The sequence below is a fragment of the Pelmatolapia mariae genome, linkage group LG12, assembly GCF_036321145.2.
Source record: "Pelmatolapia mariae isolate MD_Pm_ZW linkage group LG12, Pm_UMD_F_2, whole genome shotgun sequence".
NCBI classification, from domain to species: Eukaryota; Metazoa; Chordata; class Actinopteri; order Cichliformes; family Cichlidae; genus Pelmatolapia; species Pelmatolapia mariae.
In genome coordinates, this window is record NC_086237.1 from 33,842,886 (window position 1) to 33,964,781 (window position 121,896).

At 39.2% G+C, this 121,896-nt stretch overlaps 9 protein-coding genes and 3 non-coding genes across 19 annotated transcripts in view; 5 read left to right on the forward strand and 7 right to left on the reverse strand.

The window, feature by feature from the left end:
• ppef2a (protein phosphatase with EF-hand domain 2a) overlaps positions 1 to 8,304 on the forward strand; it is a 13,188-nt gene extending 4,884 nt beyond the window's left edge. Inside the window, exons 12-17 of the mRNA XM_063489275.1 lie at positions 824 to 1,009; positions 1,172 to 1,314; positions 1,906 to 2,012; positions 2,706 to 2,872; positions 3,672 to 3,759; positions 4,675 to 8,304. Of these exons, the coding sequence (XP_063345345.1) occupies positions 824 to 1,009; positions 1,172 to 1,314; positions 1,906 to 2,012; positions 2,706 to 2,872; positions 3,672 to 3,759; positions 4,675 to 4,928 (945 nt within the window). The 3' untranslated portion in view covers positions 4,929 to 8,304. The remainder of the gene's footprint in view (positions 1 to 823; positions 1,010 to 1,171; positions 1,315 to 1,905; positions 2,013 to 2,705; positions 2,873 to 3,671; positions 3,760 to 4,674) is intronic.
• Positions 8,305 to 18,808: 10,504 nt separating this feature from the next.
• Positions 18,809 to 34,345, reverse strand: scarb2a (scavenger receptor class B, member 2a). Of its 3 annotated transcripts, XM_063490171.1 has the most exons (15): positions 34,260 to 34,345; positions 31,796 to 32,100; positions 30,666 to 31,227; positions 26,313 to 26,470; positions 25,991 to 26,138; positions 25,546 to 25,740; positions 24,934 to 25,025; positions 23,990 to 24,109; positions 23,458 to 23,636; positions 21,798 to 21,916; positions 20,815 to 20,888; positions 20,634 to 20,685; positions 20,391 to 20,543; positions 19,306 to 19,353; positions 18,809 to 18,978 (listed from the first exon to the last, which is right to left on the reverse strand). In XM_063490171.1, the coding sequence occupies exons 3-15, from the start codon at positions 30,786 to 30,788 to the stop codon at positions 18,847 to 18,849; spliced, it is 1,593 nt and encodes a 530-aa protein (XP_063346241.1). In that variant the 5' UTR covers positions 30,789 to 31,227; positions 31,796 to 32,100; positions 34,260 to 34,345; the 3' UTR covers positions 18,809 to 18,846. The 3 variants fall into 3 exon arrangements, with proteins under 3 accessions (XP_063346241.1, XP_063346240.1, XP_063346243.1); XM_063490170.1 differs by lacking the exon at positions 34,260 to 34,345 and having other exon boundaries at positions 31,796 to 32,169; XM_063490173.1 differs by lacking the exons at positions 19,306 to 19,353; positions 34,260 to 34,345 and having other exon boundaries at positions 31,796 to 32,170.
• Positions 34,346 to 47,317: 12,972 nt separating this feature from the next.
• Positions 47,318 to 59,831, reverse strand: LOC134638495 (coiled-coil domain-containing protein 158-like). Of its 5 annotated transcripts, none has more exons than XR_010095256.1 (23): positions 59,254 to 59,831; positions 59,114 to 59,171; positions 58,269 to 58,408; positions 57,794 to 57,981; positions 57,558 to 57,667; positions 57,175 to 57,478; positions 57,032 to 57,084; positions 56,397 to 56,507; positions 56,169 to 56,250; positions 55,892 to 56,011; positions 54,653 to 54,868; positions 54,280 to 54,516; positions 54,006 to 54,174; positions 52,626 to 52,778; positions 52,163 to 52,275; positions 51,792 to 51,950; positions 50,420 to 50,512; positions 50,106 to 50,228; positions 49,582 to 49,745; positions 49,234 to 49,284; positions 48,977 to 49,038; positions 48,517 to 48,602; positions 47,319 to 47,978 (listed from the first exon to the last, which is right to left on the reverse strand). XR_010095256.1 is itself a non-coding variant. In XM_063489170.1 (23 exons), exons 1-22 carry the CDS (start codon positions 59,384 to 59,386, stop codon positions 48,560 to 48,562), a joined length of 2,955 nt encoding a protein of 984 aa, XP_063345240.1. In that variant the 5' UTR covers positions 59,387 to 59,820; the 3' UTR covers positions 47,320 to 47,978; positions 48,517 to 48,559. The 5 variants fall into 5 exon arrangements, 4 of the variants coding, with proteins under 4 accessions (XP_063345243.1, XP_063345241.1, XP_063345240.1 ...); XM_063489170.1 differs by having other exon boundaries at positions 47,320 to 47,978; positions 48,517 to 48,675; positions 59,254 to 59,820; XM_063489173.1 differs by lacking the exons at positions 48,517 to 48,602; positions 48,977 to 49,038 and having other exon boundaries at positions 47,318 to 47,978; positions 49,599 to 49,745.
• A 96-nt stretch (positions 59,832 to 59,927) lies between these two features.
• LOC134638496 (cyclin-G2-like) lies at positions 59,928 to 66,527 on the forward strand. The gene is made up of 8 exons (XM_063489174.1): positions 59,928 to 60,105; positions 60,630 to 60,752; positions 60,877 to 61,014; positions 61,123 to 61,373; positions 61,505 to 61,583; positions 61,663 to 61,761; positions 63,079 to 63,281; positions 65,683 to 66,527. Exons 2-8 carry the CDS (start codon positions 60,630 to 60,632, stop codon positions 65,792 to 65,794), a joined length of 1,005 nt encoding a protein of 334 aa, XP_063345244.1. The 5' UTR covers positions 59,928 to 60,105; the 3' UTR covers positions 65,795 to 66,527.
• Positions 66,528 to 68,216: 1,689 nt separating this feature from the next.
• trnac-gca (transfer RNA cysteine (anticodon GCA)) lies at positions 68,217 to 68,288 on the reverse strand. Its single transcript has one exon. It is a non-coding gene; the product is annotated as a tRNA-Cys (tRNA).
• A 948-nt stretch (positions 68,289 to 69,236) lies between these two features.
• trnac-gca (transfer RNA cysteine (anticodon GCA)) lies at positions 69,237 to 69,308 on the reverse strand. The gene has a single exon. It is a non-coding gene; the product is annotated as a tRNA-Cys (tRNA).
• Positions 69,309 to 70,344: 1,036 nt separating this feature from the next.
• Positions 70,345 to 70,416, forward strand: trnac-gca (transfer RNA cysteine (anticodon GCA)). The gene has a single exon. It is a non-coding gene; the product is annotated as a tRNA-Cys (tRNA).
• A 333-nt stretch (positions 70,417 to 70,749) lies between these two features.
• LOC134638766 (alpha-N-acetylneuraminate alpha-2,8-sialyltransferase ST8SIA3-like) lies at positions 70,750 to 82,437 on the forward strand. The gene is made up of 4 exons (XM_063489640.1): positions 70,750 to 71,264; positions 73,902 to 74,024; positions 74,469 to 75,026; positions 76,885 to 82,437. Exons 1-4 carry the CDS (start codon positions 71,107 to 71,109, stop codon positions 77,165 to 77,167), a joined length of 1,122 nt encoding a protein of 373 aa, XP_063345710.1. The 5' UTR covers positions 70,750 to 71,106; the 3' UTR covers positions 77,168 to 82,437.
• A 502-nt stretch (positions 82,438 to 82,939) lies between these two features.
• On the reverse strand, positions 82,940 to 92,073 carry LOC134639257 (ras-related protein Rab-27B-like). Of its 2 annotated transcripts, XM_063490377.1 has the most exons (6): positions 91,949 to 92,073; positions 91,081 to 91,253; positions 89,691 to 89,776; positions 86,044 to 86,147; positions 85,781 to 85,904; positions 82,940 to 84,752 (listed from the first exon to the last, which is right to left on the reverse strand). In XM_063490377.1, exons 2-6 carry the CDS (start codon positions 91,231 to 91,233, stop codon positions 84,563 to 84,565), a joined length of 657 nt encoding a protein of 218 aa, XP_063346447.1. In that variant the 5' UTR covers positions 91,234 to 91,253; positions 91,949 to 92,073; the 3' UTR covers positions 82,940 to 84,562. The 2 variants fall into 2 exon arrangements, with proteins under 2 accessions (XP_063346447.1, XP_063346445.1); XM_063490375.1 differs by lacking the exon at positions 91,949 to 92,073 and having other exon boundaries at positions 91,081 to 91,698.
• Positions 92,074 to 92,351: 278 nt separating this feature from the next.
• Positions 92,352 to 100,711, reverse strand: poli (polymerase (DNA directed) iota). The gene is made up of 10 exons (XM_063490372.1): positions 100,529 to 100,711; positions 100,289 to 100,408; positions 100,037 to 100,201; positions 98,733 to 98,879; positions 98,300 to 98,536; positions 97,547 to 97,725; positions 96,860 to 96,951; positions 96,644 to 96,777; positions 95,289 to 95,509; positions 92,352 to 93,693 (listed from the first exon to the last, which is right to left on the reverse strand). Exons 1-10 carry the CDS (start codon positions 100,629 to 100,631, stop codon positions 92,929 to 92,931), a joined length of 2,163 nt encoding a protein of 720 aa, XP_063346442.1. The 5' UTR covers positions 100,632 to 100,711; the 3' UTR covers positions 92,352 to 92,928.
• Positions 100,712 to 101,044: 333 nt separating this feature from the next.
• On the forward strand, positions 101,045 to 114,534 carry zgc:152968 (uncharacterized protein LOC564848 homolog). The gene is made up of 16 exons (XM_063488851.1): positions 101,045 to 101,198; positions 101,586 to 102,988; positions 103,077 to 103,172; positions 103,578 to 103,836; positions 104,297 to 104,652; positions 104,741 to 104,884; positions 104,984 to 105,098; positions 105,727 to 105,798; positions 105,883 to 106,023; positions 106,152 to 106,265; positions 106,531 to 106,604; positions 106,693 to 106,797; positions 107,081 to 107,196; positions 107,451 to 107,589; positions 113,913 to 114,033; positions 114,221 to 114,534. The coding sequence occupies exons 1-16, from the start codon at positions 101,045 to 101,047 to the stop codon at positions 114,307 to 114,309; spliced, it is 3,498 nt and encodes a 1,165-aa protein (XP_063344921.1). The 3' UTR covers positions 114,310 to 114,534.
• Positions 114,535 to 114,663: 129 nt separating this feature from the next.
• LOC134639256 (UDP-glucuronosyltransferase 2A2-like) lies at positions 114,664 to 119,147 on the reverse strand. The gene is made up of 6 exons (XM_063490374.1): positions 118,424 to 119,147; positions 118,112 to 118,260; positions 117,839 to 117,970; positions 115,940 to 116,027; positions 115,382 to 115,601; positions 114,664 to 115,107 (listed from the first exon to the last, which is right to left on the reverse strand). Exons 1-6 carry the CDS (start codon positions 119,139 to 119,141, stop codon positions 114,822 to 114,824), a joined length of 1,593 nt encoding a protein of 530 aa, XP_063346444.1. The 5' UTR covers positions 119,142 to 119,147; the 3' UTR covers positions 114,664 to 114,821.
• Positions 119,148 to 121,896: the final 2,749 nt, after the last annotated feature.

A 121,896-nucleotide genomic window follows, 5' to 3' on the forward strand; every position in this document is an offset into this window, starting at 1 on the left:
CTCAGGCCTCATTACTGCCAAAATGAAGGTTTTAGAGTGGCCTCGTCGAAGTCTGGACTTACATTGAAATGCTTTGGCATAACCTTAAACTTTCCAATTTGGAGGAATTTCAAAAATTCTGCAAAAAAGAGTGGGTGACTCATTTCCTTAATGGCGGGTCTTGCTGGCGAGGATGTTATTAGATTTAGGGGACAACTACTTTTTCATGTAAGGTCGGTAGGTTTGGATAGCTTTTTTTTTACTTAATAAATATTACTCTATTTACTCTTGTTGCCTTTGTCTAATATTACAATTTGTATGATGTGAAGCATGTAACTGTGACAAATTGTAGTAAGATTTTAGTAGTTTTACTCCCATTTATATTAAACAATGAAATAAATTACCAACAGTCTAACATGACCACAAACTCACACTCTTCACATATTTTTATACTGACTTATTATTTAGTCAGAGCTCGTGACCTTTCACCTCACTCCTGCTCCAGTTATAGCCTGAAAGACAAACTCAGACAGTAATCAACGCTCACCTAACAGGAGGTGCTGTGTGTTGCCTGCATAAGACTTCAGAGGCTGTAATCCCCCACGTCACTAATCTCTCTGCTCTGACTTCAATCTACTTTTTTAAACTGGCTAGCTTTTTCCCCAGCTGCTGTTTCCACAGATTTTTTTCTGTCTCTTCTGTTTTATTTTATTTTTCATCTAATTTAATGTTTATCTTTGACTGAATAGCAGACAGTGAAGTTGGACTGCGCACCAATGCTAGAAATGGTTATTAAATATACCAGTAGAGAAACTTTAAGACTTTGAGTTCTTTGTCCCATCAGATCCTGGACCTGCTGTGGAGTGACCCAATGACTCAGGATGGATGCATACCCAACGAGGTGAGGGGTGGAGGCTGCTACTGGGGCCCTGATGTCACTGAGGACTTCCTGAACAGACACAATCTGCAGCTCATCATTCGTTCCCATGAGTGCAAACAGGAGGGCTATGAGTTCTGCCACAACCGTAAGGTCAGCTCAGTAATCCTACAGCTCGCTGTCTAAATTCAGGACTTTAAAACCAAAATCAGCCTCACTCTAAAGTATCATATGTACCATAAACCTCTCCCCTGATCAGCATCAGTGTTTCCTTCCTCTTTAATGACAGGCTTGTCCTTTCTTTCATTCATCCAGGTCCTCACTCTGTTCTCTGCCTCCAATTACTATGATGTGGGGAGCAACAGGGGGGCTTACGTGAAGCTGGGCCCTGACCTTGTGCCTTATTTGATTCAATATCAGGCCAGCAGCATGACGAGAGAGCTCACTGTGAGACAGAGGTACTACTAACACTCACTTCATTAGATAAATTCTTCATTATCAGATCATCTCGTCACTTAATTCAAACTTGGTTTAGTCTTAAAAGGCTAGAGTAGCTTTGCATAATTCACTGATCAAAATAATCCTTATATTGATTATGCAGGGCCTTGGGGCAGAACCTCAGTTCATCCACAGTCTGAAGCAGACCTTCAGACCTCTGTCCACAGTCAGATGTGTGCCAGAGCCAAGAGTAGAAAGAGTAGAAAAAACTGTTTGCTATGGACCGGTTAAAGCAGGCTGAAGCCTGAGATACACTAACTTTCTAATGTCAGATTTTGGCCACATTTAATATGACTAGCATCCATTATAACAGTGTACGCAGGCCAGATAATAAGGGGAAGTACAATAGGCTCCCTTTAAACAGTCAATAAAGAAGCTTTATGAAAGTAGTGGTTTCTGCATGTCTACACAGCTTATCTACATTATTAACTTTAAGAATTCACAACTTAAGCACCTGAAATATTTCTGACGTTGATGAGAAACCGTTTTTGCCTCTTTCTTTGATAACCATTGTTTCCCACGCTGTTGTGTTTGCCGTTCGTCGTCTGCAGTGTTGGGCGAACCGAGCGCTCAGCTCTCAGAGTCCTGCGGGAGCAGCTGTTTGCGCACAAGTCTGACCTTCTCTGTGCCTTCAGAAAGTTTGACAGCGAGAACACAGGTGTGTGTAGTTTGAGTTTCATAAACTGATTCATTCCTCATCGGATCAGTCTTTACTTTTTGTTGCAGATCTTTCCTTCTTTTTTTTTTCCATGTAGTTCTCAAGAGATATTCACTTGCTGGAAAGAAATATGAGCCCACACCTTTGTATTTGTGTGGAACATAATGATCCCTGTGCAGGATGAAAACAACGTGTGGGCTGGGCAAAAGTCTAGCTCAGAAGATTTCAGAGTTTCACAGAAACTTCTGTTTCAGGGATTTAATTTCACTTACAATAGACAAACAGCTTTGCCTAACACACAACAGTGTGAAAAAAAAGGTACTTGGATGGATGTTGTTGATTTTTCAACATATTTTTGGATAAGCAAACATTTCATTCTCTTTGAAACACAGCCTGCAAGTAAAGGTAGTTTATTAATTATTATACACACAGGATTTGAAAAACCTAAAACAGAACTGAGTTAGCTTTTGCGTTGGCTCTCACAGTCTTCCTGATGCAGAGAAAAAGCCTGCTGTTTACATTTTGTGGGCTTTAATGTGTCACAAAATAACAAAGTATAATATTTTAGTGTGAATGTTTTCAAACTGTGTGGCAAAATACTTCTTAGATATAGTCTAGACAAGGTAGACAGTGATCAAACTTGGATTAGAGCTTTGCGCTCTTATAATTAGTATGACCTTTCACCTCTATTAGGTCTGGTGTCTCTGAACGACTGGGCCTCTGCAGTGGAGAGTGTGATGCATCTGGATCTGCCCTGGAGGATGCTTCGCTCTCAGCTGGTCACCTGCAAGAAAAGCGAAGGCACGATAGACTACTACGAGTGGTTCAACGAGCTTGCCATCATAGGATCCAAAACAGATGTAAGAACTCACCGGCTCTGTCTTAGCTGATGTAGCAATGTTTACGTGAAAATGCAATAATGTAATATGGAGAAACTTTAGAAAAGGGATCTTTATACCGAGATTCAGGGAGTTGTAGAGAAGTAGAAAAGATAAATTGCCCTCCCACCCTTGAAATTGGTTAAATGGATACAAAGGAACATTGATTTGTGTCCTTTTCCTGGCACAGTGTGTATTCCGTGGCGTCATGCTGCTGTCATGTGTTGTTGACTTAAATTATTTGTAAAGGATGCACCTGTGCATCATCGATTACAGGTTTCCTTGTAGCCTTCCTGTCTACCCAAGTAGAATGAGTTAGGAATGAGAGTTGCTTCAAGATGCCACAGTGAGATAGATTTCCAGGTCACAGGCAGGAAAACAGGGGAGGCGAGGATGTACAAAATAGGGAAATGAGAAAAGCCCCATGACACCAACTTGACACAATAAATGTCAGAAGTCAATTAAGTAAAGTGACCTCTTTCAGTACACTCTAGGATTGGCCTTTGTTTTGGTTTTGTCTTTGGGAAAAAAGTGAAAACCTCCTTAAAGATGACTAAGAACATCTTTACCAGAATCCTAAAATTAACATCTGCGTGGGAATAAATCTTTTCAGTTGCCAGGTTGTATTCAAGCAGAGTTTTGCTGCTTAAACAACATTATTTTTCTGACCAATCTGAAAGATGCTGCATATAAAATATCACCAGAATGCTGCAGATGTTCCTTTTGTACTTTATTTGTGTTGTTTTATGAATTTGGGACTTTCTTCTTTTGGTCTTTGCAGCATATTGACCAGAGTCTGCTGGAAACGTTGTATCGCCACCGCTCCACTTTGGAGACAATCTTCAGGATTGTAGACACGGACAACTCAGGTAAAACACCCACTGTTTATTGCTGTTCGATGCAGAAGCAAATCTGCTAATGGAATATATTACCCTTAGATCGCTCAGTTTTGCATCATTCCCAAGTAACAGCACAGAGAAAAAATACATGTTTAAGTCCTTTCTATCACACACATTCACACTCCAATGGATGAGCAACATGGGGTTTGTATCTCGCCCAAGGATATTTGGCAAGCAGACTGGAGCAGCCAGGGATCAACACACCAACTTTCTGATTAGTAGATGACCTACTCTACCTCCTGAGCTGCAACCACATGCACTCAGTAGGAAATATAGTGATTATATAACTTCAATTAAATGTCAGTTTTTGCCTTAAAACATTTAATTTACTAATTACATAGTAATATGTGCCTAATATTAATATATAACAGGTGCCAGATTTAATTTCAAAAGACATGAAAGAAATACTTTTCTTCATTAAATAACTAAAATGTCTCTGTATGTATTATGGCTTTGGAGTTTTACCTCATTAAGATAATTGTTTTGTCATATTTAATCTGCACACTTTTCTCTTGATTTATTTGTTATATATTTGTTATGTTTAACTTAATTTTTAACTGCTGCCAAAGAAAAAAGGAATTACTTAACTTTTATAATCTACATAGATGATTGAGAGAAGGAGTAAAGTGTGTCAGGGCTCTGATGTGTCTGTGGGAGACGTCTGCTGAGCTTAGCCTCTGTTAATCCACCTGTAGCGTGCGAAACAGGCAGCAGGAGGTTACGGTCGCCTGATTCCTAACGAGGATTAACCCACTGATCTACTAGCCTTTCCATCCCGCCTCTCTGATCACATGCAAACACAGACAGCAACACTTTTCTTTAACAGTTTCTGCCTATTACTCCTCCTTGAACCTCTAATCTCCTCCTCCTCCTCCTTCACCTCAGGGTTCATCAGCATGCAGGACTTCCGTCAGACCTGGAAGCTGCTGAGCGTCTACCTGAAAATGGAGATCACCGACGAGGCCATCTCCGACCTGGCCGTCACAATTGACAGCAACCATGACGGCAGCATCGACATCGACGAGTTCATGGAGGCCTTTCGGCTCACGGACAAGAAGAGCCGGCTGGAACGAGGACGCAGCATGTTCATGGGCACGGCCTCCGACCTCACCAAGCTGGAGGGAGATCCCAACATTTGATGAAAAAGCGTGTTAAACAGATAGCTCGGCGTCCAGCAGAGGGGAGGAGAGGGAGCTGCAGCCAACGCAAGCTGCTTTTAATGACGCACATAAAGATGCGGGATGATGCTGAGCAACAGCCGCCTGGATCACAGGGGATTAGGTTGAGGTTAGAGGTCAGGGTGTTTGACAGCAAATGCTCATTTGAAGCGGAGGAAGTGTGGGCAAAACGCAGCAGCTTGAGCAACTCACGTCTCCTTTATATTCCTAAAATAGTCCAAAAGTGAAAAAAAGGCATTGTATAGAAAATAACAATTTTATTAAATGCAAAAATGGGTGATTTTTGCATTTTATATTCACTGAATTTACGTTTAACGGCTTCAAATGTGACTCATGTCAACATAAAAAGATTCTCACACTCCAGATGTGTTAAAATGGACATGTAATGATCTTACTCGAGTGATGATTAACAGTTAAAACTGAGTAAAAGAGCATTATGATGGGAAGGAGCACAGAGACAAGAATCCTTCAAATATATGAAGAAATGTGTTAAATATATAAAAAGTGCTTGCCAAAGGTTTTTGGGAGGTAGCTTATTGAAATAATTTTTCACAACATCTACATATTTTTTTTATGAATTTGTTGGATGTGGTGAAGAGGTATTTCAAGAAAAGGAGGAAGATAGGGTAACACATCGTATGGATGGATGTTATCTCATGGTGGTGCCAGCTGAGAACGAGACAGGGTCTGGATGGTAGGAACAGTTACCAGATGATTGGGAAAGAACAGAGTCGCTAAAGGAGTCTTGGAGAGTAAGAAGAGGATGGAGGGAATGGAGGTCAAGTGTACCGGTACAAGTTATTAAAGAACAGGAGAGCTGCAGTAACCACAGCGGGATAAGGTTATTGGAGACCATGAAGATGTGGGAAAGAATTGACTGTGGGGTGACTGTCAGTGATTTTTGCTTTGAGAGTGTTGATGGAGATGTATAGAGGAGGTCAGAAGGAGTTGCATCTAGGAGGAATCCTGGAGAATTTTTTTTAAATATCTGCAACTTACTGGTGCCTTAGCAGTAGCAGCACTTGAAATGTAGCGTGGACTGATAATATTTTCTGTGAGCGCGGTGGGATTGCTCCTCCTGTCGGGCAGCAAACGAGCCCCCAACCCGTCCAGAATGGAGAACTCATGATTTTATTCATTTGACTTATAGGATGTATATCTACCTCCAGTTGCTGAAGTTTAAAGGTGTAGTCTGAGAATTTGGGAGTTATGCTTATTATGTTATCTCAGCTGAGCATAAAGACAGGAAATGGAAAGTAACAGCTCGCCTGCTCTCTCTCTAAAAGGAAACCAAAGTCACCTAAATTCACCCTAAAAACACACTCTGTAATGCCAAAGCTGAAGATGGTCATAATTTTGTAAGTTATGACATCATTGCTACATGTTCACAGAATAACCAGTTACTAAGACTACTAACATATTAAATTCAGAGTAGTGTAATGTTACTTTATCAAATGTAACATTTTTACATTGTAAGTGTAACATATACGCAACATTGTTTTGTAAAACTGCGGTGACTCAGTGTGGCTTAGAAATAAGTAACTTGATATTTCAGCAGATGTAAGATGATATCTGTGTGGGTGATATCTTCTGAAGATCAGTAACACATTTGTTTCTTTTATACGGTGTAAAAGATAAACATTTCTAGGCCTGTTGCAGACGGGCGTAATTTATTTTATCAGTGAGGACTAAAGTAAGAAATATGGTACTGGGTGAATCCTGAAATGAATCCTGAATTACAGGAAAATTTTACAACAGCAAATATGGCATCAGAAACTTAACTTCCGGGAAAGGAAAAAGCTTTTTAAAGAAAGATTTTTAAGAAACGCTTTTTAAGCCGTTTTTATCAGATTGGACTGCTGATTGCATACATGTAGTTTTTAATCCCGCCACTACCATTAAAATTAAAGCTCATAAACAGCTGCATAAACAGGTGCCCAGAGGCATTTCAAGATAACTGTTGAGCCCTGAGAGAGCATACAGAGCAGGACAACTGTTTTCAATCTTTATGGTAAGCTAAGCTAAGCATCTAAATAGTAGTGTCTATTTAAACGATTGATCATTTTTTAACAGTAAATTCATCATTGTGCAGGACTTGTTCCTTCAAGGCGTGATGTATTTTTTAGTTAAATCTGTTGTTCCACATTTCTGAGTATTATCAATTGCAACTAAAAGAGTCAGTGAGTCCGTGTGAATGTGAATTTTACTGTCTTTTTTTCTAGTATGTTGACCATGTAAAACCTTTCCTGTAAATAAAAAAGTGAGTCATGTCATAATTTCCTAAGACGTATGTGGAAAAAATGTTCAGTTGTTGCAGTTGAAGGTATGTAATTAGTTTCTAATTTGTTTTATTAAGGTAGCAGTTTTTTATTCATTTATTTCTCATCCTTATTATTTAAGAACAAACATAAAACTCAAAATTTCCCTTGCAATCAGTGGCAAGTCTAGAAACCTTGATCATCACTAAATTCTTTATTTTCTCTCTGCTCAGCTTATAGTTGCTGTTTGCTTGTGGGTCTCTCTGCTTTCAGTTTTGTATTTAATACCTGAAAAAACAGCTTCATTGGGTTGAGTTCAGGTGATTGACTTTGCCATTGAAGAATATCTCATTTTCTGCCTTGTTTGGGTTATTGTCCATGTATACCTATCAGGAGTCACATTATCAGTAAACACCAGTTTCCACTGGTTCCACTGGCAGCCATACGTGCCCATGCCATAACATTACCTCTACCATGTTTGACAGATAACGTGCTTTTCTTCAGATCATGGGCTGTTTTTTCTCCTCCCGCTCTTTCCTTTTTCCATCATTAAGGTACAAGTTAACTTTGATTTCTTCTGTCCAAACACTTTTTTCCCCCAGAATTCTGCAGTTTCTTCTAGATGTTTTCTGGCAAAGTCCAATTTGACCTTCTTGTTCTTGTGGTTTGCACCTTTTTGAAAACTGGCCCCTTAGATAACTGTCGATTTTATAATAATATACCTAACTCCACAAGAGTTTTCTTGAGTTGTGAAGCTGATTTTAAGCATGGAAAGAATTCAGTTATTATTCCTTCTTTTTAAGACTTTACCAAGTTGCTAATTTGGTCAATTTTTCCTCAGATTTTTACATTTTCCCTGTTAGGTTTTTTTTGTTTTTCCAGCCTAATGGTGGCCTCCATTACTTGGTCCTCATACTGAGGATTGCAGTGAAAAGCTACTAAATGAAACTTCAACACATGGAATCAACTCCAGATCTTTTATCTTCTTATCCTCCTAAGAACCACTAGAAAGGACATAATGAAAAGGATGGGTCTCATGTCTCTACTCCACTAAAATAAAGTTCTTGTATAATTTAATACACTTTATTTTTTTACTTGCATACTAGAAAGTAAAAATACTCAAATCCTAGTGTCGTTTTTAAATGATTGACTGAGTTCACAGAATCACCAGCAGGGGGCACAACAGACTCGAGTACAGCTTTTCCTGCACAGATCGCCTTCACAGGACTGAAGAAAAGTGGTCACTGTTTAAGAGACAGGTGAGTAACAGAAGAGTAGGAGTCATTAGGTGGGTAAGCAAACACTGTTGGGATTAAAAGCTAACACACCCTGAAGTTGAGCTGCAGCAGCAAACAGTGAATTCTTGTGGTTTCACTCGCATTATCTCCCTGAGCCCTTAAAGCCAGGGCTGTAGCTTTCTGCTCTTTTAAGTGGGTGGATTTTCAAACAGGTCCAGAGCTGCCTGAAGTTTCACAAAACAAAGTGTACACGTTTTACCTGGATGAGGACAATTTGTTTTTGGTTTTGTTTGTTTTTTTGCCTTTTTTGCACAATGTTGCTGGTAATTAGACACACCTGTTCAACTCGGTGCATTTAGGTAAAGACTGCAGTCATCGTCGAAAAGTTCAAGATGAGCATGAAAGTGAGGCAGAAAGGCGATTTAAGTGACTTCTGCTGGGATTTTGCTGCACAACCGTCACTACGGTTTACAGGAAATGATCACGAAAAAGAGGAAATATCCAATGAGCAGCAGTTCTCTGGGTAAAAATTAAAATGAAAGAACGGGAAACTGTGGTTGCAGCTTTGAGGGATCAGAAATGCTTTCACCTCTGGGCTGGAAAAATTGTACAAAAAAAAGAAAGAAAAGAAATCAGCTGAGGTGGGAGTCACAGAATGATTTTGTGATCGATTTACATAATTTCCCCTAGGGATCAATAAAGTATTCTGATTTTTCATAGAAATAACTCATAATAAAAATGTGTGGAATATATTTTGTTAATTAGAAAACAAACTTAGCGTTAGAATAATATATTTCTGTTTTTTAAATGTGTAAGCATCTTTAAAAGTTTTATTAGGTTCATACTGTGAATAGTAAAATCTTAAAATGGGAGAAATAGATGTTCACCACTTAACGCTTATATTCCTTGTGTAGTTTTAAGGAATGATCTTGATCACCATGAGCGATTGTGGCAAATGCTGAACATGTGATTGAAAGTCATGCAGCTGGTTGTGGAGCTTGTTTACAGTCTGTACAGTCAGCACTTTCTCCAATCACATGAAGAACTGTAGAAGTTCTCCAGGACAGAGGAGCCTACAAAAGCTTCTCCTGTTTTAAAGTCAAAGGATGGTCACGCCTGGTATTGATTTAACTTTGGTTTTCACTGTAAAAACATGTGAGTGATGACGTTATCTTATAATCGCAATTTTAAACATTTTAAAAAATTATCCACTCCCCCAGAGACTGAGACTGAATGGTACCACCACCAACCCCAACACAGACACTCTCTAACTTATGGGACAAAGCAGAAAGCAGTTAGACCCAGTTTTCCCAGAGTATTGTTCACAGTCTGCAGGTGGTCTTACAGTTGAAAAGCTGCTGGAGCTCTGGCCTAATGCACCATGTGAAAGAAAGACTCATAGTTTGATGGAGCATGTAGTGACGGGTGAGGTCGGGCATGACAGATTTGCAGGTGGTTGACTATACTTTTAAGTAATAGTTAGTAACGGACACTTCGGTGTAGTTTCAAGTAATCCTAATATATCTATCTAAACCCCCACACCATTACGCCACCACCAGCACAAAAATTCTGACCCTACCATCTGAATGTTGCGGCAGAAGTTGAGATTTTTCACAAACAGTGTCCAGTTTTGGCGAGACTGTGTGAATTGTAGCATCAGTAGTGGCACCAGGTGTGGTCCTCTGCTTCTGTGTGTCCAGAAATGCTCGTCTGCATACTTTGATTGTCACTATTGGTAATTTGTGTTACTGTTACCTTCCTATAAACTCAAAGCAGTAAAACCATTCTCTTCATCAACAAGGCGTTTTCACCCAGACAGTTGTCGCTCATTGGATATTTTCTCTTTTTCTAAATGATCATGTAGGAAAATCCCGATCACTTTCCCTTCCCTTTCTGCTCAGTTTGAACTCAGGAGGCCGTCTTGACCATGTCTACTTGCCTAAATGGGTTAACAGATAACAGATAGATCCAGTTTTGTGGGTTTCCAACTTAGAGAAATGAGTCACCGAATAAACACTTTAATCAAAAACACTGAGTGTCACTGTAATTCAGCGGCTCACAGCTTTTGTTTTGCTTCAGAAAGAAATTTTAGAGTCAAAACCAAAACTCAATTCACCAATTCCACAATCGGAGTATTCATCACATTTTGCCAGTGTAGACTGTTTCTACACAGAACATTTCATGGTTTGTCCTTGGTGTCTCACTGGCGTTTAATCTCTGGAGTGTCTAAACATTTCATTCTTTTTATTCTTCAATGAAGTAAAAAAACAAACAAACACACAAATAAAATTAAATGTACACTAGCAACTTTTTAAACTCTAGATGTGCAAACTGTCACCTGAAAACATGTCCTCTTCTTTTATATTGATGTTCTCTCGTGGTTCACTTTCTTTTTAAAATGCGTCTTTGCTCTGCTCGCTAACCTTTATCTTAATTGATGTTTTTAAGAAATAGTGAAAACTGTTATCAGGGCGATCGTGGCTCAAGAGTTGGCAGTTCGTCTTGTAATCGGAAGGTTGCCGGTTCGAGCCCCGGCTCCGACAGTCTCGGTCGTTGTGACCTTGGGCAAGACACTTCACCCGTTGCCTACTGGTGGTGGTCAGAGGGCCCGGTGGCACCAGTGTCCGGCAGCCTCGCCTCTGTCAGTGCGCCCCAGGGCACCTGTGGCTACAATGTAGCTTGCCATCACCAGTGTGTGAATGGGTGGATGACTGAATGTAGTGTAAAGCGCTTTGGGGTCGATAGGGACTAAGTAAAGTGCTATACAAATACAAGCCATTTACCATTTTATCACTTTTCTTTGAAGTTCAATGAAAACATGCATGTTTTTGTTATAGCCAATTATAGGAACTATATTTACAGGCTATATTGTTCAAAAACAAAACAAGGAAACTTTAAAAGTAATTTGGAATCACAGAAACGTACATAATTTGGAATAAAATCAGAGTACAAGTAAAGAAACTGTGGTTTCTTATATTTTGGGTTGGTAAAGAGACAAGAAGTGTAGGTTTTACACTCAGCTGCTTTATGTATATGGAGCTAAACAATGGCATCACTTAATCAGGAGTAATCTCAACTCTACTGAAGGTCAGTCAAGTCTTAAAAATGTAAATAATTAACATTTAATTTACCCGCTGAAAGAGAAAATGCGCTGACCCTGCGGACCCTGAAATGATCCCCTTGAAGGCAGAAATATATGATGTAAATTCTCAGAAGAGCTCAGGGAGAGGGAGCTGGCCCGAGGCCGTCAGGCAAAATAATAAACACAAGGCTGCTGCTGTGTACACGTGCCATGTCCTCGCGGATTTGTAGATTTGTCTGTGATACAGGTTGACATGAAGGATAAACATGTAACCTCCTCTGTCCTTGGAAAACTTGTGTGAAGTTGTTCCTATTTTACAGTGAGAGCAGTGACTCTGGAGGCCCACCCAACTCCCCAAATATACTGGATGTACTGGAAAAAGTGAGTCATTGCTCCTTATTTCGTCATGAATGAAAGATATATGCTTTATCAAACCGATCTGGACTAGCAGTACAGTAAACACTTAGTCAGAGTTATGAAGCAATTTCTTGTCCTCTCATGTTGGGACAAGGATACAAGTAGAACCCAGTTCAAATGTTGAAAATTGAACATTTAAAAGTGTTTAAAAAATATATGCTAATTTTGTTTAACACTGTCATCTCTTCTTTAAACAACATTGTGTAAGTATGGAAAAAGGGTAAGGCATCAACTATTTAATCGAGTGACAAGTCTGGACTGCAGGTAGGTACTTCTACTCTGTGTTAGTGCCTTAAAAGTAAGTACGTAAGTGCTTCAGTGTCCAGAAGGGCGATTCATCAAGATGCAAAAGACCTAGATATGTATAGAAGTCCTCCTCCTCCCTCTGACATCAGTAAACAGTTTCTGGGTGATTTTATGGGCTCAGAAGCTACTTTGAGGTCAATTAAATTAAAAATAAAATTAATTTTTATTTCTATCTTTTGTTGAAAATACACAGGGACCTGGTGATTTCAACTATGCATCAATTCTTTTGTTTTTTTAAAACTCTAGTTAAAGCGTTTACCATTTATATCACAATATTTCTTTAATGAGTGCTGCTACATTTAATTCGAAGTTACACTAAACAGAAAAGTAGAAAGCTCCAAGTTGGAGATTTTTTAGAAGATTAAAAGTTTAAAACATAATTTTAAGAGGAAACAGGTTGTGTGATCGTTTTTGCAGCTGGGATTTAGTTTATTTCTGCAGTTTATGATCAAGTTTTGTTTGGAAAAAAACACAGCTCCAGTTAAACTGAAATTAATCTTCCCTTTTCTTCCTTTTAGGTCAACATATTTATGATTTTTGCATGTTTTGTGGACTCTCCAGGCCATGTAATTATTTGGAATTTAATGGTGATTCAGACCAAACATTAGCAATAATTTAAAAAGCATTATTTGCAGGTAATTTTTAAAAGAAAAAGTTTGGGAACACATTAGCTAATCTGAACCTAGTTGTAGGGGGAAAAGGTGTTGTCAATAATTGTTCATTGTATTTAACTTTTTGTAAAGAATTGAAACATTGTTACCACTTATATGTTCAATATATTTACTCATATTCTAATATGTGTGTGATATGTGTGGAAGCTGGTCCACTGGAAATGGTTGTAAATGTCAGTCTGTGAGGACATTTAATTGACTTCTTGCTTTTGATCCATGCTTATAGATATTACAGTTGTCTTTATTTAGCAAAGCTAAATTTGTTTCAAGTTTGTGGTCGCCTAGTTGAAGAAGATGGTGTGAGGTTATGATGAATGTGTTCTTTTCCCCGACATTTGACTGCAGTCGTTGTCCATGGTGCTGATCAAAAGCTGGAATGCTGCTGTTGATATTAAAGATTATTGGTATATGCTATTATTTTTGCAGTTACTCTGTGTGTGTGTGTGTGTGTGTGTGTGTGTGTGTGTGTGTGTGTGTGTGTGTGTGTGTGTGTGTGTGTGTGTGTGTGTGTGTGTGTGTGTGTGTTTACAAGTAAGACAGTACTGGTAAAAGATTCAGGGTCACCTGATCCAGCCCCAACTATAAGCTTTATGAAAAGAAAAAGTTGGAAATTCCAATTAATAAACAACCCACAAAAATATGTCTCTGTGTGTGTTTTAGCTTAAAAGTAGTTACTGAGAGCATAAAGTGCTTATTGGCTTATTTGTTATTTAAATAAAACCATTTGCTTGTGAAAAAAGAGCAAATGACTAAGTCATAAGTTATTACAGTTTTTTTGTTTTTGTCTATTATCACAGTAAAACAACATGAAACTCCAACTTTAGGCCACTGCTTAAATATTAATAAGGATACATCTCAAGACTTTAACCTGGTTTATTCAGACACGCAACACTAAACTTGTTCTAGAGGTAGCGAAATGTGGAAATTCCTTTTTAAAGCAATGATTGAGGGCTAACTCTTAACTTCAATTTGAAGTTCAGTTCAATATTTTCTGTATTAGGATATAAGAAAAAATAACCTGGTCCTTACAATGTTCTAAAATTATTTTAATCAGCAATAACTTTAAATGTTTTTGCATGACTGTCTCTCACGACGTTATGGTCGACTTTCGACCTGCTCTTCTTTACAGCGTTGCTTCAGTTCATTGAAGTTTGAGCATTCATTTATGCACAGCTCTGCTAAAAATCCAGCATTTCAATCCAGTTGAAGTCCGGACTTTGACTGGACCGTTGCAACACCTTGATTTTCTTTTTAAGCCATCCTGTTGTAGATTTGCTGATGTGCTTGGGATCATTGTCCTGTTGCCTAACCTAGTTTCAGCCAGGCTTTAGCTGTCAGACAGGAGGCCTCACATTTGACGCTAAAATCAAAAACACAGATCCATCCTGGCTTGCAGTAGTAGTTCACAACTATGTTTTTGGTAATAAGCACAAGTGGCATGTACATGAGTACAATCTTTGATTCTGAGAAGCAGCAAAGAGTTTTTGTCACTATTAAATTAACCAATATTCAGGTTTTGTTCTCAGTCTTAAATTCTGATCAATACATTTGAGAAATTCAATATTTAGGCTTAATTTAAAATCTGAATATTTGAGCCAAATCCAAACTGCATCAACACAAAGATGAGTCTCATAGCTATACTGCTTCATCTTATTCAAGGCAGAAGTTTAAACAAAAGACATAAGACAGTGTAAACTTTACACTTTTATTTTTTTTTGCAAATACACTAGAAATGTTTACAAAAGCACTGTAGAAACATCTGTGCAGTGTAAATTATCAAAAACTAAAAATGAATATTACTTTGAAATCATTTTGCACCTAACATGACAAGGGAGATTGTCATTTTCAGCAGCAAAACAAATTAGTATATCTATAAAGGAAATGTCTGTTAGTGACTTCAGGATATTGAAATGGGGGAAAAAAAACAATAACAACAAAAAGGATGGTATGGCACTAGTGCTCATCCCTGAAGGAGGGCTTCATTCATCTAGATATGTTACACAATATCGCCGCTTTACTAGGTCAAGATAATCAGCCTTCCAGTAAAAATCACTCCAGTTTGACAGAAATAATTCATTATTCCACAAGCACAAGTTCTCATACTCATCAAACACAAACACCCAAAACTTAAACCACCCCCAACATCGTTACAGACTCTTTACAGGACTCTTTGTTCCCAGTATGGCATACTGGGCCATCTTTTATACTTCAGTTTTTTTCAGTGTAGGGAAGGAAAAAAAAAGAAAGAAAGCTAAATACAAAATGAATTACTATATTACAATACTAATAAAAAAGAAAAGGAAAAAAACATAAATATTGAAATATTCTGTGGCCACTTGCAAACATCCAGCTTATTTTACACAGCTTTGTATTGCTTTGTCTTATAATACTGAGATTTTTTTTTCTCTGCCCACAAAGATCATTGATCACTTTTGTTTGTTTCGCACTGGGTGAAAATAAAACTAATACCATTAAACATGAAAAATTTCCTCTTTTTTTTCTCTTAACTCTCGCCTTGATGTAAAAGGCACATACACTCATTCAAGTTCCTGCAACAATGCTCAAATACTTTCACATAAGTTGTGGCACAAGTTTAAGGAAGGAGGGGAGAAAAAAAAAAAGGTTTTGTAACATTATCGCGGAGAGTAAACACAGTGCCGGGGCAGATCTATAGGGGTTATCTTTGGTCAAGTTGGAATGAGCCAATGGGCTTAAAGGACCGGACTCAAAGGTCAGTATAGTACAGTGGAATGAGAGTGATGGGTCAAACACACACACGCGATCCTCTGGATTAAGGTCTTTCAGGTTCAAGTCGATACATTTTTAAAAAGGTGAACAACGATGAACCGCGAGTTTGCACAGGGTGGAGGTCGCATGCGTGTGGAAATTTTTTTTTTTCCTTTCTTTCTTAAAGGCCTTGAGTGAATTGATTTCACTTCAGAATGAGACTTCAACACTGTTGGAAATATTTGCTTTTGTGAACTGATACCACTATCTGTCCATTGAGTCTATAGCGAGAAAGGTGGTTAGTCTGACTCAGCGCCGAAACTGGAAACAAAGGGAAAAAGCTGGCATGCGAAGGATCCTGACATTTGTGTGCCGAATTATTTTAATTTTTTAAATTATTTTTGCAAGGTAAATCTTGGATACCACAAATTAAAGCTGGACACAGGTGTTTTATATACTAAATCAGCCCATCAGCATTGTAAGTGGTCACCTCGGACAACTTTTCTGGAGACTTAGAAGGCTACAGCTACTCAGAATAATGGAAAAGCGTGACCAAGAAAGATTACACCACTAAATAGCAACAAGCATGGATTATAACTAATGTGGCTTTTCTTCATTGGACAGCGCAGAAAGGACCGACTGAGGGCTTAAGTGCTCTTAGAGTAGATTTTCAGTCTGTGCTATCTAAATAATGACCAAAATGGATCACCGTCTTGGAAATGCTGAATTGGTTTTGTTACTGCTGGAAATGCAAGACAAGCTTTTTTCTGTTTCCTAGCTTCAAGCTAAGTTATGCTAACTGGCAGCAGGCCATAGTCTGAAAGGACAGAGTGGCATCTAAATGTTCACCAGAAAGCAAATGTGTGTCTTTTCCAAACTTGCATTAAAGGACTCTCGACCACAGTGTTATTAAACCCAAACTCCGACTCCGGCCCCCTTCCAGATGACACTGAAGTGGCTCGGCCCTTTTGAGAACCTCCAGCGAACTGTTTGCTAATAAAACCCCCAAAGATACATGTGATATGGTCATATCACCTGCCAACAGATGAAAGAGAGGTTACAAAATATCTGTACTCATAACTGTAACTGCTCTAATTCCAATAAATGGCAGCAAACTGTGGGCTTTGTTTCTTGTGCTCAGGTGTCAGAGGGTCGGTACAAAAAAAAAAAAAAAAAAAAAAAAGCCCCTGTGGTTCAACCCGAAATTTCATGTGAGCACATGTGGACCCCACATACAGATACATGTTCATAGGTTATGGCATTTTTAGCAGCAATAACAAATACAAAAGTATATCAAAAAAAGAAGACACTCCTTGTGCTGAACACAAGTAACACAGAGGCATGGATGTCCGCTGTCCATTTACAACAACATCCATCAAAAGCAATACTAGCCAGGACAAACTGTTGAAATGTTCTTAACATATGGACCACTTTGCATTGTCAGGACAAAACATGACAAAAAACACAAACAAAAAGACAAGAAGTGAAAATATACAGGGCACAATTTCCAGGCAAAGTGCAGGGAACTTTTCCACGCAGACAGTATTATGGCCTTAAATTCACTTCCCACTGGCTTCCATCGCCTGTGGGCTGGAAGGCGTGCCTGACGTGAAACGTGAAATGTAAGACAGACAGTGATTCGAGCGCTGCGTGCCGAGTTTGCCTTCCATGTCTATAGCTCCTTGGCAAACTGAATGAACAGCGAGTGGTCACGGCACACGACAGTGTCTTTGACAGATCAGCTGTAAATACATTTACATAACAGGACCAAAGGAAAAAAAAATACAATCCTCCCCCCCCCCCCCCCCCCCCCCCCCCCCAAAAAAAAACAAAACAAAACGGTAGGCTTGTGTGAGGACTGGTTTCAGCAATCCAAATTGTGCTTTCTCTAATATGTAACAGTGTAGACGTGCAGGAGCGCGAACACCAGAGCAAGATTAGTGTCTTTCAGCACACCGAGAAGGACTGCTTGCTGGATTTGGTCAGAGGTATTTCATCAGTTCCCCTTTACATATGTACAAGATTTTTCCAGCTTATTTGAACGATGCACGAAAATAAAGAACACGCTGAACCATTGTAAGGCAGAAAACTGGTTCAAGACTCCCTCGTAAGTTCTGTGGGTGTTCATTTTTTTCTTCCTTTTTGTTTTGAAGTGTTCAGTGATGCTCAGTGCCATTTTTCCTATCGCTTTTACAGCTAACGAGTGAAGGTCTCAACTGAGGACTCGGATATAGCTGACGTCTGAATAATTCCATTTTTAAACCAGTGTTTATTCTCCTGGGAAAGACAAATAAAAATGAGTCAAGGAGGAAGCAATTACAAAAAAACTATTTCCGGTGTTTCACTTTATCACGATTATGTTAGGGGAAAAAAATATTTGCATGTCGTCCATGAAAACAGGACACTGAAGTGTAAGATAAGGTCCACACACACGTTCACTGACTGATACTAGAAGTCCTGTGTGTGTGTTTGTGTGTCTCTGTACTATTTCATTATCTTAGGAAAAAAGGCAAATGGTTTGGCTCAGTCTGTTCCACGTATAAAAGAAAATACCAGGCTAGGAAAACCGTCAAGTCTTCTAAGCTCAGGAGCTCAGAGTTTACTCTGCAGGGATTTTCTAATCTGTTGGCTTAAAGTTTTCTCCTCGGACAACACTGACTGACAGGATAGAGAAGGAATACAACAGTAACAACACCCCCACTGTTGTTCCCGTGTATGCTCTGCGTGACTTGTTAACCGTTAAATTTTTGCTCAGAAGGTCATGCATCAGAGTGCTAGAGTGACACCTATGTATGCTACCATGTTCCCTCAGAAGATCACAGGAAATAAAGAAAGCTGCGTCCTGGCCGAGCCCACCCGGCCAGAGTCCCTTTATCTTTTAGGGCCAACCAGGACAGAAATGAGGATTAGAGTGCGGGGTTGTTGGTTGTGCTGCAGCAGGCATAGAGGGCCATGCTCAGCAGGTAGAGTGGAGGAGGACAGACAGTCTTAAGAAGGCTCAGTGAGAGGAGCAATGTCTTTGTTGACTAAACAATTACTGGGGTTTGTGTCCAACCGCTTTCCCCAACCCCCAAAGTGAAGTGAAAATGAGCCCACTGTTTATGCAACCCCCCCACCCGCCCGTTATAACGTGAATCCCCCGTTCTGCTTCCTCAGCCCCCTTCCTGAGGGGATCCTCGATCAACACTTCTGTGCCTCCACTGGAGACATGGCAATGTAGGAACCGTTCTTCATTGGCTGGCTGGCCGGCGTCTCTGACGATTCGTCCGTTTTGTCGCTGACCGGAGTGTAGGCCGTGTCATCTTTCGCCGTCTGCGTGGGGAGAATCGAGGATAGACGTCGTCAGTGCAAACAACAGAAGTGGCAAAAAGTCCGCTTATTAACATTAAAGATATGAATAAATGCTCTGAAATGTTACACTACAATGCAAATGTGCACCAGCTGTACAAAAACAAAGCCACCACAGAAACATTAACTTAAATTAGGGATATTAATAATAATAATAACAATAATAATAATAATGATAATTACTGTGAGGTGAGAAAATGTCCCATAATGATAATTAAAATGATAACAATGAGAGATGGTGGATAACAAATTAAAAAGGAGAACAGAAAAAAGGCAAAACTGAAGACTTACAGCAAAAGAATGAAAAGCTTCATTAAAATCAATACGTTTTACTTCATTCTAAAACAGAAAAGGAAAAAAGGGGGGGTTACAGAAAATTAAAATTAGAACATGGTTAATACAACATTTCTTCACATTGCAATTAAGCATCAACATCCTCTTTGTGCTGACATCTAACTTGGATGCACATGCGTATGCTAAGGAACAGCTCTTGGAAATATTTGCTTTTGTAGACGAGACAGTGCTCGGCTTAGCACAGGGGTGCACAGCTGGCCTGGCTCCATCTCCAAATCTCTCAGATTATTCATATTGTGTAATCAAAAGCCAGAGAAGTAGGTGCCAGCAGGTAAATTTCTGTTTCTATTTTTTTCTGCTAAGCTAGGCAAGCTGTCCTCACGATTAAGTTTCATATGTGGCCACGCAGAGACGCACACAGTGGTATCAATCTCATTTAAGAGATTAGCCACAGAAGCAAATATTTCTTCAAGCTATTCCTGTAACATGTAGCAGGCCTCCTTCTGCACACAGAATAGCAAACTGTAATAATCTGAGAGCTGGGGCTTCAAACTAGCAGTCCTGCACTGTTAGAGATAACAGGGGGAACGTGTTGTACATCATCTCTAGGCTACTATCGTTCAATGAACTGCAGCTACTACGCCACATTCATGTCTGGTCTGGCTGAAAGGAAATGTTGGACAACTTTTGCTTCCTGAATTCAAACATGCATCAGCTGTTAGGGAACATTCAACAAGGGGAAAAAAAAACCCCAACCCGCATCACATGATCCATTCGTATTGTGGAAAACTGCTCATGCTGACTTTGCTGCTCAGATATCATGCAATGTGTTAGTTAACATGCACGTAGCTGTGGGTTAAACCTGCAGCTCCTCAGGGTCAATGGTGGAGGAAGTTGTTGTCCATGCAAGAACCAAATGATCAAAACCTTTAAGACTAGTGTTTACTGCAACTTATGACTAACGTCTAACTACCAGACTTAGTTATACTGTGAGATAATGTCAGTGGGCAGCACACACCTCAAAACAGAGTAACTCTATCATTACTGCAGATTAGTTCACGGCAGAATGTGGCAGTCCCTACCTTCTTCTGGCGGTTTCGGCAGAACAAGACGAGAAACACGAGCAGCAGGATGATGCCCAAGCCCACGATGAGGACGGGGAAGTTGGACACAAGAGTCACGATGAGGAGCAGTGACCTCATCTGGGCTGCTGACTCATCGTCAATAGTCGCCGTCTAGAGTTGTGAAAGATGACAGTGCTGACTAAGCAGTTCACTCGCGGTTAGTCAAACACGTTAAGCTGTGCTAAAAGATTAGATCCTCACCTCATTGACGAACATGATGGGGAAAATGGTCTCGGTGATGTTCTTCGTTTTGCTGCGGGGCAGAAAGACAAGCACGGCGAGGTCAGGGGGAGACATCTGGCTCAACATGTGGCTGAAATGGTGTCACAGTGTATGTGGCAACAGTAAACAGTGGATCAGAGTTCAACAAAGCCTGACTTACGGAAAGCCTTGGACTCTCTTCAGAATGATGTTGAGCTGAGCTCTCTTACAGGCACGAATGGGAACTCCTGTCGTCTATGAAGAGGAGAGCGAAGACAAAAATTGGGGAAGAAGTTTAATTTTCTCTTTTTCTTTTAAGAAAAACTGCAGCAACAAGCATGAAAACCCCCCGAAAAACTAAACAACAGAATTTAGAGGCCAAGTTAGACAGTATCAGAAAAATATATGTTTATAATTCCCAAACTATGAGATACTTTAGCTATTGTTTGAACTCTTTCTTTTCCTTGTTTGGATTACTGTACGCATGATATCACATAGATATTCTTCTCCCCCCATTGTCAGAAGAATGCTCATTGTTGTCGTCTTTCCATCTTTGTATATTATTTGAATCTTTATTTAACCAGGAAGTGAAACTCTTAGCCACCGAGTCACAATGCTACCGCAAGTATGTGCTCTGAGCATTTGTCAGCAGAAACTAGGAAGGTGGTGGGGCCATTCTGATGCGAAAGTAGATCACAAAAAAAAAGCTAAATCTGTTATTTTAACATCACGTGCAATTTGAAAAGTGACTTATGTATGAAAATATAAAGATAAAAAAAAAAAAAAACTCAAGTAAAAGACTTAATTTAACTCACTCACTGTTAAAGTGATGCCCTGTTTATGTGGTAGGGATGATCAGTACAATAGCAATAACAATTCAAACTATAATAATAATATAGCTGAACATTATTATTTTTTTATAGGAGTGAAAAACAAAAAATAATGTTGCATGAGTGTTGAGCACTGATCAGTAAAATTACTTATAATGACGTAAGCCGAACACAAAATAAAATGAAGTCGGAACAAAAACAAATAGAGCGATTAACCCCCGCTCAAAAAAAAAAAAAAAAAAAAAATCATAAAGCAACCACTCTAATTTGGAAGGACAGATCGAAGTCCATTACACACTCATTAGTCATGATAACAGCACTGTGTTCAACATACCGGCTGCAGATCAAGATACGTCTCGTGCTCCTCCTTGTTGGGGTTAAGGCCATCGATGGCGTTGATGTAAGCGGGGTCAGCCTGATAAAAGTGTGGGAAGGACACCACGATGGGAGCGCCTTGAGGGAAACAAATCAGAAATAAACATGTTGCGTCATATTTCTATCTAAAGATTAAAACAGCAACGGTCAAGGAAAAACGATAAAAGTAATAACTTGAGATAACAGCTAGTGCTTTGTGTGATGTAAACATGCACCCGTGACTGTAAACGATATAATAGAAATGATAGCTAATGAATGTGTGTTTTAGGTTTTATTGAGCGTTGGTAATGATTAGCTGAGAACGCTACTTTTCTTTAAAAAAAAAAAACAAACAAGAAAACTAATGTAATCAGTCCTTTAGCAAAGGAGACCTTACTTAAAATGACTCCACACATTCAAAAATGACGCATTAGCAAAACAGAAACACCGTGCTATGAAGGATGCTCTGCCATAGGAGTAAAGTATAAATAGTCGTTTTCATTCAGTCAAACAAAACGAAACTTGGATTTTTCTTTCTTTAAAACATATTTAGATTTTAGAAAGTGTTGAGGACTAAATATTTCTCCACATCAGATAAAAAACAAAAAAAAAAACATTTAGATGTGGTTTGAAATGCAACATCCTCATCTTTTCGTCTCAGTCTGGACCCTCTGGCAGACAAAGTGTCGGTACAAGAAATGCTGGAAGAAAAGCCACGTTGGAAAGCCGAGTCTCCAATTATGGAGATGGGTCGGTGATGTCTGCATGCACAAATCTTGAACACTTGCTGCGTGGACAGTCTGTGCTAAAGATCTGATTTGAGAATTTAATCTCATTTGATTGTAGCCTAAACAAATTTCCTTTTACTATATTAATTTAACCTTTGAAAGCTGCTGTTTCTAAAACCCACACAAGTTTAAAAAAAAAGGGAAAAAAAAGAAAAAAAAAAAAGGTGGGTGCAGGTTGTAACTGTCACAGCACTGCTACAGTGAATAATGTTTTTTTTCTTGTGGTTACAGCACTCAGACAGTTTCAGGATGACACCACTTTGTATATCACGGCAGGCCTTGATGTTGATTGGCTGAAGCGTCACACCACACCAGAGTTTCCTTTACATTTGAATTGCAGGAAGCGATGCCAACAGCCAATCGTGTTCGATTATGGCTGAGTTTAATCAGAAGAGCCTAATATAAAACCATAAAACATTTCCTATTTAAGACTCTTACAGTGTGGTTTTTTTTTCACTCAAATGTAATAAAACTATAAAAGTAATTAATCAAATGAACAAACAGGAAAGTTTAGAGGTTACGGTATAGCATCTTTCCTTAAAGCCCAGTTAAGATCATGTTATCAGAACAACCGTACTCCCCTTAATAACCACCATAAAATAGTTCAATAACCCCCCCACCCTCAGTCAGCACAGTTAATTATTGAACCACTGAGTAAAATCTGGCCTGCTCAAACAGTGGGAATGTCAGATAGCAGCCAGGGCACAGGGTTGCTGACTGAAAGGACCTTTTTTTTTGAGGGGTGGGGGAAATGAGGAGAAAAACAAAAATGTGTCATGGGGCCAGTGTGTGGGGGAATTGGGTAATTGGGGCAAGGGAGAGGCTGACGGTGGGATGGCTCGGTGCTCCTACCTTCTCGACAAACGCTGACTTTAAGCACCCCGGTGCCGAGACAGTCACCAGCTGGCACACAGAAGCCCGCGTTAGCGGGGTTGTTTTTGGGGCTCATGAGGACGTCATTAGGGGGTGCAAAGCGGTACGCTTGAATCCCTTTCACCTCCACGTCTTCCACGTAGGCTAAATGAATAGACCTGAGGAGAGAAAGAAAGCGCTCATCACTTAAGGACCTCAGGATGGGTTTAATAAAGACCTCAAGTGCCATTCAAGAAGGAAATAGTTCTCTTTATATTTACAAATCTTCTAAACAGAATAAAGAATGACAACGCTCATTTCCTGTTCTATCTTGGCATGTCCGGGCCTAACTCTTTCCACCTGTGTTTCCACTGGATGCCTTCTCAGAAGTTGTCCCTATCAGTGTGTTTGTAAGCACACACTGTGCGACTCAGTTGGCATTTCCTTTCATTAACCTCAGTTGAAGTTCTTGTTCTCACCCCACCGGGTGCTTTGCCTGTAAACAAATTTAAAGCCACATAAGCATGCACACCTGCAGAGATCAGCAGCGAAGATGTAGAGCAACTCGTTCCTGTTTATCAGCGGGTGGAAAACTGCGCCATCGGTGCCGTTGATCATGTTGCTCTGATTGGATGACCACCACGACATTTCCCTGTTGATCAAGAAGAACCAGATATTAATTTGTACTAAACCCCCCCCCCCCCAAACAAACAAGTATTAGTACTGCTCTAGTTTGCAGTTCCACAAAAAAGCAAATACTAAAAGAAATTATACTCATTTAACCTTTAACCCCCCCCCCCCCAGTTCTCCCTCAGAATTATTTTGCAACCCGTTCTCAGCCTTCACCTTCTACAACAATACAATCTTCCTAAATGCTGAAATAAACAGGGGAAAAACCCATAAATATTTCATATCTCTCACAGCTCCTATTCTTTGGACATTATGTTTTTGGCATTTGGCCTTACTCACATTTCCGGTATTATACGACAAGTGAATAGAAAGCAGGGAATTATCAAGGTCTCTCGAGCTGAAAAATCAAACTGCTGACTGCGATTACACCCATACCACCACTGTGCTACAGAGTCACCACAACAGCAGCCATTTTTGTACGAACAAGGAATTTCAGTATAGTTTGGCCGTTTTTGTGTCAGAAACCGAGTATTTCTGTATTGCTTCATCAAAGTGAGTACTTTTTTTCAGCACACACAGTACTCTAAACACACATTCAAAGTGCAAGGTTGATGTGGATATCCAAATATCCATTTTGCAACCCCTCTCCCCCTAAAGCCAGGGAGCAAAGACTATCCCCTCTGGACTTTCGGATGAACATTGCATAACGTATTAAATGCTAGTAAGGTGCGTGGAAGGAAGAGGAAGCCATTTGCTGGCTAGAAAGTGTTTCCTACCATTCAAGAAACAATGAAAATAAAACAGTTTATATAAAGACAATTGAAAGTGCCCTGTATGAGTTTTTACCTCAGGCCATTCCACGTGTCGATCTTCCCATAATCCAAGTAATTCTGCTCACCGGTGTGGAACACAAACTCTCCTTCATGGGTGCCGTTTTTCTGTTGGACAGACAATAAAACTGCTGTCAGTTGCTGTGATAGAAAACTGTGCGGGATGGTAAACAGATATTCTGCTGCTATAAGAACATCAGCAAAAAAAAAATTTAATTCAGCTTTGTATTTGTTAGTGCAACCACAAGTACCCAAGTGAAGATTAAACTTCAGTTTAATTCAATATTTTGAACAACAAACTGATCAGATCTCAAAAAAGGCCAAATACATAAATTTTCTTTTACCAAAAAAACAAAAAACTGACTAACAAATTAGTAATTGTCTTTAAGTCACTCTAAATGCTACACTCAGGATCACGTGGTTCTGGCGTCGCTAAGTTGCAAACAATATTCTATAAACAGGAAATAAAAGTGTCATCCATCAGCATGTGAGCATTCTGAATTTTCTTACATGACATTACCACAGACTTCCTCTTGTTTTTCCTTGTGTGACTAACCCCTAACAACAAGAGAAAAAAAATCTCTGGAAACAACAAAGTGAGTAAAACTTAAATGGCAGCTGAGCTTACCTTCCACATTAGCCCAAAATATTCATCTACTTCAGGCTTCATGGAGTGGACTTTTGTGAGAAGAGGGTCTTTAAAGCCCCACAGAACCTCGTGCACAGTGCGGGTCATGAACAGTTCAATACCCAGGCCGTTCATGTACATGGAAACAATAGTTCGCAAGAAGAAGGAGTAGGACTTCAGCTCGTTCATTATCGCCTAAGGAAGACGGACAAAGAGAACAATGCTACCATCAGAAGGCTGGAGGCAAAAGGTGAGAGTTCTCCCATCACACACAGTGGAAAAGATCACTGAGTCATTAGTTGCATCTTCCTTGGCCTGGTGCCTTCTGTTTATCCGTTCAAAAAAATGAAAATGCCACAATGAAAATTTTGGGAACATGCGTTTGAATGTCGTCCAAAATCTACATGACCTTTCTGCTTCTAGTCATAGAAATCCATTCGCTCACCACAAACGGGATGTTGACAGTCCTGACGATGTCAACCTGTGGGTCTCCGACGGACTTCTCAGGCACAAAGACAAAAGTCTTTGGGTTCAAGGCGTAAACCTTGGTGCCATTTTCCAGGAAGGTTACATTTTCCCGTGGCCTGTACTCCCTGGTGTGGACAGGACATTTGTCAGTTATTCCAAGTTTCTTTTGTTTTGATTTCACACATCAAAATAAATTCAGATGGGTTTCCTTAAACAGGGCTTTTACAAACATGGTTAAAATATTTCACTTTTCCAACATTACATATTACAGACACATTTAAATTTCTTCACAAACTAACCTGTAAGTATAAGGTCCGATCTGTTTAACAGATGCCTTCCCACCTGCCATGAACACCTCTGGATTGGTGACGTTAAAGAAGTAATACTCCATATAAACAGGTGGAGGTGGATTCTTCCATGACTCAAACACTTGGCTCTTCTCTGTTAAAGTAATTTCCTATCAACAAAAGAAAAAAAAAACATTCAAAAACAGGAAAAACGGGAATAATGTCTCCCAAAGCATGAAGTGATGAGAATGTTGCTGCGCTGCATTTGATATTAGGAGTGCTTTTAAAACCCTTTTCTAGTCTCAAAGAGGGCCATCTGAAAGAACACATGGCACCTTTCAGCAAGGAGCTGGTGCCGGGCCAACACCTCAAAACCCAGAGGGAAGCAGAGGAAAGTCCTTCACAGCTGAAAAACCATCAGCACAGCCAGCCAGTCTTAGCAAAAACTGAGCTCCAACTTCAGCAAGCCTAGGCAAGAATCTGACAGTGGGCTTTCAGTCCGCCCACGTTACTTGCATATTGGAATGAGAAAACATTGCACTTAGTGGCGTTAGCCATCATACTGGATGCAGGATGTCAGGTAAGATTTGTAGCCAAAATACAGAAAAACAAAATGACCACAAAAATGCTGAAAACAGCTTCAGACATTTCCCAGATTATTTGGCTAAACTCCTATGGAAAAAAACCTAAACAAAAATGAAGGTCTCTAGTACATAAACTGTCTGTAACATTAACCTGGACACCACATGGCTGAACATGAGGAACGGTAACAATTAACTTGAACTGCCAGCTGTAAAAAGAAAATTAAAGACCTTCCAGTATGTTGACCGTTTGTTGACCAGAAAAAACAAGCAAACCCTTTTTTTTTCTCCCATTCCTGCCAGTTTTCTAAACTTAGTGTGGAGAAATGACCCACTTCCGTCTGTGTCTTTCATTCCTCAAATGATTTGTCGGCTGAGCGGTGCTCTTTAGAGATCCTATACATTGTCCTCTGTGGCTTCTCACGGGCACTTACTGTTGTGAAACTATAGCTTAAGGTGTGGCTGCACTTCCTGTTTGGGTTAACATCTTGTTTTACTTAAAGCTATTGTTTTCCGAGCTTTGTTACATCAGTTCCTTTTTTCCTGCTTAAGAAAACCACATATCAGATTATCACAGGGGTCAGCTAAAATATCTACTTTGATCAAGTGGGACAACTGATTAAAGAGGGGAACATAAGATTAAAGCAAACTACAACTGAGTGAAAAAGACTAATTTAGCTGATTTGGTGTTGATGAGATTAAAGATTTGACCCTTTTTGTCTTCTGTTCAAGCCTGACTACAACCAGCAATTAGTTTCTTTGCCAATTAGTATTTATTCTGTGAAAAATACTGCAAAGTAAATTATTCAGAGACTAAAATTGTGAATGGTGAATAATTACTTTCAGTCTGACATCCCAGGCAGATGACTATCCAGTATGAGGAAGAACAGAACTTGAGGTACTTAAGTGAGACTCTCTTGAGTTTTGAAGATCCTGTTTCTTAATTAAGAGCTCAAATAAAACTGCATGAAGTGAGAAAGAGTGCTACCATCATAAGATGTGTCCGTGCGCTAAACAGCAAGCAAAAATGACCCAATTTGTTCCCTTTTAAAAGAAAGCGTCTCACTTTCGAAACAGGTTTGAGTCAACGTCGGGCTTTTTCTGTGAGACCGTCTGTGACGTCAGCCTGCATGGATCCCTGTGTTTGCCAAACCTTGAACAAAGGTCTTTGGAAAGTCCTTCATCAAAGTTGTATTAACATTATTTATCTCTCAGAAAAACTTTGAAAAAAATAGCCAATGGACAAAGCAGGGAGGTTTTTCAGTACACACAGACACGCTGCTTTTATTCGCTGGTGGAAAAATTGAAATGAATTGGACCTTTGGCAAGCAACTTCAGGTACAACTAAGGTGTGGCGTCACAAGCTCCTGCTTTGATCAGCAAAAGAAGAAAAACAAACACTGTAAGCATTGTAAAAATAAAAGCTTTTGTAAATTTCTCTTTGTGCTTCCACAGTGTTGAAGCTTTTACATTTAAACTGTGCCACATTTTGAGTTTTACCAACATGACCTTGGTCTTGGAGGCTTTTATACTACAGTGAAAACACAGCTGAGGAGTGGCGTGAGTGGGTGTTCTCTTCTTTTCAGTTTCGTCATCTGAGCTGAACGACTTGGGCTAGGCCAAGCCTGGAACAACAGCAAGGAATTAGGAGAGATTGCTCCTTAACAAAAATCATACCCCAGAGGGCAAGACGTCTGTCAAATTCCTCACATGACTTTTATGCCTCTTCCTCCACACCCGGCTTAACACAAACTCAAGAGTTTGTGCCTGGAGGTAACGCAGACTTGCCCCAAACACATCGGCTGCTTCTTATTACAAAGAGACGCATTTAAAGTCAGATTAGATAGATTTGTTTGGAGTTGGTTCAACACGTACAAGCCAGCCTAACTCAACGGGAAGACTGTGGTGAAAGAGGATTAGCTATGCTGTCATTTCATGTAATCGCCAGCCACATCAGAATTAGGTCCCCTGTTGATGAACTTTGACTAACTCTCTTAATTTGGGTCCCCTGGGATGGTGCCGTGACTGCGAATGAGAGAAAAAATGCGACCCCGACCTAAATTTAACCCCAGGAGGGGCAAACCATGTCAGTGAGGCAGCAGTTATTGAGCCACCAACTTGAAACAAATAGAATGTTAAACCTTTCTGCTGAGCTGATTTTAGCCTTTTCCTCCTTAACATGAAGATGCAATTTTTTTGAAGCAGGAAAGAAAAGGCAGAGAGGTTTTAAAGTACTGATAATGATTTGAAGAGGGCATTCAACACAATTTGTGTCAGTAAGAGGAATGTGAGGCATTTTAAAGGGCAGAGAGCAGCAGGTTTATCTGAGAGAGGGTGTCAACTGGCAGCACCCCCGCTCCATCACCCCAACCATGTCCTAAACTACAATAAAAAGCAGACATCCATGGTTCAGGCTGACCCACCCCTAATGTCCCACCAGTCCGCAAGCATGCAGACACTTAACTGCAAAAGTCCAATGGTGAAAGCAGGTTTTTGAAGCAAAAGCTGTTTCTGTCTAAATTTGAATCCAAATACAGTAAAACACAAATGTTTAGCCTGACTTATTTTTCAAGTGAATGTTATTTTGTAAAATCACTACACAAAACTGAAACCCACTAAAATTAAGCATTTATGTTGAGTAATTTTTACTCAGATAAAATTGCACAAGAAAATTGTGCTCACAGCAAAGACACAAAATAAAGCAGCGCTGCAATTTAAGAAATGTACAGGATTGGACTGCGTGCAGCTGTATTTTTAGGACCTACTTCACCAAAGAGCCAATTATCTTTGGCAAGACGTGAGGATTTATCAATCAAATAGTTGCAGATTTGCCTGATTTATAAAAGTTGGATGCTTGATTTTCAGAAAGAACGACGACTTCTACACCATGCAGAGAGAGATATAGATCCACCACTCTCAGTCTCCACCTGCCCGCTCACTCAACTCCCTTCCCCCCATATCCCTCCAGACCTGCAGACCACCCCCCAAACTAGATTTCTACTACTACTACTACTACCACCGATGATCCCTCTCAGAACCCTAACACCTGAAAAAGACAGTGCATGGTGCCTGTATGAACAGAAATGTGCCATCAGGTCATTGCCTGGTACTGGAAAGGTTATGAAATGATATACTGATGATAGATTATACATTTCTCGCATTTCACCCTAAAAATCAGCCCCATCTAATATAAGCAAACTGAATCCAGCGGGGGCAGATGCAAAAAAAACAAAACAAAACTGTTTAAGGTAGCCTACAAATAAGAGGAATCACTATGAAATGGGATAAGGTCATGACAAGCTCACCTCATCATATTCCCCCCTCACTGTGGGAGTTACAGGGGATTTCTACCCTACAGCGGTCTTTGTGGAAAACATTAAAACAAACCGAAACACGTTAAATGGCCTGTCTTAATTGAAGCTTGTAAAAAAACAAAACCCTCGAAATCACAGAGCATTTTAAGGCGACTTAAACAATGTATAAGCCTCGGATCCTGCGGATTCGTGAAGGTGGGCAGGCTCTGGGTTCATCCCGCATCGCTGGAGGGGCAGAATGCAGCAAAAACAGCCCATAATAACGTGAACAGTTCAATCTATACAATTTACTCGGTCGTGTGACCCTGGATGTGCCATCACAGGTGAGATGCTGTAGGTGTAGGTGCATGATTGGCTATTGCAGACGAAACGCTATGAACGTTTGAACCCCTCGTGTGTGACATATGTAAAGAGTGGCAAATGAAGGGAAAACGTAAAGAAATCTTCTTTTTTTAAGAGATCCAACTCACCTTTTTTAAGCGGCTGTGGATCATGGTTTGGAAGACTTGAGCCACGACCAGGGCGATTCCCACTATCAGGAGATGAGCGCAGATGAAGCCGGTGGCGTAAATGGCACAGGATCTCCGAGTCATGCTGCCGGGCGTCTTTTGCTGTCCTCTTGGCACACAGAAAAAAAGAAACCAAAAACTTTTGGACGGTATTCTCCAAAAATCTTCAACTAGAGACGGCGAAGGGGAGGTGTGGGACGGTGTAACCGCAGTCTCCTGAGCAGCAGCTAGGGTTTAAACTTCTCTCTTAACGGCTCCGGCGTGAGCTCCACAGTCAGGCAGCGGCGAGGTGGAGGAGGAAATGTGTATCAAAAATGTTGGCACTTCTTCATTAAAATACCAGATACTACTAAAATCTGGTACCTAGAGAGAGAGAAGACGGAGCTGCTCGGAGGCGGTGATGAAATGAAACGGCAGCTCTCGGTACACCGGGACGCAGAAAAGGAGCTGACCTCCTCCTCCCCTTCCTCTACGTATTAATGTACCCGGTCAGGCGAGAGGCGAACAGCGTCGTTTGGGTAGGCTGCAGGGGCGGTGGGCGTGTGCAAAGAGAAAGAAACGGCAGTGATGATGTTTTTCTTACAAGACCGAAGTCACATAAAAACACAGCAAAACACATATATAATGCATCTACACACCAAAAACAGTCTATTTTGTCTTTCTTTTTTATGTTTTTATATTTCTCTATATATCGATTTTTTTGTGCGTCTTTGCGCACACTTTGTTTGCTTTTGTTGTAGCCAGATGACCCCAGACAGCTTCTCTTTGAGTTAATGCTTAACAACTGTGATTATATTTTAAGTCACAGTGAAACACGAGCTGGCAGTAGTACACCCAGTGCTACCAGGGTTATGAATGATTTGGCAGCAGCGTGCACATCCACATGCCGCCGGTAGTGTGACACCCGGTGACTTTTTAACACGCTTACTGGGACCGAGCTGCACCGCACATACTGGCGGTAACCGTTTTGGGGAAAAGTGACTTTGGGAAGGAAACACCTTCAGCTCGCTTCTCTGCACATCACATCAACTGTGCAGACAGCCGGGACCCGTTACTTTTTATACGGAAACCGCTATCTCGCCTCATCTTACCTCCTTAAATACGAACCGCGTGGACATGAATAATGTCCCATTCAAGCAACCAACGATTGTTGACGCGAGCCCTTTGTCCGACCAGCAGACGTTTTCATTGGTTATCGTCCTCCCGGACCACCGTCTCGAGACCACCCCCTTCAGGCGCTGATTGGTCAGACGCTGGTGAGTACGATGTTGAATTCATCGACTGATTTCTGGGCGGGGCTTCTATAAAGGGGGAACCGGACGATGTGACGCTCTCCGCTGGGAGGAAAGTGGATTCTCAGCGGCTTGTGAGGACACGGCTGAACCCACGCATGATGCTGTGGAGAACAAGAAGAATGTGGAAGATTTATTGCTTGTATTGCAAAGTTATCGTGAGGCAAAGGACGATTAAATACCGGCAAAAGTGTAATATTTTAGGTCTTGTATACAAGCAAAAACAGATCATGTTGACAAAATTTATGTTTTTACTTTAACTACACAAAAAGCACGTATGAATGACCTTTATAGAGCATGTACAGGAAAGTACAGCTGTTTTTAAAACAAAACAATGAGCTCTGTTTGGTTTAGTTACATGCAGATGTGCAAGAGCTGTAAAGCCTTGATTTCACACACACTGGGGCATCTAAATAGATCAGTGTATTTGTGTAGTTGGGAAATTATTTGAGTAGGAGCTTCCTGGATTCATATTGTTTTTGTCTGAGGTGCTTCTTGTAAGATATATATCTATATATATAGACTTGAAAACGAACAATTAAAATGACTGGCATGCAAGCCATTGTCAGTTTTAACTTCCCGAGGAAACACATCAGTTTTGTTTGTTTTTTTTTTGTTTGTAGACATGTTTCATTAAACATAACAACACCAGGATCATGCAAGTTTAAAAAAAAAGATTTAAAAATGTGTTCCCTGAAGTTCCTTGTTTTTAAGTTTATTTGTGTAGTTTAACTAATTAAAAGTAATTAAATGTTTGAAAAAATAGCTGTGTGGAAGTAAAAAATTAAAGAGATATTTCTTCATACCTCCTTCTTGATGCATAATAGATTATTGCCCGTTTTATAAATGTGCAGGCCCACTTCATGCTTGTTCTAACAGTTAAGCTGTAAACGACGCTTGATAACCACCCATCATGAGAAGCTGTCCTGGCATGTTCTCTTGCTATTTACCTAATGTAGTACTGTTTACACTCTGTGATCAGCCTCTTACATGTGAAGTTTATTGTCACACCCTTTTTCTCTGAACAAGAATGTAAGGTGACCATGACATTAAACTTATGCTTACGTGTGTGCAGTTCTACAAACAGGGTAATAGAGCAACTTTTCATCAAAAGGCCCCGAAGGCCTATTTTCTCAGTGAGTTGCTTCCAGTAAAGGCACACTACATGTACTGGTATTTTACAGAAGAAATTTTTAGTTGGTTTTACACAAGGTCATGTCATTGTTTTTAAGTATGTGGGGCTTTGCACCAATTACTATTTTTAAACATTCAAAATATGATGACATTTTTGGGGACACTGATCATTTTCCAGGGCCATGAACTTTGCAGCTGCACTTGAATAATTTGGGTCAGTGCTTTAAAACCCTTTTCTACTGCTGTACATGTATTCACATGACATCTGTTCATGTGAATGTTGATTCTGTATGTATGTATGAATTAGTCCTGGAAGTAGGGACAGAGATAAACAGGTAGCACTTGTTGCAAAACAATGCCAGCAAAGGGTTAACTAATCTCACTTTAAATATGTTAAAGTTTCAGCCATGTGTTATGACCAGATGAAATTCGTGAAAATAAGATTCTTCTCAACTTTTTCCTGAAGCTTTCTGTAGTTTTTCTAATGTTTGTCTCTTGGTATTTTACAATGTTCTTCTCAAAATGGACCTTGTGCTAGCAGAGTCTGTATGAAATGTGATGATGTTTTTAATCAGAAAAGGTCAGAGATGACATTTCTTTAGTATGAAAACAGCATGAGGCTGAAACAGGACTGGCCAGTGTGAGCCACCATCACCCTTATTTACAGGCAACACCAGCTGTAAAGGAGATACCAGTGCAGACACCAGTTTACATATTAAAAAGAAAAACCTGGCTAAATCTGACTCTGCTTCCCAGCTCAATCACCCATTCACAAATTTATCCCAGTGGTTGCAGCTCTTCTCTGCAATAAATGTGAAATCTGAATGACCCCTGTGAAAGAGATCCAATCTCTTGAGTAATCTGTTTGTTATTGACTAGATGTTATTTGATGTTTGGTCGGTGGCCAACAGGTTAGGATTCACCCTGCTATAAAAGGCTGTCTATGCAGTAATGGCCAGCCTGTAAGGTGAGCAAGGTCATGCAGCGGCCTCTTTCATAATCCATTCATAAATAAAACAGGACAAAAGAGCACAGGTTTTTCTTAGGAAGTGATATACATTGTTTGATGTTTGTTACTGGAAGGAACTTACTGGACCGGACTCTCACCATTAATGAAATTGAGTGTTACCTCATTGTGCTGAGCCTTATGGCAATCCCAGAGGATGGGGGCTACAGGAGGGGGCAGCATCTGTTCAAACAAGCAGAGTAAAAAATGCTAAAGAAAATCATCAGGGGGGAAGGATAACAAGTAATGCCGCAACATTGTTTCTGCCAAAAGAAAGGGTGGGAGGGTGAAGCGGGGTAAAACAGTTCAACCTTTGTAATGGTCTCTTTTTATGTTCGGTCAGCAGAGCGACACTGATGTCTTTTTTTTTTTTTTGTCTTTTTTTCTTGCTGGACTTGTTGGAGGCAGAAGACATCCAACTTTGAAAGCTGACAAAAAACTGTTTTACACAAATAATGGGGCTTATGGTGAGATAAAGGAAACTATTTATACATACCCCAACAAGAAGCCTCTTATCCGTAGGGTAAATAATTTCACACAAGTTCTTCAAACTAGTGTCTGTTGTCCACATAGATCATTCACTGTATTCTGACACATTTTTGAGCCCCCCCCCCCCCCCCCCCCCCCCCCATCCACAGGGCTACACCAATAGCTTTTGGTTTGTACTTTGAAGACATGGCTAAAGTTCAAATGTGGTTGAACAGCAAGCCCTATTATTTTTAAACAAATGGCCATTCATGACTTTGGAAAAGAAAGTCTTCTATGAACGTAACTGTCACTCTGCAGAGTCAGCTTGGTCCGTGATTACATGGTGAAACGGGACTTCGCTTCACATTGCTTCCTGGGAACAACTTCAGGTCACCAGTCTCACACGCCCAACAATTATAATGAGTCAGTCAGTTTAGAGTCAGTCACTCATTGGCCCCTGTTTAGTCTCACATTGTGAACAGAAAGTTGTTATTAAGTGTGGTTCTATTGCAAGTATGGGCACCGCTGAAGAGTAAATCCTGTCTGATATTTGTTCACAGGCCAATTGTAAACATATCTTACCTGATAAAGAAGGTGTCAGATAACACAGGCGGTATGCAAACAATGATTCAAGTCTTTAGACTGAAATGTATTTTCAGTGTATTCATCAGCAGCACTGTACGAATAATACAGCCAACACCCTCACAGCTTCACAAAAGTAGCTGCAGGTTATATCTTCACGTGTAAACAGGGACAAAGAGGTGTGTCTGAACTAAGACAGTTGTAAATGGAAAACTAAGACTGTCCTAAATGCCAACATCAGCACGCTAACATCCTCATAACTTGTGCTAACATGCTGACGTTTACTGTGTTCCCTGTTAGTTCAGTATGGTAGCCTTGTATGGTTTTATGTGCTAATTATTGCATCTGCAACCCTGAACTTGATAAGCAGCTAAGACAATGGGTGGATGGATGAATTAGGCTGACGTAAATGCCATTGGTTATGTTGCAGATATTACACATTGGAAAAAGAAAATGGAAATGTGACTTGATGACTGAGCTTGATGTGAAATCAGAGGACCAGTAGTTGTCAGTATATTGTATTGAATAAAACTGGGAAAACTGGGGGAGATTACCAAAGCTATTACACTTTATGCTGTGAGTGCCACGAATGTAAACTTCATTAAATTGCTGGGATATTTCAGTCTAACATATACTGAAGTCTCTAAACTAGTCATGCTAGCATGAGTAAAAGCACAATTTAACTGTTCAAGTAATCTAAATGTTTTAGATTACTTGAAGGTCTAAAGCAGGGGTCCCCAATCCCAGTCCACGAGGGCCGGTGTCCCTGCAGGTTTTAGATCTCACCCTGGATCAACACACCTGAATCACATGATTAGTTCATTAGCAGGCCTCTGGAGAACTTCAAGACATGTTGAGAAGGTAATTTATCCATTTAAATCAGCTGTGATGGATCAAAAATACATCTAAAACTTGCAGGGACACCGGCCCTCGTGGACTGGGATTGGGGACCCCTGGTCTAAAGCCTTTAGGTTTAATATGCTTCATGCAACATTTGAGAAAGTTTGATTTTGAGTTTGGAAAGAATTTTAAAGGAATCTTATTTGCTTTCCTTGTTTTTATTCATCTTCAGTTTTCCTCTCAGAAGATGGAGTAATATCCCCCAGACTCTCATTTGGAATGGAGTAAAATGTCAAATCTAAAATGATAAACTCTGTTATAATAACTGTAAACAAAACTGTTGCAGTTTGTTTAAAAACGCAACATTGTTACGCTGTGAGAACCATCAGGGACTTGTTAAACACTACAGCAGCACGGTCTATATCACCTTTTAAACATAATCCTAAAAAAAAAAAAGATAACTTGAGCTTGTAGATGGTTAGATGGTTAACCGTTTAGTTAACAGCAATGTTAAAGCTGCATGGTAATAAAACAAAATGAAGGCAGTTTTTCTTAATTATTAAAAAACTAGAAGTGCGGTATAGTTTTACTTGACAGAAACGATGTACTTTCTGTAGATTCAAAAAGTAAAAACCAACCACACCATCCACCAGGCACATCTTATCATCTGTATTCTGCACCTCCCTCCTTAAATCTACACAACAGAAACACCATTAACTCCTTCTGTAAATACTGCTTGACATAAGCTGACATAGGGCCGCACCATAGTGGAGCCTGGTACCAAACATTAAGTCACGATACTAGCGAGGCAGAGACAGCCTTTGTAAGGCTCGAGCCGTGATATACAGGCATAGTTGTGGGCATGGGGTCTTGTGAGGAGTGCTGGGAAAATTTCACTGGAGGTGATTAATGCAAACAGAGCCATAAAGTACTATGGGAAGAGGACTGAACACTAAATTTATTTCATCCATTCCTTGTTCTCTTTGTACGGACTCACAGTGACTGAAACGGCGTTATATCAGAAAAAATAAATGTTAGGTAATCAGAGAAATCCAATAACTGCTGTAGAAGCAACACAGAGATCAACGACAATGTCCTGTACAGCAGTGATGGAAAGCACACAATTTTGAAGTATTTTAGGTGCTTTCTGCAACTTAATACTCTGACTGGACTATTTTTCAGACAGAAATACTGTTCGACATGGACCTAGTAGTTCCTAAATGTTTGTACTGGTGAGTTTACAGCTTTAGCAATTCCACCAAAGACTCAGTTTCATTTAAACTTCTCGTGAGATTTCATGTTCACAACACAATTCCAACTTTGTGAAACAGACCTTCCTACATCAAACATCAATAGTCTATTGATTAAGTGAGTAGTTTTTGAGTCTCTGAAGAGCGCCACACTTCTAGGTTAAAAACCACAGGACTAGCTCCACCTTAAAAAGTGACAAATTAATGCAGTTTTACATTTTTTTAATGTAATTTAAAAAATGTAATGAAAGTACTTTTACTTTACTAGGTAGTGCACCCTAAGAGACAATCTTCCTTTCTCACTGTATGAATGTGTGTTCTCATGGTATTTTACGATAGTTTATTTACTCAACTGAGTTTAAGTGATGGACTGACCACAGTATTTCTTTGTCTGCCTAGGTGTGGCTAATTTCCCACCATTCAGCTTAATGTGTTTTGTTAACTGGAGCCAGTGACTCTTTGTTCCAGGGCAGAGCGTTAATTTAAGAATTCAAGATGGCGCTTCTCTCACATTACATCACAATGGCTGAAAAATAATCAGTGAGTTTTCACCTGGTTTAAACTTATACTGAGTTGACCCGGCTCAGTCTCTGGGCTTCAGAGGAAAGTTATGCAACAATGTGTGCATTGTGCTTTAGGCATAGTCTGACAAATCCAGCCCACAATCTGTTTCACTCAGTAAAAGTTGCGGGACTGCAGGATGGCTTGGAAAGGCAGCGGAAAATGATAGTCGTTTTGTAGGGGCGATAAGAAATTATTTAATACCAGGCAAAATGAACAACTTGATTAATATAAGGACATTTATTATTTCAGCCTGTTGATCAGCAATTTGCTAATGCCTCTCTGCGATTTGGGACTGTGATGAATAATTGTCCTATTACAATTTATTGACTGAATTTATGAATTTATTAGCAACTTATGGACAGTGAATTCCAGTGTTTATCCATGCTGAAACTAACTGTCAGTTGCACCCTGAATTATGTATTCCCTTAGATACAGCCTAACTGGAAACAGGTGTCATTAAAAACAATATAAAAATGAATGCAAAAATATTTATATAGAAAAATAGCATGGTCAGTGTTTTTTTCCATTAAAAAGCTGTAACCACTGCTTTAAAGCATTACTTTAGATGTGGAGGTGGTTATATGACAAAATGTGAGTAAAGTTCAGAGAAATTCACTCCCTCAAAGGCTGACAGGACCTTGACCACAGTACCCTGAAGATGAGCGATGACCTATCGTGCAACAGATGTATTGTACTCCTTACAAATAGCGTGTTGGGAGGTTTGCACATCCTCTTTGGTGTATTGTTTTGTACAGTTGCTCAACATCCTAAAGGCTCTAAAACATTGTTAAAATTGGCAGCAAAGACTTTATAACTGGAAAGCCAGCATGCTGGCAACCCCTCTGATTTCACAGTAAACAAAAACATTTCCTATTTATTGTAATAGTTTCCCTCAATTGTACTTTTCCGGTTCCCGTTGATGAAAGATAGAAACTCTCTGGAGGAAAGTTAATGTTGTCCTGTTGTTTTTTTAAAATTGATTTTATTGTGCATTTGTGCAATAAATAAATAAATAAATACAAATGCATGCAATCGAACAAATAATAAAATGAGTTCTTTTTACTTTTGACATATCTGGCCAAGATAACCCCCCTCCTCCCAAAAAATAAAGAAAATTAAACAATTCATCTGAATTATTACTTCACCATTGTATTGGATTTGTTTACAGATAAATTTATGAAAGTAGGATTTGTTTCAATAATGTAATAACAAATGACTCCTTCACAGATCACAGCACACACAGTATCTTAAAGATTGAATGTGTAAATACTGTAGACACGCTAGTCCACATCCCAGTGTTTACTCCAAGACGGGTTTTTTTTTTCAAATGGGGCTGAACTTTCTAAAGTCAGGCCATCTCCGTCCAACCATTTAGAGAGCTCTTTGCAGACAATGTCCACTCACGCGAGTGCAATTGGTCATTGTCAAACAACTTGATAAGTTCGGGTGCATGGGAAGGAAATTCTTCTGGAGAATAAAGGTGCAGCATGTAAAATTTAGAGTGCATATGTTTTCAGGAATTTCCTCAATGCCGGCAAAAGATTAAACAAGAAAATATGTTCCCAGTTAAGAAAGAAAGAAAGAAAGAAATCAGTATTCAGTGACTTTGCAGCCCCTAAAAGCAGCACTAGAAACTAAATAAGATATACAACTTTCAAAGAAGTAAAAGGTGGCCTGAAAAGGCGGAGACGACTGAATTTTCCTGCCCTTGAGACAGACAGGTAGTGCTTCAAGTCTGAGATAGGAACATGGAAAATATTCTGATGCCAACTACAGTTAGCTTGGTTGCACTTACAGACAAAAGTAAAAAACACATTTTAGGTAAATGCCAACAGCAGGTCAAAGCTGTCAGTGTCACAGTGATGCCACACACAAACTGGAAAGTTCAAAGGTCAACAACTATCCTAAAAATCAGTAAGGGTGACAGTTTTGTTGTATGCAACAGAAAACTCAGGTCATAAGCACGAAGGAAGAAGACACTCTGACCTGACACTTGACCTTTGCAGTCCACTGAATGCCACCCAATCTGACTGACGTATGCAGAAAAAGCTTTTAAGACACCTTCTGGGTGGAGCAGAGTCACAAAAGTGAAACTTTACCTAAAGCTATAACTCTAGGCATAAGATGTTTATGACCAACCACTTACTGATCAGTGTTGCTGCTGATGCATCGTGTCTTCACCTCAGGGCAGTCTTGCGACACCTCCACAAACCTATAGCCAGGAGGAAGAGCCTCAGGGCAGCTAAAGTGACAAACAACCCATTCACAGTCTGTATCAGCTCCAACACTGGTCTTACTGAACGCTATACTTGCTGACATTTAAATTCCAGCACAGTTTTTAAATGCTAAGAATTTGTTCCAGTTTAGTGGTTGCCTTTTCCATCAGCTGATGGTACATAGCTCCAGTCAAAAGGTCTATGGAGAAGTACTTGCTTTCAGCACCAAATTTAATTTAGTATGAGCACACCAGGTGCTGCTCCATCAGCAAAGGGGCCATGTATGCTCCTGTGTACATTTTAACATAGTGTTCAGGAACTGAAGGCAGGATTCTGATGTCACTGTCACATGGCTGCATTCAAGCGGACTGTGTTGCTGGCAAAGAAAACTGAAACTGTGCATTAGACAGTTCACTGACTGCATTGGAACAGCTTACTAACTTAGTTTGTTTCTATAAATAGGGATCATCAGAGCTCAAAGAGGGGAAACAGAAGTCTCTCTGTCCCAGCAGTCTTTTCCCTGATGTTTAAACAGCAGGAGAGTCCGGGGACCTAAACTGGAGCTAATTAGCTAATTCATGAGGCCTGAAGGGAGCAACATGTGATTTAATGCAGTCGACAGCAACAGCCATGTTTCTAAACAACAGGTTTTGTCATTAATTTCTATACAATCTGAACAATTTCTCACTTTAGCAGTAAAATATGGAAAGTACATTTTAAGAGTGAAGTACAAACGTATCCTGGGAAACACAGAAGGATTATAGGCAACTTATCTCTACTGGAGTGTTGTATCTGAAGATATGATTGACTTTGTAGTTGCAGTAGCACATTTGAAAACGCATCACCTCTGTGGGTAGAGCGAGTCCATCTAATCGACCAGAAAGCTTCTGAAATCAGTCATCACATCCACGACTTGCGCCGGTGATGAGATGCATTTGCGGAGTGTCGGAAAATGCACCCTGTGCTCAAGGTTAATCTTGACTTTAAATGTACACAGTGTTAATGACAGTTTTGGCTCTGTAGTAAAACATTTAGGTTATTCAGTTATTATTTCTGTCGTTCAGAAAGCAGACATTGGCCATAAAGCTGTTGTCCAGAATGTGATTCAAGTGTGCTTGTGCTGCTACTGTGGAACAAAGTTGTGATCTCCTACCTTTGAACACCGCAACTCGCTCACTGCAAACACATAGGTTTGGTATTTGGATTTGGCGGTAAAATAAACAAGTACTCGTCGCTACTTGTTTGCTGTACACCTTAAATGTGACACAGTGGAAACATAATGAAAGCAAAAGTTGTTTTAACCTGTGTTCCTTTCATATGAAAATTTGCAGTTTTAGCAAATTAACTATAGTTTTTCTCTGCCTTTTTATTTTATTTTATTCTTTTGGATGACCATTCAAGGGGCTTCCGCTGTTACCATAGTTACTGAGTAACAAACCGCAGTCGGACGTCACGAGTCAGCAATCTTAACGCTTGTTTTTCTTGGAGTTTTCCAAAACTCATTAACAGATAATATTTACGAAGATGGGGTCTAAAACCAAACAACCAATTTTTCCTTGGTAAGTCACTTAATTTTTTTTTTTTACTGTACTTTTTTTTGATTTACATTGAAAATATTTGCATTCGCCCTTTTTAACCACTGCTGAGAGAAGTGTCATAGCACTGTCTACAAAGATGTACTTGTAATGTAATAGTGTTAACTAATGTTACTTGTAAATAGAAATCGCACTAATACATAACATCCCCTTTCAGACTGGTTTATTTCTGGCAAAAAGCAATAAATGCATTTACTCATCTACAAGCAAAATTATTTCAGCTTTATGCTAATGTTGTATTGCAGTTCAGCAGGCCTGCATGCCCCCTTTAATTTGTGTGCTGAGTAACCTTTTGCATATAAAACACTGTGTAAGTAACATGAGGGCTTATCTAATTAATTTAACTCCAACTCACATAGGTTCAACAATAAAATATAATATTATAAAATGGCTAGAATAGGACAGTTACATAAAATACTACTTTCCTACTCATATTTTTACTTCTACGCTGAGGGACAATTTGCTTCTAAGAGCATTTTTCCTAGTTGTATTATTGGTAGTATTTTATGTGTGCATTTGTAATACATATTTCAGATACTTTTCAGACCATTGCAGTGGTTTAACCTCCTAATTTCTTTTTGCTATTTGGGCTGATTGGGACCTGATGAATGTAAAAACAAAACAAAGAATTACCAGATTCTTTTTTAACCTGACTTTTTTGTTTCTGAGAAAAATTAGATCCACATATGAGGACATTTGTTTTAAATTTTGATACAACAGTGGCAGCATGTCCTTGTAAGTGGATATCAGGCCCTTGTAGAGCAAAATATAATTTTTTTGGTCTAGACAACCCAAAATGTGATGTCCACATATGTGGACAATGCTTACATTGTCCACCATCACTGATGCTGCCTTTTAGACTTACTTCCTGTATTTGCCCACCTGACCTAAACAAGTATGAGGACAGGGATGAGGAGACTTGAGAAATACGTAGAATTCAGATGAGGAAGAGGAAAAGGGAGAGGCAGGAATAGAGAAGACAAACATGGTACTCTATATCACCGCACGCATGGAAAGAGTGCTATTTAAAATTGTCACTGAGCTGCTTTATTTATATCTTTATTTATATTCTAGAGGATGAGAGATGTGCATGTAAGTGGGGGGCGGGGTTGATGTATGCCATTATGCTGCTGAGAGAGAGGCGACACAGCTGGACGCTTTACCCTGGTTAAGAATTTCAATATCTCTGAGATTAAGAACACAGTACATAATAAATAATAAGACAGCACCAGTCTGCAGGTAATCTAAGCGAACTAGAGAAACACAAATAACAAAATATAATGCCACTGTTCTTAAGCAGGTAAAGGATTAAATGCTGGCAAGCCACAAGAATTAATAAATAACAATAAAATTTTTAAAAAGGGAAAATTGATTTTATGGCAATATTGTGAGTTATTAGATTATATAATTAATTATCTGTACTGAATGCCTATAAATCCACATGTGGACACATCAAGTTACTTCCTAACATAAATGCTAAATTTCAATTTGTTGTTATTAAAAACACCACTATGCTGGCTCAGTTTTTCCGTAATCCCTTATGTCTCTTTCTGCTTAGAAACTACTTGCTTGAACTTTGAAAAAGTGCGTGAATGGGTGAACGAGACATGTTGTAGAAAGTACTTAAGCAGAGTACATGCTACATAAGAGACAGTCAATTAAGTAAAAGACTAATTTGAAATTTCCAGTTTAAAGTGAATAATTTCATAAAACAAAGCACACTTAAGCAGGAAGCCATTCATTTTCTAAGGGTTAAATCCTGAGTTTTACAACTTAGCATCCATAAAGCAACTTCTGACATTTATCATTTTATATGAGCTTTAATTTCAGTGGTCGTGTGGATGTAAAACTGTATGTAGTGTCTCACAAGTCAAGTTAGATAGAGAGTGCCTGAAAAGTTTGCTGGCTATGCCCCAAAATAAGATTTTTAATCTCCAACAAGATATACTACCACCGATTGATAGATTTTCACATATATTTTCTCTGTAGACATCACGTAAATGTTATGGCACACTAACTCGGACACTCCTCACCTGAATTTTCCATAAAGATCTGAACAACCAAGGAGACTCTTAGTCAACAAAGGTGATGAATACAGTTGTCATACAACTAATAATACCCTTGGAAAGCTTATAAAGGTCACATTACCAGAAGCAAACATAGCTTTCTTTGCAGACTGTAGCATAATATATCTGAAACTGGTAAAATTCGTACACCAGACTACTCCAATTTCCCTCAGTAAGAATCTGAAACTTGAACTTGCTTTAAACTGCGCTATGCTACAAAATATGATATTGCTACTGCAAAAAGTTCGGAAAGACAGATAAGGGTGTTCATGTAGGAGAATGTTTTTACAGTATCAAAAAGTCTAAACACAAGAACATTGTGTTGAATTCCATTCCAGCCAAAATAATAATAATTACATAAATATCTATCAGGCCTGTTTTTTAAAAAATAAACCATTTTATCATTTGAGCAGATAAAGAAGGACATGGAAGTTAGTACAGACTAAGTGTCTGGCTGGCAGAGGTAAATATAAAGACAACTCAGGGAACAGAGTGCAAGTATGTGAAGCAGAAGCATGTTACCTTTTCAAATACACAAAAAGTGTCTGCTTATATGAAGAGACACTTTAATTAAAAAAAAAGTTTGATTCCTGAAGGACCAGGCTCCATGACATAAAGACTTCTCATGACCAAACTTTAGAAAAGCTCCTTAAAGTAGAATGGGAGGCGGAGCCTTCACGTGCCATGCTCCTCTCCTGTGGAACCAGCTATCTGTCTATGATCAGGAGACAAAAAACCTAAAAGTAGGTAACGTCTAAAGCTTATAGGTAGGGCTAGATTAGGTGAGTCTGAACCATGCCTTAGTTAGGCTTCTATACAGCCTAACTAAGGCTGTATAGAAGCCCATGCATGTCTTTTATTCTCCACTCCCACTACAGTATTCTCTCATAGTTTGTGTTTTGTACATTGTGTCGTTCCATTCACTTCCTCCTTCTGCTTGAGGTTTCTTCCTGTTAAAATGAACGTCTTCCTCTCCACTATCACTGACCCCTTCCTGATTTCCTATTTTTTGTATGTTTGTCACACAAAAATGTTTCAAATCATCAAAAATATTTAAATATTAGACAAAGACAACACAAGTAAACACAATATTCAATTTCTGAATGACGGTATTAAGGGGGAAAACAATATCCAAACCTACATGGCCCCTAAATCTAATAACTGGTTGGGCCAACTTAGCAGCAACAACTGTGAAAGAGTCTTTTTCAGCACTGAGAAGGAATGTTGGCCCACTTATCTCTGCAGAATTGTTGTAAATCAGTCACGATGGAGGTTTTCAAGCATGAACCGCCTTTTTAAGGTCATGCCACAATATCTCAGTTGGATTCAGGTCAGGACTTTGGATAGGCCACTCCAAAGTCTTAAGTCATTTAGAGATGGACTTGCTGGTGTGTTTTGGATCATTGTCCTGCAGCAGAACCCAAGTGAACTTCAGCTTCAGGTCACGAAGAGATGGCTGGACATTCTCTTTCAGGATGTTTTGGTAGATGGCAGAATTCATGGTTCAGTTTACTATATCAAGTCTTCCAGGTCCCGAGGCAGCTTAACAGCTCCAGACCATTGCCCTACCACCACCATATTTTACTGTAGGTATGACATTCCTTTTCTGAAATGCCATGTTAGTTTTACACCAGATGTAACGGGACACACACCTCCCAAAAAGTTCAACTTTTCTCTTGCCAGTCCACAGAGCATTTTCACAAACGTCTTGGAGATCATCAAAATGTTTTCTGGTAAAACTGAGACAAGACTTTATGCTTTATGTTTATGAAATCACTAAGACACGTACTCTTTCATGGCACGCATTTTTAATTTCTCTTTGCTATTTGGGCTGATTGGGACCTGATGAATATAAAAACAAAGAGTTACCAGATTTTTTTTTTACCTGATTTTTGTTTCTGAGAAAAATAAGATCCACATATGAGGATATTCGCTTTAAATTTCGATAGGACAGTGGCAGTATAATGTCCTCGTAAGTGGATATCAGGCCTTTGCAGAGCAAAATTTAGCATTTTGTTCTAGACAACCCAAAATGTGATGTCCACCTATGTGGACGCCAGGTCCTAAGAGGTTAATGATAAACACGGTGATTTAGAAACTGCATTTTGTGTTTACTTCTGTTATCTTTGTCTAATATTTAAATCCAATGATCTGAAACATTTAATTGTGACAAACATACAAAAAAAAAAGGAAAGGGGCAAACACTTCTGTCACAACTGCTGTTGTGATATATATAAATTGCACATTTTCAATCTTCTTCTTAACAGTATATGAAAAACAGCTTCTAGAAAAATATCTGTGTTGTTCAGCAGGAAATGCACAATGAGTGTCTGCTTTGATCTGATCTGATTTTGTTTCTCTGAACAACACAAATTTGCTTTTACTGGGTTGTATTCATGTTGTTTCACAAAGTTTTTACGTTTCTCTAAATCCCCAGGTACAGGGAAAGGTTGCAAGCAAAGTATCTTAAAGTCCCGGATAACAAGCTGTCATCTAGCAAGTGTTGGCGTTTTACAAACACGAGTCTCTGCTCATCAGTGACACCTGGGGTCGACACAGGAGTCTCACCCCTTATTTTCCCGGGGACTCAACAGCACAACTCCAGTCAAAAGCCTAGAAAGAGCATCTCTAAAGAGCATGCCTGCTTCTCAAAGCAGATGATCCAGAAGCAGATTCGCAGTACGTATGTCGCTTCTGTAGAGGAAAAACTCAAGCAGCACCCTCTGGCTATGTACCCTCACTATAAGGATCACCTGACTCCTGAAGTAAGCACCTCTATGCCAGAATGACATGACTTCGGGTTAGGCAGATAAATGATGCCTGAATGAAGGCAAATATCTTCATACCGTGTTAAAACATATTTACATGGTCTTATTGTTCTCTAGTTATTTAATCGGGTGGTGGCTGTTTTGGACCCAGATTTGTGCGTAAGCAATGCCTCTGCACTTCCTGCACCTTTAGAAGACCTCGCAGAGGAGGAGGTCAAAACAGGAAACACCCAAACTTAAAATGTAGGTACACACGTAGCTTAGAAATACCTGGCTGTTTTAGTAATGCCCAACATGATTTCTCTGCATTTTAAAGCAGAGAAGTCATGATGTCCAAAATCCAACTCCAAGAAACCCTTCTATATAATAAAAAACTAATGTAAAGGGTATCAAGAGAGACCAGTTGGTCTCAGTAAAACAACTGAACACAATTAAGGACATCAAAGTATAGTTTTCAGGAAATAGTCTGCCTTCCTGGTAACAAGTTTGTTATCTCAAACTTTTCAGTTTGAGATAACAAACTAACAAGAGAGCATGAACATTACTGTTTCCCAGAAGTTACAAAAGAACTAATATAGTCTTATAATGACATGAGACTTGTGTTTGACTTTTGCAGGATGAATGCTTCTGATGGTGCTCCTCCTTCAAGTCTGTTTGCCACCAATTGTGCCCCTTCAAGCACACAGCAACTTCTCAGGTTTTGTATAAAATCCCAACCAGGAAGGGAATTTATATTTCCAAAGCAAGAACAAAATTTAGTACAGATCACAAATATAAGTGAAATATAATTTTTGATATCTTTTATTTGGGGAGGAAAAAAAACAGTTACTTGCAAAAATAAACAAATTCAAGAGTCCGGCAACAGGTCCAAGTAGCTGAACTAAAATGTAAACGAGATAGAATGGGGACTTGGATCTGGCACAAATCTCAAGAAAACCCATCGTCCTTTCCCGTCTAACATAACAAACAGCTGGTTTTATGGCAAGTAACACAAACCATCAAGAGTGAAGAGGATACAAAATATTTGGATTTAAAGACCTCTGTGTGGTAGGTCCACATCGTTTGTATACGGAAAAAGCTCCAGAGGATACAAAGGACAAGGGTGTTTAACTATGACTTTATTTCTAAAGAATCTCCTTTTTTTGAAGAGTAAGATAAAGATCAAGAACAAGAGGTGTGTATATTTGTTAGCATATAAAGGAAATATGGATAATTACGAAGTGCTTATAAACAAAGGATGGCAGAAGATTTCCAGAGTCCCTAAAAGCAGCCGGAACTGTACTAGATGTACTGTATGGGCAGCATGTGTCCCAACCACTTGAATCACAGCTTTTATTATAAATTTATTATAAATCTATGCTATGAATAAAATAATTATTAACAGACTTCACATTTTTCAAACACTTTATTTAAACATGATAATACATCTGATTATTTTTTCAAAACCTTCTGCTGTCAGAGTTCATTCTTGTGACCTTTGAAAAATGAGGCATCTGTAAGACAAAAAAGAAAAAAAACATAAAGGTATGATATTTGACCGATTATGATCAATCAGAAACACAATTGAATGTTAAACGTTATTACTGTGAGATGCTAAAGGACAAGTGTAATAGCCTTTAACGCTGAACTGGATTTCAGCTGCTGTCACACTCAAGACCCTAAAGCTCTTTTCATCTGTTACTGACTTACCTTTAAATACATGACTTTTGTTGTTGATGTTATTCAGCCTTTCCTACACATTCAAAGACTCTGAAATGGTTGCCTTGATCTCTCCATTAAAAGAATAAACTATAAATGACTCAATCTGTATAAACAGGTGACTCTTGTCATGATATCGATGTAGAGTGAACAATGCTTGTAACATGTTTTTTTTTTAAACAATGTAACTGTAAATGTAAATGTAACTATCATCAACAGCAGCAAACAGTTTTCAAAGTAAAAGTCTCCAAATCAGTTTGGTTTGTTCCTGACTACTGTGTGAATGGCCTCAGTTGTGCTCAGTTGTGATCATTAAGAACTTTAAGAACTTACTGATAAAAGAAGAGAGGTTCAGGAGCATTTTGGCGTGTCTGTGTTAGTTGTTTGGGTCAGAGGTCAGGAGAGAGTGGACTGGTGACCTGCGACCCAGTGAGAGTAGCGGTGGTGAGGAAGTATCCCTCACTGCAGTCTCTGGTATCAATATAAAATTGCCTAAAAAGCAGAGTGTCTGTTACAGATTTAAACCAAATCTTATTTTATTAAACTGCTCTACTTTACCTTATTTAGAGTTATCTATTAAACTATCTATTAAATATTTTCTTGATGATTTTCTTGTTCAGTAACTTAAAAAAAACCTGCGTATTTAACCAAACAACGACCAAGACCAATTAATAGTGACAAGCAACTGCTGCAGGTCTAAAATTAAAATAAAATAAAATACATTAAATTAATGCTTCTAAAGAGAGTAATAATAAATTAGATATATTAAATAAAAACTGCTTATGAAACTCACTCTGCCTGAAGGACTTGATTATTTTCTCATCTGGTTCAGTTGTCTTCAGGAAACATAGCTCGCTGTACACAGTGTGTGTGCAAACAGAGATTCATTACATTGCTTTACATGGCCTGTAGCACACTGCAGGGCCTTACATGAGAGGTAACAGGTCACATGGCTATATGGTGTGATCATCTCACAGCCTTAGGGCAAGTCACACTCACAAAGTCATGCAAAATATTTAGAAAAACAAAAACAAAGGGCACTTTCCCTACCTGCTGAAGGTATTTCTCCTCAGTTTGTAGCCAGTATCGCCATGATCAGTTCTGCGTCAGTGACAAAAGAAATATTACAATATGGGTAAAGTGAGGTATAACAAGTGTATATAAGATTACAGCAGAAATTTGGGTGCAAACAAGCGTTTGAATTATAAAAGACAAATTTTTAAATTTTATATTACAACATAGCCTTTGAAACTGTGTGGTCAAGAAAGCACTCACCACGTAGGGCTCATCTATGATTTCTTGCTCACTTAGTAGTATCACATGATTTTCATATGTGACCTAAATCGGCCTAAGAATAAAGCTAATGCTTGGGGTGTGTGGGAACTGAGCCAGACGTACAATGTGGTTCTGCGTACTCTCTCTGGTGCAGACCTCCTCCTGTGGAAGCTGCTGCCAGTGGTGCTGTTATCGGTGTGTGGTCCAGGGTTCTCCAAAATCCCTCCTTGCAGGATTTTGTCAAGAGATCTGAGCTCAGAAGCGGGGCTCTCCAGCTGCCTCCTTGACTTCAGCAGCCAAAAAGTCAATGTGCATGACAATGTAAATTAAGTGATATTTGGTAAAATATTTGTTAAAACGTTCATTTTTAACAGTGAAATCAAAATATATGGGACAGTCTTCTTTTATCTGAATTAAATCAATAAAAACACATAAAACTGTCTCAGCAGTCCAATACAAATAGCATTTCATCACTGTGTTGAAATTATTTACAGTCTGTTTTCTTTCCCAGCTCCAGGAATGCAATTCAAAGGCTGAGCAGATGTGCTGAGCTTGTGTCTGTACAGCCAAATAAAATGATTCACACAAGCACTTGACAGACTGGAAGCAGGAGGGATAGGCGAGATATAGGGAGTTTCTCACTGTACCTTGATCTGGGCGTTGAAGGCATGCTGGGAGGAAGGTGGAGCAGTGTGTGCAGATGGGATCAGGGAGTCCAGATCAGGTGGACACACTTTCAGAGCTGCGTGCAGATTTTGACCTTGGAGCTCCTACAGAAAACAATGTGGTCATGTCACCCACTGAAAGATTATAATATTTAAAAATGATAGCCTAGCCTAACGCACAGCTGAGAACCTTAGCGTGGAGCACTTATTGTGTTTTTCTATACACAGACATAGAATACAGCATATTCTTGCTTATAAAAAAGCTCTGTCCTACTAATTATGTAGAACAGCTTTACCTTCAAGTCAAGGGCATGCTGGAGTTTTAAGCGGAAATATTCCTGCTCCCGCAGCTGGATAAAATCCTGACAGTTTGCAAAGCTCTCCAACATCTTTTGAAATACAAAAAGAAAATGCGGTCACACTGGGACACAAAAAGAGATACAAGAGGACTGATAAAGTTCCTTTTTTTACTTGACTTTATTTTTTATTTACTTGACTCTATTATAATTTTAAACTTTTAATTTGAAAGGAACACAATCATTTTTTGGAAAACAGGAAAATATGATGCTACCAATTGTAGAATCTTTTTATTTTTATTTAAAAAGGATAATGAACATTAACAGAAGCATGTGGGCCCATCATGTAAATGGGGCAGATTATGTACTGCTTCCATAAGAGTCAGCAGCCAGGTGCTGCTAATCAAAATGCACTGGATTTGCTAATCAGCAGCGTGTGAACACTTGTATAAAACCAGAATTTTGGCAGTTTGGACTGGAGCATTCAGCTATATATATTAACATAATGCCAAAATCTTCCCATGAATAGATGCCCCAGGAAGGTCAGACTGTGCATTGCTCACGGAAACAGCAAAAAATCAAAAGCTACCTCTCGAACTCTACAGGCCAGTTAGCATGTTAAATGTTCAGGTTAATGACTAGACAATTAGAAGAAGGCTGAACAAGTATGCCTTGTTTGGAAGCGTTTCCAGGAGAAAGCTTCCTCTCTCTAAAAAGAACAGGCAACACAGCTTAAGTGAAATCTGAACAAACCACAGGACCTCTAGAATGATGTTCTTCAAAGTCAAAGTGGAAACATTTGGCCATAATGCACAGCCACAAAACCAAATGGAGCATTATCAGCTCAAATACTTCATGCCAAGTGTCAAAGGGATGAAATGGGCGTATTTTGCAGCCATGGGACCTGTAGTCATTAAGTCGACCTTGAACTCCTTTGTACGTTAAAGTATTCTAAAATCAAATATGTGGTCATATATGTGTCAGCTGAAGCTTGGCCGTAACTGTGTCATGGAACAGGACAACGATCACAAGCACAGCAGCAAATCTACATCAGGATGGCCGAAAAGAAAAGAATCAAGGTGTTACAATGGTCCAGTAAAGTTTAGACCATAATTAGAAGAGTAAAGCGCATTTTATGATTTTATTAAACAGTTTCAGCAAAAGAAAAAAAAGGAAACAGAGGAAACTGTTAAAAAAGAAAACAGTTACCAACTGAGGAGAAAGCGTATTTTAAAACATTTATTCTTCAACGCACACTGCTTACACTCAAAAGTCTGCATGTTTCAGGCAGTCACCAACATATTCACGCTTCTAAAAATTGCAGGTGTCAAAAATTGTGTCATGACTAAAATGAAGTGTAAATGAATGCCACCTTGTGAAGGATTGCCTCCAGCTCACTGATCCTATCTGTTAACTGTTGATCTTTGGAGCGAAGCACCTCCAGCTCGTTGGCAAGTTGTCTCTTCTCCTCCCTCACAAAGGTGAGTTCCTGGAGCTGACGCTGGGTCTCCAAGTTCTGGTAGTCTTTCTCCTGGACAAGAAGAGAACATGGAGTAAATGTCTATCCCACTTCAGATGTATGTGAAGAACTGGAAAACGTATGAAAAATTAACTGCCAAAAAAGCAACAACAACAAAAAAACAGTTGTATAGTGTTGCATATTTGAAGACTACTGATTAAGACATTTTGACTGCTATGTCATCAAGAGCTAACTTGTCAAAAGTTAACATGGTAAAAGCTCACGTGATGCAGCTTCTCCACTTTCTCCTCCAGATGTTGAATTTTGCTCTGCATCGAGTCCACCTGCTCTCTCCTGGCAGTGATCTCCTTCTGCATGTCCAAGGCTACCTGGAGGCCTGAAGTGGAGTCAAACCCATGGGACAGAAAGATGGCAACATAAATAATCACAGAGCTGTTCTTTAGGGTGGATTACAGGGTAGGGAATTACAGATTACATCTCTCAGACTGAAATGAGGCACAGGAGGTCAGAAAGTGAAATGAATAAATTTCACTAATATTAAATTTTTTGTTCTCTGGAATGTAAAATGTCTCTGTGATACTAAAGGTCGCTAACGTGAAAGTACTACACTGTAATCTGTACACCTGATCAAATATATATGAAAATCACAGGCAGTTCTTCAGAGTTTTATTTGTTCATGAAGACTTTTAATTAAGTTGCATTTTAAATTATAAACATTGATCAAACCATGTCCGTTAGCCCCTTTGAGGGTCCCCAAGGTGCTCCGGATCTGATCTAGCTCATCGTGGGCGTTCCTTATCTGACTCTGAAGATTCAGCACCACACCCTCATGCTCCTCGTTCTTACAGCTGTGCAGCTGTTGCAGCTCCTTGTGCTCCTCTGAAATCGTGCCCGGACAAACACGTGTTATGTCCAGAGAGAGAAATAGACGGTAACACATAAGCAAACACACACCACAACAGAAGGGCTTGGTTAACAGTGTAAACATACCAAACATAATTCTTTGCTTTCTTAACACAGCAGGACAAGAAGATAATTTGATTAGACTAAAAGCCAGGAGAGCTAAAGTTTTTCGAGAAACACCTCCATGGTCTACACAGTAATTCCTGGTAAATGGAAGGCTTGACTTCAGCAGTTTATTGATTAGAGGTATCAGAGGACCCATAGATGGATGCTTAGCTTATGTTATACAGGGTTTACACAGTGTTCCTACACTTAACAAAATGATTTGTTCCTGTCGTTGTTGTCCATTTGATAAGAAATAATGTGTTTTAAAATTGAGAAAATTAAGCCGTCTTCAGTGAGGGTCATTGATATGTGCAGGAAAACCCTGAATATAGTAAAAATTTACTTTGCCAGCTTACTATACTCTGCAGCACATTTCACACATGTCTATTTTAACCTGGACACTGATACTTATGTTAGTACTGTTGTGAGGGCTAGGGGACAAGGTCACCCTGGCAAAAGAGATTTAATTTGAACAGGATTTCCTCTTAAAATGAAAGCTCCAAAAAAAAAAATCAAACACATAAATAAATATCCATCTCCCCACTCAGTAACAGAACAGAGCCTCAAGTCAGTAGGGTGTATCATTCAAGGTAATCCAGCACAAAACTTCAAACATTTCTCTGTGTTTACTATGAAGGTATTTTTAAGTGTTATCTAAATTAAATTCAATTTCATTGGTTAACACTTGAATGTAACTGTAATAACTTTAATCTATTTGCTGGTTTTTCCCAAAGAGAAGTTTTTACACAGCTCTTTTTTCTCCCTGGAAATCAGAGTAACAAGATTACAATGCTTTTGCTAAATTCTCCTAAAAGTCTGAGTGTTTTTTAAGATATTCTATTGCATAGTGTGAGACAAACTGCATGTCACAGACAGTAAGGGTGTAACAATTCTCCTAAACCACAATTTGGTTAATTACACCAAAGGGAATGAATAACAAGAGAAAAGGCAGATTTGTGTTAACCACAGATCACTTGATCATTACTGTCAACAGAATCATCATTAATCACCTGAACAGCATCTTTAAACTTTCATCAGACTACGCTTTAACCAGTCATCTTATTTCACTGATTGTGAAACAGGGTACATTCAACTCACTAGTAAGGCTGACTAACTGCACACGTCGCAGTTCCAGCTGGGTGGTAAGCTGCTGTTTCTCCAGAGTCTCCTCCCGGATGCGCTGGCTCTGCTCAGCCACAGAGGCCTCGAGCTGTCGTCTCTCATGCTCTACAGCAGCCAGGTATGACTTATGGCGATCTACCTCAGCCTTACCGGCAAATGGTAATAGAAAAAAGAGAAAATGTGGCATTAGGACATGTCAACAGGAAAAAGAAAGGGAAAAATGTGTTTTGACCTAATACTTGCTTCTGACCCTTAGCTGCTGCATCTCCAGCTTGTGCTGGTTGAGCTGGTTGCTGAGGAGGCTGTTCTCCTGTTGAAGATCATCGATGGTGCGGCTTTGTTGGACTGTCATCTGGATGCTGCTCTCGATCTGGAACTTCAGAAGATCTATCGTCTTCTCTCTGTCACTCAGCTTCAGCTTCAATGTCTCTTGTTCTATCTGCAGGGTCTGGCACTGACTCTGAGCCTCTTTTAACCTGTTAAGATGCTAAAAAAATATTTAAGCCTGAATTCACTGAAAATGGTGATCTCTCCCCCCCAAAAAAGTAATAAAAAACACTAAAAATATTCTCTCTAAAGAAAAAAAAGCACCTGACACAAACACATTTTCTTGAGTTTATTACTTGATGAGTTTCTTGTTGCTTTAAGTGGAATTCTTTGTCTTTCTCCCACAGGAGTTCCTGGGATTTCCTTCCCTCGTGGTCCCTCTGCTCCAGCAGGGCCTCTAGGCGGGTTTTCTCCTCCCCAGCTTGGTGAAGCTGCTCCTTAGTCACATTCAGCTGCCCTCGAAGGACCTTTAATCCCTTCTGGAGCTCACACTGCTGCTGGTCACAGCACCTCTGGATAAAGCAGGAAGCACAGTGAGTTGCCTGTACTGGAATGGGCAAAAATTATAATCTTTTGGAATTTTACACATTAAGGCAACCCTCTCTGAACGTTGAGAACTGCTCCTTACATAATAAGATTGTGAGTATAGTAAATCATGAGGCCAAAATTAACAGCAACTTTGTTGAATCCACATGGGCTAAGTGGCCAACTGGAAATGACAACTACTAAGTCCAATTAGCTTTTGTGTCTTTAGATGGCATGTGGGAAAAAACTTTATTTGTTACACAACACTAATGCCAAGCGGGAGATAGCAGTTGCCCACCCAAGATATGATCAGTGTATGCCTAAATAGCTTGTTTGGGTGACTGAAAAATCACCAGAGTTGTATAAAAAACACTGTATTTCCTTTCCTCAGCCTTTGGCAACACATTTTATTTATCAAATAACAGGAAAATACACAGACTTCTTTTAACTGAGGTAACACAGGCTCATTACCTCAATGATAAAAAAAATTAAAAAAATCATGCTTCCATCCTTAGCTAATACCCAAAGGCTAACTTTAAGACAGAAAAAAACCCAGGCCTCTTGGATAGTGTTGTTGCTTTGTAATTTGCATGCCCAGTTACATTGTTTTTTACATATTGCCTCACAGCAACAATAAACTCCAGCCATCTAGTGTTGGCATTACAGAAAGACCAAACTTCAGTTGCTATAAAGGAAATTTTTTCCCTATTGTATAGATGGCGGTGCAGTACATAAGAACAGTATGAAAATATTAGTTATTACAAGAGGGGTGGTATAGGCTCAGTTTATACTGCCTTAGTAACCTTAAAACCCATCCATTTATAAAAAGCCTCCTTCTGGTTTTGCTAATTGTCTTTGACCACTCCCACCTACATCTAAAGACGTTTCACAAGCAGATTAAATAAATTACATAATTTTACCTAAACACAAAGTTTAATCCGGCATAACCACTGTACTTTAATACACTGACATAACAGTTTATACACAGAAGCAAAACTGTGGTGCCACACCTTAAGTTGTTTAAGCTGAGAATGAAGTTCCATTGCCTGTTGCAATGATTTGTCTTTTTCTCGCTGAGCACTCAAGAGCTGCATCTGAGCCTCACTTAGCTGCTGCTCCAGACCACAAACCTACAACATGACAAAACACATTCACAAACCACATAAAAAAGACGCACGCACTGGCCATTTACTGGTGCTGCTTCTCCACATCCAAGCAGCACAGTTCAGAGAAGCGAATTTATATCTGCCTGACTTAATAACTTCATCTTTTCAACATCATCTTTACCTTATCTTTAAGGCTGGAAAAGGTTGACTCCAATTCTCTGGCCTGATACTCGTGCAATGAGGGCGGTCTCTCTGTGAGTTTTCTGGGTATACAAATCATGTTGAGTGAATACTTCTCATATTGTCTGACAGGTTTACAGTAATACAGAAACCAGCAGGGAGTTATCACTGCACTGCAAACTACCTGATGAATAATAAAAAGAAGACACATTTTTTGACAGCCACTTACTTGAGCAACTCCACTTTGGCACACAAGTTGAAGCTGTTGTCTTTTGATGAGCTCAGTATGTCAGTCAACATCGCCATCTCCTGGCCAAGTGCTGAAATGAGGTGTTCCAGTCTAAGTTGACACATTTTGCACAGGGTTTATTTACACGGTTAAGGTCGGGCACAGCAACTTTTTAAGTTTACTTTGTTACTTTGATGGCACACAAGAACTAAAGAGAAGTAATAAAAAGAATTGCTATGATTCAGTAAAGAGTTTGTTAATCACTAAAGGCAAGAATTTCTTAATTTTGTTTCTGACAAGAAGATGACAATCATGTTCGAGCATATTTTCAACAGAATAACTTAAACTGGCTGCTCCATTGAAAAAGAAAAAAAACAACTGCTACACTGAAGTTGGTATTTATACTATAAATATTCTTCAAAAGTGACACAAATTATGGCAAAAATCACACACAAACATTCTGATAATTTATCATGTAAATTTGCTGCTTTACTTTGTACTTCGTGTGAGTGAGTGGAAAATCTTTAGCTTTAGTACAACAGGTTTGACAAACCCAGCTCTAAGAATCTGTGATGGGCAGTTGTTGACATTCAGTAAATGACAGAATTCATTGATTAGTTAGGAAAATGATATACCTTTCTTGTTCAATTGCTCCACTGTATTTCTTGTTCCCTATCTGATCTTCTGACTGACATGAAACAGAAAGAAAAAATCATGAGAGTCATATTTTTTTGCAAAATACACCCATTATTGTACTCTACTGAATGCTATCACTTACCAAAAAAGGCCTCCCCTGTAGCTTGTCGTTGAGATCCACATTTGCCTTAGTAGGAAAAAATTGCTGCGTTTTGCGGTTCTCATGTTTAGTGCTGGTGACTGAGTGTTCAGATTGTTTCCCATCCAATGTATGATACACCTCCTTTATGGTCTGCTCCAATGTTTCAACTTTCCTATTAAGCGCGACCGCCTCATTCTCCATCTCCTGCAGCTTCTTGTCCCTCGACCTTTTGAGTTTCTGAAGCTCTTCCAACAAGCACAGCATCTTTTCCATCTGATCAACGTGTTTCCTCGAATCCTTTAATCTACAAATCAAAAGATCTGTGGGTCAAAGTGATTCAGGCATTTTATTTTATATATGTAGAACTGTATCTGTGTTTTCACCTCAGGTCAGAGAGGGCATCATTCTCCATCTGGACTTTATGCAGCTCAGTTTTCAGGTTTGTGATGGCTTTCTGAGGACAGCATGTTTCTTGTTCAGCTTGATTAACTGTCTGTGTTTGGGGAGATGAAACATAAACGCAGACATAATGCAGAGAGTGCACTACCCTCCTCTGCTATTCACATCACACATGACCAAACTATTACATAAGATTAATGGCTGCAATAAAAATATGAACCTTGTTGAGCTGCAAGTCTGACAGCTGCTGAAGGCAGTCATCCATTGCATTTTCTAACACCTCCTTTCCAGGAGAGCTGATGTCCCTTTGGGCTACTTCCTGGTTTAAAATATCCAGACCAAAGACCAAAGGCTGAGTCACTGCCTGCTGGTGGGTTGGAAGAAAGGAGGAATCTCCAGGAGAGTCATCTGCCAAAACAGCAACAGATGTTTAAAACACTCAGAGCGTACACTGTCACTGTTAAGATAGGGTGTTTGTTTATGTTGAATTCTTTCCCTTCATATCTGTGTATGCATGCTAGTTATTTGGATTTAAACATTTTCTGAGACCCAAATAGCTTAGAAGAATTTGAGCTCCAGTACTTCTGTGCCTTTGGTTTTCAGCCATTTTATTCTACTCTAACACATTCCCCCCCCCCCCCATCTTTCAAGTTAGAGCGGCATAAACAAGGTGTGGTGGAAACACTTGTACTTACAGGTATGAGGTTTAATATCATGGCAGCTTTGTCCAGGTGACCTACAGCTGCCGCCAAATCTCTCCAGAACCACCTTAGTTGCATTTTCCACCTCTTCTTGTAGTCTTTGGGTTTCTTTGGTGCGGCGATCAAGCTCATCACTGTCAATACATAGAAGCTCAGGCTTAGATTAACTCATACAGTGAATTCAGTTCAGATTTGTTTGCTAATGGTACCCACTGCAGCACAGCCTGATGTATTTTCTTTGATCAAAACAGAATGTTTTAAGCCTAATCGTTAAAGCTGTGAGGAAGACTGCCATGCATCAAAACCAGGACCTGGTTCCACAGGAGAGGATAGCTGAAGGCTCTGCCTCCCACTTTACTTAAAGCACGGTGAACCACAAGTAAGCCTGACAGGGCAGTCTTACAATGAAGTGCTCTGTTAGGATAATATGGTACTATGAGGTCTCTAAGATATTCAATTTTGGTTTCAACAGGGAGCCAACACGGGACAAATGCAATCTCTCTTTCCAGTCCCTGTTAATACTCTTGCTGCTGTGACTTGGATGACGATTTGATCATTTGGATGCTTTTTCAGGGAGCTTTTAGAACAGCCGGATTAATAGGAATTATAACAGTCCATCCAAGAGTGGCACATGCATGAACTACTTTTCAGTATCACTGTGAGACAGGACATTTATAATCTTGACAATACAGTGCAATAGAGTGAAAGAAGGAAGTCTAAGTTCTTTGTTTAATGTTTATCTTTCATTGGGTCTGTCCTTTAGCATCGTTGGGACAAAAAACGTAGAGCGCGTAATTTTTTCAGTGCAAAAGCTGTCAAGTTATGGTGAGGAACCTTACCTCAGCTCCTCCAGTGTCACACTGTTGAATCTCAACCGAAGAGGGCCATCATGGGGATCTATAAAGTAAATAGGAACCGTCCAAGTTACTGAAAGAAAGTTTAGCATACTAACAGGCAATACTTTGCTCATTTAGCTTACCAGCGGTTCCAGTTCCTGCCGCTGTTGCTGTTCTATCTTTCGCTGTGGAATGGTATCGTAAAACGTTAGTGCCACTATTGATGGAAAGCCTATAGCTCTGGGGCTCAGAGGGATGGGACCCCGTAGAAGACATCTCATTTTTTATGTCAAGTCATTGATTAAGACATTTACAAGAACCTGCTAATGACAACTGCTAACAAGTTGCTAGGGTGTGCAGTTTCATCACCATGGAAACAGCATCGGTAGTAGTGACGTGTCATGCGCAAAAGCATCGGCTCTAATCGGAAGAGCCAACTCCCATCATATTTGCCAAAATATGAGGCTACAGATGGTAATATATTAAGAGCCATTTGGGAGCCAAAAGAGCCAGCTCTTCTTTGGGAGCCGTGCCACAAGAGCCATCACTAATCCGTAGCTAATTTGGCCGACGTAGTTGAGCGGTCTTTGAGTGTAACCGCTAAAATATAATGACAGACTTGCATGTGAAAGTCAGAACGGCTGAACTACAAGTTTATCGGTTAAGTGACCGTAAACACGAGGCAAAACATAATTACTGCCGACGACTGTGTTACCGCCAACAGGCGCCCTTTTGTGCCACTTTGTGACGCAAACAGGGAAGACGTTGCGTTTGTAGAGATGCATGATGGTTAAAGTAGTTTTCCCCAGCAGGTCCGGAGCTGCTTGTTTATTACGGGCGGCGGGGAGGGGGTCGTCGCTCTTCGACGGTGATCGAGGTCTTATTTTATTATTTCCCATCAATCATGACAATCAAAATGGAAACATGGAGGAGTGAAATCTGAATTGAAGTCACGGAGCTGTTACTATCCAGTACGCCTTCCGCTCCTGGGCAAGGTAAAACGACTGCTTGATTAGCGCTAGCTAAGTTAGCTTACACTGGAGTACTTTGTGTGGGTGACGCCCCCCGAATGTTTTTTGTTTTTTTTGGGGCAATTATAAATGTTTTTGTTTTTCAAAACACAATTTCTAAAACCCAATAGAAGGTAATGGCCTAGTTCTATTAACTCAGCCCCTTCTGTAATATGGAATCATCTCCCTGTTTGGATTAGCTCGGTGACCTAGTTTCAGGTCAGTGGTCATTTAGCTCAAATATCTACATCTACTTAGATTTGGTGGTTTAGTAGTTGTGCTTCGGCATATTTTATGCATTCACTTAATAAATCACGTATAATATTGTAACGATCGTCAGGTTATATACCAGATTATTTATTTATTTATTTATTTTTTCGTAGGGATACCGGACAGCCTGTAGGTGTGGTTTAGGAGGCAACAGTTACAGTTAACATAGGGTTACTCTGACAGTCTCTTGGATTTTAATGGAAAATAAGAAACAAATATTACACCGTGTTGTTTTCCAGATGAGGGATCTTCAGGACGTTGACAGTTTGCTCTTGAAAGAGTTAAAGTCATGCTGTGCGACAGAGTACAACTTTCTTCCCAGGGAGACTGGCCTGAAGTTGATGGAGTCTGCCTCCACAGAGGTAGCCCACTGACCTACTTTTGTTTTTGTGGGGTTTTTTTAGCTGTGTTTGCAGGCATATGTGTTTGCTAAAATGACTGCTATTTTCAGTGATGCCTTTCTAATATATAGTGGTACATTTGTAGAATCACAGCGGAGTATCTGCAAAATGCAGAGACACCAGAGTGGAAGAACTGTGGAGCCTGACCAGCTTCTTTGGCTACTGCACCCAAACTTTTGTTCAAGCTGTCAATTTACTTGATAGATTTCTCACCATTATGAAAGTAAGAATTCCAAGTTAAACACCAAGACTGCAACTGTGCATGTTTAATGTCCTTTAGTCTCCTTTGACTTTGATTCATTGGATTTTGGCTAATTTCTGTTGATGATAGGTGCAGCCTAAGCATTTGCCCTGTATTGGAGTTTGCTGTCTTCACATTGCTGCCAAAATGGTTGAGGAGGAAAGCAATGTCTCACCCACTCATGAGCTTATTCGCATCAGCCAAAGCAAGTTCACCGTGTCAGACCTGTGTCGTATGGAGAAGATCATCTCGGAGAAGCTCAGTGTGGAGCCCAAAGCAGTGACAGCCTTAACCTTTCTACACCTCTACTACTCAGCCTTCACATCCCTGTCTGCTGGAAGGTAAATATTTTTTTGTATTTACTTTTTCTTGTTGCTAATGCTGCTCCAGACTGATTGGAGCTGGTTAAATAGTTACTGCTGACTGAGGCTTGTACTAGCAGATCACATTAGGATTCCCTCTATATTTTAAGGGAGGAGATCCCAAGCATTGGGAGACTGGAAGCCCAGCTAAAAGCCTGCTTATGCCGGCTTGTTTTCTCTAAAGCAAAAGTAAGACAAGGTGACACTTTCACAGCATAGCAGCATTAGTTTGGAGTATCAGGACTAATTAATCTATTCCTCTTCACAGCCATCCGTGCTGGCGCTGGCCCTCATTGCTCAGGAGTTTGAAGCCCTCCAGTCAGTCATGTTGCTGAAGACTGTCCAGCAGTTCCAAAGACATGTAAAGGTATAAAGAGAATAGGGTGCGACAGCTAAATCCTCTCTCAAACAGTCAGTATTATTCCATCATAATATATTAGTAACAAGGGTATTATCAATTTAGTTTTTAGTTTTTATAGTGTACTTTTCATAAGAAAAATTTTGTTTGATGATATTTTAGCTCATCGAGCTGAAGGTCTAATGTACTTATGAGTCAGGAGACCGTCATCCATCCATGCATCTGTTCACAATTCACAAGAATTGCGACTCCTGCTACAGTATTGGTCATTATTTAATCAGACTTGCACATAATTATCACCTAATGCGTCTTCACCCGACTTTTGCCCAAGGTCAAGGTCACATTTGTAATTCTTTTCTTTCTTTCTTTTTCTTTCAATGGGCAGTAACTCGGGAATTGTGATGGAGCCAGATGAGCTTCCACATCCCTGATGTTGTGGTTTTTATTGTTTTGGCAGTTTCACTGTAATCTTATCACAGTTGTGAAATGAGGATTTGAAGCTATTTATATTTAGACTTTTTCTTCCAACCATTTTGGCACCAACTTTTCTGTCTCCAGCCAAAAACATGTCTTTGTTTCACCTATCCCTGTGTTTGGAGGTGCTGCCTCACCCCACTCAGCATGAAAGTCCAAACAGAAACGGTGCGACGAGAAATAACTGCAAAACAAGTCTAATTTTTATTAAAACTGAAAAATTTACAAGCAGCAGACAAAGTTTCTCCCTTAATCGTTGGTATTTTGGCATATGTACTATACACATCTGCTGTTATGCTACCTGGCTAAATAACTACCATTATCTAGCAGGCCTCTTGGCAGTGTAATCTTGTCAATGTGTAATTTTTAGCATCAGAAAAGAGCTAAAGAGAGTTGGTTGTGGGTTACTGGTTATTGTTGTTTATTAATATTTTTGATTTCTATAAATAAAAAATGAGTAAGAGTGCACAGGTAATACAGTGCCCCCTCTCAATGTTTCACAGCAGACATGGTGACCACTAATATGTTTTTAAAACCCTTAAAAATCCAGTCTAACCTAAAAGTCTAACCTATAAACAAAAGTCAAGAGTAAATGTTACTCCCCCAGATGAAGCACCTGCATCTGGTGTGTAAACGTAGCCTGTTATATTTTTAAAGATAATTGTGTTCGGAAAACTTGTTTGCAGTTTGGCCGGTGTAATCCCGCGGCGACTGTAAAATGTGTAAAATTACTTATTGTTGCCTGGCCAAATGCATGTAGAGTGCATGGGAAAACTGTTAAAAAATATATATTTTAAGGCCATTCCTGTTTGCAACCTCTCAGATGTTTCCTGTTTTTCTTCTTCTCTTCAGATCAGTGACAGTGAGCTACTCCACTGGAAGGAACATGTGGCCAAGTGCATGGTGGAGTACCGCTCGAGCGAATGCAGCAAACCAGACAACAAAAAGCTTGTTTGGATTGTGTCAAGGAGGACGGCTCAGAATCTCCAAACTAGTCACTTCAGTGTGCCCGGTCTGCCAACTATTCCCGAGAGGAGCTGGGATGAAAGCGAGAGGTTAATAGTTAATCTTTTCTACTTTCTTTGCGTATAATTGTTTCTCGGGTGTGCTGGTCTCCTTGGTAAACTAAATGGGATAATTTTGGTAAAATCAGGTCAGAATATTTTCCACAGCTCATGTGTAGCACACAGCAAATGCATTCACATTAATGGAAATACTCTGGGTGGTTTAGAAGAGGTAGCTACAGGAAACGGCACAGTCGATAGCAATGAACGCTTAGGAGTTTTAGCCGATCTCTTCTCATATCAGTGCAATCTAACATCGCACGGACTTTATACTAGGATACAGTGCCCCAGTTTATGTTAGACTGCTATGTTTATCCTTTGATCCTCTGTCCTGCATATTGACTGGCTCTAGTTTACATAATTTGACACACAATGCTCACAATAAAACATGCCCTAAAAAAGAGATGTGTGCTCTATGGATGCAACTGTATTAAAAAGTGATGATAAGATGGATCAGCAGGTGAAAAAATAGATTCACCTTTTATTTTTCCACCTAGCCTCCACACATGCTTATTGTATTTACTTTGTAAGAGGGTCTGTAAAGCTGCATTCAGATAACACAAATCTGTCCTTCACATATCAGTACTAACATGCATACTTTGTGTGTGTGTGTGTGTGTTTTCAAGATCCAGCAAGTTAGAGCCTGCAGAACCGCTGTGTAAAAATGGCTTAAGAAAAGCCAAAACGTCATTTTTCAAGTTCCAATTTTACAGCAGAATTGTAAAAATGATTGGTTAAATATGTGCTGAAGACAAAATTATTCTCAATTAACTTTTGTTACGGGTTCGAAATTGAGAATGAGAGTAAAACAATGATAGTCCAGAAGAGGTCGTTCAAACAATTGATTTTAATGCACGCAGCGTGGAGAGGTGTAAACTGCAAAACAGTTGTACATCTCTACCCAAAATACACTCTAGATTGCTTTTATAACATCAGGGTATTGTAACGCCCCTTCTTGCGTTTACAGTCACATAATTTGCATGTACAGAACATTATTTGCCTCTTTTACAGACACTGATCAATTTTAAGAGATAACTGCATACACAGAAGTTCCCCTTTCTGGCATCCATCCAAATATGGTGATGATCTCAGGCCTTTGAGGTCCCCATGGACTTGTCCTCCTTGTGTCACCTGTAACTAGGCAAACTCAAATGCCCCAAGAAGCTGAATACATTCAGGCCTTTGCTCAGCTACTATTTTACTGTAACAATATACTCAGCATATGAGTTTTGATATATATATTTAACTCAATCATTTTAAAGTGGTTATAACTGCACCTGTCATAAACATGTTAATATTTGATTATGATAACCCCTGTAATACAAATTATAACATAATGCCAACAGCTTCAATAAATGCTTTGATGAAATGATAATTAATGTAATGATAAGGATGATGGTTATATACAGTTCAGCAGTAAACTAATTTCTTTAATTCTACACTTTCAATTAGGTTATGGTTAGCATTAATAGGACTCTGGATTCATTATTCCCTTAGTTGATTTCACTACTAAACCAAAACCAGAGACATTAAAAGAGTGAGGCGTGGCTCTCGGAGAGCAAAGATGGTGGTAGAAATGTAGAAACTTCCAGAGGAAAATAAAAACAAAGACTAACTTTACTCTGTGAGTTAGGACTCTGCATTTTGAACCTGAATTCTAAGGGTTTTGGCAACCGCTGTATCAAATATGTTTTATCTTTTATTCCTTTTTTAATGTTTTTTGCTCACACTAGCAGGGAAGCTACATCTACAAACTGTAGACAGAAACACACACCCAAAAATCTTATTATTAGTAGAAGGTCACCTACAAATATGATAAAACATAGTCCCAGAAAGTTGAATCTGTTCATCTGGACACAGCGTCAGAAAACATTACGTCCAGATGAACAGATTCAACTTTCTGGAATTGCTTTATCTGACTGGCAAACGTAGAACATCACTCACTAAAATTGAACAGTGAAGACTCCACTTCACTGAGTCACATTACCCAAAGTGAGGCAGAGCGATTGGCTAAAGCTGCTTGTGATGGGACACTGTCCTATTATGCGAAGCAGCCACACCCTTAATTCCACCATCAGCTTCACGCAGCCACGAGAGGCACTGCAGTTTTTCTGCTGTGGAGGTTGCTGCTTGTTTAAAACCTTATTTTAGGTCAAATCAGGAAACCTTCTAGGTGTTTTTCTATCAGACATAACAGATTCTGTTCAAGATTAAGATTTTATCCAGCAGTAACCAATGAAATCAAAGTCAATTTGGAAAATGCTATGAAAATAACGGTGCTGGTGCTGTTTCAAGTGGGACTTTGCTTAAATCCCATTCAAAATGACTGTAAGTAGGGTTGTAACGATTAAACAAAGGAAGCATTGAGTATTAATGCTCTCTTGTCTCATAGCGAGGACTCCTGTGAGGACATGAGCTGCGGAGAAGACAGCCCATGCGGCTCGTTAGGAAGCGACGGTGAAGGAGCCTTCTTCCCTTCCACTTTTCTCAACTGCAGAGAATAACGACTCCCAGTTGTGCAGTAACACCAGATGTGTATTTGTCCCCTGAACTGTAACAGATATCAGGGCAGACCTGTGTGTTTCACTTGTGTATCGTGTATCGTATGTATGCCAAGTGACGGGTTTGGATTATTAAGTGCCTGTGTTAATTCATTTTACTGTTATTCTGATGTAAAACAAACTAAAAAACAAAAACATATCATAATAGTGCAAAATCGAAATTTGCAATATCTCGGCAGCTCAATGGCAATACATGTGAATGTCTTCTGTTTGTGTCTAAACTCGACACATTCCAGGAAAACTAGTGAGGCACAAGTAACAACTTTAGGATGTCAGTAATTAGACACCTTCACTGTTGAGTACCAGCTAACACACTAGCACATCCACATCCTTTTATTGTTTCTTAATATATATTATATGCCACACATACTCACAGTATTCTGCAGATGTCAGTGTGCTAACTAACAAATGTTATTCTAATGTGAAATATATGACGTTGTGGTGGGAAAATACCAGCCTGTAAATGCATGGATGATTTTTAATATGTGACAGTGAATGTTTTTCATGTTTACCAAGATAAGCTTACTGAAAAAAAAAAAGTTTTAAAAAAATGTACATAACATGTAAAAAAAATAAGAAAAAAACATGGTGCTTAATGTGTATTGTATTAAGATATAATGTGAAATATGTTGGAAGGTCAGTAATAATCCCTCCAATTAAAAAAAATACTTTTTAAGTGTTTTGTTCTGTTTTTATTTTCTTACTTTTTGAGGTTTTGTACAATTCCTGTCAATTTAACCTCTAAGATTAATTCAGTTAGATTTTTTTTTTGTCTCAAAGTGTATTATAAAGACCCTACAAACCTTACAATGGCAAAAAAAATCCCCCAACCCAACATTCAAATGATCACCTTTGAGCAGCACTTTCCGACAGTGGGGAAGAAGAACTCTTTTAACAGGAAGAGAGCTGCTGTCTTGGGCTAGTAGGTGAGGGGAAAGAGAAGAGACAAAATAGAAGAACAAAGCTATAGGAGAGAATAGACATGCAACACATGACATGGAGAAGTGGCAGATAACTGAAGGACTGAGAAAAAGGGTTTTAATTAAGATTTTAAAATTAATTTTAAGAATATTGAAAGAAAGCAGTTCTACATATTTGTCTAATGTGGATGTGAAGTTTCTACACCAGGAACAGGCTCAGTATTGTCCAAATTTAGACATAACCCTGAACTGCTGGTTTGTTTATTTGCGTGTTTAAAAGTGGAATCACGGCCCTTGAGGGGAGTTTTCTGTATTTTTAGCTTTTTTTTTTTTTCTTTTTTCAATATTTTTACCCGTGTTTACTGTGTTTTGTGTCACAGAATCAAGTGATGCCTTCAGATTCCATAGTGTAGTATGACCTTCTCAGAAAGGGCGTATAGCTCAGTGGTAGAGCATTTGACTGCAGATCAAGCGGTCTCCGATTCAAATCCAGATGCCCCCTTCTTCAAATGAAATAGATGTTGCTGTGGAAAATAATCTGTGGCAATGAGTAATTTGCCTTGATGATATATTTATAATATATCTGTTATAAATAATATTGCATTACAAAACTTACCCTGAGCACCCCAAAAAGTTAATTCTGTTCATCTGACATGACTGAAACTAGCCCACAGAATGATCAAGAAAGTGACCTCACAGCTAGTTTCAGTCATTGTGCAAAGGTACTGTTTATAAGGTTGGGGACACCTGCAGTCAGCTGAGACTGAAGAAAACGCTACGTCCAGATGAACAGAATAAACATTTGGGATTTACTTACCCAAATGTTGGTGTTAAGTACTTATTTACTTAAAACCTCCAAATTTAGAATTATGTTCTTTAAAGCTTGATTTGATACATGGAGTTTTGTCCTTCGTACCACTGACGTTAAAAGTAATTTAAGATTAATTTTAGAAGTATGTACCTTGAGGAGCTTCAAATAGTATGAAACCCATGCTATTTACTACTTATGTATAGACCTAGACTGTTATTAGTCAAATAAATCACTTGGATTTTACTTTCTTTTCACTTGAGCCTCAGTGTCAAGATTACAGTGGTAAAGCTCAGTGGTAGTGTTCAACTGTAGATCTCTTGAGAATCAGTGTTAATGATGCAGAGCTGCTTGTTGTAGGGGGTATAGCTTAGTGGTAGAGCATTTGACTCCAGGTCACGAGATCTCCGGTTCAAATCCGGTTGTCTCCTTTTTTATATCACTTTTTAAGTTTTAGGTTTGTACTACAGGAACTCTTTAGCTTAAACTATATATCTATATCTATCTATCTATTTATCTATATAGTTCCTGTAGTACAAACGTGATACTGTCAAGTTTGATTGTTTGTTAAACAGTGATACATGGCGCATATACATGGCCAATAAACGCAATTCTGATTCTGATATAAAAAAAAAAAAGGGGGCATCCGGACTTGAACCGGAGACCTCTTGATCTGCAGTCAAATGCTCTACCACTGAGCTATACCCCCAAAAGCCCTGTTGATCACTGCTATTGTAGAGAGTCATTGAGAGGCACACACTATAGCTCACTGCAGATCAAGAGTTCAAATCTGGTTCAAATCCAGACGCCCTCCTTTAGAAGACTGCCTAGATGACAAAATCACACTCTGCAGATTCATTAATCTAATAGCATTGAGGTCTCTCTATAAAAGAGTAAAAGTAAATCCTTCCTGCCAGTCAACCTGCAAAAACATATCTGAAAGGCAGATAAAATTCTTAATGTCAGCTGTTGTCCGCCAGTGTGCTAACACTGGCCAAAGAAGCAGGACGTGCCGGGGCTTTATTGTGACAATAAGGATATGATGATAAGCAGGTGATCTGCTCCTCTCACACTTTTTAGCATTTATTTTTTGTTCTAAATTCTGGCCTGCGCTTGCTTTTGTTTTGTATACATTTCAGCATCAAAAAGACAGTAAAGGAAATTCAAGCAGTTAAAACCCAATATATGAAACCCATTCCCTTAACTTTATTTGTATGACCGCAGATTGTTTTCACCCTAATAAATTACTCAGCTTTTACCTGCTTTTCATTTGAGCTTCAGTGTTGAGATTAAATATCAGAATGCATTAGAAAACAAGCCCAGAGCACCACAACTGAAAGATGAGACCTCAAGTTCCACACTGTGTGCAGTCATACACAGGGGGGATAACTCAGTGGAAGAGCACTGCAGATTAAATTGTCTCCAGTTCAAATCCAGATGCCTTGTTGTTTGTGTTGCTGTTTAAGAAACAATCAAAATCGATGGTATCAGGTTGGTACTACGGGAACTCTTCAGCTTAAACTATATATGCATCAATCTATTTATCTATATAATTCCTGTAGTACAAACGTGATACTGTCGAGTTGGATTGTTTGTTAAACATTGATACATGGCACATATACATGGCCAATAAACGCGATTCTGATATTAAAAAAAAAGGGGGCATCCGGACTTGAACCAGAGACCTCTTGATCTGCAGTCAAATGCTCTACCACTGAGCTATACTCCCTTGAAGCCTTAACAATCACTGCTATTGTAGAGAGTCATTGAGAGGCACACACTATAGAGTTCAAATCTGGTTCAAATCCAGACGCCCTCTTTTAGAAGACTGCCTAGATGACAAAATCACACTCTGCAGATTCATTAATCTAATAGCATTGAGGTCTCTCTATAAAAGAGTAAAAGTAAATCCTTCCTGCCAGTCAACCTGTAAAAACATCTCCGAAAGGCAGATAAAATTCTTAATGTCAGCTGTTGTCCAACAGTGTGCCAGTGTGCTAACACTGGCCGAAGAAGGAGGACATGCCGGGGCTTTATTGTCATTGCCGTAACTTTGTGCTGAACATTGGGAGTGTCAAGATTTCTGTCTAAATAACAGATTATTAACAGCCTATTTATGCAAGATAATTCATAATTTTATTGGAGGGGTTATATTGGTTGGGTCTGATTATTGGGGGGGTCATAGCCCCTCTGGAAATTACGCCCCTGTTTATTGTGACAATAAGGATATGATGATATGTAAGCAGGTGATCTGCTCCTCTCACACTTTATAGCATTTATTTTTTGTTCTAAATTCTGACCTGTGCTTAGTTTTGTTTTGCGTACATTTCAGCATCAAAAGACAGTAAAAGTATCAAAGAGAGTGCAGAGGAAATTCAAGCAGTTAAAACACAATATATAAAACCCATTCCATTAACTTTATTTGTATGACCGCAGACTGTTTTCGCACTAATAAATTACTCAGCTTTTACCTGCATTTCACTTGAGCTTAAGTGTTGAGATTAAATATCAGAATGCAAAACAACTGAAAGATGAGACCTCAAGTTCCACACTGTGTGCAGTCATACACAGGGGGGGGATAGCTCAGTGGAAGAGCACTGCAGATTAGATTTTCTCCAGTTCAAATCCAGATGCTGTTGTTTGTGTTACTCTTTTAACAAACAATCAAAATCGACGGTATCAGGTTTGTACTACAGGAATACGTTAAACTGAATAAACTGTATATATGTATATAAACAAACAATATACGCACATGAAAGGGAATAGGGGGTATAGCTCAGTGGTAGAGCATTTGACTGCAGATCAAGAGGTCTCTGGTTCAAGTCCGGATACCCCCTGTGTTAAATGCATGCTGCAGTCTACTCTATTTATTTAGAGGCTGTTAGGCATTTACCATCTGACAGCAATACCTGTACAGAGTAAGTGAACTGATGGAGTAGCACTGGTGGCCCAGAAAGTCTTGTACAGTAAGAAAACTCCATAAAACGAAAATACAGTTACAATTCTAAAATGTATGCCCTGCCTGGATATCGAGATTAAATTCCAGTGCGCATGACTTAACTTATTAGACTGATGCTCGGAACTTTTAAATCTTCTGTCAGTCCCATTCAACTGATTACCGAACAAGCGTCTCTTTGTGCCGAAAGCTGCATCAGCGTGAGGGGGTGGGATTGGAGGTGGTGATGCTGCTGGTGCAGCTGGTGCTGCTGAAGGACGCGGCTTGCGGTGGAGCTGTCTGGGATGTGTTGACACGCATTTCTGCTCCCATCTCCTTGATTAACCCGGCAGCCTGGATGGTTTCGAGCCGCAGAGGAGAGGAAGAGGAATGAGCGCGGACCGAGCAGCGGCATCCTTATCATGCAGCCGCAGAAAATCACCACCCGTCCATTTTACGCGATTATATGAGCCGATGAGCGCCAGTTTATGTGTGCTTTTCAGACGGGCGGCAGCGCTGTGCAGACCCGGGAATAACAACGCAGGCCAACACCTCGCTGCAGCTACATACAAGGAATGAAAACGCTCCCAAGATGGTCCGCATCGCCAAGGCCCTGGGTTTGGTTATTCTGTGCGTCGCCGTGCTCATTTTATCCCTCATCAGCTACGTGTCTCTGAGAAAAGACAGCCTCTTCTCCTCCTCTAAATACTACATGGGAGGCCCGAGGATTATGTTTCATGCAGGCTTTCGGTGAGTGAGAATTTTTTTTCATCACAATGAGGATGGATGATCAGATGCAGAATTGAGTTGATGTAAACAGTGTGGCCTTTTGTGCACGACTCCAGACTTCATACTTTACCTTCTATATACTTGCTGTCTAGGTTCAAACTTTAAGAGGGCCTCAGCTCCCAATCATAATGTCATTCATGCAGTACCTTGTAATTAATGTTAATGGAGTATGCTGTTTCCAAATGTAATCAATCCTTTTCACATTTGCAAACCTCAATTTAATTGAATAAACATTACAACGTTACTTTCAAAAGCAACCCAATTAATTGGATGACCTTTATAGTGTCTAAGTGTAGTGTCTAAGAATGAATAATTTAGAGTTATTGATCAGATTTCAATCGAATCCACCCGTTTTAAGGCGGACTCTGTAGTTATCAAACCCAGGCAAAGGCTCAGTCTGTCATGGTACCGGGATTTCTGACCCAGTGTTTTGAGTTTTGTGAGTTTTGACATTCTGTATTAAGTTCATTTGCATTCTTAAGATCCCTAGGTTGTCTGTTCAGTATGGTTGATTAGATTTCCCCTTATGTCTTTGGCCTCTGTCTCCCTTTGTGTGTTTGTGTTTATTTAATTGTGAATTCTTGTGCCATTATCCCCTTGTGTTTTATTCCATCATGTTTATCGTGTTTCCCCAGCCTGTTATGTCTGTGATCTCCCCGTGCTCTCTCTCCCCCCTCCTGTCTGCGTCTCTGTGTCCTTCCTGTGTTACGTTTAAGGTCCGCGTCTTGGGTCAGTATTGTCAGTTCCGTGTCGTCCCTGTCTTGTTATGTGTAACCCTCATCATCTGTGCTCCCCGTGTGTTCCCACGTCCCTCATTACCTTCTGTGTATTTATGTCAGAATCTCCCTATGTTCCGTATCGCGCCGTCCCTCATGCTGTGTGCCTTTCGGTGAAGTTTAGTTTATATTTTCCCAGTCTAGTTTAGTTTTGTATCTTTCCTTTGAGTCAGTAAATAAAGCTGTATTTTGAGTTCATCCCCGTGTGTTGTGAGTCCTGCATTTTGGGTCCAATCTCCTGCCTGCACACAGAGATTTATGACACACTCAATAACGGAGTTAAAGAATCACTTGTGGGAAAGATGATAAGATGAGAAACATGCACAACATTATTTCAGTTCACCAAATCATCAAGCACTTAAAGTATCATTATTCAGTACAGACACTAGAAAATCACACGAAAAAAACTGATAATAGAGTTGTTTTATGTAAAGGTTTCTGAATTCATACAATACAAACTCTCTTTTTTAAGTGTGCTACTCGAAAGCACAACAGCTTCCATGAAATACACGAAAAACTGCATATGAAAAATAACTTTCGTTTTTCCAGCTACCTTGACTATTTGCTCCCTCCTTTTTCCTTTTCTTGCACGATCTCTCTGTCCTCCCCCTCGCTCTCCATCCTCCTCACTCAAATAGAAACTGGAAAATGACAAAAATATAATAATATAATTATTATTTATAAGAGAAAGCGGGGGATTCCCAGTCGACAAAAAGACAACACACTGCTTAGTTATGTGAATGTGGGTAAACAGAAGCTACAGCTTTATAATTTTTGGTGAATTTAAATGTTATAGTGAATGAAAGACAAACTGATCCATATCATTTTATAGCAATATTCAAACTGAATACAGACTGCTGCAGGACATAGACAGGTAACATCCTTTTGACTTGCTGTCACCTGGATCTGGAGCCGTATCATAAACAAACACTGAAGCCCAATTTAATCAGAATAGGAATCGAAATTTTTAACAAACTAAAATAATAATGCACATCAGTTTTATAAGTCATGGCAATGTTTTGTTGTATTTCAGTTAAAGTGTGTTTTAATTCTGCATCACTGATTTGTGTCATGTAATTATCTCTTCGTGTTCTTTCTGCTGCAGCAACAAAAGTCTTATTATTCTTGAGAAGCCACGAGCCACGCCTGTGTGTGAGCGCTCTGTAACATCATGACATCAACAACACTGGACATAAAACCTGTTTTCATTCTTTCCTGTACTGCTGTCAATAGAAAAGTTAGCAAAATAAACCATTAGAAGATAATTCCAGAAAATAATAATAAAATATGCTACAATTAGTACTAATAGTAGTTTTTAGGGGCTCTCTACAAAATAAATAAATAAATAAATAAAAACCCAAAGGGGTCTAAACTCATTTATGCCTCCTTTAAATCAAACAGAGAGCTGTCCAAGGTGCTGGACTTGTTGACCATATACTATGTACACAGAAAAATAACTCAAGGTAACTTACATAAAGGGCATGAAAATGTATTAAGTGTGATTTGCATGTGTCCTTTATTAATACAAAACTAGTGCCTAAGTCTTAACATGAATCCAAGTTTTAACTATATCTAAATATTTTCATTTTTCCCTCTCTAATCTTTAAAGAGAAAAAACAAACAAACAGTTGAATCATTTGAACATTTTTAGCTGTAATTATTCTAAACATTAAAGTCTTTTGAGTCGCTGATATGAAAAGCAGATTGACCAAAGTGTGCCAGGAGCAGATCTGATTGGATCTTTCTAAACAGCAGCCAGTATAGCTGCTGCTGTTATAGCATGATGACTCAGCTTCCAATGTTTTGTGGACATGAATTTCAGGTCTCAGTTCGCCATGAATTTCCTGGACCCCTCCTTCATCCCCTTAACTAATGCCCTAAACGAAGAGCTCCAAGGAAAACCGTCCAAATGGAAGTTCAACAAGACAGCTTTTTATCAGCAGAGGTAAAAGATTTGACTCCTAACTGAATTCTGCTTGTATTCTTTGTGAAACTTGAGTATTTTCTGGTCTGGAAATCAGACAGCATAAAACATCCTTCCTCTTCATTTTGTCTTCTGTTTGCTTCTGTTGTCCAACCAACATTCAAAACCAACAAGTGAATTGTTTGTGTGTCTAATTTTTCATATTTGTTATATGTCACTGTTGCTACAGACTTATGATGAAATGATCGCCAGTGGGGAAAAAAGGGAATACACCAGTAAACATGAAATATGTGTGTGTGTATATATATATATATATATATATATATATATATATATATATATACATATGTGTGTGTGTGTGTGTGTGTGTGTGTGTGTGTGCCTGTAACATGTGCTGTAAATAAAAAAGGGATGTAGCCGCTGTGATTGGTTTTGGATTTTTTTTTAACATCTTTTTTTTTTCAGGAAAGATATCTTCAACTACATCGACATTCCCAACAACTTTTCCCTTACGAAGAACAGCGTGCGTGTTGGCCAGCTGATGCACTTTGACTACTCCAGCCACAAGTATGTTTTCTCCATCAGTAACAACTTCAAATCCCTGCTTCCCGACACCTCTCCCATCCTCAATAAGCACTACAGCATGTGTGCCGTAGTGGGAAACAGCGGCATTCTCACCGGCAGCCACTGTGGCCCTGAAATTGACCAAGCCGATTTTGTCTTCCGCTGCAACTTTGCCCCCACCGACATCTACTCCAAGGATGTAGGCAAGAAGACCAACCTGACCACCTTTAACCCCAGCATCCTGGAGAGGTATTACAATAACCTGCTGACCATTCAAGACAGAAATAATTTCTTCCTCAACCTAAAGAAACTGGAGGGAGCCATCCTGTGGATCCCTGCCTTCTTCCTTCATACCTCAGCTACAGTAACTCGGACCTTGGTGGATTTCTTTGTGGAGCACAAGGGACAGCTGAAGATTGAACTGGCCTGGCCAGGAAATATCATGCACGACGTGAACAAGTAAGATCTGATTCATAATTTGCTGTTTTCTTCACCTGGTAACTGTTGAGCTTTGCAGGGATGGAGGATTTTTTAGGCAAACCTGGAAACCAGTGTGATTTTTCCATAGGCTTTTTAATTATCACAGAAAATGAAACATTTCTTTTTTGGGAATTTACTGCAACCTTATAAAGACTATCATGCTACTGTACTGCACTACTGTTCTGTAAGTCTATAAACAAATGACAGTAGACTATAGACCTATCATAGGTCTGTAGTTTTACATTTTATACTATGGGACACAACGTTAAAATAGCTAAAGCTTCTGTTAACCAAAGACCTTATTTCCTTATTTCAAACATGCAACCACACATCCACTGAAAAATCCCAGGTCAACCAGTCATGCAAAATCCTCAATCAGTTCCAGGTTCCTGCAGCTCTTTATATTCACATTCCTTGTCACCCAGTTTCTGCTTTCCACCTGTTGCTCAGAGAAATGTTTATCGGTTAGGTGTAGAAATGCTTTCTAACTTTATTGATTGAACAGAGAGGTTTATGTCACACTGAAGAAGAAAAAACAAAACAAAATAAAACAGGCTGCTTTTATTGGCAGCCAAAAAGCCTAAAAACAACTTAAATTCATGAAGAAACATCTCAAAATGAGAAAATAACATAAATCCCAAACACAGAAATCTAGCAGAGAAAACACAGGGTTTGCAAAAACTATAATCATACTAACACCAAAAGGAAAGACAGCAACTAAATACACAGTATGAGTGAAGGGACACTAACAAAGCTGGGAAAAGAACAGAGGAAGGCAGTAAAAGAAACACACACACAGACAACCACCTGAGGATATGACCTTCAAAATAAAACAAGAAATAAGTGAAGGAGGGACCAGGACAAAACTCACGCAGACAAAGAAGTGCACACAGGAACACAGGATGCACATGCAAAAGGAAAAAACAGGATAACAATAACTGGAATGCCAGTGATGTAATAGCTCATCCGACTCATGATCCATCACAATTGACAGGTTATTGTAATATGTGAAGCACAGAACCTATAAGTTTTGTTGTTATTGATTGGATATATTACACAAACTAATGAGAACTGAAATCCACTGAGAAGTCAGGGAGGCTCCTAAACAGGACAAATGAATCTTGTTTCACTAAAATGTGACCAATACTCTGGGAGCAAGTAAGTGATTCTTTGAAAATGCATGTGACCTTGACCTTGACCTTGATCACATTCAAGGAGGCCCATTTGTTGATCATTGCGCAATCTCACAAAAACCTGTGTGGTAATCTTGAAGGAGTAATAATTATTATGAACTATGAATGGACAGATGGAAAGACACCTGGCCGCGGTCCTTTGGCCAGATGAGCTAAAAATCAGAGACTTATTGGATGTCTTGTTAATATGTAACAAGTAAAACTGAACCACAGGCATTACAAAGACCAATTTAATCCACAGCTAATATGAAAGCATTGATATGACAGCACCGACTGATGTAAATGTGGGAATATTGTGGGAGTATTTCTGAAACCCTGGTGTCACCAACATGGTAGTTTTATTTAAAGTGTGGCAAACACTAAAACCATGACCACACAGTTAGGCCTATAATTAGTTGGTGAATGACTGGTTGCACTTTAGTTACATCAATACTTTTGTTAAACCGCTTGATTTAAAATGGAAAATCTGCACCTCCATCACATCTTGACTATTTGATTTAAAACTCATTGTGGTGGTGAACAGACACAAAATCACAAAAATTGTATCACCGTCCAAACATGTATGTGCTTAACTGTACATTACATGATAAAATCTTGAACAGACAACATAAAGTGAATTTGTGATCTATTTGTTTTCTTCTCAGATACTGGAAGACTAAAAACCTCTCTCCCAAGCGTCTCAGCACTGGGATCCTCATGTACACGCTGGCCTCAGCCATATGTGACGAGATCCACCTCTACGGCTTCTGGCCCTTTGGCTGGGACCCCAACACAGGCAAGGATCTGCCGTACCACTACTACGACAAGAAAGGGACCAAATTCACTACTAAGTGGCAGGAAACCCACCAGCTGCCCAGCGAGTTCAAGCTGCTCTACAAGCTGCACAGGGAAGGCGTGATCAAACTCAGCTTGACGCACTGCTCTTAGACATTCGATGAGTCCGGGATGGTTTAAGACGTGACTCCAGAGACCATTACAGACATACATTAGCTCAGTTCAAACTTCTGTTGTGGCACACATGATAAGCATGATAAGTGTTTAGGCAGTTTATGATCATCCTGCAAACACACACTCGTGTCACGTTGTAATTTTACATGAAGATGTCAGGCTCACTCGAGCTGCAGATCCCAGCATTGTTATTCATTCAACATGTTGTGTTCAGCACCACAGTTAGGGGCTTTCATGCAGCTCAGTTGCTTCCATTATTCTCCTTTGCATGACTGCTGGCTAAATAGTTTGAGCCAAACAGACGTCTATTTTAACTGGAGTCCACGGGGGATTCAGCTGTGGGAACGCAGTAAATTTCCACTTCTGCTTGAAACAGATTGATTAATCACCTTTACAACAGTATACCAATTCTGTACACTGAAATCACTGCCTAATCTCAGGGAAGGAGTTAGATCAGTGTTTTTTGTAATCAGATTTAATGCCTCCAGAGAGGTGTGGTTCCTGTTTTCAGGCCTTTTCCCCCACGAGGTGTCAGACAATCTGCACTGCTCTAGAAGATGGTATTTGTTTACAAGATTGTACTCTATATAAATATATGTGTCTTTTATTCTCTGTAGACAGCCTGACTGTCCACTTCAAAATTTTTGGAATAATAATCAACATTCCAACAATAAGCCATAAATTCATGGAGAGGCGTTTTGTGATCATTAGATCAGAACTGCAGAACGTGTTACCGGCCTTCATTACGTAGGTGTTGAGAAAATGAGACATTTCCAAAATCTACCAACAAGACTACAAGGATAATTTTCCATCAGTAACAATGAAAATATATGTAATGGCAAACTTACTTGATTTAGGATCAAATTTAGCCAAGTAATTTCTGATAAGAGATCATCAAGTTTTGTTATCATCATGTATAAAAGAACCGATGTTTACAATTAAAATATTATCAAAATACATGACAGACTGGAGCAACAGCTCCATCTTTTTGTAAATCCACGATTAAATCCCAAATTTCTCATTTGTGGGATAATAAAGGTTTATTCTAGGTTTATTCTATTCTATTACCAAGTCTGAATATCGTACCTAAGTTAGTTTAAAACTTAGCTTACTAAATTGGGACCTCAGGAAGCCACTGGTCAAACCCAAAACATGGTAATCCCTGACCTAACTACTCTGTAAAACTGCAAATCTTTCACACATTGTTTAAAAATATTTACCCGTGCAGATACAAGATGCTATTTTGTGAGTTTTAAAAGATCTGCTAACCAAAATTTATGATCCTTCAGAAGAGCCAAGCTATTTATTTCTGCTCTTTTACCACTCTTAATCAAACCTAAGTTATTAGGTAAAAATATTTATTTCACAGTTAAAGGCACCAGTGTTGCCAGATTGGGTTTCCACACAGTTTTAAGCTTAATCTTGATGGTTAAAATTATGTTGGACAGGTGAACAAAATTTAGCCTGTTTTGGGATCCTTTTTGATTATTTAAAAAATATGCATTTTAAATGATAGTTCACAATAAAACCCAAGAGTGTACGTATTTTACCTAATCAGAAATTGTCACGCCGGACTGTCCGCCATGACGCGAAATACTAAGACTTTATGTTCCAGTTGCTGCTCTGTTATGTCAGATATCAGTGAGAAGATGCTGCCACAGTGGGTTAAATGTATACATATATAAACTACAGAAAGGAGTAGGAGAGTGAGGTGAAGTATCTAAATCAAAGCTTATATGAAAAATAGTCAGTCATGGTGTTTTTAAATAAACAGTCTGAAATATTTAAAAGTATGAATGTACCTATTATATAAGTGGGTAGAGTGTGTGGATGCCTGGGTGCGCTAAATTGACTATGGGTATGTGCAAAATGGAACACAGATGTGCATGGATTGTTACTTTGGTTGGTTTTAAGTGATACGTGATAATTGTTTGTGGTTGACAACAAGTGTTTGCCTGCAAACTGACAAGAATAATAGTAAAAGAGGCTTCTGCTTCTCTCCCTCACACTCTCTTGCTTGCGTTTGTGTGTTGATATAAGGATTTCTGTTGGGAGCCATTGGGCACCAGCGTGAATTGCTCTTGAATGTGGTGCAGTGCAGTGGTGGATTGCTACTTACTCCCAGAGTATTGGTGAGATTTTAGTGAAACAAGATTAATTAGCCCTGTTCAGGAGCCCTGCTGACTTCTCAGTGGATAAATGAGTACTTGGTAAATACTTCAGAGGGTTACTTACACCAGCGGTTCCCAACCCCTGGGCCACGGACCGGTCCCCGAGTCGTTTGGTACCTGGCCGCGATAGTTGTGGCTTGGGTGTGATTTATGGAATTTATGGTTTTCAGGGTTTTTATCGGTTTTATCGTTAACTCGGTTTCCCTGGGTCTTTTCCCGTGTGTTATGAATAAATCTTCTTTTTTTTTGGTACCAGTACTGGTTTTATTTTGTTGTATTTATCCGCGACCCCTGAAAGGCCGGTCCGTGAAAATATTGTCGGCCATAAACCGGTCCATGGCGCAAAAAAGGTTGGGGACCGCTGACCTACACAACCAAATGCCTGAAGTGTTCACGAGCAACCAACCAACTGCTAAAAAAAAATGCTCAGTGAGGAAGTTGTATGTCTACCTTAACTGTACCAGGAATTGAACTCTTGAGATTAAGAATCTCTTTTGCGAGGGTGTCCTAGGCCAACATAGAAAGCACTGACCTAGCAACCCTGTGGAAATATGTGAAAATGTCGGTCGTTTCCAAACAGAAAAACCCCAAATCATCATTAGTAAAGACTTTATTATTGAGCTGTAACATATCTTCCAAATCTGAACGGTTTTGTGGTTAGCACACTGTTAGCTTGGTTAGCTTAAAGGGAGTTGTGCATAGTTGATTATGCTAGCCTACTTAATGCTGTTTAGTGGAATGTAGTTTTGCTTTTACATGATATAATTTCAGATCTTGTAAGTTTAGGTTTACACATTCAGATTGTTTCTTTTTCTCCTGTCTAAATGGAAACATTAGGGAGCTAATGTTAGCTAGCTAGTTACATGAGAGTGGGTTATGATATTTATTATTTAGTAACAACATATTTATGCAACATGCTTCAATAAGTATGCTTAAATTCTCACTTAGTAAACACAAGCTTGGTTTAAACATACAAACAAATGTCAAAAATCATTTTTGACCAGGGGCTACCAGACTCGGACCACCTTGTGATGTAAATCATGGCTCAAGTGTGGCTTAAAACATCAGGAAATAGAACTTTTTAAAATAATAACCGATCTTGAGGTTTCCCACTATGTCCAAAATACCCTGCCGACGATTGAACTTCACTATTTATTAGACAGCTTTTGTTGACTGAAGAAATGTTCTTTATTCCTACCGTAACTGTATCAAATTCAATATTCGTGATGCAAGATAAAATGAATGAATGTTATATGGCTTATTGCATCTTGTACAAACAGCATGAAACATTTAAGTGGTAATGCATGTGAGGCACTAACAGATCTTTTAGGCTAGTTTTATACAACCTTTTTGAAGGGTAAAATTTAGTCATTTGCTATTGTTTGTATTCCTGGTGGTGTATTCCTTAAGAATATCACTGGTGTCTTTGTATGAGAGCTGTTTGAAGGCTAAAAAAGAACGCTGTATTCCACATGGGACCAAACTTCTACAGATCAACTTAAAAATGAACAAGCTTTATTTTTTATAACTGTAGATAGTCCTGGGGTCTTAAACAGTCCACCTTATCGTGCCAGACTGAAACAGACTGGTGGATATAGGGCTGAGGAAGACTGGACCCAAACAATAAAAGCTGGCCACATGACCATCCCATGACTCTGCAACATGTGCTCCTTGTTGCAAATTCCAGCTTAGGCTGAGGTTTAACACACAGAGAAATGCAGTCATGCACATTTACCATATGTAGTGTCTGTTCTTTCGTCTTGTTCAAATGAACTAATTCAAATCGTTAACTTGTTTGTCTAACCTTTAAATCACAGTGCAGTCACGACATTAAAAGCAACAACCATGAAACTGCACATCTTGTAAAAAGGCAGCCAAATTTTAGGACTTTGATTGTTATAGACGTGTAAGAATAATTTAAGCAGTCCCTTCACTGAATGTTTTGTAGGTACACCAAAGACCATGTGCTTAAAGTAGAAATAATGGAAACTGATTTGTGAAAGCTCTATGACAACTAACGGCAGTAGACAGTAAAAAAAAATGGAAGTGGCAACCCTGTAAACCTCCACTGATTTGTAAAGTCTGAATATGAAGCCTCAAGCTAAGTGTTTTCGCCATGACCACCTTGGTGTTTTGAGACTGCCTGTGGCAAGTGAGGGCTGGATCTGGCTGAGAAACTAAGGACATGTATGCTCATTGGCTAAAGACTTGCAATATCCTGATCATGACTTACAAAACTAACCTATTGAGTTGATTAAGTAATGATAAAAATGTTTATAAATGTCACAGACTGAAGGAGCGAAGGGTGTTTTTCCATATTTCTATGTAATAGGACAGGAAGTCTTTTTGCAGCCAAGGGAGTCGCCCCCTGCTGGATGCAGGGGGCAAAGTTTGAGGCACTTTGGCTTCAGAACACTAGGGTAACCCCACAAACATTTGAGGTTTTTAGGGCTGACACTTGCCTAATGGCCACTGTTTTGCAGAGATTTGCCTAATTAAGTACATTCATAGAATTTCTTTGTAAAGCTATGAATGTCCTCCTTCAGAGTTATTTGTTGGAAATATCCAGTGGTATACTGCTGGGCATTTCCTCCTCTAAGAAAATTTCTTGTAATATTTAAAATCAGTGTGCAGAATGTGTGTAAAATATACTGATGCCAAGAAACTCTGTGATGATTGTATTCCAGTCAGAGTAATATAATTTTTTTGTGCATTACAGTATGTTTAAATGACCAGACAGTGATGTGCATTACCTAAACATTAAATGTGTTTATTCCAAATTGAGGACTATACAGGATTTGTTCTTTAACAACCCTTTAACATTTCTGTACTTGTGTTTGATCTGCATGCTGATTTTGTTCCATTATGCTGCTTATGTACATGTTGTATAAAAGTCATAAATCATGTAAGTGACTGTACTATCCTGGTTGTTTGATCAACAGCAATCATCCAAGTAAGAAACCATGTCCTACAGTAAATGTTTTTTGATTATATTCCATGATAAATATACATTATGTGCCTGCATATTCTTTCCATCAATGCCTCAACGTGTCAAATAAACAGTATTTTTCTCTGGTATGACCCATTTGGAGATTAAAATAATTTTTTAAAAAAGTAAACTAACAACAACTACATAAACTAAATGAAATTGCTGGCTTTGCAATATATTTGCAGACACAAAAATCTTATTCTGCTTGAAATAGTGGCTACACATAAAGTCACATATACTTTACATATAGAGACATTTTTATTGTCCCCGAATTTCAGCTTCTTGCATTTTTACTACTCTTCCATGCAAGATTCCTCAATTTGCAAGATGCTTAAATGCTCAAAGGTTTTATTGCATAGACTATTTCACACTGTTATTAACCCTCCAACCGTTCCTGGGTGGATTTGCAGTGGTGCTTAGGACACACAGACTGTATGTAAGTGGCTAGTGAAGTCCTCTTGTGAAGCCCCACACTGGGTATTTTCACCATTGCCATCACACCTTTTTAAAACTACACCTTACCAGCCCAGTGTTGAATCTGACTACAATGGGATTTACAGTTTGTAAATCAAAAATCTTTTATTACAAATATTACATTTTAACATATGAACTTCAGGATGTGTTTAATATAACTGGAAACTGCCACAAGCCCATAAATTAATCAAGAAAATGTTTATTGAGAGCCAGGGGCCTTTTCCCCCCAAAACTTCTTTGGAACTGGAAGTCTTTTGGAATTGGAAGTCTGTATTGGCATTCAAAGCCAGAGGCTATGTCCATCTTTTATATACAGTTAGTGGATTTGGATAATTTTAACTTCCACTTTTAGACAACTTTCCTCACATTATCTGTGACTGAGTGGAATCATTGACTACCAGCTGCCTGAGGCAGCAAAGCAACCCCAGACCAGAAAATTTCCAACATCATGCATCACACTTAGTATGACTTTCCTCTGGAAAGCACCCTTTGGTCTTCTCTTTCCTAGTTTTTGTATGCCCAGAGAAGGCTTTTGTCTTTATCAGCATTCTGAGCCTCTTTGGAGAGTAGACATGTACGCACTGGCACCAACAGTTACCTGCACATACTACGACTGAGTTTTGGGGACTATATTTGCCACTGGTATATGATTTACAGTGAAATGATTATTTCAAAAGATTTCATAGGATTCTGTAGAAAGTCTGAGAGTTCTTCAGATACTCACACCGCACATTTCAATGACAAAAAGAACAACACACCCAAGATGTCAAACGTTTAAATAAGCCAGACCACATGTTTAAATATCACTGCATAAAGTTCTTCAAAACACTAGTAACCCAACCACCTAATTTTACACTTAAAGAAAGATAAATGTATCAGTGTACTTACTTTTTCTATCTGTCTTGTATCTATCTATATTTTTAATCATTTTTTTGAATTATAAAAATTACTCTGGGGCATTTGTTTGAACCCATATCTTTATCTGTGGTGTGTTTGTACGAACATGTCAAAAGAGCCAATATTCGACCTGTTCACAGTGCTGTGTAAGTAACGTTACTTGAAAATGGGAATGAGGGCCAGGAATGTTTTTCAAACAGACATATATGGAAATACAGTTTAAAAGGTAAAAAGTTTTCAATTGTAAAGAGCTTGAAAGACACAGGTATTGACTGGTTATTTGCCAAGTTGTTTCCTATGTGTAGACACAATACTGGCTCATCTGTTGAGTTGCATATTTTCCGGTGAATGATTATAAGTCAGCTAAAGTGGCTTAAATAAACATTCTTCAGAAAATGTGTTAAAAACAGCCAGTGTCCAAAGAAAAACTTTGAATGACCTTCAGAAAGTAAAGACCAACATAATAAGAAAGTTTGGCTCCTTGGATGCAAAATATAAAGAAATAAGGGGTTCAAGACTTTTACATAGTACTGCAGTTTTTTATAAGTGGACATACAGTTGTTTCATTTTGCAGTTTTCTTTTATGTTGTTTCTGACAATACAAAGTGTGTGAATAAATAACACTAGAAGATGAATTTATACTGTAACAATAATAATGCTTTAAATGAAACTTTCCAAAGCTCTTCTCCTTTCATGTACAGTATGGGCTTATATTTTGCTTGATTTTAGGATCTCAAATGTCTCCTTTCACAGGCAGTGTTGTAGATCTCTAGAAAATGGTAGGATCTCAAAATGCAGTGATATATGGTGTAAAAGAGAAAAGAGGAGCTGGTGGTTGCAACATCAGCAGGCACATCTCCTCCCCACAGATGCCTCCTCCACTTCATGGCTGGAGACGGGGCTGCCATTGGGTTCTGAGCCTTGGCCCCCGTATGTGCTCTGCTCCATCCTCTTCATCACCAAATTCAGCAGGGTGGTCACCGCCAGGTCCACATCAGCACCCGTCACTGCACTCGTCTCAAAGTACGGGATGCTTAGGAGAATGTGGAACAAGAAAAAAAAACATTAGTTGATCTTAGAAATGATTAGCATCTAAATCTGCTTATTGTTTTACAATCCGAAATGAGGCTTTGTGTAAAAGGTTTTTTTTTACAGATCCAAGATCAGGGAAAACTGTTGACCAGCACCATCTTATGGTGACAGATTTAAAACTAGATTTCCGTCATCTTCAAGGAAAAGAGAAAATAATTTCTAATCTGAACTCATTAACTCATCATGAACCTGCAGAAAACAGAAACGTGATCTTTGATGAAGAAATCACAGTTACCAGATGAAGCTATATAAATATAAAATGATATTAAATTTTAAATTTAAAAGGATAGCACCAGAGTAGTGATAGCAAACAATTTTAATAAAGTGTCATTTCGCTTTGGTCTGGCTGATAATGTCTTTCTCAGCAATTAGGCTGTAAAAATATAATGATCCCACTGTCAGTTTGTATTTGTAGGTCATGCTGAAAAGCCCCTTTGGGCTCCAGCTTGGAAAATGGGGTCTCATTCGGGATAATTCACACCTCTGGCTCAAATGAACTTATCAGTTCAGGCAACCATTTTCATCTATTCAAACTTTCTCTTGACCTTCATAATGTATGAAGGTCAAGAGAAAGTTTTTTGAGAGACCTACTAAAATTGGAGAAGCTAAAATGAGTAAAAAACAATTCAAAAAATAATAATTTACCACAGAACAATAGCAATAAAAGGTTACAGTAACCTTATATTTAATGTGGTAGAACGTCAGGCTTAATAAGTCTTCTGAATATTAAAAAAATAAAACAGGACATAAGATCAATAAAAGTCATACACAAAACTGTAAACTGTTGTCACATGAAGTTTGGTTATTAATTTAATACCATGGCAGTATTAATAAACAAACAAACAGCAGCCATATTTATGTTTGCACAGAGGAAAAAAATGAAAAAACAAGTATGAAAGTACACTATTACGTCTCTTTATGGGTACAGACATATTTTTTATGATTAATACAGTGTTTGTAAGGCCTTACCCATATCTGTCTGCCAGATCTCTGGCTTGCCTGGCGTGAACACTTCTCATGTCTCTGACGTCTGCCTTGGTGCCCACCAACACCACATCTGGACTCTCACAGTACGCGTTGGCCTGCAGCTGACCTGAAACACAGAGGAAGTCACGTAAAGCCTCAGCATACATGAGAAAAAACTCAGAATCATTCAAGATTATTATCTGTGCAGCAACATAAAACTAAACATATTGATTGGAAGCAGAACAGGGGGCTCAGTGGAAACATACTCATCCAGTTTCTGACATTGAGGAAACTTTGCTGATTGGTCAAGTCAAACATCAACAGGAAGCCCATGGCATCTCGGAAGAAAGCTGTGGTGAGGCTGCGGAACCTAAAAAAAAAGCAGATTTTTTAGAAAGCAGATGTCAAACTGACATGTCTAAGCACCTGCTGAATGGATTTAAATACAATACAACATTCATGGTCCCAAGAATCCTACTGGCGTTTGGGATTTCTGTAACTGCATCCCCAGCAGACCCACAAGGCTAAAATTGTTTTTTCTTAGCACAGACTGTATATAAAAGATGGAAGATGTTACTTGCATTGTTTCTAGGAGGTAACTACTCTGGTTCCAAGAAGAGAAAATAGCTTTCAGTTTGGTTTTTCAGTGGCCTCAGCAAAAGTTATTCCAGTTTATGGTCTTTATCACTAGTTTCAAGTCTTAGCGTAACATTAAGTAGGATGATAAAAGTAGAGTATGCTTTAGCCACTACCTTATGAGCGTGTGGGTTACTTGATAAAGTCTGTGCCACCTTGTACACATGGTGTCTGGTTTCATAAAGCTATGATGGAGAGGGCTCAAAGAAATAGGACTTCAGTAACAAGTGTGTGACATCAGAGTGGCTACACTAAAGTAAGGACTATGCAGTCCTGAATACACCTTTAGTGCTTCTACAGGAAGGTAAGTAGCAGCAGGGGGCTGCTAATCAAATACATTTAATCAACTGATCATCAGCAAGTGTGAGGATCTCTTTAAATGCAGAATCTATTGCATTTTGCTTGTCTGGAGCATTGAGGGGTGAGTTAGCACAATCCTACAACCTTTCTCAGATCAAACAACAAATTCAGACAAGCGCCACATTTCAGACTCTACAGGCCTCAGTTAGCATGCTAAAGTTTACAGTGTTGGGAAGGTTACTTTTAAAATGTATTCCACTACAGATTACAGAATACATGCCCCAAAATGTATTTTGTAACGTATTCCGTTTCATTACTCAATGAGAGTAACATATTCTGAATACTTTGGATTACTTAATATATTATTAAGCTTTTTACAACTACATGAATGTACTATTGCTGTGTAATTTATTACTATTACTGAAGGCTACTCGCCATACCAATACTAACTAGATTTTTAAATCTTAATATAAAATGAGTAACAGTAGGGTGGACATTAGGTAATGCTGCATTTTTTGCAGCGATCTCATATAGAAAACTATAAAACAGGTCAGCGGCTCCGAACCGTAGTAAAGGGACCTCTGGCTAATACGTCGGGTTCTGTGTCGGGCTCGTAGCCGAAAACTAGCTTTACTTTGTTTTCTGGGTCAACTTTGCGAGAGACAGAGAGAGGCGTTGAAAGGCTGCTCCAACTGAACTTATTGTTGTTTCGGAGAAAAACACGAACACAGCGTACAGTCGAGCCTTAATAGCTTACTTACAACTGGGCTCGTCAGGCACTCTTTTGGCTGCAGTGGTTATTATTATATTTACATGCTTCCATTTCCCGTTTCTGGTCGGTGACAACTCGTACTTTTCCACTCTCCTTTTTCTCCCTCCCTTGCACACAGACAGATAATGAGTATAGCAGTCCATTCTCCCTGCAGCACGGACTACACTGCCCATGAGGCTACATCCTTTAGGGCTATGCCTGTAACACTCTGCCTGTTGCCTTCATATTAAATAATTTTTTGAATAATAAATTTAAAAAATATTCCTTCACATCATTGTACGGGCTGCAAGTAGGGGTGACATGGGTCGTGAGATTGAGACACAGACATTAGAGTCTCTTAATGTGATTTGTTTGGGTTCCCACCAGTGTGGAATTACCAAAAATAGAGAGGGCATAGCTTAGCATATAAAGCAGGAAAAGACCGCTGTGTAATCCATTTATTTCAACAAAGTAACTGTATTCTGAATACCACCTTTTTAAACGGTAACTGTAACGGAATACAGTTACTCATATTTTGTATTTTAAATACATAACGCCGGCACATGTATTCCGTTACTCCCCAACACTGAAAGTTTGTGACAATACAATTAGCAAAAGACTGAACAAGTGTGGCTTGTATGGAAGAGTTGTTCTCTCTAAAAAGAACATGTCAGAACAAATGACAAGATGTCAGGAACAATATCTTTTGGACAGATGACACCAAAGCAGAGATGTTTGTCCATAATGCACAATATGCTGTGTTTAGCTTGGAGGAAACCAAACACAGCATATCAAGGCAAACACCTTATACCACCTGTCAAGACTGTTAGTGGAGGGTGAAGATTTAAGCTTGTTTTGCAACCACAGGACCTGGGCACCTTGCAGTCATTTAGTCAATCATGAAACCCTCTGCATACCAAAGTATCATGTGCCTGACAGCTAAAGTTGGTTGAAACTAAATGATGCAACAGAACAATAATATCAAGCAAATCTACAAAAAAATGCTGAAAAAGAATCAAGATGCTGCAATGTGCGAAAGTTCAGACAAATATTTTGGCAGGACATTATTAGAGTTGTGCATAAAGAAATGCCAGCAAACCTCAGTGCAGTATTGTAAAGAAGAGTGGCTCAAAACATAACAATGCTGATGCAATCATACAAAAAACTTCAAGTTATGGCTGCTACAGGTAGTCCTAGAAGACACTGAATCAATGGGTGTATTTAGTAGTTTACTGGATTGAAATCAGTTGAATGCCTCAATATTCTGGCTCACGCTTCCACACAGACTTTAAATTGAAATACACATTTTGTCGAAACTCTCTGTATTTGCTGTAGTGTTGGCATCAGGCCAGAGAGAATTTGAAGTATTTATTTGATTTTAGAGCAAATCAGCAAATTTCAGCATTTGCTTGCATTTAGCTCAAAGCACCAAAGTGCAGCCTCACTGAGCTGCTTGAGTTAAGGATTTAAAGTGATTACACAAGAAACATAAAGATACATAAACAGACATTAAAAGCACTCAGGACTGTAGTTCAGTTTAAAGTTCAAACAAACAAGTAAAAAAGCCTACAATTTAAGTTGTTTTTTTTTAAATAGGTTTTTATTCAGTTCAGTTCAGTTTTATTTACATAATACCAAATCCCAACAAAAGCTGTCTCATTGTGCCTTTAAATACTACTGTATTTGTTACCATCAGTGCTCAGGCAAACTCATAAACTTTTGTTTCTACACTTAACTGAGGTATTTAACTATGCACACTTCAATAAGGCCTACTTATAGTTTGTGTTAGCAGAGAGCATATAAGCATATAAACTCACTTTCAGACCATTTATCCTCAGGTTTTAATTTAATTTGTCATAAAAATTAATAATGTATTTAAACTACCATTTTACATGACCACTGGGATTTCACCAAAGTAAGAAATGTTCAGTTTAGCTCAATTACAAAACTGACTTATGGTCATCTTTGATCTTATGGATGATGTAAGAAGAAATCCAGACATAAAAAGTTATATAGATACTTACATGGAAGTGGAAAAAAAAAATCTTATTTCCAGGCAAAATCCATTCCGGACATGAAATGGACTACATAAACCAGGTGTGAGGAATTAATTATCAGGTGCAAAGATTTTTTAAAATGATAAATAATGTTTTGATGCTCCACAAACACACTTATTTATGAAATATTAACTATGAATTATGAAACAAAGAAAAATTTAGTAATTACCTCTCTTGTCCTGCTGTGTCCCAAAGCTGAAGGTGAACTCTGAAGTTCTTCTCAGTTGCCCCATCTACACCTGTCCCAGTATAAACCTAAAGCAATACACAGAGCCCAGTAATCAACTCAAAAAGTTCAAAATGCTCCACATCCAAACCAAATTACACGATTTCTATTTTACGTTTTGTGTCGTTTCTTTGGATTAGCAGGATGCGTGGACGGATGCAACACAGTTACACTCATGATAGGGATCAAGCAAAATAGATAATTTGATATAACAGGTCTACTTTATGGAAAAAACTCAATGTGACCATAGCTGTACTGGCAACATAATACCACACTAATGTTTTAGTTTCATATAAGCAGCTAATAGAGATGTCTTTTTTCTCTTGGCTACAGACTTGACTACAGAGATTTCCATATAACATAAAAACCTTGCATTTTCAGTATAGCTGATTATATCAGGAAAACTAAAATTAGGGTTGCTACTTCAGCTTTAAAATCGCGGTTTTACTTACTAAGGATTTACAGGATTTAATTTTGTTCTTTGTTATATTTTTTCAAGAAGAAAGTATTAAACTTTTGGTTTGTAATTCTCTATTTTGTTTTAATTATTTCCCTAAGACGAGTTTGGCAAACCCCCATTTAACTGGCCTTATTTTGTTGTGTTTATTAGACATTCAGTTAGAGTTTCTTCAATAGATTATTATTACCATGTTACTAACAACCTGAGTTAACACATTTTTTCTAACAGACGATGAAGCCAGAAAATAATTTTACCCTCTATATGCATACTTTTTCTTTATTATTGTTTTAAGTAAGAAGAACACTCTCAGATCGAGATCGTTTTTTAGTCCAGTGAGTATTTGCAGATTTTTCTTTGTCTTTCTTGTAAAATTTTAAATAGTTTCAATAAGTGTGAAAAGTTCTACTAACATAGCGCAACCTGAACGCCTCAATTTATTGTGACTTGCTGCAAGAAGTCAGTGAAACAAACAAACAAACAAAAAAAGACCACATATGACTGTTAACACAAAGACAACAAAAATTTTTAAAATAACATTTGATACTAAAGATGCAGATTTCAGTGGTGGAGATCAATATTGGAGGGAGTCTGGGGATCAGCACTTCAAACATATCTTTGTTTCTTTTATATTTCCTACAATATAGCTCCACTAGAATGCTTTCTTGACTCTGGTGATCCCACATTAACCTGACAAATAATAATTTGTTGTGTACTCTAATAAAAGTTAATGGCCACTTATTTCTGTATCAAACATTATCTGCCAATTATTATAAAATACTTAAAAAGATAAATGTGTAAAAGGCTTACCTGGCCTTACTGAGTTTTTGAAATGGTTTTTTCCCTATAATTTAAATGCAATTAACATGTACTCACCACTCTCTTTTCCCTGAAGTCGATGCCCACTGTGGTTGTGAATTTGCGGTTGAACTTGTTGTCAGTGTACCTGTAGAGGAAGGTGGTCTTTCCCACTCCCGAGTCCCCCAGAGCCAGCAGCTTGATCAGATAGTCATAGTCCCAGTTAGCCATTCTGCAGCTGAGTGCCGAACCTGCCACAGAGTTTAGCTCACAGTACAACGCTTTGCTGGTTTTCACATGTACCAAACCATGAGAGTTGAGACACATGTGGGAAAATAACAACTTATAAGGTTAAATTCTTCAACCTAAGCTGCAGTTCTCAGTCTGAGGCTGTAGGACCATCACACAGGCTTAGCAGGACGTCATAACTCCCCACTCATTAGGCACTGATCAGAGAAGGACTAGCACATGACTGGAGCTGGCTTCCACATGAGCAGTCAAATGCCTCTCCAGAGTTTTCTCTAACTTTGCTTAGCAAAACCCAGCTTGTTTGGCACACAGAACTCCTTTTATTGACTTAAAGAGCTATGGGCAGACAGCTCAGCAGTGCATGACGCTACTCTGTCATCGCAATGCTTTGTTTACACTGTCAGCTGGGGCTAGTCCAGTAAAGGCAGGATGGGAAATCCCATTTAATGATGCCAAATAGTTAAAAGTATTTTTCTTACTCCCTTATGTACTTAAAAAAACATATATTAAAAGAGATATTACCATGTCTTATTCTGTGCAATCAAGTGACAAGGGTGCTGCTTAATTAACCCTCTAATGATTAACAAAAAGATTTACTAGATTAACACAAAACATTACTTTAGTAATTTTCTAAATAGTCCAAACACCAATAATATACCCTCAGCACACACAAACCATTAAAACTTTAAAATCTTACCAGTCTACGTGGAGAAAATGAAAACATCCGTTCACAAGTTGCACCGCTTGTTCTTATTAAATAACCACTATCATCATTCGATGGTACATTGCATAGCCTGAACCTTACCCCTGTGTTACATGTGATCCAGGGAGGAGTTTATAACCAGCTGCTGCTGTGTTTACAGACCCTTGTGTTTTCCGCTGTTATTTATGAGTAAAAAGGGCTCTTTGAACACTGGATTGTCTGTGGATTTAAGTGGAAATGGTCCAACCAAAAAAAACCAAAAACACAGGCCTCACGTCTGGAGGCTCAGTGAAGTAATCCTGCTTCTAAAAACAAAGCAGTCTATAGACGTTTTTAAGTTCTATAAAAGGTTTTATTTCTAAAAAGGAAAACTATGTCACTTATATGTGCCATGGTACAAAAAAGGAACTGAAATATGTATCTGAGAACTTTAAATATCATTAATTTGCACTGTCAGGTTAATCAGTAAATCAATGTCTGAAGTGAGGCTTTCTGCTCATACTCAGTGCCCATTTTTAAGGCTATAGTTTAGTTATTACATTATTGAGCTCAACTATTGATCATTGATGGAATCAGTTAATTTCCTCCTTTATTGCTGGGCACTTTCTGCATCTTTTCTGTATATACTTAAACAGTTAAAAGCAGGATTAGAAGCTTAACATACCCCTCCTTTTAAAGTCCCCCTTCCGTTATGTGATCTACCTTCTGATTGGCTGGTGGTTTGACCATGTTTAATATGACCATCTACCATTATAATTTGTTATATGATAGAAAATATATTTTATACACACGGTAAAGATATCACACGATATTAGATATCAATTATTTAATGCTTAGGAAAAACAAACTTTCTGACATTCAAGGTCACCTGATTCAACTTAGGTTATAAATTGCTTTAAAAGAAAAGTTGCTTAGTTTGTTCAACAACCCAACATCAAGAAAACTTTCATTTATCTTCGTGACATAGTGTCTCTCTAACTGGGTTTGAAATACTTGAACAAGTTGTTGGCCTGGCTGCCTTTTCCTGGAGCCTTTCTGTCTTTGGTCATCAAGCTTTTTCCTGGTTTCTTAGATGAAGAAGTCTTCAGAATTGGCTTCTGCTGCTTCCACTCAGACATCAGCTCCCTTTGAACATCTGGCGGAAGCTCAGAAAACACCTTAGGGTCCACATTTCCCGGGAACTCGCAGTCAGATGACCGGGGGAATGACAGACCCCCTTCTTCCATGACGTCTTCTCCTGGGAATGCACTTGTACCTGCCTTCCCCTGGTGATTCACGGTGGTCGCTCTGTTGGAAGAGTTCAACTTGTTTGCAGCATCTTTTGTGTCACTAATACTTTCTGAGTCTGTAAGTGTCTCAGGAAGTTTGTTTTTTGATGTGCTGGGGACATCAGTGCCTGACTGGCTGCTAGAAGTGCTGTACAGGGAGCTCACATAAGCAGGAGATAACAGCTCCTTCTGGATGTCCTCTGGAAGAAGTTTGAACACCTCCGGGTCAACATTGGGAGGCAACCGTGTCACAGCGTTAGCCGTTTCGTCAGGGTCGCACCCAGCTGTACTGCAGGATGCATTTCGAGTGTTTTCTACAATAACAGCAGAGTTCTGTTTCCATCTTAACCCGTGTAATGGTGCCTCAGAGCTAGAAGAGCTTTGTGTGGCGGGTTGTTTATTGTGTTGAGAAATCAAGCCATCTGTGCCAAACTGATGATCCATATCAATACCCTGAGAGGAATCGACACACTGGAGAATTAAAGAGGAACAAAAGTGACGTGAGGAAATTCAGAGTACTAACACACTCCTTCTAGGAAAGAAAAATCCTGCATTAGGTAACTGCGCAGTGTGAAAGAACAGCCTTTCTACTGACCAACATTAATTATTTCTGAAGAATCCTTCTAATACCACTTTGACTTTAATTTAATACCTATTTCATGATCATGATGTCCAAAGTAGAGCCAATATGGCCTTAAATACATTTTTTTTTCTCAGGACTTCCCACTGCTAACACAAAGCAGCGTTTTCATGGAGTTGAGTGGACTTCATATGTAACCAAAGTTAAACATGTTTCATGAAAGCCCATCAGCTCAGACTGTGGATTCTTGCAGTGGCACTTACAGTCAAGCTTATTGTCACCGTTCAGCAGTCAGCTTGGCCAAAAGTGAAAGTTACAGCAGTCGAATGAAAGTGAATTACTTTTAGTAGGTTAAACCTGCAATTTTTCAAAAATTATCTGGATAAATTATGTCTTTAATGACATTTTGACGCAGAACATGAAGCAAAGTTTCAGCTGTCATTACTTATTTAAACACAGTTCACAGTTTTTCTTTGGCATAATAAATTTGGCACCTAGCAAAGACGTTTTGTTGCTGCCTAAAAAGAAAATCGCAGGGGTTGTAATATTTTAAGTGGGCTTTCATTTCAATTTTCATTTTCAAGCATGGCCAGAAATAATGTGCGGACCTCTCTTACGTACGGTTACACACACTTATTGCCTCAAGAATATGATGACTAGTTGTGCTTACGTCCATACTTGACCCTGAAAGGCTAATTTTAAGTCAGGAAAAAACCCTGAAGCTGCTCTGGAGTGTTTTTAGAAACCCACAAATATTTGCCCTTAATAGCCAAATAAGAAAGGAAGAGGAGTACTGCCAATGGTGGGAATCAGGTTACAGTAGCATATTTTTAGAACAGGAAATCCAATGATTTCATTACATCAACTTGCCTATAATGATGTGCCATGGTTTCCATGGCTGGCTCAATATCTCTGACCCATCAGAGTATGGACAAAGATCCTCTGGGTGTCTAACATTAGGATGCTGGCAGTGGATCCTCAGTGATCCAGCTACTGCAGATCGTAGTATTGAAATTGTCGAGTGCAACTCTAATGGCGCTTAGTAATAGGAATGAAAGAAAATGATAGATAATTCCTGCCATTCAGACAAAATTAAGAAACTGTAAAATGGTCAAGTCCTAGCTTCTCCTTGTCCCAAAGAAAGGTAAAATTAATTTCTTTGGGCTGTTGAGACAAAATAAGACATCTTAAGAGTGACTGATTTGTTTTTTTCATTATGGTTTGACATTTTATAATTAATTCATATACTAATATGATAGAAAATAAAGTTATTTGCAGCCCTAATCAGACAGAAATCAGATCCAACAGTTTTTTATGAGTGATTCTGAAGGCCTTAGCAGGCAATCCAAAACATTTCACTTTTATAGGCAACAGTTAAAATTTTTTACTATGTTTTATTTTTTATTACAACTCCTTTCATTTTCCTTTTTATGGAAAATCAAACTAAGATTATCTAACAGTGTTGACAAGCCACGTTACATTTTACCTGGCACTGCGATACGACGGTCTGGGACTTTTTGGGAGATGTGCTCTGTGAAAAGAACGATGTTATCGAGCCCTTCCCGGTGACGGCAGCTGCTCTGGTCTGCAGATTACTGAAGCAGACGTTAATGAGGGTGAGGTGGAAGGGGGCGCCGCAGTCCACCATCCTGTAGAAGAGTTTCATGGCCAACGGGAGCAGCTGCATGACAGCATCATCACTACTGCCTATAGACACATTAGAGAAAAACTGTTTTAATGGAAAGAGTTTTCCTAACTGAGCTGATTTTAACTGCTTTCATTAACCAACTAATTAACTGATTAATTTAAATTAATGTGACTGAAGACATTACCAGATATTACAAAGGCTCGGTAGATATGGTACATCTAGACTTGTAGTTATAGTCTGACCTGGATGACTAAAGCTTTTTATTATGTTTTTGTTTAGCGAAAAAGCAAGAAATCACTGTAAACTTACCGATTTTAATTCGATAACCGACTTAAAACTCAAAATCAAAAAAGTTTATTTATGCTCTGATTTTGACTTGAGAAATCAGCTTTAGCAACTAAAGTCTGCCAGGTTAAGCTCATTCCCAGCGTAGCCTGTTTGTGTCGGGTAAAGGCGCACAGTGAGTGCTTGACATTTTTGTCTGAAACCAGGAATATTCATTTATAGTTACCCTGAGGGAAAACTGCTGACTGCTGACAAAATCTCGGGGAAAAGGATGTGGTTTTCAAAGGCAGAGAGCCAGGGCAAATATATTTTTAAAAAATGTATAGATTGTTTAATATTTTGGCTATGTTTTATTTTTTGACTATATTAGAGAAGCTTTGCATGCTTCACAGTTCAAACTAAACCTTATTTTTTCCTCTAAAAGGAGGCGCTTTGTTAAGCAGAAGGAGGAGGAGCCTCCTGTGTGATGACCATTTATAGAGATATCTGCTCAGAGGGACATCATAAAAATCTAAGTGGATGATAAACAGCTTTTAACAGAGCATTTGGAGCAATCTGAAATGTTGGATCAAAGGGTTCATCTAGAAATGATCTTATTTTGAGGCTCCACCATTGTACCAGTACATGTATGACAGAACATAAGAAAAGGATCTTCTTTAAAACATTTATGAGAGAAGATTTTAAAAAAAACATCCAATTATTATTATTATTTTTTTTTTGTCTAATTATTGACAAGGGATAGACAGAGTGGGTAACTCTTTTGCTTTTTAGGTGAATGTGTAAACCACTACAGTGTGGAACTACATTCTTCAAAAATTTATACATTAAGATTTTTTTCACAGAAAATTAAAAACCTGATAAAGCCTCTACAGATATCAGTCTGAGCTCTCCCTGACACGTGAGCATACCAGAGCTGATCTTCTGTCCAATCTGGTTGGGGATCGGACACTGCCGGCTCTCCCGACTGAACCACTTGTTGGTCGTTGTGTATTTACGGATTGTGAGCCTGAAGGTTTGAGGCTGCCTGCCATCTTTGCGCATCCTGCTTTCAAACATAAAACCAAAGGTAAGATTAAGGAAGCCATCCCCCTGTGGTGATTCAGCTTTGAGCTGGTAAAACAGACCTTCCAACCAGACTGCTCAAAAGTTGTTGTGTCTTCTCTGAAACCTCTTTTGTTGAGGACATTTTTTTGAAAGAGTCTTCATCGCTGAGAGACTGAAACATAAAGAGGAGAGCAATGCAGCCAAGAAATGTAAAGTTGTTTCCCATCAAACATGACTAGAATTAAAGGATTTCTACGGCAATTTACATATTAAAAACACAGGAATCAATATTATTTATGAACTTCCAGTTTTACTTTTCATCTGCTTCCTTAAAGGTCACTACTGGACTCTTTTTTCTATATTTTAAACCTAAATAACTATGGTTCACTAAACTGAACTGGATTGCTTAAACTCAAAATGCCAAATTAAAACCAAGTCACTGATGTTTTGTTTGAATACTACTAAAACTTATTTATTTATCAGTAAAGTGTTTAAAAACATACAACCTCACAATATATAAGCTGTAGATATAAGAAACTATTAGTTATGAATTACTGCTAAGTAGTACTGCAAGAGTTTCTGCACAGCAAAAGTGGGGGCCTGAATAAATGGAGCAAACACCCATTTATTCATAAATCTTTATACTGCAGCCGCTCCCTGCTGATCATCAGAAAAAATGCAGGTTGTAGCTACAAAGAAGAAAAACTCACACAGCTTCCCGACCCTAGCTTTCTTAGATACCGGGAATCTCAGATGTCGCAGCCTACCTGAGGGGCCCCAGTACAAGTGACAGCTGAGTCATCAACACCGAGGGCCAGATTCTTCAAACGCTGAGCAGTGGGACTTCCAAGCTCCTTCGCCAGGTCATTCAGAGGACACAGCTGCAGGTCTTTTACGCTGACCAATCCCAGGGCTTGAAGTCTCTTAGCAGTTTGGTGACCCACCCCTGAGAATACAAGATGGCACCACAAAATATATCATCAGACATACTTAACACATGTAACACACAACAAAAATGCATCAGTGAGTTTTGGATAAAAGCATCTTTAATTAAAAATGCTCCAAATGTTAAGGACAACAGTGTAACAACTATACGTCATTAAAACTCAATCTCGATGCATATCATGTTATGCATTTCTGTTCACCTACCTGCCATCTACTGATGATTAACTATCTTTTAGAGCAGCGGTCCCCAACCTTTTTTGCGCCACGGACCGGTTTATGCCCGACAATATTTTCACGGACCGGCCTTTAAGGTGTCGCGGATAAATACAACAAAATAAAACTAGTACTGGTACCGAAAAAAAAAGATTTATTCATAACACACGTGAAAAGACCCAGGAAAACTGTGTTAACGATAAAAAACGATAACAAAATAACGCTGAAAACCGATAAAAACCCTGAAAACCATACATTTCACACCCGAGCCTCAACTCTCGCGGCCCGGTACCAAACAACTCACGGACCGGTACCTGTCCGAGGCCCGGGGGTTGGGGACCGCTGTTTTAGAGCATCTATACCTGGCACTTTGCGGACACTGCTTAGGCAACCCATGATGTCACTGATGTTCTCTGGGAGCAGAGTGGTTTGCTGGTTGGGTTTGAAGGTGCCTGAAACCAGTTTGGCTAGCAGCTTGTTTGTGGCGATGCCAGCACAGCCGGTCAGGCCCAGTTTGCTGTGGACGGCTTCTCTGAGCTCTGCTGCAATGTGTGAACCTAAAGCCAACCTTGGGTAGTTACTGGCTTTAACATCTGCACCTGAACAGGAAGGGGAAAAACTGTGGGTATGAGCACACGTGATACAGTTTAGGATCTGCAGGTGAGCTGTTCATGAAGAACGAAACTGAAAGCACTATGCAAATATCTCACGAGTTTGAGCTATTTTCACGAGCCATTTCCCAGTTTCAGTGGGCCAGATGTACATCTACACTTGAGAAGCACGAATGTGACTTACTTGGATGATTGTAGACGTGTCCTTTAAATGAAAAGTCTTCAGACTTCACTATCTGTGCAAGCCTTTGTTCTACCATCTCAGTGACGTCCATGAAGTTTTCATCAAATCCAAGCCTTTCCACAAGAGGACAATAAGACATCAGCAGATCTGGATGGCAAACGAGAAAAGGTAAATATATACAAACGGTTATCAGATGAAAACATCAATTCCATTTACTCCATTTAGTTTCTAATAACCAACAAGGAACACCACGAGGGTGGTGAACCAAACAGTGCGTTAAAAGCTGTTTACATTCTTGAGGAAAACAAATGCTGAAATGTAGGAATTAGAGATTTTAGCAGTTGAGTCAAAAAGGGTTGTGATTATTATGAATTGTGGAATTTAAGAGTTGCCCAAATCATGATTTTCTTTAAGAGACCGACTCCAAAATGTGATATTTTGTTGCTTTAAGCAGCTCACTATTTAATTTGCTTGCTACAAGCTGAAAATAAATCCATGTCATAGAAACAAACACTAGTCACCGGAGAAAAACGACATCCCAGATAAACTTTAAGGGTCACGTCACCATCTGGCATAAATGGCTAGTCAAAAGAAGTTACAGCAAGGCCCTCTTGTTACCCACATTTCTCAGTCATGTGAAAAGTTTTTACAGGACTCTATGTAGTCCTGTGAAAAACTAAGCATACCACCACAGGAATACCTCCATAGGAATTAAGAGGGTAAGTAGCAGCCAGGTGCTGCAAATCAAATGCAGCAGATTATTTTTTCCATCAGCAAGTGTGACCACCTCTATAAAAAACATTCAGCACAAATCAAGGATGACTTTTTTTTCAAAGCCAAAGTGGAAATATTTGGCTGTAAATCAAAGAAACAGCATATTAGCACAAACACCTTATACCAGCTGTCAAGCATGGTGCTAATCTGGGCTTGTTTTGCAGCCACAGAACCTGGACATCTTGGAGTCACTGAGCTGACCACGAACGTCTCTGTATACCAAAGTATTTCAGAGTAAAATATAGCATTCACAGCAAAATACAGCAAAAGCCTGGCTAAAACTGGGTTATCAACATCATAATAATTCCAAGCACAAATCTACAGCAGAATGGCTGAAAAAGAAAAGAATTAAGATGCTGCAGTGGACCAAAGTCCAACCTGATTGCTATGGTGCGACTTTAATCTCCATGTTTAGCACTTGGCTGATCTTCCAAGCTTCTTTTATTGCAGCAACTACGATTACATTTTCTCAGAGTGCACTTTAATGTCATACTGCACACTACGACAAAAAATTGTGATGCACTGCTTACCTGTCATTTTATATGACATCTCTCTGTAGTGTGTGAGGTCTTCTCCTTTAACCAGCACCAGCTCAGGACATTTCTCCTTAGCATCAGTCACAGACATCAGCTTGTTGACACCCCTCTCCCTTGCCACATAGTTACAAGTGACTATGATGTACTTCTGCTGTATACCTGATGATATGAGAGTCATTTAGAAGCTTTGCCACAAATGTTTTTTACACTTTTTTCTTTTGCAGCTTTAATAGCATGCGAGTTTACCTAACGGGACTTCTCTCAGTGCAGGGTTTCTGATCATTTCCACCTGAGCATAGAAGCAGTCTAGGTCAAAATGCAAAATGACTCTGTGTGCACGTACTGGCGTTTTACTGATGCTTGGTCCTGAAACACACATTATATGTACAACAGTTACCATATCTCGAACTCTGAAAGTCATATGAAAGCAAAGAGCAACTGTCAGATTTCAGTTTCAGACTGCCTAGCTTAAGTCTCCAAGTTTACCTGAAGCAGCAGCAGCAGCAGCAGCAGGGGGGCTATGTGTCGATGAATCCACGAAACTGTTCATCCACTCGTTTTCATCCTCCTCATCCTCGCTGTTTTCCATCTTAAAGCTCGCAAATTTAATAAATTTTGCAGAAATATAGACTGCTACGACTACTGCTGCTGTTGTTGTCGTAATAGTTCTTTCATTGTAGGTCCCAATTCAGTTACGTGCAACGTTGCCGTCTCTCGACGTGGAGGAGTTACTGCAACGCAACAACTACCAAAAAAAGTTTCTATAAATGCATTTTTTTTTAAATTTACAAACACAATAAATAAAATTAAATTTTTGAATGTTACGGAATAATGTGTTATTTGAAGGTATTAAAATGAGTTTTTCGACAGTCGTCACGCGACCTGAGCAGAACGTATATAAACAAGGCTGACGTCACCTGATGTTAATTTGGAGGCTCCAACTGCTAACGTCCGTTCGTTAATTATAAAAAAAACTGAGGAAAAAAGTGCGGAAAGTGGCTAATGTTTCCTTCCTCGGGCTTTTTTGCCGATATAAACTGCCTCTTCTCACAACATGGGCGTTGTGAGCGGCCTCACTGTTTATACAAACATCCTACAAAGCAGGCGCGGGACTGGTTTGCTGTCTCATTTGAATCATCCAAAGTGGACTTCACAGGTCAGTGCTTCAACTATGCCAACTGACTTCGAACAGCTTGTGCATTAGCTTGCCGTTTTACCTGTTAAAAAGGTTTAATTGTTTAAGAAAAACCCCATAAACCTTGAGAATTATAAGAAGCTTTTAAATCGATTAAAAGGGTTTTAACGTTACAGGTGTAACATAAAAATTAAGCACATTATTGTAACTGCAGGTAAGGACAAGTGTTTTCTTAAATAAAAAAACTTCTACCTTCTACCTTGTGTTCTTTAAAAGTTCTATTTTGTCACTAAAGGGGCACGATAGGGTCTTCACACATCAAATAGCACACAAACTAAATGGCAAATTATCAAGCTGTCACTTACATTTAAGTAAATACTTATCCTATTTCATGTTCACGTTGAACAGAAGGACAGAGGCCTTATACGGGCTGTGGAGATGACTGCCTTCATGAGCTGGAGCGGATCAACAAGGAGATTGAATCTGTAAGGCATGAGGTGGAGCAAGAGCGGAGGAGACTGTCACGCTACCAGACTGTACAGGCAGACCACATAAACAACACGCCTGCTTCCAAGCATGAGTCTGGGAGTAAAACTGTAGACAGAAAAGCTTATGGGCCATCGTCTCGCACAGATTTTACTAAAGCACACCAGCGAGGAAAGAAGTATGTGGTTGACAACTCAAAACCGAGGACTGATTTGGAGTATGACCCACTGTCCAACTTTTCTGCAGATTTGCTCTCTTTCAGCTCATTGACAAAGGACCGGAAGTTGAAAAGTAGACAAGTAAAAGACAAAAGTCCGGAAAACACTGCCCCATGTATTGATAAAGAACCATTTGCGTATCAGGCTCCGATTTCCCGATCACCATCTCCGGAGCCACTTGATGTCTCTTCTGAAGGTGAAGACCTAATTATTGATGTTCCTCCTTCTCCTGACAAAACGGGTCAGAGAACTGCTAAGTCTGTAGCAGGTAAATCCTCTCAGGTGACAGCAGTGGAGGTAACGGAGGAAAAAAAAGAGCCTAATTTACCTGATTCTCCATCACTACAGTATAAAATACCTCTGTCTTCATCAGATTCAAATAAAACTCATCATTATGTTGAAAACAGTCAAGATTTACTAACTATACGTGCTGACAAAGAGTCTGAAGATCTAAAAAATGGTGGCAATGTAGTGGACTTAACAGGAAGTCTAGAAGACCTTGTAAATGAATGTCAAAAAATTACTAAATCAGTATTGGAGAAGATCCCCGAACAACAAGATCACAACCTGAACAATCCTCAGTGTGACCTGCCCAGTATCTTTGAGAAAATGAATCAGCAGAAGACACCCAGGAATTTACTTTTTTGTAAATCTCCAGCCTCTAACTCATCACGCAGGCAAGTGCCTCAGGACAGAGTTCAAAGTCACAGGTGTTCTGAAAAAAGTACACCCTCAGCAGTGATAGGAAACCAGAAAAAGTCAAGCAAAATGTCGGGACAGACACAGGGAATAGCTGCTGACGGTCATAACTTGCCTCTAGAGCAAGCAGAACAAGGGTCGGAGAACAGCGAGTTTGAGGGTCGGCATGTTTTGTCAACATCTGTCAGCTCACAACTCGGAGCCGAACCGTGTTCTCAGCAGAATTTGGTGATGATAAATACTGAAGAGATCATATTAATCAACTCCAGCTCTGATGATGAGGAGGAGGAAGGGCTCAACCATTCAGGAATGGAACTCTCAGACAGCGACCCAATGGAGGAATGCTACAGGATCTTCATGGAGGCAAACAATGAGGGAAAAGGAACTGAAGAGACTCCTGGTGGACATGTAAGTAGCCTGTAGAGACTGCAAATTCATTATGAAAAAATTCTTTTGAGAATGTAAAGATTTTTTTCTCTCCCCTTGTATTTCTTAGTTAGGGGCTGTGGATGCAGAGAAGATGGAGGTAAATGTCACATCCAAGGGATTACCAGGAAGGAAAAGAGTGGCTCATGAAGCCAAACAAACAGAGGTACGTACAGTCCAGTCTCATAGCAAACTGTGTGTTTACAGACAGAAGATGTCCTTTTTTTAAAATCCAAAACACAAATTTTATTGCCTAAACAGTATTTTAATACCCAAGCCTAACCTAGTAGGTTAGGCTACAAGAGTTTTTAATAATAACAAATTTTAATTGAATAATGTATTAAAAAGTAATATGACAGAAATGTGAAAAAACAAATCACCATGCTTGGCAGATGAAAGGTCACACTCAGGAACATTAAAAAGTAGGGTTGGCCATTTATGTCCATAATGACTCACTAGAAGTCGTGGCCTTTTTTAAGATCTGTTGTGACATGATGTAATTTGACTAATCTTTACCCAGGATTGCATAATCAAAGTTAACCATGTGTTTTGAATGACTTCCTCTGTGCAGCAGCCAGTAGCTAAGAGCAGGCCTCAGCCGCAGGTTTTGGTTCCACTCTGTGAGCCAGTAACTTCAGGATTTGGCTCTAGACTCTCTGTCAGTTCCAAAACCCAGCAGGTTCAGCAGAGAGCCTCCACTCTGACTGCTTCAGTTAAAGGTGGGCAGGCTTTTGTTTCCTCCACCTCTCAGAAGAAGCCAGAGACCCAGTTTACACCTTCTGTTTTAACTCAGAACCCTGCAACCCTGCAGCCCGCTCCTGTGCGCAATGGTAAGTATCTGTTAGCGGTAGTAGTGATGATTGTTTAGTTCTTAGACACATTAAAAAATTAAAAATGCAAGAGCATGATAATGTGTAAATGAAATTGGATTAGATTCAGATCACTGTCATTGAGGTAGTATAACTCAAAAAATGAAATGAGTTTGTTTGCACTTCAGATTAGATGCCAATGTATGTACATATGTATATACAATAATGTATACAAAAACCATTCCAATAAATGCAACAAACTTATGAAAGCACTTCATTCAAATTGTACTTTTGTGTTTCATATAGAAAGTTTTATCACTAAAGCATACCGGTATTGCTCTGTGTAGCTCTAGCAGCATTTCCAAAACTTCTGTGCAAGTTTGCATCTTGTGTATTTATTTTTTTTTTATCAGCACAGTACAAGTAAACCATGTCTAGTATGAGTAGCTTTTCCTCAGTACACATTTTTTCTGTTCTACAGCTTTTGTGAACTATATACCTTTGGGACCAGCTGTTATTGAAGTGGGCAACAACTTGCATTTGATCCTTCCAGACAGTGCCTTCCCTGTGCCCATTTCTTCCAATTCCAATCCAGTTACTCCAGTTTTAACTCCAATAAATCAGGTTCACACAAGGGCCCTTGCTGTCAAACAAACATACCATCCACATGCAGTTACTCCTATGCATCCTATGCAGCGATGCCGCCTGACAGCACCAGTGCTCATTCCTGCTGTTGCACGCAAACCTTTACTAAACTCTACTTTTACATCTGCATCTTTACGTTCAAGTTCAACTATTTCTACTGTTCCTCAAAGTTCTGGTCAAGCTTCTGCAAAGGTAAGAACTTCAACTAAACCTGGATCGTCAGTACTAGTTAGAAATGCTTGACCCGCTTAATAAATATTAAGTGGTTCTGTCCCAACAGCCGTTGCCTGCTAAACGAAAACTGAAGCAGCAGTGTGAGGCTGCCAAAGACAAAGTGCCCCATGATGTCAGACAGCGGTATGTCAACATGTTCACGGAGGAGTTCCTCAAAACGACACCCAATGTTAATGATGCCTTTGAAAAGGTGAACATATGCCACAATCTCCTCATGAACAAACCCTAGTGTGGAAAGAGGAACATGTGTCTATTTATTTATTTTTTTCTCTGATCTTTCTGTTGATAGGCTCTTGCTGAAGAGAAGACGGTGTACAATCGGAGTGCGAACAAGCTCAAATACATGAGTGTTGCAGTGAATGCACTCAAGAGGCTGAAGAGCCAAAGCACTGTTGCTGCTAAAGGTGAGCACTTCATGGAAAAAGCTGTAGGAAATGGCCTGTTTGAAAAATATCCCCAGAATCTCTGTAGATGTTTGGCATACAATTCAGTCACTGTACAATTATTGTACTTTTTGTCCACTGAATTACATAAAATAATCAAAATATTCAACTCTTTGATAATTCATTCAGTGTTACAGACTTTTTGAGATAATTTATTTGAATTCTAGGCCTTTAAATAAGGAAATTCCCTGTTGCTTTCTAACTGTACTTGTTTGGAGCAGATGGACCGACATTTCCCCACCCACAATACTAGCAAGAAAAATTATACTACACTCCTGAAATCTGAGATACCTGAAACATTTAATAGATGGCCTCGGAATAAGGACATGTACTACCAAAAAACCCTCAAATGGATACAGTACCTCAAACAGGGTCTTTCAGAAACCAATTACCTGTCTGATTAGAAAGTTAAAAGGGATTAATGGGCTACTAGATAAACCACATTATAATTGGTATGAATATCTCATAATTGTGATTTTGTGCTTATTGTTTTTGATATAGCTTGAGTTTTTTTACTTAAATAAAAAAGATGATAATAAACAGATGTTTTGATCTGGTATATAGCGGACATTTAAAATTTGTTTTGCAGATGAAAACAAAGTCTACAGTCAAAAACTGAAAGGGAACATACCTCTTAACCCAACGAAGTTTAAAGGAAATTGTGAGCATTGGTTTCCTAAGTACGAATATAGCCTTTATAATTATTAAATATTTGGACAGTTTATGAGTGTTTTTATTATTCCAGCAGATGACATGGCATTGTATGAGAGTCTGAAGGATTATATTTTGACTGATGAAAAGCTAATTGAGAGCAACTATCCCGTTCAACACCCAGAGAAACGTGGTTCTGCAGTTCTTTTTGCTGAAAAGAAAGTTAATGCAGATGGTAAGTGGAAATATCCAACCATGCTCCCTGGTATTCCTATATTATTTCACTAGAGGGCGTGCTTAACTAAAGTATTTGGACTCCGGGTTGGTTCTCTCTGTTAAGTGTTGTATTTTATTTGTTAAAAGCACTGAAGAGGATCTGCTGTCGCTGTGGTGCTACATACTCTGTGAGCCAAAGTGGCAAACACATTCGCAAGGAGGAATGCAACTACCATTATGGGAAGGGAGTTGAGAATAGAGGTTAGAAACCATTACCAGGTTATTCTTGACTATTTTATAAAATATTTTGACTGGTGTCTTTTCACCATCTAAATGTCAAATCTATGTGCCATATAAACATGCTTGGAAGTGCACACCGTCCTAGTAGACTAACTTTTTAGGAGCACCATACTGATACTAGTTCAAAGCCCTCCTTTTGTAGGCAGCAGCCTCAAAGCAACCTGAAGACTTGAGGGCTGTGCAGTAACAGTTTTTAAGCATTGGTACATTTTTAAAACTTTTCCAGTGCCCGGTGGAGTGGAAACTCGCTACAGCTGCTGTCAGGGAGTCATGGGAGCCCCTGGATGTCAAGTGTTTAAGGTAAAAAGGGGAAAAAAAATGTCCTCTGAGTTAAAGGAATTCCTGTAAAATATTTTATATGTACCAGTTTGTTTTATTTGTCAACCAGTTACATGTCCATGATGCCCTCAGCCTGGATGGGTTTGTGTCTACCATCCCCCAGGGTCCCTCAGACAGGAGCTGTCCTGGTGTCTATTCCTTGGATTGTGAAATGGTGATGTTGGATTTGGGGATTTACATGTGGCTTTATTAAAATGTGCAGTTAAACAGATAGTTTTATAAGCTACACTAACAGAATAAACAGCCAATGTTTTTGCATGTCCAACTTGATTTGCAGTAGGACTGCTGTATGGCACTTCATCTCACCTCATATGCTCTACCTTTAACTCTTGTGCCCATGGGCTTTATGTCAGAACTTGTTGGTGTGGAAAAAGATTTCTGAAGTTTGATTTTTGTTTCAGTCAGATTGCAATGAAAACGTATGTTTGCCTTTGTAGTGTTACACCGTTCATGGTTTGGAGTTATCCAGAGTGACAGTGGTCAACTCGAGTCTGGAAGTTGTATACGACACCTTTGTTAAACCTGAAAACGAGGTCATTGACTATAACACCAGGTAATATGATAATATATCTCTGTGCACTACATAAACTATACGAACTCGCTCTGTTATTACAGAAGTGTGGCAGTAGTCTGGAAATTGACTAAATTTCCATTATACAGAACTATGCTAAGTTTGAGGTTTAGCCATTATTTCAAAGATGCGAACGTTTTTATTGCTTTATAACACACATGATGAGGATGATGGAATGAAGCTAACAAGACCAGTGCAGCTGTGCTTAGAACGCGTGTGACACCTTACTTGTCCAGATTTTCAGGTGTTAGTGAGGAAGATGTGAAGGGTCACCATGCTTCTCTAAGAGATGTCCAGGAGACCTTGTTGAGCTTCATAAATGCTGACACCATTCTGGTTGGACACTGCCTGGAAACAGACCTCTGTTTACTCAAGGTGACTTCTTGACTTCCCTTTTCACACATATTCTTTATTTTTATTTTTTAAGTGCACAGCGTATTCCTCATTTTACAGCTGCTGTCCTTAATAGAAAATGATTGATATAAAACCATCTGGATATCTTTTTTTTTTTTTTTTTTTTTTTTTTTTTTTTTAATAGTTAGCACATTTAATTACAACAGGAACGTTGACCAAAGTGCTGTACAAGAATATAAAATACCTAGTAAAATAACTGATAATATTGATACCAAACATCAAATATGAATTAACAAATAACTCACATTTGTATTTACTGGCTTTTAATACAGCATGAGTTTTAAGATAAGATTTAAAAAGACTGACAGTAGGAGCCTGTCTGATGTGTAGGGGTAAATTATTCCACAGCTTAGGCGCTACGACTGCAAATGCTCGATCGCCTCTATGAACCAGCCTCGACCTTGGTATGGCTAAAAGCAAAAGATCACTTGATCCTAAGAGATCTAAAAGGCGCATAAGGCTGCAAGAGGTCAGACAAATACCCGGGAGCCTGTCCATTCAGGGCTTTGCAAGTCAATGATAAAACTTTAAAATTAATTCTGAAGTGGACAGGGAGCCAATGAAGAGAGGCAAGTACCGGGGAAATATGTTCACGTCTTTTAGTACGTGTCAGAAGACGAGCTGCAGCATTCTGGACCAACTGCAGTCTTGCCAGGCAGGTCTGGCTAACTCCAGCATATAAGGAGTTACAGTAGTCCAGCCGGGATGTAATAAAAGCATGAATCGCCCGTTCAAAGCTTTTAAAACATAAAAATGATCTCACCTTAGATAAAAGCCTCAGTTTGAAGAAAGACTGCTGTACAACTGAGCTAATCTGTTTTTCAAAAGTGAAATTGCTGTCAAATATAACCCCCAAATTTTTGGCATGCGATTTGATAAAAGGCTCAAGACTGTGCAGGTTAAAATGGGAGGTGCTGGGATTGCCACTCGGTCCAAAAATTATCATTTCGGCTTTGTTCTCACTGAAGTTAAATCCTGGTTGGCCTCTAACTTTCTTAACTTCACCGAGACACTGATGTAAGGGTTCTAGTGAGTTCAGTGAGGGTTCATCTGGATATCTTTTAATGTTTTAAACCAGAACCATGGAAGAAGTTTGTAAAACAAAGTACAACACATCTGATTGGTTGTGAACATACCATTTGAGACCTTTGTTGTTTGTTACCCTATTCTTTAAAATGTTATGTTTTCTATTCATCATATACTCAAAGTATTCAACAGGATCCACCTAGGCATTTTGCATCTTATACAAATTCACAGCAACGGGTATTGAGAGAAACTCAGACCCCCACTGAGCAGCACATGGGGACTGCAAGGACTCCCTTTGTCTCTTTAGATTAATCAATGAAAGATTTTTAGAACACTTATTGAATGAACAACTCTGTAACTAACTTCATAAGGCATTTTTACCACCCAGGCTGTTTTATAAAAAAAAAAAAGATGGGGTATTTTCAACACCCTGCTGGACAGGTAGCGTGGACACAGTTTGTGAATTGTGTATTTCGAGATTGAGGCGACGTAGGAGTTTGAGATTGATACCCTAGGTGCAGCTATTAAAAATGTGAATGACCAGTGACCTTATCAGATTTTCTGAAAATCTTGTATATGTGATAAATCAAGAAAGAAGTCACCTAGGATTTTCAAATACATGCATAGGTGAATTTGTAAATAATATTTTAAGACTTTGAAACCCTGTGGCCTCAACATTAAGGTCAGAGGTCAGCTATTATGAAAAAACCTAGATTTTTAAAGTTTTTAGAAAAATGTCACCTTTACAACCTTCAGAGCTATTCGATTGGATAAGATACTATACACTACTGGGTGTTCTTAAAAAACTATTGGTTTTACAACACTATAATTTCAGGGTTTTTTTTTTTTTTTAATTGAAAATTATGCAGTTTAATGTCTCATTGCACTCTGAAATGAAAGCGTAGTACAAACAATTGGAGTCAAAAAAGAAATCAAGGAATAAATTATTAGACCCAAATGTACAGGGTGGGCCATTTATATGGATACACCGTAATAACATGGGAATGGTTGGTGATATTAAAGTCCTGTTTGTGTCACATTAGTATATGTGAGGGGGCAAACTCCTCAAGATGGGTGGTGACCATGGTGGCCATTTAGAAGTCGGCCATCTTGGATACAACTTTTGTTTTTTCAATAGGAAGAGGGCCATGTGACACATCAGACTTATTGGTAATGTCACAAGAAAAACAATGGTGTGCTTGGTTTCAACGTAACTTTATTCTTTCATGAGTTATTTACAAGTTTGACCACTTATAAAATGTGTTCAGTGTGCTGCCCATTGTGTTGGATTGTCAATGCAACCCTCTTCACACACTGATAGCAATACCGCAGGAGAAATGCCAGCACAGGCATCCAGTATCCGTAGTTTCAGGTGCTGCACATCTCGTATCTTCACACCATAGACAATTGCCTTCAGATGACCCCAAAGATAAAAGTCTAAGGGGGTCAGATCGGGAGACCTTGGGGGCCATTCAACTGGCCCACGACGACCAATCCACTTTCCAGGAAACTGTTCATCTAGGAATGCTCGGACCTGGCACCCATAATGTGGTGGTGCACCATCTTGCTGGAAAAACTCAGGGAATGTGCCAGCTTCTGTGCATAAAGAGGGAAACACATCATCATGTAGCAATTTCAAATATCCAGTGGCCTTGAGGTTTCCATTAATGAAGAATGGACCCACTATCGTTGTACCCCATATACCACACCAAACCATCACTTTTGTTGTTCCAACAGTCTTGGAGGGATCCATCCAATCACATAGAAGTTTGCCTCATCACTGAACAAAATCTTCTGCGTGAACTGAGGGTCCTGTTCCAATTTTTGTTTTGCCCATTCTGCAAATTCTGTGCGCCGATCTGGGTCATCCTCATTGCGATGCTGCAGTAGCTGGAGTTTGTAAGGGTGCCATTTGTGAGTAGCTAATATCTGCCGAAGGGATGTTCGACTAATGCCACTCTCCAGTGACATGCGGCGAGTGCTACGCTGTGGGCTCTTGCTGAATGAAGCTAGGACAGCCACTGATGTTTCTTCATTAGTGACAGTTTTCTTGCGTCCACATTTTGGCAAATCCAACACTGAACCAGTTTCACGAAACTTAGCAAGCAGTTTGCTAACTGTAGCATGGGAGATGGGTGGTCTTGCAGGGTGTCTTGCATTGAAATCTGCTGCAATGGCCCGGTTACTGCGTTCACCAGATATCAACACAATTTCGATCCGTTCCTCACGTGTTAACCTCTTCGACATGTCAATGGCTGTGAACAAAGAGAAACTTGTAAATAACTGATGGAAGAATAAAGTTACGTTGAAACCAAGCACACCATTGTTTTTCTTGTGACATTACCAATAAGTTTGTCACATGGCCCTCTTCCTATTGAAAAAACAAAAGTTGTATCCAAGATGGCCGACTTCTAAATTGCCACCATGGTCACCACCCATCTTGAGGAGTTTGCCCCCTCACATATACTAATGTGACACAAAGGACTTTAATATCACCAACCATTCCCATGTTATTACGTGTATCCATATAAATGGCCCACCCTGTATTCTAAATTTTTGACTCATCAAAGTAGCCACTTTTGGGAGATATAACAGCTGAACACACCCGTTGCATTCTTTCTACAGTAGAAATCAAATATTCTTCAGAACGTTCTTCCTATATTTGTTGCACAAGTTCCCATAAATGTGTGGCACTTGCAGTTTGCTTTGCTTTCACTCTTTTGTCCAGTTCATCCCAAACCAGCTTGATGGGGTTTAAGTCTGGAGGCTGTGCTGGCCACTCTTTTTTTTTTTCCAAGCTTACAACCTTGTTCGTTTTTCTGAGATACTTCTAGCGTAGCTTGGACCTCTGTTTTGGGTCATTATCTTGCTGTAGGATGAACCCCTGACCAACTAGGCGCATACCAGAGGGTACTGCATGGTGCTGCAGTACCCTCTGGTGCTTCCTCCTCCATGTTTGACAGTTGATGCCACCACTGTGGAATGATCCTTGCACCTACTCAACGGTGTACAAAGATCCTGTGTGATGAACCCAAGATTTCAAATCCATTTTCATTAATCCATTATACTTTCTTCCAGTCTTCAGTAGTCCAATGGTGGTGTTTCATGGCCCAGGCAAGCCTCTTTGTCTTATTCTGAAATCTCAGCAATGACTTTCTTGCTGCAATTCGTCCTTTCAAACGTGCAGCTCGAAGTCTTCTCTTCACAGTTGCAACTGAGACTTAATTACTACGACCACTATTAAGCTGTGTTTGAAGCTGATGTCCTTTGAGCAGCCTATCAGCTGTTAACTCTCAGAAACTTGTCCTCTGATTCAGTTGTGGCTTTGGGTCTGCTAGACCTCTTTCTGCCAGTTTTCTCCAGTTTCTGAGTGCCTTTTGATGGTAAAGGAAACTGTATTCACTGACATCTTGACTTTCTTTGCAACTTCTCTGTAGGAAAGACCTACATTTTTAAGTGTTATGATGGTCTGTCCCTCCTCCATTGTTAATATCCTTTTCTCACCATTTTTGTAGAAACATTACTTTCTGCAGCATGAAACTGTTCAGCTGATGCTCACGAGGGTATGGTATCAGTGTGTTCCAACACTTCTTTTATGCAGACAAGGTAGTTGTAACTAATCCAGAAAAGTTGGAACACCTGTAGCTTTCAAGGCTTGATCAACCTCCACTGCTGTAGAACATCTTTAAATTGTTAATCCATTTTGTGTTCCCTGAAAAAGGCCTTTTTGTATAATTCTGAAATTTACATTATTTTTCAGTTTTGAGAACTCTAAAAACTGTTCTAAACTTTTGACCAGTAATGTATTTCAAACACATAATTGACAGAGACCAACAGATATTGAAACTACATCATATTCTGGTTGTCTTGTCTTGTATAGCCTAAATTTAATTTTTTGTATTTCTGTGCATAATACAGTAGTCTCACTTCTTTTCTCTCAGATATCCTCCGAAAGTATTTTATTTTGACTATCTTAATTGCACTACAGTGGTCCCTCGTTTATCGCAGCAGTTACATTATAGGTGAAATCCGCGAAGTAGCCAACTTTCATTTTTACAATTATAGATGTTTTAAGGCTATAAAACCCCTCACTACACACTTTACACACTTTTCTTAGACAGGCATTTTCACTTTTTTCTCTTGTTTAAACACTCTCAAACTTAAAACCTTTGTAGAAAAATATGTCCAGTATTATAGAATGAAACCAAAGGCCCCTGCAGGTGCCTTTGACAGTGCAAAACATTTCATTGACATTGTTGTTTGTTGGGGAGAAAACTTACAAACATAAAGTACAGCACTTTAGTCACACTGGTAGAAATTGCAGATTTATGTAAATTTGACAAGCTGAACGCATTCTCTATGGGACAGCAGACACGGCATGTTATTGACAATGGTCTACAGCCAATCAGGACGCAGAGCACAATGTGCTGTTAAAAAGGGCAAAAAAGTCTGCAAAAATGCACACAAAAAAAAATCCGAAACAGCAAAAGGTGAACCGCGTTATACCGAGGGACCACTGTATTTTTAATTACCCGAACCAAATTTTTTTATCTAAAGCTTTCACCACCAGGTGGCAGCACATTACTGGAAAGTCTTAATGTAATGTAGCTACCAACCCCTCTCTTGAAGTAGGGGAAAAAAAAGTCACCATTTGCCCCGACTTAAGCAAATCACATACAGCAATTGTTTTTGTATGAAAAGTTTCTCACAAAAAGCTACCTTAGCAAACATATATGAATTGGTAGAAACAGGAAGCAGTCTAAAAAAACAAAACTGTATTATTCAAGGATCATTGATCCATTTTATTCTTGAAGAGCTGTGTGCAGTGATGGAAAGCTGCTCCAATGTTATTTTTCTCCTGAACTGAGCATGGTATCATTCGGGGAGGATCTAGTGGTGATGACGGGGCCACCATCAAGGTGTTTCAGCTGCTGTTTGCTGTCCCTTTGACTAGAAGACCAATACTTCCTCTGATTTTCCATTATATTTCCTACATCTTTCAGGGCAGAGAGCATGCTACAGTGAGTCACTGCACCATTTTATGGCACAAAGTGGTATTACATGAAAGTACTGCTGGGCCCTATTTCAGCTTCAGCTTATATATCCTCTTTAAGTGTTTTGGGCAGTAAGATTCACTGGTTACTTCTCCATATTTTGTTCATATTCTGTAGCTATAGTTCATGTTGAAAGTAAAACAGAGTAATTTATCAAGTTCTAACCAATAAGAAAAGCTTGAGACATCTTCCTGTTTACTGCAGCTGCTCCACGGGATGGTGGTGGATACATCGGTAGTCTTTCCCCACCGCCTGGGCCCCCCTCACAAACTGACCCTCAACAAGCTCACAGCTGAATACCTCAGAAGGATCATTCAAGAGAGTGGTGGGTTACCACTATGCAAATGGTTTCTGTTACTATAATATCATTACATTCCAAATAAAGATGACTTATTAATATGACTTATTATAATATTAAATGCCACAGACTCATGCAGCAGATATCAGATTTATTTCTTCGATGTTGATTTCAATTGCATTGAATTTATAAAAGATTATTTTTTTCCCCTTAGTTTGTGGCCATGACACTGCAGAAGATGCTACTGCCTGTATGGAGCTGATGCTGTGGAAAGTCAAAGAAGATGGAAAACTGAAAAAATGATGGAAATAAAATTATTCCTGTACACTTCATATGGGGGGAGGGGGAACAAATACTAGCTGTGATTCAAATGTATTATTTTGTGTAAACCTCGTTCAGGACATGGAGGGCAGTTTGTTTTTTGTTAATGTGATTTATGTTAATGAGTTCTGTATGTAAAAGTTCAATTTGGAGCCCATCTTCCATATTTGTATAAATGTTGACCACATGTAGTGCCAAGAGGACCCACAGTGGTGACTTTTCATGAGTAGTACTCAAGTAAAGGCATAGAATGAATTTTGTATTTTCTTTTTTTTTTTAAAAGCAAAAACTCAACAGCCAATCAGCATTCTGTTTTTAATGTGAGATTAACTTCAGGTACACTTCTGCAAATTGGTACACCTGTTTTCAGTTAAAGTAATCAGTGGTGATGCATAAAGAATAAGATGGTGGGAAACTCAACATACATGAAAGAAAGTCTCATGTAGGTAACAAATATTGCCCTGGCCCAGCACTCACAGCACCTTTTTCAGTTGTTATTCAGCCTTCCTTTTTATCTTTCCTTTCCTGACACAGCACTTGTGCAAACAGAAACTGCAGGTCTTGATGAAGATGAATATGAGGAGTAGAACTATAGTGAGGAAGAAGCCCAGGACATCCAGGCTGTGATACTGGTACCAGGTGAGCTCATGGGCCTGGACCCTCAAGTGCTTGGTCCCTTTGTTTCTCAGCGTGAACTCGATCCAAAATACTGCCTCTTCCAGAGCACTCATGGGTCTGTCGTGGTGGATGCTGGACAACCACATAGCATTTTCTTTGTACCTGTGAATGTGTATATGAATTAGAAAAAAAAATGTAAAAATGACTATTATCCTGTATTAATAAAAAATAACTTTAAGACCATAAAACCTCTAGAAAATTGTTTACACAGGTCATTAAAGTTCAGCTCAGCAAGGCTTTCTTGTGTTAGCTGGCTCCAAGAAAAATGGTTTAAGGTAAATTCTTCACGTTTCATACTCTGAGCCTGCTCCATTTTTTCCCTTTGAAGCCTGTTTTCAGTGCCTAATTTAAAGTGCAGATAGTTCAGAGAACTCACGATTTGTCATTGATGACTGTGTTGACTGCATCTCTTAGGTCCTCAGCTGTCATGAAGTTCAAATTGAGAATAACTGCAGTTCCTTTTTCCTTCATATGGATCATGTTGTCTGGCTGGTCACCAAACATGGGTATGCCCACCATGGGAACTCCGTAGTAGATGGCTTCATAAATCCCATTTGTGCCTCCGTGAGTAATGAAAGCTCTAGTTTTAGGGTGACCTAACAAATAACCGTGTAACATTGAAAGTTAGTTTTTCACATGTGAAAAACAGGAGAATTTCAAGTGCTTTAAGCCAAGATTGATTTGCATGTTCTAATACCTCTGTGCATTCAACTAATCTTTAGTGCAACCTCTTGGAGAAAAAGAACTAGCCAGAGTAGATTTGCACAGGGTGCAATATGTAATCAAGATCACATCTGTTAGAAAAGTATAATTGATCAATTTTCCTTTTGTTAATAAACAGAATGCTAACAACCTGCATTTAATGTTGAATGCATGTTTAATTTATGTCATTGCAGATTTAAGAAAGTCTGTGTTTGGTACCAAGTTTACGTACCCAGGAGGTCATTCTGAGGGATCCAGTCATATATTCTAGTGTTGGCACTCAAGGTTTCTGGTTTTTCTCCTCTGTACCTCCACAGCACCTGTAAAAGTAACATTTCTTACCTTACATTTTTTCTTTTGTAGTATACTCACAGCCCATCTTTAAGTAATATATCACAACGTATTATGGAAAAACTAGAGAATGCATTTCCTGAAGAAAATGCAGTGTGAATGCTGATAGTTGAATGTTTTGAGCTGGATTGTAATGATTCCTGAATGTTAAGTTAAAAATGTTGAATGAGCCGAAGAAGAGAATTTTTCACGTGAAAATAAAAGTGCGAAACTGTTGAAAGCTGACACAGAATAAGTTTCAACTTGAAAGGTAGCTGAACATGTTTAAATACACATTAGAAAAAGCTGAGTAATGACAAAAGAAAATTTAGAGTCAGAAAACATCTGAATGAATATTGAAATCTGATATTCTTTAAATGACTTGGAAGTACATATGTGAAATGTCAAAAAGAAAAATTTGAATCAGAACAAATCTGGATGAGTGTTGACAGCTTATATTCCTTAAAAAGTAGAAGAGTGGAATTATGTATTTTAAATGTCTAAAATCAAGAATCACAAATGGGAAAAAATGTTTCTGCATCTGTGCACATATCTGTCTCTGTGTTCGTTCGTGTCTGTGTGTCTGCATGTACGACCGTGTATGTCTGTGTGTTTATGCACGTGTGTGTCAAAGTAATAACAGAGATATTAAATTAGGTTAGATGAGTTTAAATGTAGGAGAATCCACTATAGACAGGTAAATAGTTTCATGTCTGATCATCCAGTCAGAAAAGATGATTCTAAACTCAATCAACTGACTCCAACTGCCCACATTTGAACCACCTGTCTGCTGTAAAGAAATCCTCCAATGAACAACAAGCTTGAATTTAACAGGCCAATCAGAATGCTCTATCCAGTTGGCCTGCACTAACTACTGGAATACTATTACTCTATAGCAAAACCCAGTCAAATCTCCCTGTCCGCACCTGTTGAAAAACTGCTTCTAAATCCAAAACCAAAAAGACCCTTTGAACCGTGAGGACATGTCTACACAACAGTGTGTTTTTATGTTCCTGGTGTCAAAAATGGGTTCACAGGAGCAATTTAAAAAGTGGGGTCATTCCTGCTGTTGATACAAATTTCTGACAGACTGACTGATTTCTTACTTTGGACAGAAAAGCCCACAAACAGTAACTGAAAGTCACTGCAGTAAAGGCCTGGCAGAGCATTAAAAAGGAGGTAACCCACTATCTTGTGATGTCCTTGACTTCAAGACGTCAGGCTGTCATTGCCAGCAAATGGTTTTCAAACAGGTATTAGAAATGAACATTTTATTTTCATTTTTATTCAATGTAATTTGTCCAATTACTTTTGAGCCCCTGAAATGAAGGGATTGTGTGGTTTTTTTTTTTTTTTTTTAATGCTTTAGTTCCTCACATTTTCATGCAATGTATTTGCATTAAAGCTGATAGTCTGCACTACAATGACATCCGAGTTATATCATTTAAAATTACAAAAGCCAAATTAGAAAAAAGATGTCTCTGTCCAAATATTAATAGACCTAACTGTATATTGAAGCATGAGGTTAACTTGTCATTAGAAATCATCAGCTGTTGACAAAGTCTGATTTTTCACACTCTGTGTTAGGAAAAACAAACATAAATATTGTGGAAATAACATGGAAACTGGGCACTTGCATGTTGAAATGTCCACAGTCTGCAATGTCATTTAAAAAAATTGTAGTTTTGGTAGTTCTGGTTTTCAGAAGTAGAGCACTCTGCAACTGGTTATCTAAAACATGAAAAACTACTCCGTGCTTTGCACAAATTGATTACAGCTGGCACAAACATTATCCTCTGACCTTTTGTGGGATCTGAGCGAGGCCTGAGGCTATCATGTTTGCCTTCTCCTTGGTGACGTTGTTGATTACGGATCCTAAAGTGAAGATCACAATGCCATCATCTCCAGAACTCTGCACAAATTCCTCCAGATCCTGCAACAAGTCAAATATTATCCCACTGCCAACAACCAGCTGTTTTCTCATTTTTGTTCAACATTTTGATGGCTTCACTGCTCCTGGCAGGAATATTCGGTGATGTAATGATTAATCAGATGGTAATAGGAGTGTCCTTACCTCTGGTAAAGGTTTAGCAGGTCTGCAGTGGATCCCACCAACAAATTTGAAGTTGGGGAGGAAAGGACGAGGGAATTCAAAATCCCAGTAGGTTCGGATTAACCAGATGTCTGCTTTACTCATCAACTCACAGGCACTGGTTGGAGTTCCTGTTGCAATGCATAAGTAATGGACATCAATATATCACCAATAGTTTATGCAAGGCATCATATTTTCTTAATCAGATCTGATGGGATATTAAAACACTGTGCGTGTATTATTAGCAGATTTCAAATAGTTTTTTAAATCAGTGCTTCATGTCTATTTGCTCACCTTTGACATCAGAGTAATATCTGTCTAATACGTTCCAAAAAGTGTGATCAATCACAATATCGTGGAAAGCGTAGAAGAGAAAGTTCCACACTCTCTCTGAGAAGTCCATCTTATCTGTGAGTTTGCTCATGGCACCGGGAACAAAGGATGGTGGAGCAGGCATCTGACCACAATGCCTCTCCCAGTTATTAACTAAGGAGCAGCGCAAGGAGAAGACGAGTGGGATTCCCAAAATATCTGCTACTAAGTCACTGCCAGCTTTGACGGGGTCTGCCAAGAGAAGATCGTAATTTCCCTCTTTCAACTTCTTCATGATGACTTCTGATTTCACCACACCGTCCAAATACTGGATAGAAATCTGAATGTGTGTGTTCACATATTTAATGAATCTGGTGTAGATCTCCCAGTAGTTCATATGATCCAACTCGTATAAGGCGAATTGGAGGAACTCTTCAAAAAAATCTTCTATAGTCTCCAATGAGAAAGAGGCGTTGAAGGGCTCATAGTGAAAGCGGGCGGGTTCATTGGTGTTCATGTACATTGACGAGCTCGGGACCAGTACAGTCACCTGGTGTCCCCTGTCAACCAGCGTCTCCAGAACAGGCTTCATGTTTATCCAGTGGCTGCCATCGGTGTACCACACCAAAATATTTCCTCCATTTGCACTCCATGTCGCACAAAGTACCAGCAGGATGCAGGCAGAGAGACGCAGATCCATGGTGTCTGAATGTCAGCAGGAAAACCAGCTGTGGTCTGATCCTTTGGTGAAAGGTATTTTAGGTATTTACTTTGGTATTTTAGGAAAGATAATTATTAACTCAGTAAAGCTGAACTCTCACTCACCTCTGTCTGTGCTATCACAATGGGTTAAAAGGTAGTGACAGCAAAGTTCACTGTACTGAAGGAACAAAACTGATTTCTAACCTGTACCAAACGCAAATGCAAAAACTGAGCGAGAGGGGCTGCTGTTGTGTGTGTATGGATAATAGCAAACACTGAAATACATTTTTTGCACACAGCAATGAATTTTGTTCACTCAAATTTAGCTTTTCTTCACTCAAAATAAATTTCTCCTCAAAATGCAACACTTGCACCTGCAAATTTTTTTTACATGCGCTCAATTTTTTTTTTTACGTGCGCTCAGAATAGTGGCACAAAAATAACGCCATAGCAAACCACCCATTATTGTTGAGGCCTGGCACATTTGCATTTGTTTACTCAGAGTAGCTCAGATCCAAGGCAGGCCAAACCTCTGTGTTACAACCTTCAGAAATGCCTGCCGTATCTATACAAAATATCCCACACATTGACTGACCTGCAAATATGAAAGACACACATTCACAATACATCGTCCCTGCATTCAGCAATGGAGTTCCTTGACTCTCAGCACAGATCTTCCATTGTTCCATTGTGACTGTGTATGTGTAGGAGTGGCATTGCATTACTACAGCACAGTGCTGTGCATAAAAGCAGACAGACCAGGCGGGAGAATGATTTCTTCTTCGCACTTTTGAGAACGCACATCAGGATCGCCTCCGTATCACTGCCACGCAGGAAGAACCTCTCCGCGCAACAGGCTTTGGCCTTGCTTCAGGAAATGGACGAAGCAGACTCTGATGGAGGAGAGGTTTCATTTGTCCAGCAGGCCACTGATAACTCCTCAGAAGAATCTGAAAAGGAGGCGGAACAAAAACCCAACATGCCTCCACGGAAGAGGCACCGTGGTACTGGGAAGCCCAGCCAGAGCCACACGGCAAAAGACGGCACTGTATGGGTAGAGGAGGACATTGGAATGCCCAGTGCAGTAGCAAATCGCTCATGCTTCACTGCACAAGCTGGACCCACAGAGTCTGCTAAGGTTTGTCATTGCCATATTACATATGATATTTATATAAACCCATTTAGAGTGAGGTTCATGTAAATTTACCATTCTCTATTTGTTTATCTTCCAACAGCGTAAGATTACAAGTGTGCTCCAAAGCTTCCTTTGCCTGTTTGACGTGGGAATGCTGCAGACCGTCAGGGAGTGTACGGTCCATCAAGCCCGCAGAACAGAGCCGGACTGGAATTTGCCAGTTCATGAACTGATGGCATTCATTTCAATTCTGTTTGTAAGAGCAATCATGTGTCCCATTGGTGCCATTGTGGATTGCTGGTCAGAAAGTTTTCTGGTGCCAGTAATCAAAGAGACAGTGTCCCGAGATAGATTCATTTCAATTATACAACACCTTCCATTTGATGACAAGGACACGTGGTCAGAACGGGTGAAAACAGACATATTTGCGGCGATCTCCGACATCTGGACACGCTTCAACGAGAACTGTGCTAAGAGTTTCACTCCAGGAGAGCACATGACCATAGATGAACAGCTGTTCCCTACCAAGGTTTGTTGTCCATTCACACAGTATATCGCAACCAAACCAGACAAATTTGGGATCAAGTTCTGGATGGCCACGGACTTGGAGACCAAATATGTCTGCAGTGCATCTCCTTACTTGGGAAAGGACCCCAGTCGTCAGAAGGGAGAGAGGCTGGCAGAGAACGTGGTCATGAAACTGATGGAGCCGTTTTTGGATGATGGGAGAAATGTCACAATGGACAGTTTCTTTACTTCACTGTCACTGTCGCGCAGATTGCTGCAGCGCAAAACAACATTACTGGGCACGGTGAATAAAGTCCGGCGTGAACTTCCTCAACTTGCAAAAGACACTGCACAGCGAGAGGTACTCTACACTTCAGTGCTTAGAAATGGCAGTGTCTCCTTGACAATTTATGCACCTAAAAAGTTCCATGCACCAAGACGTGACGATCGGTGACGGCAGAAAGAGGAAACCCAACACGATGACAGATTATAACCACATGAAGGTATGTGAATGTGTGTATAATTTTACACCAGTGCTACAATATCTGCTGATGTGTGCTATACAGGCCTATAGAAAAAAAGCACATATACTCATGACCAGTGTTGGTCAAGTTACTTGAAAAAAGTAATCAGTAACTAATTACTGATTACTTCCCGGAAAAAGTAATCCTGTTACTTTACTGATTACTTATTTTCAAAAGTAATTAGTTACTTAGTTACTTTTTAAAAACATGATTTACAACCTGAATAGGTAATAAAGAAATAGATCTTTCAGCCCAATTCTACTTTTTCTGCATAATCCATCATATAAAATGTAATCAAATGAAAAAGTTGTTTTATTAGTTTTAATCTTTTAACTTTATGCATCAAGCAAACATTAAATTATATGCAACATTCTCTGACTGGAAGAAATTTGTTTAACATTTAAACCTATTTTCTGCATATTCCAGCATATAAAATAAAATAGTTTTTTGTGTTTACACTCACTCTTTCAAATAGATGCACGTAAAACACAGCAGATAATAAATAAAATCAAAGACTCAGCGGTCCTGTTGCTCAATTTTCACCTGTATAGTAGGAGTGGGGCAGGCGGAGGTTTGCCCTGGTGCAG

Bases quoted from the DNA above. Each gene is read 5' to 3' on its own strand.
- scarb2a (XM_063490171.1), bottom strand. From the start codon at position 30,788: ATGACTCGGAGATCCTGTGCCATTTACGCCACCGGCTTCATCTGCGCT. The intron at 24,110-24,933 runs GTAAAAACTCAT...CTTGATCAACAG, and splicing joins GACACGTGGAATGGCCTGAG to GGAAATGTCGTGGTGGTCAT. The intron at 19,354-20,390 runs GTAGGGACTGCC...TTTCTGTTTTAG, and splicing joins GCCGAAACCGCCAGAAGAAG to AATGAAGTAAAACGTATTGA.
- LOC134638495 (XM_063489170.1), bottom strand. From the start codon at position 59,386: ATGTCTTCTACGGGGTCCCATCCCTCTGAGCCCCAGAGCTATAGGCTT. The intron at 54,175-54,279 runs GTCAGAAGCAAG...TTTGCCGGTAAG, and splicing joins TGGAGATGCAGCAGCTAAGG to GCTGAGGTAGATCGCCATAA. The intron at 51,951-52,162 runs GTGAGCTTTTAC...CTTCTTGTCCAG, and splicing joins AAGTGGAGAAGCTGCATCAC to GAGAAAGACTACCAGAACTT.
- LOC134638496 (XM_063489174.1), top strand. From the start codon at position 60,630: ATGAGGGATCTTCAGGACGTTGACAGTTTGCTCTTGAAAGAGTTAAAG. The intron at 61,374-61,504 runs GTAAATATTTTT...CTATATTTTAAG, and splicing joins ACATCCCTGTCTGCTGGAAG to GGAGGAGATCCCAAGCATTG. The intron at 61,584-61,662 runs GTAAGACAAGGT...TCCTCTTCACAG, and splicing joins TTGTTTTCTCTAAAGCAAAA to CCATCCGTGCTGGCGCTGGC.
- LOC134638766 (XM_063489640.1), top strand. From the start codon at position 71,107: ATGGTCCGCATCGCCAAGGCCCTGGGTTTGGTTATTCTGTGCGTCGCC. The intron at 71,265-73,901 runs GTGAGTGAGAAT...CATGAATTTCAG, and splicing joins ATGTTTCATGCAGGCTTTCG to GTCTCAGTTCGCCATGAATT. The intron at 75,027-76,884 runs GTAAGATCTGAT...TTTTCTTCTCAG, and splicing joins ATCATGCACGACGTGAACAA to ATACTGGAAGACTAAAAACC.
- LOC134639257 (XM_063490375.1), bottom strand. From the start codon at position 91,329: ATGTGTCTCAACTCTCATGGTTTGGTACATGTGAAAACCAGCAAAGCG. The intron at 85,905-86,043 runs GTATGTTTCCAC...TCTGTGTTTCAG, and splicing joins CAATGTCAGAAACTGGATGA to GTCAGCTGCAGGCCAACGCG. The intron at 84,753-85,780 runs GTAAGGCCTTAC...CATTCTCCTAAG, and splicing joins GATCTGGCAGACAGATATGG to CATCCCGTACTTTGAGACGA.
- poli (XM_063490372.1), bottom strand. From the start codon at position 100,631: ATGGAAAACAGCGAGGATGAGGAGGATGAAAACGAGTGGATGAACAGT. The intron at 98,537-98,732 runs GTAAGTCACATT...CTTCCTGTTCAG, and splicing joins ACACGTCTACAATCATCCAA to GTGCAGATGTTAAAGCCAGT. The intron at 96,778-96,859 runs GTCTGTTTTACC...GTTTGAAAGCAG, and splicing joins TTGAGCAGTCTGGTTGGAAG to GATGCGCAAAGATGGCAGGC.
- zgc:152968 (XM_063488851.1), top strand. From the start codon at position 101,045: ATGTTTCCTTCCTCGGGCTTTTTTGCCGATATAAACTGCCTCTTCTCA. The intron at 102,989-103,076 runs GTAAGTAGCCTG...TGTATTTCTTAG, and splicing joins AAGAGACTCCTGGTGGACAT to TTAGGGGCTGTGGATGCAGA. The intron at 106,798-107,080 runs GTGATGTTGGAT...TTGCCTTTGTAG, and splicing joins ATTCCTTGGATTGTGAAATG to TGTTACACCGTTCATGGTTT.
- LOC134639256 (XM_063490374.1), bottom strand. From the start codon at position 119,141: ATGGATCTGCGTCTCTCTGCCTGCATCCTGCTGGTACTTTGTGCGACA. The intron at 117,971-118,111 runs GTAAGGACACTC...GACTTGTTGCAG, and splicing joins CTGCTAAACCTTTACCAGAG to GATCTGGAGGAATTTGTGCA. The intron at 116,028-117,838 runs GTCAGAGGATAA...TTACTTTTACAG, and splicing joins TCGCTCAGATCCCACAAAAG to GTGCTGTGGAGGTACAGAGG.